Here is a 112,790-nt window from a genome sequence, read left to right on the forward strand (position 1 = left end):
CTAATAATTTTAACAATGCAGAAATGTGCATACATTTTGTAATGATTTCGTAAAAAGCGATAATGATTGGTGACTCGAACATACAAAAGAAAAACATGAAAATAAATAAACATGTAATAATGTTCTGTATGTAATTTCTTTTTTATTTCAAAACTTGTATCAACCCCTTCAGAGTTAAAAGTAATCATACAAGCCGAATGTGATAATGAAGAAAAACAAAAGAAAGCCAACGACTTACTGTTTGATTTTGTCAAGATAATAGAAAGTGATATTACAATTGAAAGTGATAAAATAAGAAGAAACATAGAAGTAAGGATGAAATGGTACGGAGAACCTACACTACAATTGCTAGATGATTTAATAGAATGGTTCAGTGATATAGCAGACCTGGCTAACGGAATTGGCAATGCTCGTTTGGGTAGTATCGTTTTACCAATTTTCTGTTCCTCGGTGCCGGACATTCTTACGCTTTTGAAATATATGAATGGTGATCAAAACAAACAGCATTTATCAAGAATTGCTTCAACTGTCAGAGAATTACTTGGCTTCCCGTGCTCGTTGTCTTTGAAAGTGAAACCTATGCGTCTCAGAAGTGCTCTTTCCTCAAGTTGTAAGTTTTCTGTAATAAAAGGGGACTTTGCTTGTTTAAGTATATATAGCTATATATCTACCTCTCGTAAGTCACACTATCTATTGTTTTATTTATGAAAATGAAGAGTCTTAAACTACCTGTATGAAAAAATATGTGTTTATGTTTCCTTAAACGTGAATTATCCATGCCGGTAAAACTCTACTTACAATAGTAGCATTATATACTTGGAACATTTTATTCTGTTTGCGTTTAATATTCATGTGTTTATTAAAAGAATAATTTTACGAATACATGTACAATTATTTCGAGGTCCAAACATCAACAGCACAATTTTACTGATTATTTTTCTTATAAAAAATAATGAATAAAAATAGCTGGATGCCCTTTAACTTAATGATTTTCACACAAATAAAACGCAAGAAAAAATTAAATCTTTTAAAAATAAAGTAAAATACTCAAAATATTATACCAGCGGAATTGTTTAGATTTATAGCTAAATCAATTTCACTTCTATTAGAAAATGTTTGTTTTCTAAATAAAAGGCATTCTGACATTATATTGATTTTCTAAGTAATTCAGTATCTTTTATTTCAAAGACCAAAACATTTACGTACACTGCGTACGCATTGGCATTAAAAGATAAAAATATTTCAAGCACTCGATATGTGTTATTGAGGATAGTCGTTTTTTATACTTAAGCCTGTTCTTCCTTAATCTGTATGGATTTTCAATTTAAGTTTTTTATTGATCAGTTGTCTTTCTTGGTATAACATAAATCAATTTTAACTGAAATAAATACGTCTCCGTTATGTTTCCTTCTTTTCTGAAGTCCCAACTGCATGTAAATAACAGGCTATTTTGATATGTTTTAAATGTCCAAATTTTACTGTAAAATAGTTCAGAAATTTTAAAGTGTTTATTTCTACTCTTTCTTATATTTTTGTCAGTGTTAAGCCCTGTAAAAGAAAAAAAATCAAAGAAAGAAAAGGATTTAGTACTACCTATTACTGTCACTAATATAGAACCGTTGACAGATATTTGGAAATGTTAGGAGACGAACAGAGAAGCAGTAATATGGAAAAGATATCCGCTACATTGTCACAAATATTTGGAGATGCAATTCGTCTTGAAACATATGTGGAGAATGATCAGTTAGAGAGTATTATATATGAAAGAGGTAATATTTAGACATTAACTTCTTATTGATAACACTTTATAAGAATGTTATGGAAATAAAGAAAACAAAATGGGAAAAAATGATACAAATAATGTCCGGTTCGCTTAATACATAGAGCGTTGGACTCTGAAGCAGGCAAAACAGGTTCGATTCCCTGGCCATGCTAGTCACTTTCATGAAATATCCTTTTTACGTTAATATGCACTATACTTTCGATCTATTATGTGCAAAAGTTATCATCTCCCTGCTAAAGAGAAAGCAATAATTCTTGTTTACTGCTTGACTGTATGCCCAGAAACGATGCAGTGGTTCAAATGTGCTCTGGTAAATTCAAATAGGCTTACTGCAGTGATCTACTGGGGCTATCTACCACTACCAAAAAAAAAATAACCGATAGAAAATCTGTGCCAAACCCCATTCATGTAAAATACTATCAGTCTTAAGAGAAATGTACACGAAAGTAATAAGCAACAATTACGTGAATTTACTTATATTATATACATTTAGTTATGCTAAAACTTTTATCATTGTTTTACTCATTTAATCAGGTTACATTGAAAGCCAACCTGACAAAGCAACTGATGATCAATCACCTGACAAAGAACACATAAAGAAAATTCAGAGAACGTTAGGTTCGACTGATTTTGATGAAGGTAAACTTTATCCTTATAGTCAAAACATCATAATGCTACCACAAACAACTTATTCATCAACATGGGGATATACTGATTGTAATAAAGAACGTTTTATGAATATGGTGACATGTTAACTGCTGGAAAGAATATTAATGCTCTTGGTCAATATAAACTTTTCAGAACACAACACAACAGATTTACTAGGTAAATAGTTCACCTCTGTGATAGTATACAATTTATACATAATTTTCTATATTGCACATCAATCAACCTTTACCGATATTGCTTCGGTTTGTGTTGAATTCATTTTCGATGGTTGGAAAATTCACAATTTTACCATTTGCATTTTCCTCACGCCTGGTCTATGTTTAATGACTTTTTCTGTTTCGTTTCCTCGTTCAGTAAATATCCGTCTAAAACGCTTGCATGTATAGTTCCTATATTAAATGAAAATAACAATAGATGGCAATAAATAGTTCATGAGTCGTTCATGAATTTCCTTATAGGAATTTCTTCTTTGTTAATGGTGAAAACATAATTACAATTTATATACGTTTATAACTTTCGAAGGCCACAGGCTGTATGATGATGTCATAGTCATGTAATAAACAAAAATTGATAGTATGAGCAAAAGGACAGATATTTGATTGAACAGGACTCGAGGTCATTGCCTTTCTATTGTTGTTGTTGAATAGGGAGTAAATAGTTCTTTATGCTGTTCCTCATTGAACTAGTCTTCGAAGCATGAGCAAACGGACAGACAGTTCAATATCTAATACTTAATTAATATAAAAAAAATCAACTATTACTGTTTCATACAATAATACTCTAAAAATGCATGCCTTTTAATACAAAATCAAACATTTGTTTGTGTGACTCATACATACATGTATGATGAAACATTTACTTATTTCCGTTCATTGCAATCTTAAAAGGGGTAACATTGGTAAACAACTATGCGTTTACATATATAATATGTCAAATGTTACATAATCATGGCCCATAGATGTGTTACTGGACACCATCTAATGTATCATTAAATGTAACAATCCTTGAGCTCAGGTTTCGATCAGCTCTATGAATAAAGCATGATACTATCTGAAAGAAGTGTGATAAAAATACTGAATTTATAGACTAAAAATGATATAACATGTTATTTTGGTTTTGGAGTGATATATTTGGATATATTACCTGTCAAGATTTTATATCCCCCAGCCGTTGGGTGAGGGTGATATTTTGTCTTGGAAGGTAATATATCAATATATATCACTCAAAAACCAAAATGATAATTTTATTACCATTCCCATGCCGAGTTAAGACGATTTTAAAATAAATAATTGCTACTTCAAATGAAACGTCGAAATAAGATTCCCTTTAGTGTACCCCTTCGCCACAACATGATGTCACATAAATGCATGATGTAGTTTCTTTCGAACCTAACAAATGTAAACAAGAGAAAAGGAGTAGTCTGTTGGACGCACTTTTTGGAATTACTATCAAGCTTTTACAAGGTCATATTTGTTTTCAATACTGATGAGAATATGTATCATTACTCTATTTTCGTAAATATTTATCATTTGACAGTTAAAAAGTGCTTGTAAATCGGAATTTACGTCGCGTAAAATCAAAATGTACGCGCATCGCCACAGCGCATGTTGTTTTCAACTTGGGGAAACCAACGGGGAAATTTAGTGTGTATATTACACGTCTGGCTCGGTAATATCAATTTCTTTCAGGTGATCAATATCCAATCAAAAAGGCGGAAAAATCTGGAAGGGTATTAATATTATACATGCGACTTAATTTGTGCCATATCCTTTTTTGTTTGTCTGGTGTCCTATAGCTACTGCGCTACTTGTCGGTAGGTCTGTGGTGCTGGGTCGTGTTGGGGTTGCATTATTTGAACGCCGCCCTTTCTTAGTGATCTTGCGCTTCATATATATATTTGCCAACGAGGAGATGATGATGTTATTTCTTTAGTATGAAATAGATAATTCTACACCAATAACATATACTGTTTTGACCACATTACTTTTTACATAATTATTTATCATGAGAGTGATATAATATAATGGTTATTTATACAAAGTCGATTTCAGTTATATTATTTTCTTAAAATATCGAACAATTGTTATCCCGGCAATTTAGAGAACTGCACTTATATTGTTATACTTTTAAGGCTACTAAGTATTTCTAGAGCAATATAATATTGAAACAAAAGCAATAAACTATAGTACTTCTTTGGAATATATTACTATTACAGACTCAAAAAATCTATACAATGAGACTATGTTAACAAATTACTCCTTATTTCCAATGCACAATTCAGATAGCAAGCTAGATTGTTCAAAGTGTGTACATTCTTTGATTTAAACAACTGAGTGAGTTTAAACACACTAGGACGTTCATAGTAATCATTGTCTATATATCGTTTTCTTACACTTTTATACTTTGTACATGTTAAAATAAAATGATATTCATCTTTAATGTCATTTAATCCACATTCTTCGCAAACTCTCTGGCTCCTTTCTATCCTATTCTGTCCGTATCTACCGGACTCAATACCTAGTTTATGTGAAGAGAGTCCAAACTTTGTTAAAACTTGTCTACACTTTTTTGATCTAACAACACTCAAGTAATTCTTATACACAAATTCTTGTTTAACATTCTTATACACAAATAAAACACAATTGTTAGTCAAACTACTATTCCAGTCTTGCACAAAAGTATCTATTAACCGCTGCTGAAACAGTTAATATCAACACTTTGTGGTGATTCCCAAATATATTATCAACTTTAATTGTGCACACATAAGACAATCAATTTTACCAAACCATTTTTTAAGTATTAAAAGGAATTAAAATACTCCTAAATTCCCAAGGAAAAATCATATGAACATACCTTTTCTTTGTGATAATTTACCTGAAAATAGTGGACCGTTACCTAAATTCTTTTTTTTTAATCTTTTTTTATTCTCAAATAATTATTTTAACTAATCATCTAGCATAAACTTAAAAAAAAATATTTTTACCTCTTAAACCCACCACATAGTGTTAAGTGGGACTGTGCCTTTTTTCCTCAATCCCCCGAAAAGACCTTAACTGATTATTTAAAGAAAGACAAAGGCAAAATTTTCATTTCTTCATTTTGAATTTTTCATTCATTATTCTGTATATGTCCTCTAAATGAATACAATAGGCAAACACAGGAACAAAAGTTTTCTCCTTATAAATTTATAGTAAAACGGCGGTTTCCTAATTTGACACACGTTGGTCAGGTTAGAGCGTTAAAATTCCACAATAGTTGTCACAGTGAACTTTGGATGCGTTTATGGATGACTTGAACTTGTTTCTATCAACAATATCCACAATATCTGTTATTGTAACTTCCATGGTTTTGCTCAAGGCATATGGCTTTGTTTTAAATCTACTCGGCGATTATGTCGCCGTCTAAATTTCGTTCAACATAATTATATGAATAAATTTACGATTCAAACCCAAAATGTATAGAATATATACAGAAATACATGCTGGGACTATTAAAAAAGGTTATTTTAGCGTGATTTGAGTACTTAAGATCATTTTAATATATTTGTCATTAATTTTCCTGAGTATCCCTTTAAAGGTTTTTGCAAAGCGTTGTAGTTTAGGGCGTCAGTTTACTTTGGTATTTAGGATATGCTTTAGACATTCAGACGGAAAAATAATTTATTTGACAAAAATACCGGCTAAATGGTTAATAGATACCAAGAATTACACCTTGCATTCAATTTCATTACCTGCAAAATTCCTTAATCATAAAATACAAAGATTGCACATTTGAAAGGAACACTTGGTCGCTTTTAATATACGGAGAGATAAATTAATAGTAAAACCACTATGTTGTTATATTTTCTTCTGTTTTGAAACAGACAAGATTAGAAAATGACAACATGCCAATTATTAGTCATAAATAATTCAGATTTATGACTTCCTGTTATATATAGTATTGTTTTAGACGGTTGTTTATGATATCAGATGCATGTTATAAACTTATTTCATATTTGATATTTGCGATGTTGATGCCAAAAGAATAGGTAAAAGGGCAAAGATATGCTGCGAATATGCTTCAATGACGATGAATTTATTTTGGGACGTTTTGTGACGTTATGCATATCCTCGTGTCAATGTTGATACAGGAATGTAGGAATAATAACAATAAAAAGAAGGTTTAAAATTTGCAATATTTATTCATGTCTTCTTGCTTTAGAATTTAATACTCAACAACGCACGCAGTGCCTGTGAATATCCATAAATATCATCGGAATGCATCGGTTTTGCTCAGTAGGATAAAAGAGTATTGCAGTCCCTTAATATTTTAGGCAGTTTTTATATTTCATAGCATACATTTATTAAATACCGATATTGGGTTAATCACCATTAAAAGTTTATCTTTTTAAATATATTATATTTAATATAACTAAACATAACAATAAAATGGGTATTAATGTCACTAATAAACAATGATTTATAATTTTAAGTATTCTAATTATAAAAATTGTAAAGACCATAACATTTCAAGCACCACGCCTCCAGATTCATGTTATCAGCACTTTGCCCACCAGTGCTCCATTTTGTTTAACCCTTCAAAATATATAATTTTCATACATGTTTTGGAAGTGTATTTAAAAGTAAAGTAATGTGAGGTGAACATATAAAGAAATTTACATATTGCAATCGGCACTTACAATCCACGAAAATTACCAAAAAAGTGGTCAACATATGCAAAAACAGCCCTTACTACGTTAATAACGCAGTAGAAATATGGTGATAAAATACAGCAAAATCAGTGTTAAACGAGGGTTGTTCAAAAAGTAATAGGACTGGGAGTCTTGCGTACTCAAATTTCATTTAATTTAGAATATTTTCATATGTACAGCAACCGTAAAATGTGTCCTACAAATCAAACATAAGTTTTTTAATATATTGTGCTAAACGCCCTTTTCCTTTGCTTTTGAATAACCATGGTAACACGCACCCGGCGCAGCACATAAATATAGTTATTGGAGCTAAGTTCTACTTCTAATTTATTCATAAATAACTATTTGTTTTCCCCTGTATTCCATCAATACGTTGAAATATATTAATGTGACATTATGTCCAAATTTGACGTCATTCGAACATGAAATGGCCTATTAATTAAGTTTTGAACAGCAGCGGTCATAGCGTTAGATGCAGAAATATGACATTTGTTAACAAACAGAAAATGTGTGCGATCGTTAAATTTTGCCAACAGATTGACTATAATCATTCAGATACACACAAAATGATTAAATAAAGGAAAATTATCCTGCCATCAGGACACTTGTTTTCAGCTGGCACAAGCAATTCAAAAACTGCAAATACAAGATCACTAACGAGAATGGCCGAGGATGAAAGTTGAAAATTGACGGGACGTTAGTGACGTCAATTGCAAAAGCGCTACAAAAGAATCCACGGTAAACGGTACGCGAACTGTTTATCGTTGTTTGTATCTGCTTCGGGACTACTTATTCAGTTTTAACCAAAGGATTGTAAATAAGACATTTGTTATCAACACTATTTTATTGTATTTAACTAGATATACGTGTAATCAATAAATTAATGTAATAGTTAACGGTAATAATTAATAGTGTTAACCGAAAACTTGTTTTAATAAACGATAGACTGTGCTAAGTAGAACAAGATACTTTTCAGTTTAGAAATATCTTTATTGTTCTGTATATAATCATATTGTTCTAAAAACATACAATGACATGAGTAAATTAATAAAATAAATTGCTTTTGCTTTAACATTTTCAGTCCTATTGAGTTCCATGGTTACTCAAAAAGACGAGAAAACCCGGAGAATGGCCGGCTATCGAGCATTTATTTATTTATTTATTTTTTGAAACAGTGGATCGAGAACGTGATCGCTTTTTTCTTGCTTCATCTCCACATATGAGGCAAAGTAAAAGTTACATGACTCACACACCTAGAGACTAGGGAGACTACTTTCAGAAAGAATGACGCTTATTACAATTTCTTTTTACTTTACGACGTCATGAACGTCAATTATTGTATTGTCAGCGTGTGCCGCGTTTCGTACCCCTTGTCATTTGAAAATTTCACAGAAATGCCATATATAGAGAACATTTTCCGATATTTGTCACATGTAAAATTTTGTAAGTAAATTTAAAAATGTGAACAGTAGAGCTGCAGTCCTATTACTTTTTGAACAACCCTCGTAAAAGTAATTTACTCGTATGTTTTGCATTTTTTATTATAAATCATTGTTTCATAGACATATTCAAATTGTGTATCATTCATTTTCATTTTAATTCTAAAATGAAAGTCTGACGCGCCGGTTTTGGCAAATTCCACTTATAATTCCACCTAGCACCGGAACCAGCAAATTCAACAGTTGAACATGAAGCCTGCATATATCAGACATGACGTCAAAGGTCAAATTTAAAAGGGAGGCAACATATGATTAATATAAAGCTTTCAAGTAGGATTATTTGAACATTCCAACTACAAAAGTTCCGAAAAGAAGGAAGTTAAATACTTCACACATGTTCACGCAGCAACAATTCCGTGCTTAATAATCTTCAAGGATAGAAAAAAAAAATTGATTCAATGTACAGGTCGAGCTTAAGGTGACAACAGACACTTTCCGTGGTACTCACATAAATGTCATTTAAACCAACTTATTTTAGTAATAATTGTTATTTATTTAATATTTGTGCATTAAATGTCGTTGATCGTCATAAAAAATAACATATTTGAAAAAAATGCCTTTGTAAATGATCGATTTTTAATAAAAATCCTAAAATTTTAAATCGTCATATCAAAGTCATTTTTTATTTTTTTGTCATCAAACTTTGGGAAAATAAACATATTTATAATATCTGGGGAACTGTGTCTCAAATGTTTTCTATCTTTTCTCAAAAAAATATTACGTAACGTCAAACATTTTATGCGACTTTTTTCACCATACATATTACGTAATTAAAGATAATTAAGTCGCTGATTGAGCAAACAAAAATCCCTGACACGTATCCCTCCGTAAAAGAATTCCCTTTCATGTACTTTAAACCGCATGTTAATTGCTTGATTATTAAAAAAGTTATGCCGATTCAAAGTTAGTCCGACCCGCATCAAACGAAGTGTCATAAATCGGCTGTTCTTTCTCGGACCCCTACGTTTCACGCTAAATAATTGCATAATACACAAATATCGCACCAGAGAGGGCACAAATTGCGGTAACATACTCTAACAACATTTTATGACCCAATGACATCTGACCAATTAAAAAGTTGCTGATTAATATCAGTTTATAACAGAAATTTCTTCAAATCTTAACGTGATTTACCGTCCGTCTGGTATCGGTCGCACATGTCACGTGACTTTCGGTAAAATTTGAGGCACTCGGTGGGGGGAAATGGAACGTATTTTTGCACCGCTAGCGGGGTATTTAATTGTTTCACTTTTGAAGTTTATTATTATTATTATCATCAGCATTATTATTATATTATACCAGTGTAACTCTGTCTGTGTATTCGTGTATGAAATTCCGTTAAATTATAAATTAAAATAACAAAAAAAAAACTGAGCTTCTGACGGTCTTTTAAAGTCCATGGTAGATGTACAAATAAGAACGGGATATTATATATTTTTTCCTCCAAATTGATATAAATGCTTCACATATTTTAATAGAAATAAAAGGTATCACTCGATCATTATGATCTTACCTTAATAGAGATCAAGTTTTTACTGGGATATACAATAAATTCCATACTTTGTCCCAGGTTTATTAGTATTGTGTTCGATTTACTGGCGAACAATTTATTCAAAGCATTCACTGATAATATATCTTATTATCTTTTTTTATTGATTCATAGAGAAATAATCATCCTTAGACAACCTAAAATGGTTTAGAAATTTGTCAAGGACACCTTACCACAAGTCATATAGGCGTTCACATAAAACATGTTGTCTGTTTTTGTTGTTGTTTTACTTTACATTGTTAGAAAACGAGGTTGAATGTAAAGCAAGCACTTAAATCCGTACAAAAGTCCATAAACTCAATGTAATATCTATCAGATTAACGGGACAGACAGATTATTTTCACACATTATGGATATTTTAGCAACTATATTTTTAATCAACCCCGTGGTCGTGCGATTTGCCGCCATGTTTCATACATTACGTTACGTACATTGGCCGACAATTTCTTATTTTATAAAAAAAGGCTAAATAAAAGGTAGACGATATTCATAAAAGATGTACGGTAGTTACATGAATTACGAGTAGTATGTACCAGTTTGTACCGGTAATTCACGCATATATGGAACTACCGATTTCCCTCATTGATGCCTCAACAGGGGGCGGAGCGTAATCGATAATTGACAGGTTACGCGAATAGCAGATAAAAATGGTACAGGTACCGTTTTAAAACGTTTAAAAACACGTTTTTTGGACTAACTGCTTTCAAAATTAAATCACGGATGTGTTCAGAAAAGGTTTATAAATCTACTAAGCAAAAAATCTCATTTTAAGTATTTTCAGTGATAATTGACTCCGTTGTCACCTTAAACGGCCTTCACACGGCAGAAATAACACTGACGTGACAATAAAAGTGAGAAAAACAGATCGAAAATGTATCATGTCTAAAAGTTGTCAAGATAAAGTAACTTAATTTGTATGGTGGCGTATTATGACAAAACTTTATATTACAATTTACTGCGACAGTATTATATTACAAAGTACTTTGTACGTTTTTCAAATTTTAGTTTGTACATTAAAATGAGTGAATGTTGATACTTGTATAAGAAACATAAATCCAAAGGAGCAGCCTTGCGAATTAAAAATTTATAAGAATGGATTATTGTTAGACAAAATGAGTATGAGGTCCCATATGGGGAAATATTCGGTAATGAAATGAAGTATTCTTATGCAACCGTGAAATTATATTTTGTTTACTTTCACTGTAAAATTATCAAATATATCATTTTATGTAAAAATCAGTAATCAATTAAAATCATAACATGGTCAAATGTTTTATAGTTAATGGCGAAATATGAAGAAGAAAATTTCAATTTGCTTGAACGAATAGTATTTGTAACGGTTCACATTCGAAATAACATGATAAAATGTTAGTGTCATAAATGATTAAAGGGCAAATTGGTAGAATTTACTTGAAAATTCAAATTTGAACAATTTTGCTAGCATAGTTTTTAAGTGTTCAGGGTTGCAGTTTATGTATAATTCATATCACTGTTTGTCTTGTCATGTACTGTAAATAAAAAATATCAATACTCTGCAGGTTGTTTACAAATTGAAGTCTTGAATGCTCAACCTGTAGACTTATTGTTATCCAATAATGATTTCACACCTTCAATAAGTAAATCTAAGTCATCTGAAGCAGGCATATTTACAAACTTCATCAAACATACCAACCCCTGTCTTGACGTCTGTCATCTATATTTTCTCCGTCATACGGTGGTTGGTCGCGGCCATTTCAAACCTGCAAAAATGTATCGTTTAGTCATAAAAATGTCGCGGGCAACTTACAAACCAGCGACATTTTCTGCCATAATAGTACATGTCAAATTGCCATGGGGAACATATGAACCTCGATATTTTATAACAGGTTATATCTAGGTTATCGATTTGAATACACAAGAGTTATACATACAAGATATGGGTCTTCCTTTATAGATTTCGTCAAGTATTCGTTAAGAGGTTTTATTGAGCAATATGAGGTTAATACACTACAGTGTATTGATGTAATGTAACATGCAAGATTATTTCATTTTTCATTTCTGAGCCGATATCTACTTCTTGGTCCGCCTCTTACAGTTTTGATGTCTTTAATACACTTGGTTAATCTAAAAGTATTATTAGTTTTTTACTACTTTGATATTTCTGTCGTTAAAATATCTGTCATCTATTGTAAGGTTACTTAGACAGAGTACATTCCCTTAAGTGTTTCCAAAGTCTGCTTGAATTAAGAAGCAAGTTTCTTCTTTTTTTTTAAATACAATTGTCATTTTTGTAACTAATACCCGCACTCCAGTTAACGCACTGTGCATGTATATGTATACGATTTAACCCTGACACATTTTCAACAGAAAGGTTTCCAAACTATGATACAATGTATTATTGTAAAACCGTTTTATTGTCATACACTGATACGTCGCTGGGTTAAAACATGCTTATTATGTCCTTTAAAGATCTCTACTTTACACCTGTATTGATTTTGCAGGTACACAATTTAATATGAGTATATATGCTTGTTTACGGTCTTGAAGTGCATTGCTTTAATCTATCAACAGACATTCATAAATTATACAATTTAGCATGTTTGAGCAATATATTGAAACCATTAAATTTTCGTGTTTTTCTTATTCTATCTGATTCGCTGTCTTCATTTTACATAACAAATTTAAACATGAAAGTTGTTTTATAGTTCTTTGTTTCAAGAGGGTACAACAAGTTTATTAACTATACTGATGTTTTATCATCAGCTATATCCTGTCCTTTAATCACTTAAAATAAATAAACTGTTGATTGCAGATTTGTTTATTCGTAATATTTAATAAAATGATCTAATCTACTGATGTTGATAACCAAGTTTTTATTTACTTCCTGGACTGCATGTTTACGTGCAGACAATGTTATTTGTTTGAAAACTATTTGATGACACCACATGATATATCAGCCCAAGGTTATTCGTCTACTTGTTAGAGGGTCGATCACAATGCTCATATAAAATGAATCAACTATGAATGTGTAGAGAAAATCATAACAGCTCTTATTTTTAGTTTGTAGTGTTCTTATTTGATTTAGTGCAATTAACGTAAGCTCGTGTTAAACTATTTTACAACTTTCGCTTCAAGCACATAACCACTGTTCGATAATATTACAATAGTATAAAATCTTTTCATGACTAAACTTATCATTCGATATTTAAATACTTTAACAAACAGAGTGTATAGAGAAATGTATGTTCATAAAAGAAAAAAGAAATAAATATCATTGTTTTCAGTATAATATAAGATTTTTTACAATGTCATCGCTGATTATCATTACTAATTATCCAAACTTACGATAGAAATCAATCGGCTCGCTCTTATTCAAACTTTCAAAAAGGGCAATGCGCCATATTATAAAAGCAAAACATTGTGACCTTCTTTTCAAACTGGGTTCAGAATCGAGAAATATTTGTTTGGTAAAAAATAGCCGTTCAGTTAGCTCAATAGGTACAGCCTTGCTTATCTGGCAACCTGGCGGTACTGGCCACTTTCGTTGTAGTTGATCATAAAACCTGTTAACGGTCATCCGCGCTCTGCTCTTGCTCTGGCATGTACAAAAATTGAAAGTTATAAGTGCGAATATGAAAGCAACAACTACTGGTACTATTAAACTTCTTGACAGTCTGTTTCTATTTTAAATCAAATAACTTACGGTTTTGAAAAGAGTGTTCTGGTAAAATGATTAAGATATTTAAAGATGTATATGTAATGACAAGACAACATAAAGTCAACAAAAAATCTCAACGCCCAGTTGATTTTTCAAATCTATTTCATCAATCAGTATTTCCTACAGACATCGAAACTTTATTTTAAAGACATTTTCTACAGTTTTATGAAAATTTAATCCTTTCATAGAATTTTCTAAATTTTTTGTATGATAAGTAAAATTTAATGGCGAATTCAAAAATAAAAAGAAAAATATATGTTGACGTGTTGGATTTCTTGAAAAATGGCAGTTTCCATGGTAACCGTATATCTCAAAACTGTCAAAATAGCCAAACTGTGTTATAACAAATAGAAAATGTATAAGATAGCTTAATACACACAACAAGCATTGTTTTATGCAACAATAACCTTATCTAATGATTCTGTATGAAACAAATGATAATCTGAACATATTTCTTTAAAAAATGAGTTTTCCATGTTCCTTAACCGAACAAAAAATGAGAAAAATAAACATGAATTCTGTGAATAATTAAAGATATTGAAAAATTTCTTTCATAGGATTTTCTAATTTTTTTGTATGTTGTGTAAAATTTAATGACGAATTCAAAAATAAAAAGAAAAATATATGTTGACGTGTTGGATTTTTTGAAAAATGGCAGTTTCCATGGTAACCGCGTATACCTCAAAATTGTCAAAATAGCCAAACTGTGTTATAAAAATGTATAAGACAGCTTATTACACACACAATAAACATAATTTTATACAAAGCTTGCTTTATTTCAGGGTTCTGTATAAAACAAACGATATTTGGAACATATTTCTTTAAAAAAAGAGTTTTTCATGAGAAAAATAAACATGAATTCTGTAAAAAAATAAAGCTATCAAGAAATTTCATTCATGGATTTTCTACATTTTTGATATATCAAGTAAAATTGTATGGTGGATTAAAAAATGGAAATAAAAATATATGTTGACGTGTTAGTTCTTTTGTAAACGGACAGTTTCCATGGTTACCGCATATTCCAACTGTCAAAATTACCACGCTTTCTTAAGAAATATCAGTGTTATACTAAATGTATTGTCATATATACCAAAAAAACATGTTGTAATAAAAAATTCTTTTTCTTTTGATGTTATATTAAGTAAATGATACCGAATTTGTTTTTAAACCAGGTTATTTAGGGCCATATTATTTTTTCACTCGACTAACATACCGGAACAGTAAGCAAGTATTTAGAAATTTACAAAGAAAATAATGAAATTCGGAACATTTCTTAGATATTATTTTTGCTTTTAAAATATATTATTTTAAACTTCTTTGCCCAGTTGTCTACCAGTAATCAAGTGGCGACGCACTTTCGTCACTATACCACAAGTGGGTGGGGTAACGCTCGCCGAATCATCATCAATGCTGTCATACTAATGCTAGGAGAAATCTTTTATCTTATGTTGTGTAAACGACTTCTTATTCTTTTGAAATGATCTCCTCCTGAACATTTAGAAATATATATTCTGTATTATTTACTCATTATTTGCTTATAGCCGAAATTTAAACACTTATCCGAGTACTATTCAACTTGACATTCTTTTTGAAGAGTAATTATCCGTGATTATCTTTCTTGGAAGCGCATAACGATGCGCACAAAAAACTACCGAAAACGTCTTTAAAACATTTTGTGTTGTTGGTCAAAACAAGCGATACCGTAACAAAAAAAAAAGGTTTTTTGTTGTGTATCATTACCCTAATAGTGTAAATTTAGCTAAAGTGTCGGGAGGACAGATAATTGAAATCATTTGTTAATTAAACGCGCAATATACAGACTAATTGTTGTAACATTTTAGCTCTTAGCATATTGTTAAACATTTTGTATGACCCACATTTTCGGAAAACATATCGTATCTGTTGGAGTAACCTATATAGCTATTGCCCGGCGTAGTTAATCGCACGACGTTTTGCAAATAGGATCGGTTAAAAAGCAATAAGGTAAACATAGTTTGAAATATTTTATAGTTTGCCGTTTTAAGACTTTTAATAGTTGGATATTGTTTAATCTATCATCATTTTGGTATAAAAATGATTATTTTAACTGCTGACTATCTTTATACCTGTCATTTTACAAATTTGTTTTGTCTTAATACACCTTTAACTATTTATAAATTAAGCATTAAATATTATCGATATTAAACAAATTAATATCTAAGTGTGCTTCGTATGCTTTTATCGGTGCGTTATTGGCCGAGTGCTTACGGTCGTTGACTTCAAACCACTTACGTTTTAAAACTGTTCGTGCCTTAAATAATGCATGTTTTTGTCACCTGAAGTCTTCTTCCATCAGTAAAGCTGAACAGTCGTTATATGATCTGTGCTTAATTGTCTCAAAGCTAAACCAGACAAAAATAATATGATAAAATAAATGAATAAATAAATAAATATTGCATTGAAATTGTCACAGAAGAAACGTGTAAATAAACACAAACTTTAATACACTATTTAAAAAAATACTATCGAACTGATCAACCGGTCATGCTTCATTGTAGCTAAATTCGATCATTTTAAGGCTACACGTATAGGCATGTTTATTACACTGATTAAGTTGACCAATTTCAGACCCAGGCAAATAAACCGATTGTGCGACCGACTCGACTTTTTGGCCAGGTTTATGAAGTTCTTTTATAGTCATATAATGCCATTGAAAGTAATTTTCTTCTTTAAATGTGTATTGCAATTTTGAAACATAAAAGTACTATAGAATTAAAATGTTTTCTATAATTCATATTCATACCTGCCTGTAAAAAATATAATATGAAGTTATAAATGCAACATCCTGTATAATTCCATGTTATTTGCATTTTTTTTATTTGTGCACAATGACGATGAAATGGAGGAACATATTGAGACAATCTGTACAAATTCGTTCTGTTAAAGTTCTCGCTTTTAAATGGCAGCTGATGTAGTTCGCAATATTAGTTTTTTTCTTAATAAATTTTATAAGTTACATGTTTATTAATATAGCTAATGGGCCATTTCACTAGAAACCATTTATTTTTTATATTAAGCCTATTCAAGAGAGTATGTAACTTGCGGATCATTAGATACCCGCACCCGACATATGACTTTGTACTGGTATTTAAAGTTAAAAAGTAAAATGTAAATGAGCCGCGTCACGACAAAACCAACATAGTGCGTTTGCAACCAGCAAGGATCCAGACCAATCTGCGCATCCGCAATTCGCTTACCAACTCTATTACAAGTACAGACACTGATAGCGAACAGCATAGATCCTGATCAGACTGCGCGGATGCGCAGGCTTGTCTGGATCTATGCTGGTCGCAAACGCATAACGTTGGTTTTGTCGTGACGCGGCTCAAATGGTATTTTTTTGCATGTATTGCATAAAAAGAATAGATTTTGGCATAACATTCAATGTCGTCGAATATTAAATAGAGCATTTAAGGGCATAATGGAATTTTAAGCTTTTATAATGATATATCGTGTTCCAAAAGTAGATTTTTTATTGTTGTTTTCATAATGAGCTGGTTATACAGATCATTTCAAGTTAGTTCATCCACATATGCATAAACCAAGTAAGGTTATCTGATTTTGACATTTGATATCGCGAGAAGGGTACATTTCTTTGTTGAAGTATTGAAAGCTCGTTATCACGATACATACCATCAATGAGTGTTTTGTCCGCTTTTTTAATGTCGCTTAACGTTCAGGCCATTAACCAGTTATATATAGATACAAGCGAGGTGCAACCTACGCGTAAAATGGCTGCAAAGGCATTGTCAGCTGTGTGCTGCACTGGATACCTTTAAAAGAACCGAAACAAATGCTACATAGATATATAGATATGTATGTGCAGGGAGAGAGTTACGACACGAATATCTCATTACCTCCAAACCAGTAGTACTCGTTTTATACTGTCACAGGACGGGTACACTTAAGTTAATGTCGTATGTGCCAGGAATCCGACACCATGTGTCTCAGTGCTGACGCACTCGTAATCGTTTTATCCTAATGCGTAGGACATTAATTAACTATATTCCAATTAAATGATAAACTTTAGATAATTAAATGATTGACAATAAAACATCAAATTCGAGCATAAGCATGGTATATTAGACATTAAAGGCATCAGACCCATTACCATAACAAAGCACACGATTTTTTATATGAAATGTTTGAAGCCAGACCTATGTAGGTACTGACTATCCAAGTCATATCACAAGAAAATAAAAGATACATAGATTACTCGTATATTCCTGCAAAGCAAACTTGTTTTCTAGTTTCTTAAAGTAAACAAATAAATAAACTGAAATATTCATATGTTTATTACAAAGTAATGAAATAGCTTTTTCACCGATGCCTTCTGTCGAAATGAAAACCAGTTACCTTTAGGTGGATACAACGTGTTTACGCATAATTAATTTTAGCCTGTTCAAGGGTCTGCAATCTCGGTAAACTACAGACAGTTGCACAGTCCATTATTTGTATATAGAGATAAGATAATATTGGCTTTCCATTTGAAAAACTGTAAATCAAAAGGTTTTGCAACAAAGAAAGTAATTTAAAATTGGTCCTTAATTGTAAAGATGATGTATAGGAATGTTTTAAATACATGCGTCTTATTCAAAATCATAGAAATAATTTTGTTTATCAGTCTTTTTGTGTAACGCATATTCTTTTTGTAAAAAGTTTTTGCTTGGATATTTTTACCTGCAGTTATGTCCAATTTGCCTTTCTTTTTGAACATGTAATGTTTTCACTTTGTACTCAGTTCTGCCTTTTTGCAATAAATAATTCTGATATTTAAAAACAAAATATTCTGTGATTTCATTGTTGTGTGAAACTTGATGTCAATGATGTAATGGATACTTTTAAATATCTGTAGCACTAACATGTATATATATCTCTGAAAATGACTAAAACTATAGTTATGTTTTTTTATATTTTAATCTTGTAAATCAAGTCATGACATTCATATATTAATTGTATTGAAAATAGTGACAATTACACGTTCTGCTTTCGCAAGTCAGTTACGCTTAATTAAAAATTTATCGGACACAGAATATATAAATGCCGTTATGAAATAGAAATAGATTTTGAGTTCATTGTTAAATAATGTTACACGGTATGGGTTTCAGATAGTATGACGTAGACCGAATGCCTGAATGATTAATGACAAAGATTTGAACTACAATATTATACAACAAGTCGAAAGAAAAAAAATAAAGAAAAAAACAACAACAACAAAAACAAAACCTGTCCGCAGTTCCTCTTTTTGTGCAATAAGAAAAGTTAGAAAATGGATAAAGATTTGTGTTACATTAATCATAACACACATATAGAATTTTAAAAACAATCTAAACAACACTTAATATATAGTTATAGTTGAAACGGATAAATGGGTCAACGTTTTTCGAAAAATGTTGAACAATAATAACAACAACAAAAAAGATAAATCAATTTCATGATTTTCATAAATTAATTATCTATCTCGCTACAGTGGTAGAATTATCTGATAAGTACAACGTTAACGCATATGCACTTGCTTTTTGTATGTTCAGTTACGGAAATGCCTATGTAACACATATTACCATAATAACGCCGCGCTGTAACAAGGGTGTCTTGTCTTTTTGTTTAATAAATAGAACGTCTCTACTGTAAGAACCTAACATTTCGCTTGTATTGTATATCAAAGCGCTAAAAGTGCTGTATGCGGTAAGCACAAGAATTGTCAAAGCATAGATAGTCAGACTATTCTCCCCATTACCAGTTCCTTTCTTGATATTCCTATTTTGGGGGAGAACTATCTGCGTATGTACTTAAATTAACTGTTAAACCTACCGCCTGACACAATTTTACATACATTTTATACTGAGAGATATGTTACCCGTTAACTTTTCTTGAAACTCAACCGATAAGAATAGCCTGTCGTCTGTAAGTTCGGAACCTGTTTATCGGTAATTCAAATGCCATGAGGAATTCAGCACAATTCAAATGCTATGAGGAATTCAGTGCTATTCAAACTCCATGTGCAATTCAGAGTGCTACATATTCCATGAGAAATTCAGTGCAATTCAGATTCCATGTATTCTTCAGTGTAAATCAATTTCCATGTAAATTCAACACAATTTCAATCCATGTACAATTCTGTAATTAAATATCGAATTTTTATTTATACCATGAGAAATTCAATATGTTGCAAATCAATCCATCTCTGAATCTGAATACTGAACAAGGTTTGAAATGAAGTCCACTGGATTAAAAAATATGGTAAAGGCGGCAGTCAAGAAAATAAATTTATAGACTTACAACTAGCAGAACCTGAAAAAAGACCTGCATGAAATACATTTACCAGCCACAGCAACTGAAAAAAAGGCCTTCATGAAATACATTAACCAGCCTCAGATTAGCCATGTATCAAACAGTAAAACTCAATCTAATATACATATGATTATACTTATATGTAAACAATATTAAAACACCATTTATCATTCATGTAAACAAACCAAGCGAAAGTAGGTCTCGTACAAGGCAGCGATCGTTCAAGCTTAACTCACTCAGATACCGCTTAAATATCATTTTATAATCTTAAACATATAATAGCAATACAATTGATAAACTGAAAAATGTAAAATCACAGCTTATTCGTGGAAAATGACGCTTGTTGAAAACCTCTGTCTTCATCTTGTAAAAATAATGTATGCAGATATATTCATGCGAGATACTGCTGAACTCTCAATTCTCACTTCTTCACGAGAAATACTTAATAAACATTTGTAAAGTAAAATAAAATACATAGAAATAATTGACATATATCTATCTATATAAGTTAAGCCTATGACAAAATGAGATAACACTTTTTACGACCTTATCACACGAAACCGCGAAAACACGATTGTTCACAATCGCCAGAAGTTGTTATAACTTAAACGGCATACCGTAATAAGCGTAAATTCACAAACTATTGCAAAGATTTGTCATATTATTTTTAAATAAAAAAAACAAAACAAAATAAATGCAAACTCTTTTTCATTTCGTTCCAATATAAAAACAGACACTTTGAATAAGTTATAAAAACAACAAAATTAGTGGACAATAACATTTCATTTCATGGATTAGTCAGAAATAGTTATTCTGGTCTGGTTATTTTAAATTTCATGATATAGGTATTGAATACAAAATGGACAACAATCCTGCAAGGAGATCGTCAGAGAGCTCTGAAGAAGAAGATACGTTTGTATTGGCACCTGAGCCACCCGATGAACCTGATGATGTGTGGGACGATGCACCATTATACCCAAATGTAGAACATCACCAAGAAAAAAGTACATACTTGATTTATTTCTATCATTATGCTGCATCTTCCGTGATAACATCATTAGATTTTTTATGATTATTCTTTTCTCTGAAAAAAAATCGACAGAAACATATTATTGACAAAAACTATATAATTGATAATAACCCGCGATTAATAAATAGTTTATATGTAATCGTGTAATTTTTAACAATGATTAACTAAATGGTACTAACAGTCGAAAAGAAAATGTAATAATAATATGCTTGCTGTTTTAAGAAGATACATGAATATACAATAATACTCACTATTAATTTCAGCTTTGAAATCAGAAGTATCTAGTGAACGTAACAGAGAACCGCCACATACAAAAGCGTTTCACGAAGAAGCGAAAGGTAAAATACCACGGCAACAGTTGCGAGAAGAAGATTTGCCTGTCGGTAGAACAGTTTTGGAAACAGATGTCGATACACAGCAACAGAAATGGATCCAACAGGCAAGTTAAAGTGTTTTGTTTATTCCTGGCACTTTTTTATTTATATAATAGACAAGAAAATGAGTTAATTTTTAATAACAGAAAACACATTTTATTTAGTTTAGTCTTAATACATTAAGTACTTAAAATAACAAAGTTATGTAATAAAGTTACGACTGTAACGGTTTTTTAATAAGTATGCTTTATTTCAGGAAGTAAAGTCGACGGATGTTGATAAATGGTGAGTCTTGTTTACAATTCTAAATAAAATGATAAAACTTTCACAGAAACACAGACGTGTTAAGTAGTATATAATGAATACAGCCATGATGTTCTACAGCTTGCAAAATCTTTATTGTAATGATAATATTAAGTACGTAATTAAGCATAATATTACTTTGTACACGTTTTCTGTTGTATTTTTGAAAATAAATTTGCCTGAAAATTGTTAAAATTAATGGATTTAAAGAAACTAAACCAGTTTCATGTAACCTCTAAACGGCTGTATATAGAATCTTTGAAACTTCAATTCTAAATAAAATGTACAATTGATCTATTCTTGAGTACATTTAGAAAACCAGCAAAAAAGTGTGTATGCTGAAACGAGAGCGTCGTTAACGGAACAATTCAAGAGTGTTTGGTTTTCAGTTACTGATTTAAACCAGACTTGCTTTACTGTATACCTAAAGGAAAATGTTTTCTGATACTAAATCGAGCTGTCCAATTAGAGTGACGTTGAACAATTTTTAGAGTATTTAGCTGTTTTATTTGGCTGTATATTAGCAAAATAAAAAATGCATCTTTTTTAAAGTATGTTACTCCCATCCAAGACTTATAAATAATTTGATTATGTCTGGTAAAGATTAAAGATAATATATCGCGAACACTTTATCAACCGGTATTTTGAAGAAAAACGAGTCAAGTAAAAACAGAATAGATTTGAATTTAATTTCTTTTGCAAAGAAGATGTCCTTACTTTTAGTTTTATTATTCCAAATGCCTTGACACAAAACTTCTTGTCCTCGTCAGTTTTTTGCGTTAATTGCAATACTGCGTACAACCGGCGATGAAATGCAATATAAAATGAAAAGTTGCCGATTAAACTGAATGTTACTGACGTCTTGAAATTAATTCATTGTAGAATCTATTTCAAAAATATAATTTCAACCTTTGTTATTTCTCATTTATACAAACAATGTCTTAAAGCGCACTATTTACAGAAAAATATCAATTGTAATTCTGTGTAAACAATAATTATCTCTAGATACTGCTTACATTTTCTCCGAAGCAGTCTGTGCTTCATGACTGGATAACGCTTCAGTTGTATGACGCTTCGTTTATGTAAGTAGTGAAATTAAGACAAAAGCCACATGCCAACAAAATTCACATTTGCTAACATCAATATTCAGAAATGTGGCCATAACATGTTTACCTAATGGTCAACTTTATTTAAATTTTGCATGCAGATATCCTTTTAAGAATATATATCTGACCTATGTTGTCAATTTTTCAATTCCTTATATTGCCCATTAGGGTGGTCATACGTTAAATTTGAATTTAATTTTGTGTCAAAAGTAAGTTATTTTAAGTGCAGTGTATAAAAATCTATTATCAGGATAGAGTGTTACATAAATGAAAAAATGTGAAAAATAATAAACTCCAACATCTTAGGATGTACAATTTAAACCTTTTTAAGGGAGCAAAACAGGAGTTGCATATTATTATTATTATTATTTTATTATCATTATTATTTTTATCATAATGATTAATATTTTTGTTCGCCAGTTTTACCCTTTTGGTCGTTTCATGAACTTTGGACTCAATATCAATAACACATGAATGTGTTCGCTGTATCTTGATTTTATGAGAATGAAGGCAATATCAGTGTCTTTTATCTAAAAATAGTGCGTTTTAGACAATTGTTCGTGCGTCTCATTCAACGCGAAATACTGACGAGAAAGAGGAGAGTTGAGTCAAGTTGAAATATTAAAACTAGACGTAAAAACAATTAATTTCAATTCTATACTATTTTTTACATTGCTTGTTTTTGTCAATAAAATAAGCTATTTTTAGCCTCTGAAATTCCGATAAACATTATAATCATATTTCAGGAAACTAGAGGCACACGTGAACTCAGACGAGGTTAAAATTACGTTCCATGTTCTGATACCAAGTAATGTTGATTTCCAAACAGATACAGATAAAGTGGTCTTATGCATATGGGAAAGAGATGATAGTCAACATCATTTTATAGAAGTTGAGATGGAATTTGTTTGGTAAGCAATATTAAAGGCTGTCTTGATTTTATCAATATATTTAGTTGCTTACGGCAAAATGTTTGTCTTATCTTTGACTTATGGAACAATCAAATACATCTACATGTATTTATAACATCCTTTTCAGTACATTTCCCCGATGAGATATATATCAAACATAAGACCTACTACTTTATATGTGCATGTGTATGATAATTAATTGTGAGTATAAAGAACTACATTGAGCAATTACAGCTTATTTGTTTGCATAAAAGCTCCCTTTTTATTTCTTTTTCTTCTTATTTTATTGATTTATTATTAAAATCAATAGCAATTGGAATTAACTTTTATTTACAGTAAAAACATGTTAACAAATGCAGCTTTAATTTTAGATACACGTCTGTTCATCAACATCTATCACACTATTTATATAAAATTCTAACTTTTAAGGATATTAGATTTTGTCATGATAACAACACGTTATATACTTTGTCATTACTGTTTCTTTCTGTTAACAAATTAAATTTTGGTGTGTGTCGATGACGATGCACTGTTTTCATGATCTTTTTTTTGCATATACAGTTTCAACTAAACCCCATGTACTGCTTTTATAAGATTTGGTGTATTCGAGTTTAATTCGTTAATTACGAACTTACAGTATTTTGCTGTACGTAGCCGTTGGTGAATATTACGAAATACAATTATGACAGTTTGATCTTGCAATGCCCTTGACGTGTATAAATGTGACGTTCTCTACATTGTAAGTTTTATTAATTTATCAATATGTTCTGGTCGTTATTAATTAAAACAGCAATAAACGGTGAACTGTTCTGACATAAATCATTATATCATATTTATAGGAACATATCAGTCCAACAATTCAATTAGATACCCTTTCTTTTGAAGTTATCGGCAAGACGGGAGGAATGCTGCGCAGCTGACTGGTTACATTATACTGAAAAAGGACAAAAAAGCACTTAGTTCTTTACGTTATAACTACTATATTGAAAGAAGCGGAGTAAGTCTTGAAACAAATATCCCAAGACAGTCAACTTGGGAACATCGCTTCTTTGATTCAAAGTTAAACAAAAGGAAACTGCATTGTACCGCTTTAAAGAACAACCAAGGTATGTTGGAGACAAGTGCAATATTTGCATCTCTTTTATGCTTGATTATATAACAAATCCAAATTAAACTATATTGATACTAATAAATAAAACATTAAGTAAGGCCATATGCAAGTTTTTAGATAGATGCCATCTTAAAATGTCGAATGTAAGCAGTCTCTTATAATTAATTTCATACAATTTTATCATGATTTCATGAACATTTAAGGGAATTATATCATAAAAATGCCATTTATTATAAAGAACTTTGACAAGCTTTATACGAACGATCAGATAAATGATAAAAATGCATAACAATGTCCATCGAGTATTCGTCAATGAATACAATATGACATCTGGTGTTTATTTGTTGACACATGCTAAATATAGAACGATTGCCAATATGCTCTATTTATGTGACTTTTATAAGTATTGTTTTCAAATTGATTTAAATAGTTTTAAGTCAATGGTCTCGTTATTTACTAGTAAAAAATTTTAATTTTTTTTATTGTTATTATTATTATTTTTTTATATTTTCAAATATAACTTTTAACTGAGTTTTTCAAGGGAACCCTTCCTCATATGAGGGGGCACTTGAGCCCCCTTCAAAGTTTTGGGGCAAACAATAGCGGAGTTTTTTTCCAAGGAAAAAAAAAGAAAGATGGGTGAAATGCAAAAAAGTTTTTTTACCGATATTTTTGTATTATTGCTCGGAGGTCCAAACCAAAATCCTCTAGTAAACTGGGGGAAAAAAACGACACATATGAGCGATTGCTTAAGACTTTGCATAGAAAAAGGATATAAAATCAATGACAAGGGGGTATTATATTTGTTTAAATGATTTAATTTTATTTGTCTCTTGTTTATAAAAGTTCAACTCTACACAGAAAACTTGATTTGTTTGACACGGACAAAATTGAAATAATAACGAATTCCTCTTCATGTTGTATACAGTAGTGTCCTATAACAGAGATATTAAAACATTTATAATATTCTATTACTATTTGTATGTGGTGTAATTGTACATATAGCCTGTATGTATGTAAATAATTATATCGTGCATACAGCATTGCACGCTAGATATTATTCATCATGAGAAACGTATTTTATTGATAGTTCTCTCAATGTATGTAGACTTCTGAGTGTGATCAAAATATAAGGTATATAATCTATATTTTAAATCAGTATTTTACATTACAATAAAGAATGTCTGCATTTGGTCTGGAATTTAAAAAAATCATAAATTTCAGGTGAAAAAAACTCTTTGGGGACTGTATACAGATGTTCTACACAATCTCGTAGATATTGATGAAGACTTAAGTATCCAGAGAAAAATATCTGTTTGCTTGCTGATGCTCAATGTTCGTCATTTTGTTGGCTACAAATCAGGTGACCCTGCAAACGAGCTCTTGTGCAAAGGTTTTCGGATGACAGTATGCACGAAAAATAGATCAACGGTTGAATGGGACTACTTGCAACATATATTTTTCGTTCAGGATAGGTTTGATATCGTTTGTACTTTATATTATTATTTCATTCTTTCTTTCTAGCTCTTTTTTTATTGATTTCTCTTTAGAAAAAAATACATCCCTTTCATATTTTATATACGTTATTTTAAATTCATTTCAATTATTTTTCAAAGTAATAAGAAAACGAAGTACCAAAATGTACCAAATTGATTTTAATACGGATTTAAGACCATGTGACACAGGTCTATACTTTAACAATCGACATTGCCCTTATCACTGTAAATTAAACAACGCAAACGAAATCACTCATTATATTGCAAAAGTAAGTATAAAGTGAAAAATAAAATAATTGTTAAAAACTAGTTTGTAAAAAATGCTCAATGGGTCTCAAAACAGGAGTATATAGCTTAAAAAAAAACTATGTAATGTTTTTTGACCAAAACCCTTATGTAAAAATTTTTTAAAATAAATATGAAAAAAATAGGCACATGAAGTGTTACGGAACCTTTTAAAAAATTTCTGCAACGTCATTTTATAAGTTTCGAATACTTGGGCATGCTTGATAAATTTAAAACGGGCCCGATTTCATTCGGGAAAATAATTATTTTCAAAATTTAAGATAAAAACAATTGCAATAATTGAATAAATTTGTATGTGTAATGAAAAAAGACAACTTTAATACCAGTATGTACAAACATAGAATTTTTATCGTGTCTTCACAGTATGCCTTTTTTATTGTGTTAATGGTAATTTGTGCATACAGTTGTATAATAATGGTCATTGATTTACACAATAATAATTGATTTACTCATTTATATCAGTAACGTTAATTATTTGGAATAAGAACTTAAATGACAATAACAACAACAACAACAACAACAACATTCTAGACTATAAATGTAATGATGTTTAAGCTAGACTTTTAAGTGTTTTAACGCATCAGGACAAGCTGTAATAAAATGGAGCAACAGATGCTACCGCTTACCATGGAATATAAATATCAACACAGAGATTTAATTAGAAATGTTATATTCGTAATAGACATGAACGACTTTTACATGACATATAATTACAATTAGTACCGTAGAATAAGACTTGTAACAAGACTTGAAACAACCCAATCCTTATTGAAGTTATTTCTAAGAATAAGTAAGTTTAAAAGAGATTTAGGTATTGCGTAACATATACATTACATGTTGAATTACAAGTCGGCATATTTCTAATTGATATAATAATGTTTTCAAAAACGATTTTGTATGAGATTAAAATTCAATAAGTCGTTTTATTTTCTTTTGCAGGATGAGTATTAAAATGAAACTGATTGAGTTAGCAAAGGATATCTGTTCTGATGTTTCAATCGGGAAAAATCCCTCTTGGATGTATTTGCTGCCAGTTCTTCATTTTCTTAACGGATTTTGTAGACCTTTCCAAGAGATTCCCTTGGCATTTGACCACCAAGCTAAAATACCAAAATGGTGGGGAATTGACAGCGAAATAGAACACATAACGGACATCTTCAAAAAGACACATTATCATTGGTGCATGTACGTTAATGTATAGTCTCTTGCGTTCATAAACAGCGATCAATAAGCTTTTTGTTGTCGTTTTGGCGTCTATACATGTACTACTGTTCACTTGAAATACTACAATTCAGTAAATCGCATTTTGGAAGGAAATTAATAAAACATGCTCGCCAGGTGTCATACATGAAACTCGACCATTTTTCCATCAAATGGCCGATATCGATTACAACTGGATCTAAACGATCTTAATTTTATTGCGCTTTGATATTACAAATCATTTTAATATAAAAATGGGCAATAATAATCCGCCATACTTGTTACTAGTTAAACATAACTTTATATACTGAAAATTCTTAAAATATATTACGACAGTACCACAATATGAAATAATAAATATCACTGTCTAGTTGTACGTCATTAATATTAATTAAATAATATAGTTACGGCCAGAATTTTTTCTTCAAATAGGTGGATGTTTAAGGTATCTCATCTTACACAGAGGTCCATTTGTTCGACCCCTACAAAGGTCATAAGTATTTTTTAAATCAATAAATAATATCATTATCCTTATTGAATTTGATACGGCTTCTGTTTGTGTTATTGTAAAACTTCAAGTCAAGAAAGATGATTACACAATTTCAGACAATAAAACAAAAGCCCAACACATTACAATATTGAAAGTTTTTTACTGTTTCAAATTGTCAGACTATGCTTGTTCGTATTTCAGATCATTGCGGCATGTTATAGAAAAGTTGAAATACATGTTTGAAGTAGACATTTATCTGCCGAGGACAATGATGGCAAGCCTTCGCATAGAAGAACTTAAAGATGCTTTGGATTATGACATTTTTCCGTATGAAATTGGTTGTGCCTCAATTTACTTCTTCCTGAGGACATTACGAGTATATGACGTTTCCGAGAAGGTTAATTAAAAATTAAGACATCTATAATTTTAAAATTGAAATAATATGAAACGTTGGTTCATTGTTAGATTTTCGAAAATGATGGTAAGCTTTAATCAAGTTCTTAAACTCACATATAGCATTGTGATTTTGGATTGTTTAAACATAATATTGTCTAATATGAGCATGATCGGAAGTAAATTATTGATCGTGGCTAAAATGAACAATTATTGATATTTATATAAATTGATATTATAAAATTTAAACATTGATACATTATTACTAGGCTCTGCAGAAATGCACGGAAACTCTTCAACGACATATGTTGACCGCAAAGAATGACAGGTAGGTTTTGCACTGTTTTTATTGAATATGTTTGTTTTTACAAACCATATACAAGCGTTTGCAACGGACTTGCTCTTTCCTTTCACTTATAAATGATAGCCTTGCATACAGAGATCGCATGATTTGCGATGAAACATTTTAATGATGATCTTTATTTGTGGTTTCAATTCTGTCCAACACAATTTATAATGATTTGATATGTTGTTGATTTTTTCATTTCAAATTAAATGTTAATGAATGAATACACTGTATAGTTCAACTAAATATGCATGCACTTCAGGTTTGGGCCGAGGCGCGTTTTGATTGGTCTAAGAACGTCTTGCGATTTATACAGCGAATCACTTTGTCGGTTGAATTCTGAACTCACGTTGAATACGGTGGTCATATTCTTTTCTTTTGTGGCACGGTTTGACATTTTACAGCTTAAATCTTCGAAATTGGCAGAAGAATTATCAAAAGTTTCATTAAATTTGAATGTTGTCAGTGCAAAAACATTTGAATGGATAAACAAAATTCAACGCAAACATCTGACCATGTTCAATCTTCTTCAGGTATGTATTAAATACCTTTGAACGAATACTATTTGTTTTAAATGTAAAATAATTTGAACTAATCTTAATTAAAAACTTAATACAATATAGATAAAGTTACAATTTCAGGAAAACCTTCTATGCCAAATACGTTTTTTCTGAAAAATAAAATCATGATGTTTAAAACTTACCGTTACATTATAAATTCAGACTGTAAATATAATATATTATATCTAAAATAAATAGATCTGGGATCAACTTCTACGGCTAAGAGGACTTCCACACACTTTTCATATTGAAGAGTGGATGCAGATTGTAATTACAGAATTAAGAGAGAGGATTCATACGACTTTAGTGGTAATATTGTTAACTGATTCATTTGCAAAAAAAAAAACAAAAAAAACCCCAAAAAACACAAACACTTCATTTTTTAAAGTCGTCGAGAATTTAAGCATTCAGATATAAGCTGGCCATGACAAGGTTCATCTGACTAAAGTACTTATTTCTTTTATGTAGATCTGATGGCGACCGTTTATAATGTTTCGCCTTCTTTATAATTCGGATTTCAAGAGAAAACTATTTTAGTCATGCAATCAAACCGGTTTAGAGGGGCATTATCCGTGGCAGAGTGGTTAAGGTCGTTGACTGCAAACAACTTGCCCCTCACATCTGTGTGTTCGAATCCCGACAGGGACTTTGGATTCTTTCATGTGAGAAAGCTATCAAGCTAGCTTATGGAACGTCGGTGGTTCTACTCTGGTGCCCTTTGGTGCCTGAAATAATGCACGGGAGGGCACCTGGTGTCTTCTTCCACCAGAAAAGCTAGAACGTCGCCAAATGAACTATACTGTGTGCCGTAAAATAATACGTCATATAATAACCCAATCAAACAAACAAACATAGGCTTTGGAAGAAGTATCAAAATACCGTAATCCGTGGAAGTTGGAAAAATTGTTGATTTTCGTTATTACAAATTATTTATAACAAATTTACTTGAAAAAGTAGAGTCAATTATTAATGGGCAAGATTGTTTTGTCATGTTTCCTGTCGGCTACATGAAAAATGCCATGTTTGTTCTGTAAATCGTGAAAATTACCCATTGGTATTTGGTCACGGTCAGATCTAAAAGCGGAGCGCTTTTAGAGCTGATTTTAATCAGATTGTGACAAGGTTTTTACTAAAAAGTTTATTTCAATAATGTGATAAACACAATTTTTGTTTGTGTAATTCCATTACTGAATTTATAGAACTCGTTGAATTAAAAGATTATACAATGTTCGCAAGAGCCTCGCATTGAAGGCAAATAAATTCAGTGTTGAATCAACCTTAAACTCTTATTTAATCTATTTTACGAACATGTCTTTTTTACCATATACGCTTAAACAATTTGTTAAAGTAGTTTGATCAGCATCATGGTTGTTTTAGTAATTATAACGCAGATTAATCTTTATGATGATTGTCGTTAACTCTCTTTTACATTTCAGAAAGACTTCAGAGGTCAGTTCAAACCTCGTCTAGTTGAAGCCTACATTGCTGGAATTGATACATACAGCAAAGAGCTTCAAGATCTTCTGTCATCCTTTATTCTCATGGTATTTGATTTTTTTCTGTGATTTCTCTTTATCAATTTTAAGCCTATGTTCAAACAGCTTTTTCTATGATTTTTTTTATTGTATTTTCATAATGTGAAAGCAAGCAAAATTCATAGTTGCGTGAATAATAAGAAAGTATGTTCAATTTGTAATCAGTCAAAAACTATTTTATGACAATATCAAGAAATCAGTATTTTTACAATATTTCAAAATATTTATAAGCACATCCGGGCACATTGAACTCGTGTTGAGCTTTTAACATCGATAGCTGTCCGTCCGTCCGGCCGACCATCCGTCATAGATAATTTGAAGAAAAGATGTGTTCTCTCTTTCCACTGGGCAACAGCTATTGCAACATAACTACCGTAACAATACTTTCCCTTCAATTTTGTGTTCAACTTTGTTCCATTGCAATTCTAGGTCATTTCTAACACAGCAATCTTTGAAAGTTATCTGCTCACTATCCGTACGTAATACCAAGAGCTCAAATAGTCGTTGTGTGCCTAGTTTGTTCCAATCATCACTTTGGAGATAAGAACTGTCTATTTAACTTCTAGTTTGTTTGCCTTAATTTAATAAATTTCAGTTGAGCGATGCAGATCCTTTTGTATTTTAAGGCATTAGCAGAACAACATAATGAAAACACTGCAGTTTATCTGAAACTATATGACACGGTATCAAAACGGTTTCTGACGGAATGGAACGGAAAACTAAACGACAATAAAAGCATGAATCTGGAAACAATAGTGACATGGACAGCTCTGCCCAAGTTGATTAAAGTACTTTGTAAGTAGTGTGAAATTTCTTCGCCATTCAATCACATTTCGTTTCAAACACATATTTCTGTTAACTTTGTTTGTTTTTGGATTTTACGTCACATCGACACAGTATAGGTCATATCGCGACGTTCCATCTTCACTGGTGGAGGAAGACCCCAGGTGCCCTTCCTTGCATTATTTCAGGCACGAACGGGCACTTGAGTAGAACCACCGACGTTCCGTAAGCTAGCTGGATAGCTTCCTCACATGAAAGAATCCAAAGTCCCAGTCGGGATTCGAAACCACAGCGGTGAGGGGCAAGTGGTTTGAAGTCAACGGCCTTAACCACTCGGCCACGGACGCCCTTCTGTTTACTTTTCAAAATAAGTTTAGCAACCTGAAATGTAACTGATATAGTAATGGATGCCGTCAAAATTTTTCTTTAAAGGATAGCAGACAGCACCAATAAAAGAGTTACTACAAGTTAAAGCTTTATTTCACTTTAACGTGTCGTTTACTGTTTAAATTGTGCTTGATACAGTAAGGAATTATGTCCTGGTTTCCCTTAATAGAATGTCAAACAACATTCATGAAGGAAATTTAAGTAGGTTTGTACTTAAACTAAACCCTTCTTTATAAAGCAATTTCCAATAAAATATTCTTCTTAATAAGGATTCTCTTGATGACATATAAAGTATCTTGTTTCTTTTCAATATGGGAACATTTAAATGATTTTATAGATGTATGGTAATATTATCTGGCATCAACCAAAAATTGCTGTTGATATGTATGCATCTATATAACTTTAACTTTGAAAAGAAATGATTATATTAAATATGTAAAGTTCCTTTTTATTCGTTTATTATATATGAATATGCACATAACGTTTATTTACTCAAATTAAATATACAACTTTTCATCTAAAATGTAATATTGACCAAGATGCACAGACACAAAAGAAAATTATACTACACACTTCTGGTATACCTTGATTAATATCATTGTGATTATGCCTCTGTTGCTTTGTTTAATGATTTGACTCACGCTTTTTAAAAATCAGTTACAGGTTACAAAACATAAATCGGTTAGGTTTGTTCTAGAGCTAGATCCAAGGTCAAATAATACTAGAAAACGTTATGATCAGTTTTTAAGAGGTTTTGGATGGTTATCAGTTACTAATAGGGTTGACAAAATTACTATTCATCTTGTATTTCAAATCATATCTAGGTAACCGTTTACTTCAGTGAGTAATGTTCATAAATAACTCACTAGATTCACGTTTAAAGTTTGTCCCTCAATTGATGGTAAGAGAAAAACATGTGTACATAGCAAAATATTTACTGTTCCTGTTGATCTGGTCGAAAGACTTCAGCACTCTTAAGTGTTGAGAATTCAGTATCGCTCAAAGCGGCGGTAAGAGACATGAGGGATGCTGCACGTTTTCAATATCCCTCTTGCTTAATCAAACCGAGTTTGCAATTTTCATGTTATTTTTCTGTACTAAATGTCTCCGAGGGATTACTTTTTCCAGATATTTAAGGTACAATGGTTGTTGTTTTTTTAACTCTCTACAAAAGAACATAAGGGATACCCATTCCATTTCCGCATAGAGTTAAGAAGCGTCTCCTTAGTGTTTTTTTTTTTGTATTATTTTTGTTTGTCTTTTTAACTGCCTTATACATGGTCATTTGTTGTTGACTTCAAACCACTTGCCCCTCAACGCTGTGGGTTCGAATCCCGACAGGGACTTTGGATTCTTTCATGTGAAGAAGCTATCCAGCTAGCTTACGGAACGTCGATGGTTCTACTCAGGTGCACGTTCGTGCCTGAAATAATGCACGGAAGGGCACCTGAGGTCTTCCTCCACCAGTAAAGCTGGAACGTCGCGATATGACCTATACTGTGTCGATGTGACGTAAAACCCAAAAACAAACAAACAAACATGGTCATTTGCATTTATCTTGTTTAGTTTTTAAGTTAATTACGTTCTTAAAATTTATTCTTATGGAATACTTTTAAGTTTTTATATTTTTTGCTGTAATTCAACATTAAAATTGTCTATTTTGTTTGTTATATAAAATAGACTGTGGTAATGATGTTAATTTCATTGTGCTGACTATATAGAAACTTCTTATACTCAGTGTATACCTTTTTGTGAATTCAACAACATCTGTAATTTTTCTCTTTTTCTGAATTATCATTTATTACTTATTCGTTGTTTAATTATTTTACCTGTGATACATTAATATTATTCATAACTTATAATCTTCCTATGTCAAACAATGCTACCTTTAAAGGAAATTAGAGTCATGGGGACTCATTTGTTCATTCATAAATGTTTTTCTATAGATTTGTGTAAGTTTAAATTTGTCATTGCCATGTAGATGTACATTTTCTGTTGAAAAAATCCATCTTTCAAATCTATTTATCTCAATTCAAAACAGTTATTAAATTCCCCCTAAACCTTTTGTCTATATTTACATTGATATTTCCAAAAGATGATTGCAACGTGGGTGAAACCGTCTTTGAAAATAAGTTAACATCTACAAGGAGAATACCTGACATGACATCTATATTTAGTGTTGAGGCAGTGTCATACTTTTTCAAATTAACTCCCTGTGTTAAAATTAATTAAAAACCAAAATTCTGATATTGTTATAATAAAGAAACTCTTGTTGCGATTTTGTTAAAAAAAAAACAAATCAGTGAAATTATATTACATTTCTAGCCAACTAGAAACACAGAGAAATGAAAAAGTAGATGTTTTGGCTAAAAACATCTTTAAATACTCAATAATTATTGTTATTATTATCAGAAATGATTATAAACATTCCATAAATAAACTTATATTATCCGAATAGAAATCAGGACAAAGCTGTATTTAACATAAAAACCCCTGTTTTGATGTGTCGCCATCCCTAATCCCTGTAAACCGTCATGATCAGTGATTCCTCTCAGATGTCGAATAGGACACACTAAATTTACAATTTTTAATTTTTAAAGAGGCGATAATGCTCATTTTTGTACAGGTTTTGTGCATAATTCACCGTCACTTATTTCATATTGAATATCATGATATTGCACATGTAAGTGATAGATATTACCGGATGAATTAACTTTCAGAACTTTTTGATTCAGTGCCTTCCAAAACATTGATCGAGTACTTAAAATAAATCATCCTTCATTTAGATATATTAAGCCGAAACGTTTGACATGTATATAAAAGGGAAATGTTAGACTGTTTAGTTGACTACTTAGTTAGGTTTAAATAATCGTATGTAATCAATATAAGTGTTTGGGTCAGTCAGTATGGCCAATGTGCCGTATAAACCTAAACAAACAAACAAGCAAACAATTAAACAAACAAACATTAAAAGGGAATCCCTACTTGTTTGAATGCAAAGAAAGTATCCTTAAAATGATTATAGAAATACATCGGAAAAAACTGGTATATGGTATGTTCACTTTAATATAATTTCAGAATATGGTTAAAGCATGACTACAATGTGGAGAATAACTTGAATTGAATAATATATACTTTTTGTTAATACTGTACATTATAAAAAAAAACTTTTGAATTGAACGAAGCTTTATTTGTTTTATGAATCACATCTGATAAACTGGTTTCATACTTGAAAAGCAGCGTACGTCACTTACAAAATACAGGAACTTAAAGATATAAAACTTGTTTAGGCGTTTATTTGCTTTTAGGCCATGAGAGCACATCAAATGATCAGAATAAGGAATGCCAGGAAATCATAAACTTGGTAAAAGCTTTGGTGGAGGACTTTGTTTGTGTGATACTAGATGGGAAAATATGCGTCAAACTTCTGCAGCTCATGGAGAATCAGAAGGATGTATTGTTTCCACTTTGTGATGTTCTGAAATTTAACACTGAACTAATCAGAGTTGCACTTTTAAAAAGGAGAGAAGAGTTGAATGTTTTCTACAGAACAAGGGCGACACTCGAAGCTCTTAAATTATTCTGTGATGGCGTTGATGAAGGTATAAGAAAATATAGAAATACTCATTTATGTAAAAATAATGTATAGTAAGTGTCGAATTTGATGTGGCATTACATGATTAGATGATTTTTGAAACTGAAAACTGATTAAAAATGTTGTTTAGACTTTTTTATGAATTTAGGGAAATTGTTAGTTTGTTATTTTGATTTGTTTAACATTTATCATCCGTATTTATCCAGACCTTATTGCGTTAGAAAACAATAATTGACTCAAATTCTATTTTAGTGCAAGTCGACATGGAAGATGTTGAAGATCTTCTTCAGAAAAATGTTGAAGAAAGCGCTTTGAACGAATTAGTGATAGTGCAAAAGCTGACAGAAAAGTCAGAAGAAATGACACACATTATTCAAATCAATGCCAAAAGCTTAAACGAAGATGTAATAAATATGATAACTTGTCTTGAGGAATTGAAGAAGAGTGGTTGTTTCACTGCGGAATGGAAGCGTGTGATTCTGGATTTAAAAATACATACTTCCCTCAGCCTCAATGATCTATATGAACATGTGTATTTACCGTCGATTGAGAGGTATTTTCCTTATTAAACTTACGTGCAAAAGTATTTTTTAAGCATATTGTTTTACAATAATATGGAATGTAATCTTAATGTTAGTTAATTTTATTTGCCTTATTATAATAAGATTTATTTTTTATTAGAAAAAATATCTTTTATTCACAATAGTATATTTGCATTCCAGACATGATAACGAGACTGTCACATAGATATTTGTAACAAATCATGTTCTTTTAAATATCATTGGTTAAACAATTTAATTCATTACATTTTTAAACAAAATTAAAATAAAAAGGACTTACAAAATAAATTTCTTTCAGTTTGAAAGAAAAGGCGAAACAAATTTCATCGGGTGAAATAGCCTACGTTGACATGGAAGACTTTGTCGGAAGAATTTGCGGGTTGAATTACGACACAATTTTGTTTGAGCTTAAAACTGTTTGTCCGGATATATCTCCAAAAGTTCTGAGTGAACGCGTTGAACAGTTTAAACAATGTAGACAGATCAGATTAGCTACTCAAGTGGCATCAGCCTTTTTTAAAGTCAAAGACGTCTATGGACTTTCTGGAAACTTTAGTGCTGTCGATCATTTGAAAAACGTAAGCATTACATCTTTTTTAGGACATCACCATGATAATAATTTCTCATAGATAACCAAACCTTTTATATTTTAAGCAATGGTTTAAATTCAGTGGTAATTTTTAATTATTGATAATTAGGAGACCTGTTAGTTATATGTACTTTTTTTGAAGTTTGCATAAAGTTCTTGCGTCGTTCAAACTATAAATTGTTAATGTAAATGTATTTGATGAAGATACTTAAAATGGGTTTTGCTATACATGTGAAAATATGTTTTTAGTACGACATCACAACTTTAACTCTGAGTTCAAAAAAAGAAGACATACTGATAAGCAGTCGAGATTTAAATCATGTAACAAAAGAGGGGGCGGCATGTGTAGAAGCTTTTGCAAATTGTGCTGATCTTATATCATGGCTACGTGACATTATTAAAGGTAAAACAAAATCAGCATGTTATCTTATAAACTTTTGTATGAAATTGAAAAATACTTCTACTTGATTTTACCTACTGATTTTTTTGCATCATTTGAGAATGAACATGCCTTTTCGCTGTGTCCTCATGTTGAGTTTTGTTTTAGGTGCATTTTATGAGAATTTGTTCAGGTAAATCTCGAGTATTTGATATGTGTTTCTGATCTACATTATCTGAAAACGTACAGATAAAATTAATAATCAGAACAACTCAAAATAACATATAATTATAAATTAAATAACTAAAAGTTTATTTCCTTTCTTTTTTATGTATATTCCAAAATTTAGGTGGCATAAAAGAGGTGAACGTGTTTGTAGACTTGGGAATGACATCTGCTGGGGATGACATCGAGAAAATTAGCAGAGTTCAAAGCCTGCATGTTGCAGTAAATGGATATGCAACTCTCATTTTTGAACTGGAAGAAACAAGTGGTTTTAAAGAAGTACTCAAAGCATGTGATTCTGTTTTTGGGGAGTTACAAAACACACCAAAATTACCGGAAAAGCTTGTAAGAAATATATATAAATATCGAGATCTTTTTATTTCAAAAAATGTTATTTTATTGGTGACACTTTCATATTACACATAGTTCGTTTCTGTATGTGACTTTGCTTTCATATGATTTTTAATTCGTTATTAAACTGATGCTTATTTTTAAGGAATATGCGCAACGTTATCTCCACTGGTTCAAGGAAATAAAACAAGCACATGGTTCAGTGGAAGTAACGTCGTTTATGCAAGCAGAGAATATAAATGAATGTGGCATTTATCAGATTGGTACAAAAGTTTGGAAGACATTTGGAGGACAGGGCAGTCAATTTTCACTTGCAGAGTTTTCGGTAAATTGCATATTTAAAAACCCACAAAAGTCAAAAACATTTAATTAAACAATCACATCTTCTCGACCTTTTCAACTTAACTTCGGATAATGACCTCGAACACATTGATTTAGATATACTAAAAGGATACGGTATTTCGGTATTTCTCCAGATTTGTTTCCCTTCACACGTAAACCAAAAGTATGTAAATGTTGGAATTTCTTTGGTAAGATTATATTCATTTTATGTGTACCAGTCCACCCAAGGTTAGTGAGTTCATAGATATAAAAATAAAAAAGTATATTATCTTTAAACCAACTTCTTTATTTTAGCAACCAAAAGAACAAACTGTTACAGTATATCTTTTGACGATATCCCGAATTTGGTTCATTACTAGTTGACGTTTGACATCTCTTTCTCGTCCTTTTTTATTTATATTACCTGTGATATATTTATGAACAGTGAAATATACTTATTTATAAACTATCTAACTAGTATTTAATTTCAGGATATCAACAAAGTCTTAAAACTAACATTAAGTATAGAAGGAAATGAAGGAAGCAACCCTGAATACACATATGACAAACTACAAGATCTTCAAAGTAGATTAATGTTAGTTGCAGGTGAAGCAGAAAAGAGCAAGATAAGCGTAGAGCGCTTTAACCAGGTAGTATTTGTTTATAACTACTTTTACGGATATTTTATGATTTAAAGCATACTGTACACTAATGATTGTATCAATGATCATTTAAACGTGCCTTAATCAATTTTATCTGATATAGATTTTAACGACATCATAGTTATATACACATAAACAGATTCAGAACAATTTTCGTTTCTTTGAATTATATAAATAAAATTTAATGGTTCATGCATTGTTTAGCATGCTAAACAGCTAATAATTTTTGTTTGTTTGTAGATCTTGGAGGGTGTCGTCAGACTATGTAACATTTACATCAAACTTGTCAAGTCAGGGTGTATGTTTTTCCAAAATTTTGCAATTGAACTTGTATGTGATACAAATCCAAACCGACCAATTGCTGCTAGCCTGTATCTCGCAAACCAAGAATCGATTCTACAGGTATGTGTGACAATAATTATCATGTCAAAAGTAAACAAAATGATGCAATTTATCAAGCAATTAAATTTGCTACTGAAGGAAAAGGGGAAAAACATAATCCCGGACGAAAGCACAAAACGACACATTAAAAATGTTGCAATTTAGTTTCCTCGAGTCTGTTCATGGACAGTGCAAACAACCGTCCACGCCCAAACACCGGTAAATTAGAAGTCACATTTTAACAAAGCGTAAGTTATTACTTAAGGTGAATCACCAGCACAAGCCTTAATTTTTTTGAAAAATAAGTGGTCTAAAGGAAAATTTGAACTCGACCTAGATTTTATTATGTAACATCTGTGTTCTAATGATTATTTCAATGATTGCCTATCTTCAAGAAACCATTATTTATATTTTAGCAACAGTGTACAAAGGGGTCAAACATAAGCTTGCTATACGCCGAGTTTTATGAGAATATCCCATTCCTTACTCTAGTTATCCTCCAAAAACCGTATTTCTGCTTTAAGAAACAGTGACATCAACTTTGACCTAAGAAGGTCTAAAAACAATTCCAAGCAAGGTATCCACATAGGCTTGTCATATACCTAGTTTGATTACAATATCTCATTGCCTACTCAAGTTATCATTCGCAAACATTTTTATATTTTAATCACTGTGATTTTGACCTTGATCCCAGGTTCAAATGCAATCTTAAATGGGCTTTAATTAGCCATTAAAGCGAACTATATATGCAAAGTTTTATGACAATAACTCATTTAATTTCCTTACTCTTATTATTGTCGAAAATCCAGTTCTAGGCCCGATATACTTCTAGCCACATTAACATACAATACGTCGATACCGATATATTATTGAAGATTACTGACCGATATACACACGGTTTAACATAGATTAAGTAGCATAATTGGGTCCCAAGGCAGTTGACTGATGACCAGAAACGGACCAGGCTGGACATTATAAGGTATCTATTGTCTCGCTACGAGGATGAACCTGATTTCATCTACCGGATCGTAACTCAGGATGAAACCTGGATCCATCACTTCGATCTAGAATTAAAAAAAACAGAACATGCAATGGAAGCACATTTGCTAACCCTATCTGAACAAATTCAAAAGGGTGTCATCAGCAGGGAAGATGATGGCTTCAATTTTCTGTGATAGTCACGGGATATTCATTATTTACTATCTGCAGCAAGGTCGTTCCATGAACCCTACGTACGATTAAGACAAATTGAGACGTCTGCATTAAGAAACTGCGCATTAACGAGGGGGCAAACTGACTCAAGGCGTTCTGCTCCTGCACGACAATGTGCCAGGTCACACATCCAAAGTTGCGATGACTGCTGCAACTGACTGCAGCTTTGGAATTCTTCCCAATTCCCAATATTCTCCGAACTTGGCCCCATCTGACTTCTACCTGTTTCCGAAACTGAAAACCAAGCTTCGTGGTAGACGTTTTGGAAGCAATGAAGGTGTCATGGAGGCGTCAAAGAGTTCTTTGAGGACCAAAATAGAGAGTTCTATATTGATGGGTTAAGCAACTTTGACCACGGGTGGGCATAATGCATTGATATAGAGGGCGATTTTCATGAAAAGTAAGAGCATTAGTTTGGTCCTCTTACTACCGGATGAACATTGGGCCAGGAACATGTTGATCAATCCTCGTAGATACCAATTTTAGTTATAGTATTTCATTCCAAACCCTTTTTATACGGTAACCATTTTGCTGTTTTGAGAAACAGTGACCCTGAAGTCCAAAAGTAAAACCAACCAGTCTGATAACTAAATGCCATACGTAACTCTAGTTATTGTCCTGAGATGTTTTTCCTTTTTTTTCACTAACAATGACCTTGACCCCAGGAGGTCCAAAGCAATACCAACCTAGGTTTCCATATACTGTTGCTATATACAAACTTTGATTAAAGTAACTCATTATTAACTCATGTTATTGTCCGGACATATTTTCTATTGTTGTTAAGGTAACCTTGACCCGAAGGATTCCAAAAGCAATCCAAGCCGTGGTTTCCATATAAGGTTTTAATATACCAAGTTCTATAACAACAACATGTCTGGCCCTACTTATTGTCCGGATACTTTTTTCTACTTTAAGTAAACTGAAAAAGTCAAGTACATTACTCTTGTTAAACAAGCAATTATCATAGAATTGCAAGCAATCCATAAAACCCCTACCGGTTAGAACACCAGCAACATTCTGATGGGCCATTGGCCATTCAATTTTACCAGTGAATGAATGACATGAATGAACTTAAATCTTTTGAGTTCCAAGTTTGTCTATATTAAAGTAATGTGTTAAGTTTCTCTGCATAGAAAGGACATTATGTTTATACAACAGATAATAAAAGGTTCATTTTTTCAGGATGAATAAGTATAACTAATATTTCATCTTTTCTCTTTTTTAAGTAAATTTGTTGGAAAAAATCTTTAATTTTTTTTAAGTGATCTGAGGAAACAGTTTTTATGAACAGACGGACAGACGGAAGGAGACTCTTATTTTTTAAACATCCCTGCTAACAAAATATAACATATTTTAATGAAAAATTTCTTAAAGAGGTGATTAATTTTGGAAATAAAAACCCTTTTTAAAACTTGTCAAAATTGTGGTTTTACTGTGGGTTTTAAGATACCATTTATAGTCACAAAAAAGATAAGTAAAAATTAACAATTTTCAAATATAGCATCAACTATAATGTATAGTTAGTAACAAAGATAAAAATTATAAAAAAAAATATAATGTAGGTGTTGATAATGAATGTTAATTCTGGAAATATAGATTCTAGATTTATAAACCTTGTCAAAATATTACGATGTTGGATTTTAAAGTAAATCCTGTTAGGAATGAAGAAGTTTTAGTAAAGATTTGGTAAAAAATTTTTTTTTTTAAATATGTGTTGTTTTGGTGTATTTTAACTGAAGTTTTAGTAAAAAATACCAATTTACCAATTTCTCGAAAACAAATCCATCTAAGTCCAAGGGGGACATAATTTTGAAAATAGTCTTGCTAAATATTAAACCTTCTCACAAATGTTAAGTGATAATTAGGAACATATATATGAAGTTTGAAGTATATACATGTACATTAAGAAATAATACATAAAAACATCAAATTTAAGTATGGCAGAAATTGTTGTTTTTTTTTTTTTTTTTTTTTTTTTTTATGATTTTTATTACGATTCCAATTTAATAATCATTTTAAAAAATGCCTTGGATGAAATTCATGTTTTTTGTAACGTTTTTACTTTTTTCAGCTGCTTGAATATTATATACCTATAAGTAATTTTTTTAATGATTCAATCGTTACTGTCCGCAGAAATAAGTTACCAGAGCTGAAAAAACTCCTAAGTGAAATAAAATATCTACCTATAACCAGCTCTTATGTAACACTACACATTAGTATCTGACAACCCCCCCCCTAAAGTGTTTTTAGCTAGTTATATTTCTATCAACTAGGAAGTAACTGTTCACGTTTCTTTTTAAAAAATCAGCATTTTTATATTCTTTTTAACCCTGAACGGAATGGCTGCCGGATAAAAAATAAAATAGATAAAACGTTAAGCAGACATATTGTCCACACCACAATACATATATTGATAAAGATTAATACAAATCGTTCTCAGCTGGCTTTCTTACCATTTAACTTTTTACGTCTGATCAATAAAGTAACAAGGAAGCATAAAATGTGCACGTGCTTTAAATAATATTCCTCGTAAACCACACTTTAGTTAACTTAATATAATTTTAGTCTTGACTCCTGGATGAATCTCTACAAAATTTGGCAACGTCTTACAAGCACTTTCATTGACAGAGGTTAAAGACGATTTGTCTGATAACTAACTACATGCCGACTTAAATGAAGTTTATTGATTAAAGTGGTAGTTTTAGTTATTCTTATTATGACTCTAGAAGTCTCTAGAACTGCTATGCAAATATTCATTAACCTAAATTAAGTTAATAATTGCAAATTAAAACTTTGTTTTCAAGTAAGCAATTAAGTGATCATGGACATCCTGCTTTTTACAGTGTCGCAAAACTGAAAATGAACAATTGGAAAATATAATGCACAGAATTTCAACTACTATGGAATCATGCTTTTCAACGTGGCTAGAATATGTCGACAAACACCGGCAACTCTATCCAGAACTGAACTATTTTACAATAGAACAACTTGTAATACTACAAACCGAGTTCTGTAAGCTTCGTAAAAGCGAAGAACTTTCAAAAATGATATATCCAATGCTTCATGGCATAATACAGAACTGTAAACCAGGTATGAACATCCTGATCAAATATTTAGTGTAAACATTACAAATAACGATTACATTACCTGTGTGGTTTGTAGATATCACACGACTGAAACAAAATATAGGTACAATGCATTTGTGATAAGACTCATTTATTTGAAGGCATCGTGTTTTCATTTTGTTGTTCACAAGGTATAGAGGAATAAATTTGCATAAAAATAAGACCATAGGCATCTGCGTGCTTCATTGTTTAATGTTTATAGTTTTAGAATGTACATTTTTACATTTTTGTAAAATTGTGACAAAAAAATATTTGTGATATGCAATTATGCTTAATGAATGTTATAATATAACCGTTTTAGCATTCTTCTTTATATTTATCTCCTTACATATAAAACTTTCTACAACAATAACCTTATTCCACATGACAGTACATATCAAAAGATGTGAGGGAGAACAAAACATTGCCATATAATAGTTTGAGAAAAAATCAGAAAGATGGAATATAAGATTTAATTTTGAATAAAAAAACATGTCAGTTTATAAGAAATACAAATAAGATTAGTGTGTTTTTTTTCTCAAATTCAAATTTTATTACATTTCTTTCATCATGCAGGTGATATTAAAGATGCTTTCTTAAGTTCTACATCAGAAATCAATGGAGATAATGACAAAACAACAACAACCATTAAAAACGAGAACGTGGGAGAAATCTCCGCGGAAGAAAAGTTCATGCGCGATTTGATTGATCAAGGTTATAAAAGACTGGTTCCATTGGCATTGAAGAATTTTCCTGAATTGAATGTTTCTAATGGTAACATATTTGACATGAATATTTTATTTCATAAAAATGTTACTTTAAATGCTACATGTTGCATCGTCCCAACATCAAAACATGCCAGTGTTGTATCATTCTAACGTAGAAGTAACAATTATCATATTTATTGAAAAAGTGTTGTGATTCTTTGCTTGAGTCAAAAGAAATTATGAAAACAAAATGCATGATTGTTTTTCTTTCATCTTAGCATTGATTTGGTGTATGGAAAATGAAGATAACATTGATGAATTGGAGGAAACTGAATCGTTAGAAACGACCGAATATGATACTGAAGAATCTCGAAACCTTGAAGGAAATGGAACCGATTCGCAAAATCTTACATCGATGGTTGACGACATGGACAGGTTTTATATACAGATTCTATCCTTCTCTGTTTTGCATTTTTTTCCGAGAGCAAAAAGTTATAAATAAAAGGATCAGATAGCATGCAAACTTATATCTTGTTCTAAAAGGTTAATGAATGAAACAACTGTATGCTAATGCATTAATTTACCAAGATATATCATCTACTTGAGGATTATGAATGTTTTAGAATCATTTGAGTCGCCATGAAAAACTATAAGGCATATTGTACACTGTATATTGTATGACATCTATATCGGTTCCATTCAAGAAATCAACCATCAAGAATTTAGTGTTCAAATTTTGTTATGTAAAACTAACAACACTGACACATCTTTTCAGCCAGTTTGACAGATGTGAAAATATGCTGATAAAATTCGAAGAGATATGGAAACAGTTTCTAGAATCCATTGAGAATAATTCCAATAATTTCATCAGCTTAAAGCAAGTCGGAATATTACTTCGTCATCTTGCAGAGAAAGGTATTTCTATTATGTTTTATATCGTTACAAAGGTACAGTACGTCATACTTATACTTAAAGAAATTTCAAAATGATTCAAATGTGATAAATATTACATTCAATCACGTTTTTCTTAGTTTCAAGGTATAAGTCATTTTCTTGCCAAAATAGTGTTTTGTTTAGGAATTATAAAAAGTCTTGTAAACTTTCCAGATCAGCGGAAAATTAGCCGATCTTTACCTAGAGGTTGTTCGGAAATATCACCTAATCTTGTTGTATGCAAAAAAGGTAGGACGGCTTTTAGATGATCTTAATAATTAAGACATATACAATTTCGTTTGATACACTCCATTGCAAGAACACTTTTTAAAAAGCAATGAAATGGATGGATGCTTTGTTGATTTGATTATATGAATAATATGTGAAGATTATTTATTAGTTGAAATGCATAGAAATATTGACCAAATTAATAAAATGTACAAGGAAATTTGCAGTTTGATTCATTTTGCAGTGTTAACAACATATACAAGTTTCAAAGGTTGATATTATTTGATAATGTTGATTAAACGTTAATAGAACTATTAGGCACGTTATCACAAATAATGGTTTAAATGTGGCGTGAAAGAGCATTGGGGCATAACATTATCTCTTAGTAAACGTGTTTCCTAGATTCAATAAAACCGTATCTACAAGTGTAAACTATTTGCTCCCGAAGGCTCTAAATTCAACACTGATAGAAAGTCATTTGAATAGAAATACATGTTATTGTTGCTTCTAAAATGATATAAATGTTCTAAAAGATATTACAATTTTGCAGAAAATATATGGTCTCAAACATTATCTCTTTACCTCTGTGATACAACACAACCACTACCATTGCATGATGAAATTTTGACATGTTCAGAAGACACATCAATTGAACAGGTATTAAATCAAATTAATACTTTTAGTTTTCCAGCCGCAATAGTATTATAAAAATTCTCCAGTTTGAATTATAGATTAATTATAACTTTAATTCATAAAAAACTTATAAGAACTTACGGGTGAATTTTTATGAAATACAGCAATTCAAACTTATTATTGGATATAGACATCATTTCATTGCATTTGTCAGTAAGGGATTCAAGCAGATTACTTTCATATTGGTATGGAGAAAACGTCGAAACCTGTTAATGGTGTAATGCGGCAAGATCCTTTATCTATTGACAATGTCGGTGGTACGTTTTCAATTTTTCACAAAAGTGCTTCACATCATGAAAAATATGAAATTATAGGAACACAACAGCAATCGTCGTCTATTAAAATTAATACTGACAAGGCAATATATCTGAAATCTATGCATGATCTGTTTAATCTAAGGTGGACATTTTTCTGAGACGAGCACTTTTCAACTCATGTGGGAAGATCCACACCATCATTAACGCAGACAAAATGAGTTTTACACTTTGTGAAGGAATTGAACAACGATTAATAAAGTATCAGCGTGATGTTCATTCAGGTATTTTCAATGTCTGATGATTTAACTTGAAAAACAAACCTGTATTTAATGATTTGGTTATACAAGAAGGTTAGGTTTGAAAACAAAATTGACTGCATATTTTCTATTGAATGTCATTTTTTTAATCTCAGTAATGTTGTAAATGATCATATTAAGCGGTCGTACAGCTAAAGTAATGACAAAGGTTTGCAAAGCATCGAGTTCTTGGCTTACATTTTAATGGTTAATGTCGTAGACTTCAAACCATCGCCTTTCACCGTGATGGGTTTAAATCCTTTTTTTCATGTGATGAATCTATTAGCTTACTAAACGTTTGCGCATATAATTAGGGGGTTGGTTTGAGGTTTCACTCCACCAGTACAGTTTTGAAGTCTCTATATGACCTTTAAATGGCCGGTTTGACATGAAGCAAAAACAAACAAAAATGAAAAGAACCATATTCGCTCGATTAGCAAATATGTTAACGTAATCCGTAATACGTCGAGTGTTTGGAGAGCAATACTTAAAATACAATATTAAATTTGACAGATTACCGACTTGTATTTATATGCGGATCAGATAGTGAGAACAGATCTGTCTTGATATCATCTCTTGACAAGTATCGTAGAACAGTTTTCTTGATGGACAAAGGCGAGCTTTCTACATGCCTTCTTCATAAACTTCAAAATACAAGTAGTTCAGACACAATTAATCCTGCTGCAACTGTTGATTTTGAAAAGTAAGTAACAATTGTTTTTTTTTTCAAGTGGGTGGGATTAAAAACTAGTTAAAGCATATGCCTCTGAAATCAATATTTAAAAATGTTTAAAGGTATAACATTTATTAGACATAATAGGTCTTTAAGAGTTTTGAGAGTATCAATTTTGAGCAAACTACATGTAGGTCGTTACCACAAACCGTTCGTAATGAAGTCAACTTGGAATGTTAATCCTTTCAAATAATTCATAAATGTCCAGTACTTATTGTTAAGACTTATGTTCAGATCCACTGTGCGTGTTGTAAAGTCCCGTCGGAGTGGTTGTGGAAAAACATTGTATGTATTAAGAAAAGAAGAAGAACTTGAACAAACAAATCAGACGAATGTAACCCAAAGAGTGTCTTTACCTCTTCATGAAAGAAAAGTGAATTTCAATTATGTGACTTCCAATCTGTTACAACATATTGCGGAACCAGACGAGCTTTGTGCAAAGATTCTTCACATTGATATCACAAACGAGGTAATAATGTTAAATTTATTTTGCAATATTTGTGTATTGTTATTTTTTTACAATTTGAAATGTAGGTATATTAATTGTTACTCAATCAATAAGCCAGCATATTTTGAATCATACTAGTCATTATTTAGCTACATTATTCGTTTGAACTGTGTTAAATAATAAAATTAATAAAACATCACGCATTGTTATACAATTTTTCTTTTGTCAATTTTGATATTTCGTTCTGTTGTTTCTATTTGGACATTTTATTTCTTATTTACAGGTCCAGTTTGGAATAGACTATCTTCTATTTAATCTGCTGATACTCGGGAAACTTGTTGACAAGTCCGGATATGTTTGGCGAAAAATGCCAACAGATTTATATTTGATTGAAACACTAGAACAAAGGGTATCATCTGCGTTAATATTGCTACTGCTTTACGGTTTTCGGCAGGTGTTATGATCTAATTAAAGTTATTGTTGGCATATACTTTACAAATACCGTTTTCATACGCAATATGTCCTGTAAAATTATTGTGTTACGAATAAATAATACAGACAACCCCTTTTTGAAGAAAATGGGACATTACTTCCTAATCACAACATCTGTATTTACAATGTATAGTTTAAATAAATACAATTACAATTATCTATAATAAAGCGATGATGTGGTTCACACATACTATGGGCTTTAAAGAAGACAAAAGTGCATAACTTATTGTAAATAAAATTAACACTGTTTAACTAAATGATATGGTTATTGTGAAGTATAAAAATTCAAGGATGTCTTTGAAATCACAATAATTACGCCAGTGGCCACTATGGCCACAACCTGTTATCATAATGAATACTCCGCTGGCTAAGAACACAAGTGTTTATAATATCTTATTAAGTACATTTACAAAATTAATATGTTTCAGAGCTCGGACAACGAAAATGAAAGCTCAATGTTACAGCTTCTTCCATTCGTTGTATGTAGATCACCTAAAGAGTGTTTAGATATATACAGAGGAAATTACCCGGACGGTATGATTTTGATTTTAAATCTAATGTCTACTATCTAAATATTACAGATTCTCCAACCATTATATATTAAGATGATTGCTTGTTTGACTGCTTAACCTAAACATTTGAGCTTTGTTTCATTTTAACACTGAAATATAAGAAAAGCATATGCGATTATATTTTACTGATTGACTCGAAGTGATGTTTATTTGTTAATTTGATGGTTAAGTATGAACGACAAAGAATGACCTTCACTGCATATAAGTAAAGAGATATAACAATGTTAAAAGCAACAGTTATCTGTTATCATATATGTGTGAATGTTCCAGACAAGTCTCTGGTTAAAATAAATGGTCATATTCACATAGAAAGATCATCATTTTAGAATGTGACCAGAAATATATTTTCAGTTGGTTCTTTATGACAAACATTTATTTAATAACATTTATTGCACTAGATTACAATGAATACGACCAATTGTTTGACCAAAAACTGTACGAAATGGAATTGTACCAAAAACCATACGAGTGTCTGAAAAGCATCGATGATGCAAATGATAAAAACTCAAAACTGCATTGCATTGAAACAATGTTAAGGTAAGATAAATATCATATTGTCTTGAAACTGTTGACATTTTTATATAACTATATTACATGAGACTTTGAAGACAGAAGGACCGTTGACAGATTAGGTGTTTGCGTTTACTTTTGTTGAAATATATAGTGTTAGACAGAATTCTTAAGCTTTGATTATATTGAGTTTTAACTTGATAATAATTAGGGATAAGTTCTAGATCCTACAGAGAGGGTAATAATAATATTTGTTTAACTGAATACCTTTATTGAATATCATAATCATATAATGGTTTCATGTTTGCAAATTAATCTAACAGTTGAGTTTGCTTTAACTTTGTAGACACTGTGGTGTTTCAAACCCGTCGTGGTCAGAAATCCATCACTTCGTAAAATTTTTAAACACCCAGTTACTGGATTTTTGCAACACAGATTTTGTCAGTAAAGCTATCGAAGATACATTGCCAGGTTTTCCTACGTTCGTCAAAAAGTTTCTTATTCAGATGTCAAGGGTCAGTAGCTTAATTGTGCTTGATAATGCTTGGAAACAGATTATAGATAAATGTCATTTTTGTACACTCACTCTGTCAATAATTTCATCTATTTTATGAAATGTTACATATCTTTTTTAATGAAAAATAATTTATGCAGTGAAGTATCTTTTAAGAATAAAATTATTCCTTATATTTTTTAACAAGATGTGTTCCTCTATAAAAGTGAAAGAAATATACGAATAAATTATTATATTTTACTTTATACTTGATAACTAATAACCTTTCATCAAACAGGACTTCTCAAGTCGGTCTCTCAATTTAAGCGAGGAATCTTGTGAAATCAGGGAAAACGAAAACGAACGAAATGATCTACGTGATTATGAGATAAAAAGGACTTGGGAAAGCAGGTTCACTTAAGATTATTTTATATAAGGAAATAACTTATTAGGGTTATGTTTAAAAAATCTGTCAAAATCGTCCTGCTATCATTTTACCCAAAAAAGGCGGGATGCCTAAATTATATAATTTTTCTATAAAATTCTGACAAATATCTCTTTAATTATTTATTTTAATTTAAAGACTGAAGGTATATGTATGTATAAAATCATAGGAAAATATATCACTTTTTTTTAGTCCACATCCATACCTTTTCTTCAATGCTGATAGCCACACATTCACATTTCTTGGATTTTACATCAACGATTTCGGGGATCTTGTTGATATTCACAGTAATAAATCACTTGAAAAACGTATCATGAACAGAACGTTGTTGAGAGCATTGCTCCAAAATGGCGTTCCTATAAAGGAAGATTTTGATTCGTTACAAAGGTAACATTTTCAGTACAGTAAAACAAAGCCTTTAACTTTACAAGAGTTTTGTTCAGGTCGTATATCAATTAGAAATCATGATATGTACATTAATATACATATTAAGGATACTTCAAGATTCTCTTTAAATTCATATTATCTTTTATATTAACTAAAACTTGGAACAATAACTGGTATATCTGCGTTAAACTCTTAACACCTAAATTCAATTGAATAAATAATTTTACTCATTCTGTTTATTGTGTAGGAACAAAGTCATAATTATAATCTTCTTAAATCCTACAATATGTATAAGTACTGAAAACAACCTTAATGAATACCTTTATCGTTAAGGAAAGACAAGATTGAAAGATTATGCGGAGTAATTGGAGTTGACAAATGTGACCCACAGGTATACGATGAAACTTATGAGTTGACGACAGATAACTGTAAGAAAATGCTTGCAGTATACATGCGATTTAAGTAAGTGAACAAATATTCTTTAAAGACTATAACAGATAATAGCACAATTTATAACTAAAATATCTGGGTAAATCATTTCCAAATTGTAAATCACAAACATTACTTAACCATACATATTATTTATCTATCATTAAGTTATAACTTGTACTACTTTTCAATACCGCAAGTACTTTTATTACTGAAGGTGTGGCATACCAGTCATTATAATGGGTGAAACTGGTTGTGGAAAAACAAGATTAGTAACATTTTTGTGTGAAATTATGGTTCCAAGGAACAAGGATACACAAGAACCATTGACGACTAATATGATAATCATGAAGGTATGATTTGTTAAAAGATTTGATCTCATTAATAGCCCGATTAAAACCACAATCACCCGAATCAAAAACCCTATCAAAGAAGTTTCAAAGTATAAATCGTGTAAAATTGATATTGCATCACAGAAACACGAGTGTAACTTGTTTGTTAGTTGCTTTACCGTAAATAATGGAATTTACCATATTGAACAATCTATAAAATACTTAAATTAATTAACTGTACAAAATGTTATACATGTACTTACAAATAGCAAACAAGTAAATGCGAATGACAAATCATACCATTCATGCAGTTTGTTCACTATAAGTTTAGCTTTATATATCATATGAGAATACCAGTTAAGTATTTATAAACACTGTATTTTAAACAAAATATATTTTCAGGATAGAAACAAATTGATACGTTAACACACAATTTACTTCATCCCTTTCTTAAAACTTATCGAAATATGTTTGCAATAACTTTATTGTAAAGATTAAATTCTAATTTTTTGAAACATTGTAATACAAAGTTATATTTGATTCATTAATAATTGAAATGATTTCACATGTAAATATTCTTTGAAAGATACTTTCCCTAAATTTTACTTATTCACACAAAATTTATAAGGTTCACGGCGGTATCACAAACGAGGATATCAAGTCAAAAGTTTGGAATGCTGAAAGAATAGCTGTTGAAAATATTGAAAAACATGGAAAAAATGTATATACAGTATTGTTTTTTGATGAAGCCAACACGACTGAATCAATCGGACTTATCAAGGAAATTATGTGTGATAATACAATGGAAGGGGAGCCTCTCAATATCTGTAAAAACCTGAAATTTGTTGCAGCATGCAATCCTTACCGAAAGTAACTATCTGCCTCATTAAAATAATGCATAAGTAATATAATAGATAAAATACGTTCAACTTGAAAATATATACTTCCTTTATTTTTAGATAATTTAAATATTGTTAATAACTTTAATCTATTTCGTTTTGATCAAAATGACATAAAGTACAACTCACATAAGACGTTTATTCTTAACTTAACTTAGCACTCGTTTTACTTTTTCATTTTCATAAATGTATATTGAATCATATAACAGCTACTTAGCATTTGCTCATATTGGATATTTTTACTGCTCATTTGTCTTTAAAGACACCCAGAAGAAGTGATCACAAAGCTTGAAAAAGCAGGTTTGGGCTACCATGTAAAGGCGATCCAAACAAAGGACAGGTTTGGCCGGATACCAATGAGACGTCTTGTTTATCGTGTTCAACCTTGCCTCAGAGTCCTTTTCCCTTGTTTTGGGGGTTTCGTTTAACGTCAATATCTTTTTAAAAAATTTTCATCCAAAAAGGTTCGGAGATATATTTCAGTGAGGAAATTTTTATTGTAAATTGCATCACATGCATTTTAACCTAAGATTATAATTATGTATTAAAAACCTAAAAATATAGATATTATAATTCTGTCACAGGGTATGCTTTACAATTCTGGATAGGCTAATGAACATATCCGATTTAACTAAGTGTGCAAATTGCATTTTCTACTTTCATTACTGTACATTCCCCTAACGTATGCTACATCTTAAGACTTTTAAACGGTCACAGAAATCATTGATGCAATTAATCTTCTTTAAAATGAAATATCTCTAAACATTTTATGACGTAATGGTGAATGGTAACAATGTAAGACTTAAAACAAACTTTCTTTACTTATAATACTGGCCAAAATCAATGCAAAATTAAAGTCTATAAATAATTATCTCTGTATTACATATACTATATCGCCATTTAAAGTACTTGGATGACTAGAAAAATAACAGATATATACGAAAATGATTCCCGCAAAGTTTGTTATGGCCAATGGGTCGTAATTCACAGAGTTCTGAAGAAAAAAAAAACGAAAACTGTGCCAAGTGATATTATTTGAATAAGCAAAAACATTAATAATAATATTTTCAGATTTAGTACGAAAATTATAAAGAGTAAAAAAAACAAATGCAGGATTTCGCAATTAATTATTTCGAAAATGAACAAAATTGACATTGAGAACAATCTGCATAAAAAATGACCAAAACGAACAAAAACATTGATGTGGACATATAAAAACAAATGCGTTAATTTACATCTTACTTTTTGGCAATTCCAAATCAAGATATCTATTATTTATGTTTTTGCATCTTATTGTAGTAAAGTAATAATAATTTAGTTCTGTTCGTACATTTTTTTATTTATTTAAATGACACAAACAATTATTCGAGCGATATTTTTATTTCATAATTCATGCATAAAAAGACAAAACAAATGTATATGTTTCATGTTTATTTCACAATACGCATGTAAATCGATATAAATGTATGATATGTGGACATTAAAACAGGTTGATAAATTGCAATTGCTTTTATAATTCCGAAATGCGTTCATCGTGAAATAAGCAGATAACAAGTGAAATTTTAAATATAATATAAAAGCTCGACTGTCTAGTTGACAGGGGAGAGATCTTGAAGCTATCAAACGCGAATCTTGAGTAAAATTTGTACATGGCTCGATTAAGGTTATGTTAACTCACAAGAGTAGTTTTTATTTTATCCCACAACACGACATTACATTTATTTCTTTTGGGTTTAACTCTAAATTAAAAAAAGTATTTCGGTTAAATAGCGATAGAGAGGAGTCGCCAATATTTTTTATTAATCGATAGGTGAAAAGTATTTCTTAAACAATGTTTCAGAGAAACGTATACTGCACCAAAGTTACCAACTAATTCAACCGCAAAACCCTTTATGATATCTTCCTCATTTTTCGGAATGGTCAGTTTTTGTTGTAAACATATGAACCGGCCGATATACAAATTAGCAAATTACAATTCCTTCCGAAATATAGCTAGAGGCAACTGATAATGTCCGCCAATATGCAGTGTGTTAAAGAATATTTTTTACATTGAATTTGAGTTTTTTTTTAATTTGTTCACCAGTATTTTCACTTTACCAATTTTTTACGAATGCCATGTTATAATGACGGTGGATTTTTCAAGATACTTGAAATCGACCAGTAAAATATCTGCACATTTTACAAAATCTTAATTTATTAATCAGTATTGTTTTATTTTCTGAAACGCTCATTGGGTTTAAATGTATTATTTCAAAGTTCATTATGATTGAAAAATATTATATAAAATGTCGATATGTTATTTACTGAACCGCATTATGCAGACAACCTATTATATTTTACTGTAAATGTTATTATCACATTACAAATGTATCATTCGTGTCAATGTGCCTTTTTCTAAAAATCTTTAAAACATTTTAAGTCCATATGACAATTACTTTCAGCAAAATGGTACAGTAAGCACCAGTGCACAATTACCAAATGATGAGCAATTGCTTGAAGTAATTAGTTCAATTTTGACCCAGTCACAAGAATACATGCGCAGTTTAAAGGTAGAAAGTAATTCACTATTTGATGATATTATAATTTAGGTAATATATATTAATTTATTATTTTCTGTGGATTATTTTCTGTAAAATACAGCCAAACAAAATTTAATGTTTAGCCTGTTCCGGAACGGGGATCAGATCGCCTTTGTTGATTTTGTATTCATATTAAAAACAAAAACTTAAAAACATACTTCATATTTTGATCTGTTCATGTTCTACTTGTTGAAGCACTCAGTCTTTGTATATTTTATTAATCAAGAACGAGTGCAGTTTTGTGTCACTTCGAGATGCCGATAGAGTTCTGCAAGTAATGTGTTGGTTTTACAGTATGAGTAAGGGTCGGCGAACATTATTTCAGCTTGCTGATGGAAAGTTGAGGGAAAGGAATCAAGATCAGGTATCTAACATTTTTATAAAAAATAATGAATATTTATGTTTGTTGTATCTATAACAAGATACTTTATTGAAACTAATTTTTGAAATGACGCAACATGTGCATATTTGCTTTGGTTCAATAAGACATATTTTAATTTTTTTTAGACGTGTCGTCACTTTCATTCTGGCTCACGAATTTTTATCTGAAGCATAGAATTATAAAAGAAAATATTTTCTGTTTCAAGAAATTGACTGACGTAACGAGGTCGCTGTTGCTTGCACTTGCTGTTTGCTACCATTCCTCACTTAGCCAAAGGAACAATTATTGGAAATATATATCACAGTTTTTCCGTATGCCATGTGAGGTTTACGGTGGATATTTAGATATACTGGAAGAGATTGATCGGTAATAGTCTCAATTATTTCCCTTAACAAATTTCACAAAGCAATTGCCAATGTTTTTCCTTGTTGTGTATCAATGAAACTGTACTTTTAAAATGCAAAAAGGAACCACATCTGTTGTCTTCTTATCTTTTTGCGTGAGTTTTACGAATTTCTGTCAAAAACGTAATTGCACTGCATAAACTCGGATAAAAAACTACTGTTTACTACCTAATATAAAAACAATCAAAATGTTAAGACTTAATGAAAATTTCAGTGTACAAGAAGTTTTTCTGGACTCTGTCAACCTGGAGGATAACAGTAACATTGCACGAAACCATGCTTTAAAAGAAAACGTTTTCATGATGGTTGTCTGTATTGAACTCCGAATACCACTGTTTCTTGTTGGAAAACCAGGAAGCTCAAAATCTCTAGCAAAGGTTATCGTAACGGATGCAATGCAAGGGCGGGCAGCTTCAAAGCCTTTGTTCAAAGAGTTGAAACAAGTAAAAACTTCACTATATATTTTGTTTTTAAGCAAATGATCCGATATAAGGTTAGATAACTAAATAAGTTGCAGACAAATAAATAAAATCATACAATTAGAGACATTGAGCTCAAGATATAATTGCTGTATTTTGTTTTTAAATTCGGCAAAAATTTATTTCAAAAATGTCATACAGATCGATGTTGATGCTTATAATTCCTAATGTTCAAGACAAATTGTGCTGTTTTAGGTCCAAATGGTTTCATTCCAATGTAGTCCATTGTCGTCGCCAGAAGGCATTATATCTACATTTCGTCAATGTGCAAGTTTTCAGCAGAACTACAAAGATAATTTAGATACTTTTGTATCAGTTGTCGTTCTGGATGAAATTGGTTTGGCAGAAGACAGCGAAAGGATGCCCTTGAAAGTCAGACATAATTTTAGAATAAGCAAAAATTAAAATATTAAACATTTTTTATTTCAAAATATTAATTAAGTACAATATTTTCATTACCATAAGTGTGCTATAAATGGTTGTTAAATAACGATATCCAACAAATTTGATTAATTTATCTTACTATCCTGCAACACCAATTTATTTACTAATTGTACTTTTTTGGTAGACGCTACATCCACTTTTAGAGGACGGTTGTCAGGGAGACGAAATTGTTGAACAGTACAAGAAGGTGAGTACTAACAAATTATTTTTTGAAACATATCATTTTCACGGAACTTGTCATTTTGCATCCGGTTTGTTTAACTTTATTATTTTGAAATGAATGAGTAAAATACAATTTGTATTTGATTAGCAAGGCAACTGTCTAGGGTTAACATAATAACAAAAAATTATACAAATGTTTTTTTTTATAATCAATAACATAATTAATAAAAAATATTCTTTTGACTCTATAATCAATGATTATGGTTTCAAAATACATGTTGTAATTATAGCTAATTGATACAGAAATAATGACATTTTCAATTTGTCTTATGAAACATTCTTTACTATACAGTGATTTCCATTTATACCTTAACATCCCTTGGAAAAAATCATTTTGGTTAATAAGCTAAGTATCTATCCATTTCTGATTTTTGTATCCGTTAAGCATAAACAAATGATACTTTAATTTAAGTATTAGAAATTTAATGAAAATAAGAAATATCAAAATTTATACGTAATCATTTATATTTTTAAAGGAAATCGAAATTAATTAAAAATCATACACTTAGATTTTGACTGTGTTTTTTTTTCTTTTAGTAATATAAGTTCATACTTTTGCCTCTGACCTAGTGCAACAATAATTTGTATTCTAAGAATCACAAATATGTATTTTAAGACCTTGCATACTTCTCAGAATTGACTTGTTTTCCTTGTTAAGGTTGTGGTCTGGTATCTTTTGATATATTATAATGGATTTCTTTTAATATTTGTTAATGCAAATGCTTAAATTGACCTAAAATAATTAATTTCATATACTGTTTACGGTCACTTCTTTTTTCTTGTTTTTTCTCAGAAATGTATAAAATCTTTATTTATCGTCAGAGAAGCAATTTTAAAGTGACGTAAAAGTGTTAATTGATAACGCCCTACATTTGTTCTGTTTTTATTAAATATTAGAAAACTTGAATAATTTAATGTTAGACTTATTTAATCCTTAAACTATACTTTCTGTCTAAAGGTGGCCTTTATAGGTATATCAAACTGGAGTCTAGATCCAGCAAAAATGAATCGTGGTGTATTTGTACAAAGACAAGTTCCTGAATTATTAGAGCTTGAAAATACAGCAAGGTTTCAATTTTGAATTTTATAATTCCAGACAAAAAATTTGACACCTTTTTAAAGCTAAGATAGACAAACTATGAAAATTACCTGTAACATTTGCACAAAGAATTCGCATTTCACTTAAAAATGCATATATTCATATCATTAATATTTTTCTTAAGAATGTGATAATTGATATGGTTAAAGGTAATTTGTAATCAACAGACAGATTGGATAAACTCTTAGACATCTTTTTATATAGTAAATATTTTGTACATTACTTTATAAGTTCAAATGAGATTCCCGAAAATAATACATTTAAATGTCAACCATTTAGGGGACTTTGTGCATCTACGACACATTTGAATAATTTGCTTATCAAACCACTTTCATCTGGATATTTGGAAGTCTTTGAAAAAGCATCCGAGGAGAAAAGGGAATTTTTTGGCCTCAGAGATTTTTACAGGTAAGTTTAAGCTTCGAAAGTTACATATACTATCAAATGTAATGTTATGTAATACGAGGGTTGTTCAAAAAGTAATAGGACTAAGAGTCTTGCATCTTCATATTCAATTTAATTTAGAATATTTTTATATGTACAGCGATCGAAAAATGTTTTCTTCAATTCAAGCATAAATTTTTTGAATTCTTGTGCTTAACGTTTGTTCCCTGTGTTATTGAATAACCATGGTAACACGCACCCGGCGCAACACATAACAAAGTTATTGAAGCTTACTTGTACTTTTATTTTATTAATAATTTATTGTCTTTTTTGTCTATTTATTCCACCAAATCAATCTTTCATATTTAATTGACATTATGCCCAAATTTGACGTTATTCAGACATGAAATGGCTAAATCGTCAAGTTTTGAACAGCAGTGGTCAAAACGTTCAATGTAGAAATTTGACGTTCGTTAAATAACTGAAAATGTGTGCAATCGTTTAACTTTGCCAACAAATTGGCGATACTCCTTCAGATACATACGAAAACATAAAATTAACACATTACAATTAATCGGCTATCAGGATACTCGTTCCCAGCTTGCGTAAGCATTCGAAAACGGCACATACGAGATCACAAACAGAAAGGATGAGAATGATAGCGGGAAATTCACGGAACGTTAGTGACGTCAAATGAAAAAGCGCTACAAAATGATCGAGGGTAAACAGTCCACGAACTGTCCTGCATGTTTGATTTCTGCATTGGGTCTATTGATTCAGTTCTGCCTAAATGATTTGTTTCAAACAAAATTCTATCTCATTTAACCAGATATACATGTTATAAATAAGTAATATAATAATGATTAACGGTAATTATTAATATTTCTCCCCGATTTTCTTTTTAAAATGACACGCTGTTCCTAGTAGGAAAATATACTTTTCAGTTGATAAATATTGTTATTTCACTTATATCACATTGTTTTAAGAACGTACGATGATATGTGTAAATTAATTATATAAATCGCTTTTTCATTAACATCATAAGTTCATGTTTGTTTGATTTATGTGGATTACTATAAGAATATAAGAATACGAGAAAAAGCGGAGAGTGGCCGGCTATCGAGTTTTTTTGTTTTTTTTCGGAGAGTGGAACGAGAATGTGATTGTTATCTTTCTAGCTTCATCTCCACATATGAGGCCTGGTCGAAGTTATATGATTTAGACACCTAGAACAATAGGGAGAATTATTTCAGAAGGGATGACGCTTGTTGTATTTTGTTTTTATTTTACGACGTCATAAACGTCATTTATTGTGCAGTTAGCGTGCGCCGGGTCGCGTACCCCTTGTCATTTGAAATTCTCACAGACTCGTTATTTTTAAACATATTTTATTGATTTTTTCACTGTATATAGAAGATATATTCCGATATTATTATCTTGTAAAATTGTGCACGTAAATTGAAAAATGTGAACAGTAGAACTGCAGTCCTATTACTTTTTGAACAACCCTCTTATTTTAAGTTGTAAATCTTGAATGCAAACACCTTTTTAAATGTGCAACGTTTTATTAATAACGTATAATAAATAAAATGTGACATGCTTACCAATTTGTTTGATCTGTTTCTGTGATTGTGCCTTACGTCACACCGACGACACAGTATAGACCATATGGCATCGTTCTAGCCATGCTTACCAATTACAACACAACTAATAAGCTATATTTAATATTGGTCTCTATTTCCAAACCGTCACTTAGTCAAAGTCAATGCAACCAGTTCTGGAAATTTATTTTTGCACTTTTCCTTGTGCAACCTTCATTAAGCAAATGACATCTTCCAATTTTAGTAAGTTAAAAGCTTTGATAGTTTGGTTGTAGTGAATTATGTAGTTTAGCTCATACAGCCTTCGTTTGACTCATATCCTCAATTTGTCATAGGTAAACACTTGTTATAATGCAACTTAAAGTGTTAGAGTAAGTGGTCATATAGGTAAAAGTATATGATGATAAATAGATTTTTACACTTTTATTAATAGACAGATGTGCATTTAAATACATTGACAAAAGTATATTGTTTTGGGAAACATCCATCGTATTAGGCTATTTTTCTGTTAAGACTCCGAAGACTATGCCAAATTATTAAATTGGAATTATTTTGATGTTTGCCGATTATCAGGAAAAACGTGATCCATCGGAAACATTAAAAAACAGCAGAATTACATGAAAATTGCAAACTCGATTTGATTGTGTCTGCACCTTAGGGATAATGAAATAGTGAAACATCCCTCAAGTCCCCTGGCACCGGCAAAATATTAACCAAATAATATATAATATGAACCAGTTCATTTTGGAATGTTCAACACTGATATATTTTAAAAGTAGTTATTTATCAAACAACGAATTTATCATTTAATTCCATTAAAAAACAAATGTCTACTTAGTTTCAATTTTTGCTAGGGAATGCTGCGCTCATTTTACTTTTGTTAGAATTATTCATCTTGCAAATGATTTCATGCTGAAATCATTAGAAACAACTATAAATACACTGCTTTATTTTCAGCCTGATGAAAATGATAAACCAAATTATACTTTGTTCCAAGCACTCATCTTTACCTACCTATATAAAACTGAGATTTGCAGTTAGACGGAACTTCAGTGGACTAGAAAATGTAGACACCTTTCAAATATTTCTTCGAAACCTGAAACATTTTGATGATAAAAAAGAGGTATTGTTACGTTTTTTAACCTTATCAAGTTTGGTTTCTTTTGTTTCTTCTTAACCCTGTTTTTGTGTTAAAAAACACACCAACGTATGAAATCATTCAATGTTCATAACATTTATCTTTTTAAGCGTCAACGTGGAGATCCGGATGATAGTTTTACAGGACTGTTGAAATCCTGGATAACAAATGAATACAGGTATTATATTTTCAAGTAACAGTTTATTTAATATTGTCGCTTTTATTCCTTATTATTGCTTCATATATTTCATAATATCTTATACAAAGTGATATTTTACTATTGCCAAATATGTTTAATACAGCCTTTTTTGTAAAATATCTGATTTTTATTTAACATTGTTAAATCAGCAAAATACATAAATAAAATATGTAATCATTATTTTGTCTATTCTGTTTTTAATAACGAGTATGATTTTTGTACACTTTTGGCAATGATTTGCCACATTAAAAAGAAATGCAATTCAATCGCCCATAAGGATTATCTTCGAAGAGTTTTGTTTTGCGTATTAACATGACTGTGACACATGAATTAATGCATGACATTTGATTATGATAGTGAAAGCCGGCATTTACTTCTCTTGACCGAAAACTACAGCGCGATCGCCATGTTTGAGCAAGCATTCCTAACAAAAACCAAAGTTCAGCCAATTGTTATTTTCGGAAGCAGTTTTAGACGTGATCAAGAATACACACAGGTAAACAAAAAAGAAATATTTATACTTATATAACTAAAGGATAAATGTATATCAATTTGATAAATATAAGATAAATACTTAATGCGTTCATTTATTTCGTTTAAATTTGCTGTTTGTATATATTCTTATATACCTGGCAATGTAACAAATTGTGTAAATTGAAGTTGATGTCCGAACAGTAATTGGTCCAATGATTACATTAAGAATCAATATAAAGAACGACAAAAACGGCAAATAAAAATTGTTGCAATTTAGGTATGATTAATTTTGTTTATTGGAAGAAGTGACAATTGTAATGTTAACATCCTATAGCACGGTGTAAATTAAACAAATGGACAGAACAAGGTGTCTCGTTATGTTAACGAGAAAAATCAGCTTAATGTTGCCTTTTTGCACACATAATTTATTTATATTTAGGTTAATGAATAAGTATTTACTCTTTGTCATTGCATGTACATTCAGTGGAAGAAATCATGTATGTCTTGCATGCTCAAAGAAATACCTTTGACTTCATTTAGCCTGCTGTACAAACTGTTTCAAAGTGTTATTTTTATTTGTCCGAACTGTGTCCTTTTATCTTGCAATATATGTGTGATTAATTTCCTACCCATGTTGTACGAACTTATGCTGTTTCGTTTTCTTCAGGTGTTTCTGTAATGTCTATGTCCGTGTTTATTGCAGTTTAGCTTACAAAAAAGTAACCATCAGCCTCTTTGAATACAGATATTTTATATCCATGACCATCTACCTGTCGACATAGCTTCTTCAATTACTTGTACATGTTTTAGACTTATTTGATAATTTAATTTCTAAAACCCACACGTGGGAAAAATCATTTGTCTTTTCTTAGAAATGACAGATTATTTTCCAAAAACAGGAAAAGAATGACGTTATTAATCGCTTTTAGAGATTATAAGATTTTGAAGAAAATGTGCTTTTTGTTGATTTTTATGTAATCGATGCGAATATATATTAGTACTAAATAAAATGTAATCCAATAAAACGTTCGAATATCTGGATTTCACTCTACTAAAATTTTAAATGAAGATACATCATTCATGTCTGATTCATGCTAGATGATTTTTACTTTTAGCTGTTTCTATTCTATTGTTGGTAAATATTTATTACAGCTTATTATCAATGTAACGCGGCCAAGGTTAAAAAATCTAGTTCAGGGTTTTCTTATAACAGCAAGTGCTAATTGTTTTAAGCAGCTATAACAGAAGGTGATTTTGCACGGGATCATGGAACTCAGCCAGTTTTTATCTGTGTTAGAATTTTCTTTATCATAATGAACGCAAAACAATCACAGCTGGACTACACTTTTTTCCGTCCTTCAAAATGTTAATTTTATTGCTCTGGTGGCATTAAAATTTTCTGAATAATTCGAAACTTTCTTGTTTTTTTTTATATGAAATTATTGTTAAAAATATTAAAATGGAACTGATAATTTATTTAGAGTTTTCTCGTGACATTCTATATAATTATTATAACGATTCAACATTAGCTTTTAATAATAGTATAATTCTCCTTACTTTTATCTTTTATTACCATTTGATAACCGAATAGTTATTACCGAACGAGTTAAATTTACGTAGTTGTAATCCTCAACAAACCATTGTTTATGGTTTCTTTAATTTATTATTACTTACTTTTAACCATATGCATCAAATTAAATTGGAAAATGATAAGGATAAAATTTAAAATCTGCCTAAAATATTTAAATGACTGCCCCTCTCTTTTTATAAATTAAACCTTACACGTAAATTCTATTAAATGATATTTACGGATATTTCGTTTGAATACGGTGGTTATTTATTGTTTATGCGAAGTAAACTATTAAATCAAAAGGAATTGTGGCAAAATGAAAAACTTTTTGAGTCTCACCTGTTTACTCACTATATACCTTTAGATGGACATAATGTCACTTTAACCCTTTCCCTCATGAGCATAGTGTGTAAAATGACCGTTTTCATTGAAAGGCCTCCTGCTACAAGTTCAAACTGCTATGAAACTATGAAAAATGCTTCAATACTAATCCAACATAGCACAAATGTTGACTAGACCGTTGCCTTTGTGAAGACATGATCAGTCTTAAATTTTCTGTTACCAAAGCAACGAGGGGACATCTCAAAATTGCCTAAAATCACTATTTTGCGTTTATTTTTTCCATCAAAATTGATTTCAAAGTGCTGCAACTTCTCAATGGATTGAGATACGGTCAAGGCTTTTCAGCGTTGGTTACACATTACCTAACGATCGACATGGGGTCATTTTTTGCCTCTCGCAAGTCCAAAAATGTCGTTGCGATGAGAGGGACTACCGCCACCTTCAAACCTCCAACACAGAAGGGGCATTTCCCCCTTTTGGCAACCCCCTGATGTACATTTTTGATAGGGGTGGCGCCGAAAAAGTGATAACTATTTAGCAACATTTTCCAAACGAAAAACAGTGTTTGGTCTAAATAGGGTAATGTTTTGTATACTGTTTTGAGCCTCAAAAGGGGGAACGAAAAGCCGTCAAAACACGTCTATATACATTGTAAAGAAAGGCTTCACAAAATATTTATTTTTTAATTCATCATGCCTTTCAGAAAGTGAAGATATGTTCTGATGTGTACCATATTTTAATCTATTTATTTCTGTATTGGCATTCCATTTTATGAAATAAAAAATATATTTTTGTGTCCCCGCCATAAAATGGCTGGGGCATATAGTGTTACCCTGTTCAGTTTGACATAGGAATATATTATGAGAAAAAAATAGGTCAAGTTCGAATTTGGTCATGGTCCGATGATTTTTGAGTTTTGTCCCTTGATGAAATTTTTAGTTTCCGTTCATTATCTCCCCCAACAGTATTACACATTAAACTCAAACTTGACCTATTGATACGTCAAAGGAATGCGCAGGTCAAGTTCGAATTTGGTCATGGTTCGATGATTATTGACAGAGTAATGCCCCTTTCACTTTGAAAATAATTTGAAATTTTCAGTTTCCGTACTTTATCTTCCCAAAAGTTATGGATATGTCATAAAAAATGCACTGGTCAAGTATGAATTTGGTCATGGTTAACTTTGATGAAAGCTGACAGAGTTATCCCTCTTGAACTTAAATTTGACATAAAGATACATCTTAGGAATTAGCAGTTCAGGTTTTTATTTGGTCGTGGTTCATCGATTTTGGACAAAGTCATCTCTCTAGAATGTTGGAAAACTTTTGAATTTTCAGTTTCAGCACTCACACTTGTGTTGAAATGTATGTATGTAGTCATTATTTTGGCTACAAATATGCAATATGCAATTTACAAAAGGTTAACACTGAATAGTTTCAGTGCCTTGAACTTTGTTTAAAAATGATTTATGTTAACATTGAATAGTTTTAAGGGCTTTGAACTTAAAATAAAAAAAATAGTTTGTGCAAACAAATTTGGAACTGAATATTATAACATTTGGCTGCATGCGGGGGCATCCGTGGCGTGACGACACATTTCTAGTTTGTTATTTATTTTATTGGAATAAATTTCAGATTTGCAGGAACATCAACAAAATCAAGATCTGCATGGAGACTGGAAAATTAGTTATTCTTGTAAACTCGGATAATTTGTATGAAAGTTTGTATGACGCTCTGAACCAATACTATGTTTACTTTGGAGGAGAACGTTACGTTGATTTAGGCCTTGGAACTCATAGAGTGAAATGTCCTGTCCATAAAGATTTCAAGTAAGTTGGTATATAGTTTTTTTAGTTTAAGTCACGTTTAAACTTGATTAAACTACAGACGACATTTTTTTTTTGTATTGCATTCTTTAAATTTCAGACAGTAATGAAATGTAACAGTACGGCTTGCAAGGTTATTCAGATTAAATTATTAATTATAAATTCAATTATTTTGGCATCTGGTATTCATTTATTTTAAAGCATATGCTACACTTGAAAGCAGCTGAATTATAATCGAAAGAGCTCGTTTCATAAAGACATAATATGTTATATTCTAACAACAGTCAATGCCACACCTTACATAACATTTTATATTATAAAAGGTTGATTGTTGTTGCGGAAAAACAAACCGTGTATGAAAGATTCCCTATACCTTTGATAAACAGACTGGAAAAACATTGTCTGATGTCGACAACTTTGTTGAATGAACCTCAAATTCATTTAGCAAGATCGTTAAAAGAATGGGCTGAAGGTGTCACAAAACAATCACTTACATTGAGGTACGAACACTACGTCCGACTTGAAGTTTAACATTGTCTTGTCAAACTTATAGCTTGAACATGAACATATTATTTTTAAACTCCTATATTCGAGTACTTTCGTTTTCCAGTGCTTAGTGAGTTTAATTGGTAACCTCATTTGCTGTAGTGAAGTTCAAGTATATCGCGCTTGGCTCACTGTATGTGATATGAAAAGTCCGATCATATATTTGATTTGATCACATACGAGTATATGTACTCCCAGAAATGATCATGACGACTATTTTAGCTTTTTGATTTTTAAAATTCAAATTTCCAAGTCAAGAAGTTCAGTTATAATAGGGTTATGACATTACAGTAAACTCCGCTTATAACGAACTAATTGGGACATTCAAAATATGTTCCTTATATCCGGAGTTCCTTGTAAGCATATAGCGAATAAGTTCCTTGTATCAGGAGTTTTTTTTAGCGAACAGCTTTACATATATCGAACTGATTATTTACCATCGTCCGCCATTTTGAAGAGCATTTGATTAACAAAACTAAGTCATTTATTTCTTTATTTTAGACACAATACCCGAGGGCGTACTTTTTTAAATTTGAAAATCCTTTGCTAATTCAGTTGTAGTTTTACTCCTTAGTTCAATTCCTCATAAAATATCATTTTTTTGTTTCTAAATTCAGTGTTTTTCGTTTTCTTTCCATGATTAACAATAAACAAGATTTTAGATTTTTCCTTCCTTCTTCTATTATATTTTAAGGGTGACTTTTACTTATGAAAGATATAGATTTCTTTTCATTTCAATCAAGCATACTTTCTAGTTTTCAATGGATTAGCAAGCATTCGTGATTATGTTGAAGACCGATTATAAATGATCATAATTATTTTACTCGAGTACAAATATTAAAGGAAAGAAATATTAGAATAAAAGGAATAACCGCTTTATTTTGGTGACAAGAACTCATGCTAAAATACCCCTAATAGAAATTTATTACGTACTACTACACATTCATTTTCACAGCTGTATTGATAAACGGTAATTCGGCCGAGTTTCAATCCGTGACAAAAAATGAAAGTTAAAATTGCGTGATCCATTTACGGATAGCCGATATTTTGGAGTTCGTTATAAAAGTGTAATTTTCTGTACTTGTAACTAAATTTGGACTAAGAAATGTGTTCCTTATAAGAGAGAATTCCTTATCAATGTGTTCTCTATAATCGTATATTTTTATATTAAATAAAAAAGGCCAAAATTCGGGCCAAAATGAATTGTTCGTTATAACCGGGAGTTCGATATATCCGTGTTTGCTATAAGTGAAGTTTACTGTATAACCTTGTCGGTTCGAGATTCAAACTTTCGTAAGGATCACGATCAATCATATGACAAAAGAAACATTTTTTTATGTATCCAATTAATTTGTTAATCATTAAACCAAACATACAATCGAAATATATATGATTGCAACAGGTTATTTCATCAAATAGTCATTAAAAGTGAAGTTTGTTATTCACATTTTCTTCTTATTTTCTTCTTGTATGGTAAGTGTTTCTTTTCAAGTTATAAATCGTAAGTAATTACGATATCATATGGAATTTAAATTTAAAAAATGCCATAAAAGCATGGTGTATACATGTATACACCTAGTTTACTTTTGTTTGTTCTGCTTCATTAATACTGCAAATAGTTAAAAGTTTATATAACAAAACTACTTTGCCATTACACTTCTTTTTCCATTTAAAATCTAACTTTTTTTCGTTCTTGCTAAGGAAGTCTTTGCAAGTCTATATAATATATAGGTCTATATAATATGTTAACATAAAGGGTATCTTAAAAATTACAATTGAAAAATAATAAAGTGATGTGTAAATATTCCGTGCGCAGAACATTCTGTAATATTTTCAAGGCACAGTCCTACGGAAAATGATGTTGCAAAGGTTTTTATCGGCTATCATCACGATGTCTGCGCGACACTAGCACTTGAAACCTGGACAGATGAAATGAGTTTTGAAAATAATGATCACTGGGATGAGGTGAATATGTAGGAGTTTGAAATAGATGTGCATATGAAAGACAAGTTACAATTACTGAATGTCTGCTATTTGCATTTTATAGTGTTTTGTGTTTGAAAAGTAAAAGCGTGAAGATAAGCATGTCATTACATGTCATGTTTAGAAATATTTAAACAACTGCTATGTTATAACACAAATTTCTTTTTTAAATTAGAAGAATATATTTAAAAATGTAAACAACGATGTTTACTGAATTTCAATTTAGATATATACATGAAAAATAAACTTTCGTATGCTTAAACAAAGTATCTTTGTTAATTGAATGCATAAAATGATTAAATGCATGAACAATTGACTGATACAAACATTTCCCTATTTCAAGGCCATCGACAAGTCGAAAGACATTCTTTTGTGGTGTGCAGCACCCGATGCAATATTGAGACTTTCAGAAGAGCGGGATAATATGCAAGATATGTACTGGAACAAACAATCACACGAAAGCCTGAAAGAATATCTTTCATTTCATTTTAAAAAAGGAGATAAAGATAGACTTTACGCACAAGTGAGTAATTTACTATTTAGTGTATTACGGCAATTTGATTCATAATAATAATAATAACAACGTTTTAACAGTGTTTTTAATTTGATACATGTTTAAATTGATCGGATGAATGTATTTGGGAATGACAGAGATTTTACAAAATGTCCAGTAACAAATGGGTTTATTCGCATTATTTGAACAAGATCAATCAATTAAATCGATGAAATTTTGAAGTTTCCGCCACACACTTTGTTTAGAAATCACATTGATACAACTGCGTTTATGCAGCGGTGTAAAGTTTTTATCACGGACACGGGCGTGAATATTTTTAATACTGGTATGAAATACATGTACTATAAAATCTGGTATTTTTTTCTAATAAATTTTAGTTTATCTATAATGGAATATGTACATTATAATTAAAAGTTGGGCCAAATGTAACGCCGACTTTGCTAATTGAGTCTGTAGGAAACTCAAACGTTCAACATTTTCAAACTAAAATGTTGAGTCTGCTGAGGCTGGGGTGTTTTAGGGTTAAGGCGGAGGCTAACACTTCCAGTACATTCTATGAACTCGCTCAATCAAACAGAACCTGCAACATTTGTATTCTTAATATTTTGGGGGTTATAAATTCTGTTTCTGATTATGTAAGTAATTAACTTGCAAAATGTGTTCAATTCTGTTTCCCTTCATTTGCATTAATCGCTATTCTTATTGCCTCTTAATTCCAAGATCGGATAACTTAAATATTCTTTATCGTTAACTTAAAAATAGATTTAACATATGCTGTATTGGTACTAAGAATAATGTTTTATAGTCAATGATTGTTGATATTAACACATATTTTTGAATAAACAGATAACAACCCACTCGTCACTGTTGACAGCATCATACAAACACGCACTCAGAGATGCAACCGGAATACACCTCAACAGAATTTTGATTTTAGAAGCACTGCCATCCTTTGACACAGAGCAACAATTCATTAGCAAGATCAAGTATAGATATGTTTATCGTATTAAAAAACATCCATCTTGTTTGCAATATGCATATATCCATTTCAAGCTTTCTTTTGAGCATTGATTAGATTTAATATGAATTTGTCAAAGACATCGAGATTCAGAAACGACTACAATGATTAATTTGAAAAAGGCAAAGATGTGTTTTGTAATATTATGATAACAGTTTTGAGCATGAATAACCGTTATCAATTTGTCAGAATAGGGCTGCTCGTAAACAATTTGTTTAAAAAATGACAAACAATTATTTTTCAGCTAAATTACTATAATTGTTGTTGTGTCAGAAAAAAAGGAGACCTAAAATAAATATAGTTGTGAAGAGAAGAAAACAAGCAATGTTTTGGCCTATTTGGCCTTATAATTATATACTTTACATTTAGACTTTCAAATAAGTAATGATTTAAACATGTTTTTATACTTTAAAATGTTACATAAACTATTATATATGATCAAAAAAATTAATCCCTTATAATCCGAAGATATGTAATATAGTGCTTTTCACGGCTTCTCTACAGATATCCAATCGTAAGTCCATGAAGTGCACATTATTTCACATAAAACTAGAGATAACTTTAATTTAATGATGAAAAATGCATAAATGTGCTTAAAGTCCGTGGTATATCGCAATAAAGTTTAAAGCGACCATGTAAGCACTCATAATTTTAAGTGAGAATTACGTCTAAGAAGAACACGAATTAAGACTTTTGCGATTGATACAATAAATTCAATGCAATATTATGATAACTTGACCTTTTATTAATTTAATATTCAATCCCTCAATCCCTTTAATTTCTGTTTTTATCATAGATTAATGTTTCAAAACATGATTATTAATTCTGACAGAGCGTATTACAAAATGTATTTCTAGAGGACACATTATAAGATCACAGAATGACGAGCCAGCTCTCATCGTTGTTCAGTGTGATTCCGGTGACAGATACACAAATTTGATTGCATGTGCAAAGTACGCAATTTTAGATGAATGTACCAAGCTAACATACAAAGCACCTGTCAGTATCATTTTTATTGTACAATTAACACCGATGGAAAACAAAAACTTTCACAGTATCCAGGTATGCCAGTGGTAGTTATTATATTATTTTTTTTTCTTATATCAGATAATAAAATCCCTTCGTGTTTTTTCATTATTATGTCTTCAGTTTTATGTATCATCTGTATTTTACTTTATTCAGTATTTTGTACCTTGGAACAAAAATTGATTTATTCAAGCGTATCATACTATTTTACATATTTTGTCTTATTTATTTCAGTGTGGTGACTGGCAGTCAGTTCATATAGACAATCTCTACACTCCAGGAATTGAAATGCCATCAATAAATGATATGCAAAGAAATAGAATGAGTGTTCTTATTGCTAAGTCAATAGAAGGCAGAAGCAACTTCTCACTTGATCAGAATGAGATACCGTACGTGTTACCGCTGTTTCTTTCTTTTATTTTGATTTTTGTTAAGTTAGTTTTACATTTCCTCTTTAAGCATTTTAGTTTCAAGTGCAATACTCTATTTGGCGAATAAGAGCAATCAAACCTTTATTTGGCGAGACGCTTGCCGAGAAAATCAGTTTTTCAGTTATTGTACAAATCTAATAGAGAATAGTATTGTACTCACCTTCAGTTCTAATTCATTTTACTTTTCGACAGAAATATGTAGTACAGTAATTCGACTGCATTTTGATATTTTTATCATTTCTGTGTTTAATTTGTTTGCCCTATCCATAGCGATTGTGATAATTTCACTTGATTGACGCATATCTATTCACACTGTCCCGTACTATATGAATATAGAGGGGCCGACGCCTTTTTATCCAGATTAAACTCCCAAATAGTAATTATGATACTGACTGTTCCGAGGCGGAACCCTTCTGTGATCATCCACATGTTTGCATTTCTAGCCCCTTAATGTCCTATCCTGGTCATTTTAATTCCTTGACCTGTAACAGCTATGCAGCCTGTGTCGATTTTTATTTATTCTTGAACTGGGACGAAAATAAAAACGGAGGTACACTTATTATGTTTATGACTGGATATGGATTATTTGAACTTGGGTAATAAAAATGGAGGTAAATTATTACAATATTGACATGATAAGGATTTTTTGGAAAACGTAAATTAAGCTTATTCATATGACTCACATTGATCCATATTGAATCATCATAATTGTACAGGAAATGCTTGTGGTTTATTGGTTTCATAAGATGTGATATATTTTATTTTTTTGAAAGAGCAAAGCAAGACAAAAAAAATAGTAATTACTAATATATTTTTTTTACAAGACATGAACAAGACAAGTGTCTTAATTTACGACTGTTGATAGAACGTAGTCTGCAGAGAGCTGTGTCATTAGTAAGGGACCCTGAAGGAAACAAACATAGGTCTACTAAAAGAGTGTCTTTGATACTGCTCATATTACATGACAGTTCAAACAAAGGTATTGTCTTTAGACACAAATATATTACCAAAGCTGAATATAAAAGCGTGTAATAGTTGTTAACCTATGCTGTATCATTTATAAAAGTTATAAAAGCGAAATGTTGTTATTGCGTTATTGCTGTAGTAAAAGTTTTACTATGACGTATACTTAGTTTACTTTTATATTCAAAATTGTGTTCATTTTGATGATAGTTTCTCAATGAAGATCTTTGATTATTGTTTTTTAATATGTTAAACAAATTAGTCAACCTAAACTTATGAAAACAACAGTTTTCAATATTTACTATTTTGTTGGTGTTTTTACAATCTGCCAAATCATCATCTGAAATGTTTTCTTAACGCTTCATGATCATTTGATATCAATTGAAACAAGTAACTGCATTAAAATAGAATATAAATTCCTGTTGAAATGTCTAATTTTCAATACATGATTTTATTGAAAAGATTGTGATGGCTTTGTCAGAGGAATAAGTGAATTAGTCCAGAAGATCATGGCTGACAAGGAGAACGAACCTTCGTCTACTACTCCAGATATGTGGCTCTCAAAAGAGGCCGCATCAATTGTGGCGATTGAAAAATTCGGAACATTTAGGTAAGATTTGTAATTTGTCTGTGCGTAAAATGTTGAATAAATACCTATAAAGTTGTTCTTTAAAAATATGGTATGATATGATAAACAAGATCAACAAGGATAGGCGGCGTTCAATGAACGTCGTGTGGGAGTTACCAAGCTACAATATCCAGGACAAGAAGCCCAGGAGGACTTTAAACAAAAACAGGACAGGGCACAAGTTAGAGCACATACAGGATAATCGCCCAAATGATACTTAAAAATAAATAATAGTAACCGTCAAGGACATTAAAGAAATCAAATAATTGATTGACTAGTAGGGCCAAAAAGTTAAAAGGCGCAGGAAAAGGAGACCCGAGATTCGGGGAAAGGAGGGGCAAAAAATAATAAAACAAGGGGCAAAAGGGCAATTTTTTATCGTAGACGAGAAAACAATAAGAAGGGATACAAACAAAATTGTCACCAAAACAGTATATAGCAACAGAGACATACATCTGAGGAATACAGAGAGGCGCCGCCTTGGGACAATCAGCAGGATAAGTACTACTATATTAAACCGGTTAATAGTGCACTAAACACGAGACATTTGAAATAAGATGAATTCCCGCCAAGCGACAATGTAACGTTGTTATGGTTGCAAAAGGTTAAATAAGTAAAACGAGGTAACGATCATGTAGTTACATATAAAAGTAAACCCAATGACCATAAAAAGTACCCAATGTCTTAAAGGAAGACAGATCAACAAGAAAATATCCTACAAGGGCCCGACGAAGCAAAACAGAAGACAAAAATAAAGACAAACTTCGTCACAGGTTTACAAGTTTAACAAAACAGATAGTTAAAAAAAGCATTTTTTAGAATTACATGCAAGAAAGATTACTTTTTCCCCAGCAAAGTTTTCTGAATAAGAGAATTAGTTTATCATTAATTAACTTATGTGGCAATGTTGTATAAAGTGTAAAAAAATCGTATGTTCTGACAGTTGAAGCTGGTTTATTCTTAATTTTGAATTTATCCAAAAATCCTAAAGAACCAAATATATATTTGCCAGTGTTTTCATAGACGGTATGATATAATCAAGTTGCATGTGTTTAATGGCAGTCACACACGCAGTTAATTAAAAACAAAGTTTACATGTAGTGTAAGAGGTAGAATGAGCAATTAATATTGCTTTTTAGGGATTTTTATGTAATTTAGGAATCCAATATATGATAAGAAGTTTCAGTTCTTTTATACCTCACAAGAACCGAAGGTGCAGTGTGAGCTATCAGTATCAAAAGGAATAGTCCGGCGTCCGTTGTCATGTGTAATTTCTGATGCTGAATTGAATTTTGATATCAGCTGGCATTCTTTTTATTTTTTTAAAATTGTTTGACCTGTTGTCATTTTAGTAATAGTTATGTAAACATATAGAATGTATATTAAAAAAGTGTCTCAACTATAATTTCAAACATCTCTACCTTACATATTTTGCATGTGACATTTTGTGTATTAATTCACAAAAGTAAAAAGTTAAAAATCAAAATTAACCCTGCTGTAGAGATTCTGTGTTTATTCTACATATACTGATGCTGAATTGAATTTTGATATCAGCTGGCATTCTTTTTATTTTTTTAAATTGTTTGACCTGTTGTCATTTTAGTAATAGTTATGTTAACATATAGAATGTATAAAAAAGTGTCTCAACTATAATTTCAAACATCTCTACCTTACATATTATGCATGTGACATTTTGTGTATTCATTCACAAAAGTAAAAAGTTAAAAATCAAAATTAACCCCGCTGTAGAGATTCTGTGTTTATTCTACATAGGTCTCATAAGTACACACTTGCAACATAGATATTTTCAACAAAGCCTCTCCAAAATATAAGGACAAAATATTTCAATTTATAAATTGAACAATGAATTGACAGGTCAGATCTAGGGTCATCTTGGCCCTATTGTTTATTATAAGGATAAAAAAATATAATCGTTGTGAAAGTATATAACTAGAAAGGCAAGTTAAAGTTGAGCCGGGCTTGTCTTTGTTTGAAAAATAATTTTAACACTGATAAACAGTTGTTTATGGTGAGCGACTCAGGGCCATAATGGCTCTATTGTTATTAATTTACACTTTAAGATTGGAATTATTAGTGGTATGTCTGTTAGTATGTTTTACAATACGTACTGTTAAGTTCATTATTAAAATTGTTAATGTAATGTATACGTCATACAATTATAATCTTATTTGCCGCCTTGTCGGCTGTCACTATTACACATTTTGATTGAAAATCTAGAATATCTTTTTCCAGATGTTTTTCAGATGTTAAAGTATGTCTTGGCTTAGGCGACAGAGTATGTTCATTTTAACGATAACAATTAATACTTGAATCAACCATTTTAAAGATGTTATGTTTCCATATCACTAGAGCATTACTGACAACCTCATTTAGTAAAGAAATCCTCAATAGATTCCGCAATCTGACTACAGCAAGCGTTAAAATCAATTTCAGAAGGAATTCTGTATTTAGGTTCTTTCAAGAACAAATTACGATTTTTTTTGTCTGAATTTATATCAAAATTACCAGTGATAATATGGCCAAAATCCGAATCACAGAATTAAGAAGTATTGCAGTCTCAAGTTGTTTGAGTATTGGACAGAAAATTTAAGTCAGAGTCAACCTTGTTATAATTTGATTTAATACTTTAAATAATATTAGATTATATTATATTATATTATATTATATCATATTATATCATTATTGCAAATAATTGGAATCAGTTTTTGAAAATATAAAGGAACTGAATCATTTAAACGTTTATCACGAAATATACGAAATCAATACATTTATTTAGAAAGTTTATTTTATGAAAATGCTTGTCGTGGTCAGAAGTGTTGTCGATAAGAGGTGTTAGGACGTGTTGAGTATAACGTTTGAATACGATAATCTGCTGTATATAAAGGATCAGTTTAAATTACTATATTATCAGCCTCCGCGTCTTATTTTTTCAAAGATGGTTAAGAAAGAAAAATAAGTCGTGAAAGCATAGCATGTTTACCAGAATAGTATACGATACTATTATCATCGGTCGCAGACAGGGTCATTTTAGATTTACGTTTGATGTTTCATTTCCACGTACTCCATGAACTCGGGATCTACGTTTAAGAATATTCGGAATAGAACATATCTCAATGTTAGGCTCTTTAAAGATGTAACCTTGTTGAAAACTATTGCGATTTAGGCCCAGCGGGAAAGGAGATTGTAAATTCTTGATCCATTTAAATTCTGCTATTAGAAATGTTTTACTTTAAAACTAGCCGAAGCATCAGGATCATAAATAATTTACTTCACCGGCTGTATCGAAACATTTTTAAATGAATGGCAATATTTACGGAATTGTTGATATAAGAAAGAAGTGAAGAGTAGTCTCTTTATCTATTAGGATGATTTGTATAAGTGATATTATATTTCTTTAAAATGATATGCTTAAAGGGCATACCCGAATGCTTAAAGAATTATTGAACATACCGTATTAGAGTTTATGGATCGTGGAATATAAAAAAAATTAATAGATGACTTAAAGTAAAAGGTAATAAAACGACAGATGATGTTCCTCTAGATGTACTAAGATATCTAATATGTACTGAACATTTAGACGAAAAGTGTACCAGAAGAGGTGAAAGAAATGTGTATTACTCATTTTAAAGTTATTCATGATTATTTGTTGAAAACGGAAATGATTGCGAGTACATAGGGCACTTATAGAAAAAAAGTAAAGAGACTAAAGTCACAGATAACACAGAATCTGCAAAATGGTAAGATTACAGAAAATATGGGTATGACAATTATATTTATACGGTTAAAATGAAAATAAACTATTAGTCCATGTAGGCTGGCCAAGGAAGGAAACAATAACACTGAACGCAGAACAATCCTTTCAGGATGAAAATATAACAAAATTGATTGGATGTACGGGTACGCTTTTTGACAGCCGACACATGGCACAAACAGCATGAAATATGATAATAAGGATCAAAAAGGAAAGGCAGCGTTCAACTCACACACAACCCAGCAACAAGAACCAGCGGGAAGGAGCCCAGAAGGACACAAAACAATTTGTTGAAACGTTTTTTTCGACACAAAGTGCCGTTCTCCTGATACACATATTTCTTATGTTATTTACTCATATGACGGTCTTACATCATGTATTTTCATTAAAACATTTTTAGCCTCTAAATTATCAACCTTTTTCTTACACCTTATACTGCTTTAATATGTTAGTTTTCTCGTTTTTTTTTAAAAAAAAAACAATTTTATTATAAATTTGTATTTTGTATGTTTTTGCTTCTTCGGTCAACCAGAAAAAAAATTATTATGCAAATGAAACATTTAGACACAGAACATTACAGTTACCATACATTTATGTACTTTCCATTTTAAAAACGTTGATTAGTTGGGACTATCAACAAATATTGTTATGTATGTCCCTCTTGCCTTAGAACAACACTGAATTGTATAAACAATAATTAGAAAACTTTATCTGCAAAACAGGCGTGCATGTATTGAAGCGTTTGATACACGGATGTCGCCTATTCTTGGTGGGCTGTTTGCAGCATTAGATACAAATCACAACTTAAATTTGCTGGAATGTGGCGTTGGAACTTGGCAGCGGAATCTGTGGATAGCACTTATAAACACAAAGGAAGTTAGTGAACAATTGGTAAATAATATTTTTGTTTCTTTTATTTTTATTACTCATTAGTAAGCCCTTTTATGTGTCATGGGGTAGTTGTTTCTTTATTTAAGCAATGGTATTTTTATACATTTTTTAACGTCGTCTACACTTTTTAATAGTTGACAAAAGTTCACACTGAGAGAGGGCTACAGTTTGAAGTGTATGGCACTGGCTATGGGGGTCGTTTGTTTCAATGCAAAATGCCGTTCTCATGGATCATTCTGTCTACATTTGATGCAATCTTACAGCAGCACAGTGTGCTTATGCAAGAAAATAATGGTAAGAACAATCATTACTGTTTTAAAACTAATTTTTTAAATTCCTTTTTGAAATATTTTTTTTAAACTAAGTTGATTGGGTGTGAGTAGGAAATAAAGACATGATAGGTTTTTAGTGTCTTTTAAGTTCCAATATCATATCTTGTGTATACTAGTTTATTTGTCTATATTCTATCTATTTCTTTGTCAGAACAAGAGAAACAGTTAGTGGAAATACTTGGACAAATGGAACTTATCCAAGCCATAGATTCTGTTCCGAAAGAGGATTTCTATGGCGTCTTTGAATCTTATATCACCGACTTTGTGCAAACAGTTTATCCTGAAGAAAAGGACAGACAGGTGAGTCACGCATATGAAAATAATATTATGTTATAAGATGGGTAGTTTATTTTAGATAAATTATTTTCCATAAATACTTAAACATGTCTTATAACTCTTTCGGAACCTGATTCAACTGAAGATGAAATGTGATCTGATATTTTTATTCAGAGAGAAATATTAATTTTATCATAATAACATAGACCAATGCCTATAATTTCAGCTTGTTTTCATGTCAATTAAGCAAATGACACTTGGTCGGATTACCTCCGACAATACATCTGTAACAGCCGCATTTATACTGGTCCACCAAGTTTACCAGGAAACAAAAACTAGATTGAATTACTATCGGGACATCAGCAATGTATGGTGTGGATGTACAAATGCTGTGATGGCATGTGATAGCAATTTTGATGATCCGGATAAGAATTTGGTACAACCTTTGCCTTTGCTAATAGGACAAAGACATTTTGCTATAATAACTGTACCCTTAAATATTTTTGATTTCTCTGTTTCATCGTTTTGTTTCAGAGAGATATATTATTAACCATCTTTTAATAGAACTGTTTTATATTAAATGAGCTGATAGTTTATATTTTAGGTTTCTTTTATAATTTAATTCATTTCTTTCATCCGAACATGTGTGAAAAATATAAACTGTGATATACACACATATGAATAAGTTTCAATCCATTATAAAAACAGGAATTCCTTGGATTAAGCACTCTTATTGAACATATTTCACCTAAAAGCGAAACGGAATGGTTTCAATTAGACAGTAACAGGGACAATTGGCTTGAACAGGTTCAAAGATATAGACAGGTTGTAAATCAAACGTTAGCGTTTTGTCAAGACAATATGACAAACACCGCACTTGTTGCAAAGGAAAGGTTTGTTCTGTTGAAAATTATTATCAGTTGAACTTATGTTAAAGAAACCTTGATATTATCTATATATTACCAAATGAGTATAACAAGATAACTTTGGATTTTTTCGCAACTCTTATGTTTAATATCTATGAACATATTTTATTAAACTCATCAATTATAAAACAATAGGAACGCTTTAATATTAAAAAGATGTGATAAGTTGACATTTTGTTTCAATTTACAATGTCTAGATCAAAGTGGAATCGTATAGTCGTAATGCAGTTGTGTATCGAAAACAAAAGTTTCCCAAAAGAAATTTTCTCTATACTATGGAAGGTAAGCGAACCACTTCATTTCCGTTAAGAGCTTTTTTTTTTCAAAACATTTTAGTAAATTTAACTATTTTTGCTGCTAATTTAGAAACAAAAATCGATTAACATTACACTTTTTGCGTTAACCTATTTTCCCTGCACGGTTTAGGTAAGGTAGTCTTAAAATGGCTGAACATTTCACACCAAACAGTTTTCATGTGTTAGCTGAAATAATATTAAGTTTATTAATATCATATTTACATTCTACATTATCGCATTTACATCACGGCGTGTAATGCGGATATTACACCAAAATATAGGACATGATTGTAAAATGTTGATGCTTCTCATTTAAAACATGATTTCTAAAAAAATCAACATTTACGTTAAAAGGTTACCTTGTGCATTAAACAATGTTTCAATTTCAATTCATTCCTTGTAATTTCTAAACTTCTAAATATAAAGTTTATTTTCTTCTTTCTCTTTACAGTTATTAGATAAAGAGGATATTGATATGAAATGTATCACACCGTTAAAAGAAATCGAACGATTTTTGAGAGCTTGCTTTAACAAAACGAAAAATATCTTAGTCAGGTAACTTATACCTTTTTCATTGATATTCTTATAATTGACCAAATCATAAATTAAAATAGATATCCTTTATAAATTCAGCAGCTTGTTAAAAGGCTTATTTTGAGAGCAGAATATATGTATTGACGATTCTTTTTTTTTATTTATTTAAAGGGCTGCAAAGAAATGTGTTAAGTGTGGCACCATCATAGCTAGCGAGAGCGATACAATGAAATGCAAGCAGTGTGAAGCTACTGCATCAGTAGAGACAATAGATCAAGTTTTATCAAAAAGAGAAACAGAAAAACCACAACCACAGGAGCATGATGAACAGCAGTATATATTGTCATTATTATGAGTACAATTAGATTCATAGTGAACAATAAAACAGTGCATGATAATAAGTAGTAGTAAAGGTCTTTGTAATTTAAAAATTATGTCGTTAATTAATTCTGATATTATTGTTATCCGTTTTGGTATTTCCTGCTGAAAAAACAGAGGATATCGCCCTTAGTTAAGACGGTATTTCCCCGGGGATCAATGTCTTATTTAATTGCTTAATAGACTTTTTAAAACTATTTTTACATGTGTTAACTCAAGGCGCCATGAAAAAATGGCGTACTGCAGTGAAAACGTATTTCTGTTATGAAAACCTTACTGTCAAAAGACATTACATTAGAAGGTGGAAAGCATGAAAAACTGTTTCCTTATAATAGAAACCTATAACGAAACGAGGAGTACAAATTTATTTAGAGAAATAATAGCGTTAATGCACCTTTGTTTATGAGTTTACATCTTCAAATGCCCTTAGATTTATAAAATCTTTTAGGGACATCGTCAATGCACGAAAAAGGGCGATCAACCCATTGTTACAATCAAATAATGTATCTTTAACTATGATCTTCTTAAAGTGCATCGGGGATTGATAATGATTATAATTATGTTTCATATTAGATAAGTTCGACGTGTTAAAAACTTTTAATGATTATTTTAAAGTGTGAAATGATGCAGGTAATTACTTTCAAAATTAGATAATATATATTATGAATTATGGCACTTTATAAATATAAATGGGTATTTGTAAAATAGAGTCCCAATACTTATGTGTTAGATAATGATTATAGTGCATAATTGCAGAGAGTAGGGATATGACTCTTATTCATTTCTTTGATTTTGTTTGTTAGCATCATTTATTGAATTATACTTTGAAAGGAGCCTGTATCCAAGACAGCATCTATCCGGGACCAGATATTTGCATTATTGTTTATACATTATACTTTCACTGCACTTGACATATTTTGAAATTGTCATTCATTAGGAAGCATACAATTCCCTCAGTATAATAAGTTGTTAATCTCGTTTTTCTTTGACGTATACTCATTTTTTATCACAACTGTTTACCTCAGTTTTGTGGGATTAAATTTATAGTTAGTAAGTTATGAAGTTAACGTTTACTTATACTCTAACTTAAAGTTTATAAAGATTTGAAGCTTTAGTCAAGTAATTCTTTCAGAGCTCTTTTGTTTGAGTGAATAAATCAAATACAAAATTACAAATATTGACTTTAATTAATATATACTTTATATTATCTATTTTATAGAGCTGTAATGGAAAGGATTCGTGAATATCGTCAACGCTGTAATCTAGTATTGATGGATATTGTGTCACAGCTTTGTTTCGCAGACAATACTTCACCAAACTCAGATGTAATTGAATGGTTATTGTCGTATTCATTCAAAAGTGCGATTGGTGAAGACCAACAATTATTAAAAGAAAATGCAAATGAAAAAGAAGATATTGGAGTAGATTCAAATAAAGTATTCAAAGCATTCCTATTTAAGCACCTTTTGCGCTCAGGGTAAGTATACGTTATAGTGCTGTTCAAAAACATCATACTTTATGGTAAATTTTTTTATTAATATAATTGTTAGGACGCAATTTAATACTATGTGAACTTATTCGTAGTTATATAAATACTGTAATACTGTGCATTACATTATATTCATTGTATAGTAATAAACATTTGATTTGTTTGTTTTAGTGAAAATGAATTCAGGAAGCATCTTGAAAAGTTTTTGAAGTCAATAGTGAGGGATGGGTCTCAGCCAAGAAAATTGGATGATGTCATCGTTTCACTTATATTTAGCATAGAGGTAATTTTGTTAAGGTTGTTTCAATCATATGTTTTCCTTAAATATATTATCCTCAAATACACTTATATTATTAATGCACCCATATGGAGTAATTTTCAGAACTTAAGTAGCTGAATGTTTGTTTAAAAGACTAAGATTATTATCTTGATTTAGTTTATTGAATTTTATATTCTCCTTAAATAAATAGCAATATATTAGACAACATCAACAGGGATAGGTGGCGTTCAATGAACGCAACCCCATAAATTCAACTTTCAGAAAATAAAGAGGTAGCTATGTCTGATAAAATGTAGAAAGCAATATTATCTAGTTTCTTTACCAAGATTGCTAATTGCAATAATGAGTTTGTTGTGTAAAAATGTAAAAAATAAAAGGATACATATCAATATCACCTTTTGTCTGATCTTTCTCTTCATCTTTAAGGACAACCTGCTCGAAACCATCAGTTCAAATGAGATTCGCAATCTTGAACTTATTGAAAAGTGTCTTGGAGACTCACTTCATCTGCTTGAGCAAAATGAAATTTCTGTTGACCAAATATATGGCATAGCACAGGCACGAGCCGCTCTAACAGTAGCTGCAAGCTGCATAGAGTTGGTTTTAACGCAAACTGTAGAACATGAAATCGAGAAAATGGGTGGTATCACAGCCGTACTTAAAAGGGCGGAGTCTTTATGTAAACAGAGAACATTAATATGGTATTATTCTTACACTTAAGTTATATTTCTTGTCTAAGTATATTATCATGCTATGGACTTTGCTGACAAAGACGTTTGCTAGAAGTGTAATCAATTATGTTGTAAAATGCTGCAAACCTGAATATCTAAATAAATTAAAGTTAGTGCATAAAAATGATTTTTTAAACAGCAATTTTGACGACCGACTATAAGTGTAGATTCATTTTATTTATTTTACCCCGATTAAACGAACATTTCATATTTATTTCTCCAGGAAATTCTTGCTGAAACACGTTGCACAAGAATTCGGAACTGATACTTTGCTGTCAGCCTGTAAAAGTTCGAATCATTTGGTGAATTGGATAGCAATGGATGCAAACGTAAGGGTTGTGTATCATTGATATTTGGTTAACAATGTTTAAAAGTTTGCAGTCATAGATGTTATGATTATCAACATAGTCCAATTATCATGTTAGCTATTCAAATAGAATCAATAATTACATTTTATGCGATTTAATGCAGCCTAATCTCTGAATTTATAATACACGAGGTGTGTCCATTCAAGTTTTTTTTATATTCTATAATGCAAAATTGTAACACTTGACTTGCATTTTTTTACAAAATATACGTATTAATACTATGATAATATCGAGTCGCATGCCACATTTTATGTAAAATTCGTGGTAATAATTATTTTGTTAATTTCGATTTAAACTAAGCTCACGTAGAATGATTTTACCGTCTCGTTGAACGTATTCATTAAAAATGTTGACATCATACATTAAAATGCTTTTACATAATGCACAATTTTGTAAACCAGATACAAAAGACAATTATAGGAAAATAAGTTAACAAAAATAATACGGGCGTGAGCGAAAGTTGATATGTATCAAAATTGTTGCAGAAGTCTTAGAAGACAAACGGTCAGCCGGGTGGCCCATCTTTGGATCATAGATTCAATTAATGAAATTATAGCCTTGATGTATTTCATAGAATCACGTGGACGTCAAAATTTCATGACTTGCGCCGCTACTTTTTCGCTATATTGTGTCAAATGTCTGTAACGGTCATGTTATTAAATTTGTGACATTTTGCATGCTAAATTGGTAATATTTTCTTTTGAATTTACGTTATATAATTTAAAATTATAAACGATATCCCCATTTTTTAACTTTATTGAAGTTTAATGCAAACTTTTGGTTCAAACCAAGTAATGTTACTGAAATTAAGATAGACAGTTACAAAAACAATATTTAAGTTCAGATTGAATGGTATTCATGATATAATAATGTATTTTGATCAAAATTTATTCTGATATTAAAAATTGATCACAGGTCACAAGCACTGTTGATATGTACACAGCCTGTGGTGAGGAATATTGCACCATAAAGTGTCTTCTACTGACATCTTTAATTGAAAGTGAACAGAGCAAAGTGCTTCCTTACATTCAAGTAAGATGTGTAATATTTACAAAAAAAAATCATTTTTAATTGCCTATTATCTAGTTATGACTTTTATAAATCCGCGACTTAATATATTCCAATTATTGCATAATAAATAAACATGTTTGTTCCTCAATCATTAATTTGTGTTGTTTTTAATCTCAAATATTCGGTAACAATAGTTTTATTGTTCAGTTTCAGTCATGACTATATGAGCCGCGTCATGACAAACCAACATAGTTTGTTTGCTACCACCATGGATCCAGAACCGCCTGTGCATCCGCGCAGTCTGATCAGGATCCATGCTGTTCGCCTTCAAACCATATTACAAGTAGAGAAACTGATAGCGAACAGCATGGATCCTGATCAGACTGCGCGGAGGCGCAGGCTGGTCTGGATCCATGCTGGTCGCAAACCCACTATGTTGGTTTTGTCATGACGCGGCTCATATTTTTTCGTTGCTTATTACATTTTTAACATTTCTTTCTTTTAAAGATTATGATCATTTTTGATGTTCCGTTTGTGTTACTTATAACATGTTATTAATTAAGAAGTGTTGTACAAGTGCCTTTAATTTCTCAAGAATTCGTTTTTTTTTCATTTTATCATCAGTTTAACTAAGTTTCATTTATTTCTGTATGGACTGATACTGTTCGCATGACCTCATTTACCTGTTTCAGTCGAGAGAAGAAAATCAAACATTAGTCGTAATGTTCGAATTGGCTGTCCATAGGGAATTTCTGCTTCACCATCGCCTTAAAGGCACTGAAACAACAACAGAGGTATAATATAATGATGTTTTTCTGTCAAATATCTACTTTTTAGTGATAATAGTTATCGTTAGTTGTAATAAAACCTACAAACAAATATTTTATAAATATTTCTTGCAATAAACAACTTGTTGTCATTTATCAAAAGGATCTATGAACACATGATTTAATGAATATTGTTGTCCCATTGAATATGTACTGCACAACGATGAATATAATTATAATGTTTCTTTTAAAAAAAAACATGTGTCTATTACTTTCGTTTAAGGAACACAAACTTGTGGAAGAAATCGCACTAGAGTTTAAACAGAGATGTCAAAAAGTATGTTTTTAATGTATTTTAACAATATAAAAATGCATTTGCAATCATGTTTTATTTTTGTAATTTACTAATCAAGTTACCTCTGGCGTGGGTTCGATCCCCGGGAGATGATTTGGTAGTTTAGCGCGGAGGAAGGTAGTCTAGTACTGGTGTAACTTTCCAGGAACATTGGTTAGGAAACTTCCCGCCTATATGACTGAAATACTGTTGGAAAAAGGCGTAAAATGAAACAAACAAACAAACAAATTTGTAATTTAGATAAATTGATTATTAAAAACAATATCGTTTTACTTTTACAAAACAATAAATTTCATATTTGATATTTCCAGCCTTCATTCTTGGCATTGGATGAGAATATTCATATAAAATATAATCTACAAGTCTCAGAAGGAACAGATGCAGATCGTGATATAAGCATAAAATGCATTTTGTTCCACTGGCTCTGTGTTATTAAACATTTTAGCTGTTCTCGCAAGGGCGTCTTGAAACCTTTATTCAAATTAGCTCTTCAACCTGGAGATTTAAAGGTAAATCTTAATTTCACAACCCATTGCTTGATATATGTTGTATATATTTTTTGTTCATTTAGTTGATAAAGAAATTATAAGTTCTTTAATAAATCGCATTACTTTATCATTTAAGTATCGGTTGTGCAAGGTTGCAGCTAATTCTAAACAAACGTTAGAGGAAAAGTGAAATAGCAGCACCAAGAACGTTTTACCTTTCTTTTATGCGTGTTCATGAAACTGTCAGTCATACTGAATTTAATTATTTATGTTAGGATGTATTCCTACCATGTATGCCAGAAGATGAATTAGCGACGATAAGACAACAGTTGATGGATGAAGCCAACAGAGCCTTTTTCGGTGAAAGAACCATGTATTACAGTACGTTTTATTACTTTCGTCGTTATTTCCATTAACAGATAACTGTCGTCTGCTGTAATGTAAATGAACGAAGTAAAACAACATACACATTGAATATACTTTTAATATTACTTTGAAGTATTTTGATAAATTATTTATTAATGTTTCCTGCGATAATTTTAAAGACGAAATTACTCGAATTATAATTTCTTTATTGAGGTAAATGTAATATAGAGATAAAAAAAATACAATACTTTGATACAGTTGTCCAAATGTGAAAATGATGCAAAACCTTTTTCATGTTACTCTTTATAAAAGGTATGTTTTGATGATAGGCTTTTATATATACAAATTGAGGTTTCCTGTTTCTATATTTTTAAAACAAATGTTATTGGAAGATATTAAATCTCCTGAAACTTGTGTGCTTCTATAGTATTACAAGTTCAAATGTTTTGGAATTATCATCTGCTAAAACTGAATCATAATTATAACTAGATGTGCGCTTATTTACAATGACTGATTACTTTTCTCCGACTGCGTATAATTGGTAACAATTTCGGCACTAAAATAATTCAATAGGTGCTGTTTAGGAACAGCGGATATGCATGTTTTGTATCATTTTGTTCAAATTGAACATGTTCTTCAGCAAAAATTTTTAATATGTTACAGAAGATGTATAATGGTAGTTATCATGCGTAAAGTGCTTGTTTTTGGGTTTTGTATCACAAGGAATCGTTCATTGATAGGGAAATTTAACAAATAATAAAAACTTAATTTGGTTCAAATTCAATTTAAGGATGTGAGAACGGACACAGTTACGAGATAGGACAGGTAAAAAAACACTTCGTTATGAATTTGTACTGGCATTCTTGTTCTAAAATCATTGTTATGTGTAAAAAAAGGATATGACTTGAATTTCTGTTTTAATATATAACAATTCTTAGAATAGGTAAGGCTAATTGAATAATTATATACAAATGTTTAATTCTTTATGTATCAATTATACCAGTTCTAAAGTCTTAATTTTAAAAAAAAAACATTCAAACTATGAAATCTTGACTGACCTCCTTGAAGCATAATTATAATGATATAAACTTACTAAATGAAGTTACTTTTTAGACAGCTAAAATTGTTTAAAGTCATACACTTGTAACAGGTTATTCAATTTTCATTTTTAAAATATCGAAATGCGCCTTATATTCCCTTATTCGTATTTATAGTTTTAAAATTTGTGATAACAAGTTTCAAAAAATTATATGAAATTATGTTTCCTTTTGTATTTCATAGTGCGGACGTCCTTGGGTGAAAGCAAAATGTTTATGTGGAGCTGATATTGGTGGAAAGTCCCATAAACTGCACAGTGGAAATGAACCGGATGATGGGTATCTTTTCAGATCTTAAAATCTTTAGTACCATTTGCTGAACTAGGTTGTTTTGTTAGAAAACGTGATGATGCTTGGGTTTGATCCCTTCATATAATGACAATTCATTGCGAAGTTTCCTTTATTTGGCATTTAAATGAGATACATATATTCTCTCGTAGTCTCTTCCTAAAGAGAAAAATAGATATAGATTTAAAACCGCAAAAAAAATGTTTTAAGATAGAGAAAATAGAATCTCTGAAGAAAGTTCAAATCAACAAAGTTGAAAAGGCTAATTGAGACTTTCATACATGAACAGTTCTGAAAAGTGCAAGCTTATATTCATACTCTTTTAACACCGACTAAACGTTTGAAATGAATTTGTTTAAAGATAATATCCCTCAATGTTAAACTGCGTTCTTTAAGATGTGTTGGTCAAGGTAACCCAGCCAGATATTATCTTTTTTAGGCATTTTGACATGTAGATGCAACAACTATGTCTGTCTTTTATTTTTGTTTTCAAAATTGCATTTCATGTTTAAATTTGTAGATCAGATCGCTCACAGAAAGGCCATTGCTTAGGTTATCCTCAAGACCGTCAACCAGGAGCGGTGCCAGAACGATCATTGAGTGCTTTGCAAAACGCATTGTTAAAGTGCTTACTCCATTTGTCGATGTATTTAGGATGCGGAAATTCACAAAATGTTGGTGTTTATGATAATAAATAATTTTCTTTAAAGATTGCTTAGTGTTAGAGTTTCACAAGCCTAACTTTGTCTTGAATTTAAGTGTTGTTTTCATGTGTGCCCAGTAGATGAGCACATTATCATGTGTGTAACTTTAATTAAAAAAATATCAAATAATATTTAACACCATCTTTGATGTTAGTAACGTAGATATATAATCACTATCTGGTTATGATAATATTTGAATGTTTAAGGATGTTGCTTCTATGGCTAAACAAGAACCCAAATCGATACGCATTTTCGTATGGGATCATATCCTTATTGATTTTGAAGATCTCATGAGCGGTATGTGTGCCCAGTAGATGAGCACATTATCATGTGTGTAACTTTAATTAAAAAAATATCAAATAATATTTAACACCATCTTTGATGTTAGTAACGTAGATATATAATCACTATCTGGTTATGATAATATTTGAATGTTTAAGGATGTTGCTTCTATGGCTAAACAAGAACCCAAATCGATACGCATTTTCGTATGGGATCATATCCTTATTGATTTTGAAGATCTCATGAGCGGTATGTCGCTTAACAGAGACGAAGTCCTACTCTTAATGCATAGCTTGATAGATTCTATTCTTAGAACAGGGATACAAAGTGACTGTAAGTACGTTTTAATTTCTAAAAACATAATAGAACCTAAAAACTGACAAATAAATGACATTTTCTATATTTCTTAACAATAGACAATAACTACTATAACTTATACAATAATGAAATAACTTATTATAACATGAATATTACAGGCATTGAGTCGTCTGAAGAAAAATGGCCTGGGCAGTCGTTGCCGTTATATACAGATGAACTTCGACTTACACTCACAGACTCAGAGTCTGACAAAAAAGACAATAATGAAGACATAGAAGATGACCATGAGGAACATGCAGCAGATTTTCATCCACATACCACTATGGTTACTGATGATGATGATGATGATAATGATATTTATGATGGCGCTGCGACTGCTGCTGCTAATGATGATGATGATGATGATGGTACAGGTATGCAACACACCTTTTCTGTGCAACGCATTGAAGATGAAAGCGATAGTGAAGATGAGACACAGGCTGAATGTTTTGGACATAGTAATGATGATCTTCTAAAAGAAGAACAACCTTGGGAAACTAAGCTTGGACGAGGCCGCTGGGAGGAAGAATTTGCCAAACTATTTCTTTCTCGTTTTTTAGAGGTATTGAATATTTTGCTCTATGACTTGCTTGTGCAGATAACTAGAACTGATGTCAATGAAGTTTTGTTGGAATTCCTTTACAGCACAGAAAGTAATTCATTTTATTTGTTTAACCATGAAAGTTTGAATTTCTTATTTTAAAATAATGATTCATTTGAAAAAATGATAGTAACTTTCTGAAAGGATGCATCGGCGTCATACGTAGATGTACTATAAATATTCTAAGTAAAAATGATATAAAAATTAAATATACTTCTGATCTTTTACCTTTGAATATTGATATGTTTCTAACTAGGAAAGGAAAACCACTCTGAATTTAGCCAAACAGCATTTACAAGGTATGTAAAAAATTCAGAATACTTTTAGAATCCTTTGTATATTTTTTTCGGAAAGTCTTGCAAACCAATGCACTGTCACTGATAAAATATAATTTAAAAGAAGACATAGACAATGTTTTTATTTCTTCTTTTTAAATATTTCATTCATTGATCTGTAAATGTCCTCAAAATAAACTTATTTCTTATTTGTTACTTCGTCGCTTTACACACAATATTGTATTTATCCCACTAACTCCAAAATAATTATTTGCAAGATTAGCAACGTCTGTTGTGTCTTTCACATTTCAATAACTTGTGATTTTCAATTGCATATTGAGGAAATTAATAGTTAAATGATTGGTCCATCACATTCCATTATCTTACTAAAATTATCACAGAAAATTGATGCCGACATTACATTCGACCGATTAGGCTCTGATTTTCTGCTGGGCAGATGATACACACAAGTTTGGTTTTACAATTTTTGGAAAAGGGGATAATGTAAATAAAATCACAATACACTAATAATGAGAAATAAACTTTGTGTGATTTTCATACCATTGGATGCATAATAAATTGCTTTTCCATGACCATGTAAATAATTATATAAAATGAAACCACATGTTGATGCCAATTTTCATACGCTCGTCTTGTAGACAACAAGTTTACAGAAATCCATAAACATTTGTATTCTGACAAGAGGAAAATGAAAAAAACATAAATTTAACCACAATAATAAACAAAGGTTTTTGTAGATTTTGAAATTATTTGCCTATTAATTGGCTTTTATTTGCTACTGAAAGGTTAAATGCATTATTATTTAGAGTTTTCATCATATACCGATATGTTTATTTTTAATAACAAACCTTTTTAAGACTATACTTGGAATGTCCTTGTATATCTTAAGATCAAGGAAAGTTTATTTTTATAAAGAAAATACAACATACGTCTTTATGAAAGAAACCTGAATAACTGCCTCATTTTTTCAACAACATTTGCTCTACAAATGTTTATGCTATATTCTTATTGCTTTTTGTATACAGAAACCAGCACCACAGGCATTTTGGCAGTGTTGAATGATAGACAAGCAGATGACAATATGCAAGAAAACAAAGAAGACAGTAAAATTTCTGACAATCCCTTAGTTTGGATTTATCGAAAACCTGTCTCGGTTGAGCATTTTATACAGGCTTTTCAACGACATTTGGAAACATGTCAATCAGGCGAAACGAAATTTACTGTTCTTTTCATGTTTTTAAAACAGGTATTTATTGATATAATCAATCAAATGTAACCTATTTTATGTAACATATTCTTAAAATAGATAGTGAAACACAGTACAATTGTATTGTATGTAAGTTACATAGAGAGTATCGTATACTTTAAAGCTGCTCATTTTTAGCCAATTTTGTTGTAATAATAATAATAATTTTAAAAAATTAACATTTAAAGCCGTCTTATTAATTATTAATATGATGTGTGATTCTTTAAGATACAGGCACTAGAAGCATTGCGGTTTGTTCCGAGTATTATTCAACTGAACAAGATGTTAATACAACGATACAATAGAAAGATATACCAGTCAGAGGCATCAGAAATTACAATTAAAAAAATCAAAGAAGGTATGTCGTATTTGGATTTCCTTATCGTGCCATTTTTTATTATTAAAGTTGAATTTTAATCTGTCTTTCATTTGAGATGTATTTGATCCGAATTATCGATCGAACATTAAGATTAATTATATTACAGATGTATTTGCCGGTAAAGACACAAAAATCCTTGAGGACATGGTTGAAGCTTGGAATACTGTCAGAAACGCTTTGAAATACCACGGTATGTTTACACAATTTTTTTATTAATAACAATTATCTTCTAGTTTGTCACTATTTTTTTTATATTTGTGAGTGGTAAATAAAGAGCAGTATATAACATTTATGCATTTTTTATTACTTTCCAAAAAGACTTCACGACTGACAAAGGTAGAACAGCAATACCTTTGGAATGGGCAAATATGCGCTTTACAGATGAAACAGAATTGGCATATTTACTTCCTGCGATGGATGGGAAGGGCATTTGTACCTTTGCTCTTTTGGACTTTCTATTACGGCTTCAAAACGAGCTTATAGAGACATACATATCGTCATTAAGGTAAATGTTATATCGAACAGATATAAAACACTATAAAAACAATACTAAATCATTATTTAGAGGGGAAAAAACAGTTAGTTAGACAAGATATATTACATCATGAAGATAATCATATTGCTTAAATTTATTGAATTTTGTTACTTTATTTAGCTGTTTTATTAAACTTATTTTCTCATACTAAACATAGTCAGGAATACTCGCTTAGTTAAAGTGGCTTAAAATATACTAAAAACCATTTTTTTTTTGTTTTGTGCATATCTTAGTACATTTTTAAACATATCTCGGCGGTCAGTCCACCAAATAGATCTACAAAATTAATGACATTTTGTTCCGCATGAGGCCAACTACCTTCCAAACAAATGAGTGTCCGAGAGCAATTGTCAACGATACATTCTCCTATGCCCAAGGATCGAACCTGCCACTCCTGTATGACTTATCAAATGCTTTCCATATTGAGCTCAGTCGGAATTAAACGTTAATAAAGTGATATTTATTGCTTTGAAAATCGTTGATTTGTAAACTTATTCCACAAATAGTCCAGCATTATAATACACTTATTTGACTATTGATAATGTTTTATAATTACACTTTTTTACTATTCATAGCGGCCAAATGAAGCAAGTATTCTCGGTTGTCGAACCTCGTGATATAACAGCTGCTCATTTGATAAACTTCCATCCAGAGAAAGATCTACTACCGATCATTTTAGAAAACTGTACAATGAGTTCCACACACATCGTTAGTGATGAGTATGACTTTAAGGCGATACAAAAACGTATAATAGACAGATTTATTTCGACAAAGTCAAAGGTTGCGTTTGACCGCCGTTTCAAGGTTGTTAAATATTTATTGTGTTCTGTTTTTCAAACAAATGACTATATACTATAATTATAATGATAAATGCTTTATTTGTTACGAGGGTGGGTATTATATAGTGCAATGTGACGTATAATCTGTGAATTTCGTGCATATGTATATTATATTATCCTCCATATCTTTGGTATAAATTGTATAGATGTTGTGCGTCTTATTTATACAAGTGAATGTTATTTATTTATCTGAAATTCACTATCAGATGAATGTAAAAAAATGTTCAGTGTTAAATGTTATGAAAGTTGTGTAAATCTGTTTTATTTATCAATCACTGCAAAATGCTACCAAAATGAAAAATGACAAAACATACAATTTACTGCGCCCTTTGATCGGTATTAAAGGTTTATAGTTTTTCAATGACAACACTCCTTCACAAAAGATATCAACCTTGACTAATTTCTTTCGCAAATGATATATGATGTTCCTTAACAACCACCGTATTAGCTAGAATTTGTAACCTTTGGCCTTTTTCTCTTCTCAGATCCGACTTAACGTCTTGCAAATTGGTTGTAGCAAATAATGATTTTGACTTTGGATAATCATCTTTAAGTTGTCGAACAGTACAGCTGAAAAAAAATACTATGTTAAAGCATTGGAAAGCTGGATAAAAGTCTGAAAATTTGTCTTTTTTTATAAATGAGGTGAAGATGTTTGGCAAGATTGAAATAAAATCTAATTATATGTATGCCTTATTCCTTTTCCCCCACCATATTCTAATACATTTTGACCTACGTTACCATCAAATATAGAAGATGTAATGTTACGACAGTTTATCGAATACGAGTATATATTTAACCAAAATGACATGATACGTTGTATTTGATTTAGGGAATTTAATGTACTAAATAAATATGTGATAATGCAAATGCATATTTGAATCAGATACTTGTTACAAAAGTAAAGGGACATTATTTCGTATTGTATGTGATATTTACAGAGTAAAACAGATTATGACGCAAGTATTTTCCAGCGTTATGTCTTAGAATGTTTTATTGATATGCTTATCTGTTTCCCTTATTGTACGATAATTGTCATTGTTTTTAAATAACCAAAGAGATTTTCCTTCAGATTTTTAATGGAAACGTTTAAAAGTGTATAAGGCGGCCTATGTCATATTATCATATTATCATTTATATTTTCTTCAGATTGACCTTATAGTTTACAGATCAGAAATGACCGACGCAAGTCAGCTTGACATTTTGCACACCAAAATTCCACAGGTTTAACAATGATTTTTTCCGTTGGATTTATAAGTACACATTTGTTTCAAACAACACTTACTTATACTAATTATTAATCAACATTCGTTTATTATTTGCTTATGTTTTATTATATAATTTGTTTATGTATTTATTTATTCATTTATTTGTTTATTTATTTATTTATAAATTTATTTATTGTAAAATATGTATAATAAAAATACATTTTTTTGTTATTTTTAAATTATTTTGAATTTCTAAAATAGTTTCATCTAGATATTTCAATACTGACAACTATTTAATTTGCTAGAATATTTGTATTGTAAATTGCTAATGCATTGTGTGCAACGTCTTTAATTACAATTGTTTCAACTGTCATCACAGGAGAGATTAGATCCTGGTGCTAAACTTGATTTATGTAACCAAGTACAAGACGTTCCAAGCCTAGGTCAACTACTTTCTCAACTGGATATTGCAATTAACTTCCTAAATATAACGGGCGGTGAACCTGGCGATTCTTTGCATGAATATATGCTTGGAAAGTTACAACTTAAAAGCACGAAGCTATCATCGAAGGTTTGTACTTTTTAACTAATACGTCTTTGTTAATCTTAGTAGTAGAAATAATATCTAAAGAATGATAAAAAATAATCTTATGATACCAGTGATGTGAAGTGAAAATGTAATGTGTGATGATTATTGTTACAGATACAGCAACATTGTCGTTTGAAGCATGTCAAATCATTGTGGATGACCATTTCGTTCCATAGATCTTATATAATGGCTAGACAAGGCAAACAAGTGCAGGTACTTCTATACAATATAATCTTATAAAACCTTTTCAGTTATATAAAGGGCAATCCTGAAATATAAGTGAACTTGCAAGCTAGATTAATGTACGAGTAATACTATATTTACAGTTAACTCATTACCAAGCTAATTTAAGAATTTCACTTGTACTTGTTCCTTTTTTTTTTTATAAAATCTAAAAGTGAACTGGTGTGTAAACAGGGTATGTAAAAATGTATATATTTGTTGAAAGCATGTATAATCAAACAATATTTCAAACCACACAATAATGATATATGTATGTATGCTGTTGGCTAGTGCGATATTCATGATCCGAAAAAACATATATTTATGTTGCAGATACTTACGTGTTTTTAGAACAAAATATAATTGATCATCATATAAATGTTTAGACACTAAATAACTTGAAACTTTACTAACATTTCATATTTAAATATTTTTTTAAGAATTAAACATTTCTATTGTTTTTATCAATCTTTGAAATACCTTCTTTGGAAAATGTGTCCATTGTACACCAATCCACGTTTAATACTTTTCTTACACAAACTATTTATATTTACAATTACTTGTATTATATACTCTTTAATTAGTTTCTTATAAAGAAACACATTAAAGATAAACGTTATCATGGATGAAGAACTGTATATCACACTTTTTGTGTATAATCTTTAGGTCATATTCGAAAACATTGAAAGTGAATACCACGAGACATTACCGGAAGATATCATGTCAATATGTGAAAATTTTGCGGAAAGTCTATCAAAGGAACGCCTGACAAAGCTGCTTGAATTATTGTACGAGTTTATCATGCTGGAACTAGCGAAGAGGGAAAATAAAGATGCTGAAGATTACTTTGATAAAAGTCAATATAGGTGAGTTACATTAGTTAAAATTTATAACTTGTGTCTTTATTTTTTTTGATTTATTTTCTTTCATAATTATTAGTATCGTTTATTATTATTTATTGATATTAATATATAATTATGATTATTACTATTATTATTATCATTATCATTATTTTTTATTTTAATTATAATAATAATAATAATAATAATTATTATTATTATTATTATTATTGTTATTATTATTATTATTATTATTATTATTATTATTATTATTATTATTAAAAACACATAATGCAATTAAGTGCGCCCTTAGATCGGTATAAAAAGTTTTTCAATGAAAACACTCCTAAAAGATAGGAACTTTGACAGATTTCTTTCGCAAATGATGTATGATGTTCTTTAACACCAACCGTGTTAGCTAGAATTTGCAACCTTTGGCCTTTTCTTCTTCTTCTCAAATTTTTCGAAACGTCTTGCAAAATGGGTTATTTTAATTATAACAAAAGATTGATTGGAATGTGCTAAGTAAGTGTTTAGTTCAAACAATATATATGTTTCATCTAAATTCTTATTCACATTTTTTTATTTGTTGGAAAAGTTTCATTTCATCTTGTTTCATGAGCTATATAAAAAGCGCACTTAAGTATCTATTCATTAAAAATATCTATTTGTTTTATAAACACTAGCTTCTATTTCATAATTTTTACATTGCGTTATATTTTAAAATTCTCAGACTGAAGGACTGCCTTACGGCGTTTGATGATCTAAACGGACTAAATGTAGATGTTCACGATATCCCAACTTCTGTCCTCAGCATTCATTCTCTGCATATGTGGATTGTTGTTTCAAAGAGTTTGGAATCAAGAGGACTTGAGAATAATTATGAAACTGAAATTTGAACGGACATACATCGAGTTGTTTCAGTAATAACATGGGATAAAATAGTTATTGTTCTGTTTTTTTAAGACAGAATATCAAATGAACTTTAAAGTGGTAAATTTACTTTCCTGGATGTTTTATGGTTGAGGTATTGTTTTCTAGGTTATATCTTGATTTGATTATTATTCAAATTTCATGATATCATTTATCCAATTGTAAATATGTCTAATTAGCATGATATAGTTATATCCCTAAAAAAATTATTAAGTTAGCAAACTATTTGAAAAGTTTTTTTTTTCAAAAATGCTGAATGCAGATGTGAAGAAGTGTATTGTCACCTTTGACATCTGCCATTATAATATAAAATCGGAAGCTACATATATTGTACAAATTCTTCATTATGATAATGTCATGAAATATTCCTGAAAATGTAGTTTACATCGTCATAGTAAACGAAGTGAAATAGAAAAACGATCAAGTAAATATGAAAGTTCAGCATGGATGAATAAATATATTCGTGGCCCAAAACTCTGTAATATATGTGATAATATTCTCTTCAATATTTTATTTTTGGTTGATTTGTGTTTGAATTGCATGTGTAAGTAAGGTACCTGTTTATGATTTCAGACTTATTCGTCTTCATTTAATTCAAACATATATAATACGAATGCGTACGAGTGTCTGTATGATTTGTTTAAAATTAAAATTATAATGAGTATGTACTATAACAATTTAGAAGTTTTCATTGTGTATTAAATATTGTTGTCTTATAAAATGTGTGTTTGTGTGATTAAACATATTTGACATCCTTATATTGCATATATTTATGATCTGTTCATATTATGCATCTCTAAGTAAAATGGAGGTTCGTCCTTCTGATTTTGTATATTTCTGTGCTGTAAAGGGTTTGGCTTACTTATATTGTTTAAATGATTTGAAAAATTGACCTTTTACAATTGTGTATGTCTCTGATTGATAGTTTTTGACGTTCATATTGTGATTTTCCCTGATTTATACTATTTGGTCCTTTATAGTACAGTGCACATTAATATAAAAAATGTGATCTTTTACATGTTGTATGTGCTTGATTAAACAGATAAAGCATCTTAACATTGTTTTTATGTTTAATCAGATTATGTATATTCATATGATGCGTGAAAACGGCTGGATATTTTATATTCCTTTGCTTTGATTGAAAGGATGTTTCTTATTATTCTCGTACTGTGTCTTCAGATGTGTTAAGATGTTTGACATTGTTTTATATTATAAATGTTTATGACTGAAAAGCTTTGGATTATTTATTATACGGTATTTTTTTATCTTAGGAGTTTGGTCCCTTAAATTGAATAGTTCAACTATTTAAAGCATTTCACCATTTCATACAGGTACTGATTGTCTCTAAAACAAACACATAGACCTATTTATTTATTCTGTGTGTTTACTATGATTAGACATATTTGACCTGTTAATATTGTATATATCTATACCTGAAAGCAGTTGGTCGTAGTGTATCTATGTTAAAACAAATTACATAATGTGTGTTTAAGGCTACAATGTTTTGGCATTTTTTCACATTGCGTATATACGGTTTAAATTTTAGGTATTTCTATTATTGTGTTATTTTTATTACTTATAATATTTTTCCTTTTGACATCGTGTTTTTCTATTATCAAAGTGATTAATTATCATGTTCCAAATTTATGCAAATATATATTTTGAGACTAATTTTGTCATTTTATATTCAATTTGTTTATTTCTATTAATTTTAAATCTTTATTTCGTGAATTTATATTTTTAAACTGCTATATTTTTTTCTTCCAATATATTTCCAATTGTAATTATGTCTATCTAACATGCTTAATTATGATACTTTAACATATACTACTATCAAGATTGCAAAATAATTCAAACAGTATTTTCAACAATGCTGAATGCAAGTGTGATGAAGTATGTTGTCACCTTTCATATATACAATAATAAAATTGAAACGGAAGCTACATATATTGTACATATTCTTACTTATAATAATTTCATGAAACATTCCTGGAAATATAGTTAACATCGCCATAATTAAAGTCATGAAATAAAAAATGATAAAATAAATCTAGAAGTGCAGCATTGATGAGTGAAAATATTCGTGCTATGATTTGACATTTTCAAAACTGTTTTTATATGAACGTGACAATATTATTTCAATATTTTATTTTGTTGTTTTAATATGTTTGAGTTGCATGTGTGCGTTTGGTACCTGTTTATGATTTCAGACTTATTCGTCTTCATACGAATTAAACATATATGATAAACGTTCATGTAATTGTATATATGTTTTGTTTAAAATATTTATTTTTTATGATTGTGTAATTTTCTATTTGTATGATTAAACATATTAAACATCATTTGCATATATGTGAGATATTCATATTATGTATCTCTATGCAAAATGGAGGTTTCGACCTAATTTCGTGATTTTCTGTGCTGTATAAAGTTTGGTCAAATTGATTATTTTTTTATATTATTTGAGAAGTTGAACTTTTACTTTTGTATATGTGTCTGTTTGAAAAGATTTGGACATTCTTATTGTGATTTTCTTTCTGATGTATACTATTTGGCTCTTTAAAGTATTGTGAACTCTACATGCTGTCTGTGTTTGATTAAACAGATAAAGAATTCTTACATTGTTTATATCTTTAAGCAGATTTTGTATTTTCATATGATGCAAGGAAACGATATAATATTCCATATTCAGTTCTGCTTTGGTTGAAGGGATTTTCTTATTATACTGCGTCTTTATATGTGTTAAAATATTTGATATTGTTTTATATTGTGAATGTCTATGACTGAAAAGCTTTGGATTATTTTATAAAGGTATTTCATTTATCTAAAGAGTTTGGTCCCTTAAGTTGAATAGTTCAACTATTCAGAGAATTTCATAATTGGATACATGTATGTGTGTCACTAAAGCAACCAAATTGACCTATTTATTTATTCTGTGTTTTCCTATGATTAGAAATATCTTACTTTTTAATATTGTATATCTCTTTACCTGAAAGGAGTTGGCCGAATTACATAATCCTTTTCTATGGTAAAACATAAAGCCATTTACATAAAGTGTATTTAAGGCTACAATTTTAGGCCTTTTACACATTGCGTATATACTGTTAAAGTTTAGGTCTTTGTAAACTTATGTAATTTTATATGGCTTTAAGATTTTGCCTTTTGATATGTGTATTATCAAAGTGATTATCATGTTTCTTACTAATGCAATTATATTCTGAAACTGATTTTGTCTTTTTATTTTCAATTTGTTTATTTCTATTAATGTCAAACCTTTATCTTATGAACTGATATTTTTTTTGAGTTGTTATTTTTATTTTTTCTTCTTTTAGTATATGAGAAGCAATCAACGATAGGGATTGTTTTTGATCCGCCTGTCGATATATTCCTGTACAATGTTAAATGATTTCAAAATATAAATTATTTTTTCATTGTACAAATATAATTTGGAATATATGATCGTTGATTTTTTTACTTGTATTTAGTTTTCCTTTAAATATATGTAAATTGGTATAAGAATATATTTATTTTGAAATAATGCTTGAGAGAGAGAGAGAGAGAGAGAGAGAGAGAGAGAGAGAGAGAGAGAGAGAGAGAGAGAGAGAGAGATTGTTCGTATTTTAGATATCAATTTCTACTGGTTAGCCTTTTTAATGATTATAATTGGAAAACGAATAATCAATAAAAAGATCATAATAGATTGTATAAGAATGCAAATAAATTTCTGGAATTATCATTGGCTTCAATACTTTTTATACTGTGCAGTGTATACTGTGAATAACTGAAACACACACTTCTACTTCATAACGGTGATTTATCTACGCGTGTGCATAAAATGAATAATTGTTTCCGGTTCTTTCGATTAAAAATATATTTAATAGTGTTATTTCAAAAAATAAGTTACTGTTTACACCTGAATAAGGAATAAATGCTTAAATTATTTTTTATTGCGCAGCATTTGTGTGGCTGTTGAACGTCAGATGTCACCATTTTTTCCGTTCTTCTTTTCAGGTCATTATTTAGTAATAAGTTCGATTAATGACTGACTCATCACTATGAATCAATATATTTCTACTCCATGACTAGCACATTAAGGTCTATATTTGCATGTTTTTGCATTGTAAATTTGCAACGGTCTTCCTTTATTTCACAATCATTTACTTTTAAGTACATTTTGATATTTTCATGAAGATAAGCATGGAACTGAAGGTATGTTGCTCTAATTTACATGATAAACTTCACATGTAACAGTATTATCAAGTACATATAGTTGGCAGTTTGGAAAATAATGCCTTTTTATGATCATGTAATGATTCAATGATTGATTTTTGATTTTGAACATGCAAGTAATACATGCAAAATTATACAAATAAGATCACTTGGAATCTTAAGGAAAGCTTAATTTTGCCTGTAACAATCAATTTGTCATAAAATATATAATTAGTTTACATGAATTCTCTAATGTCAAGATTCTAAGTTACGTTGTTTATCTTAAAAGTTATAGTAAATCAATTTATACTTAGCTAAACTTGCTCGCATTACAAATGGTACGAAACCGACTAAATGTTATAAGACAAATAGTTTTTGCTCGGCCAACGAGTGCACATAAATACCTGTTTCATACCCGATTCTCTCTGGATAAAGATTGATTGCTTGTTTGTTTAATTGGGTTTTACATCAAACCGACACATTACAGCTCATATGGCGACGTTCAAGCTTTACTGGTGGAGGGAGACCTCAGGTGCCCTTCAGTGCATTTTTTGTTTGGCATGCACGAACGGAAACCTGAGTAGAACCACCGACGTCCCGTATGCTAGCTAGATAGCTTTCGCACATGAAATAGTCCAAAGTCCTTGTCGGGATTCGAACCCACAGCGGTGAGAGGCAAGTGTTTGAAGTCAACGACATTCACCACTTGGCCACTGACGCCCCTTCTGGATAAAGAAGAGAGATTAATATGTCAATCTTTTTATATGAATAATTGGTATAGTTTCCTTCCAAACAATTGGATTTAACACAATCTCTCATAAAAGAAACTAAAAGAAGAACAAAGTTCATGTTTATTACAATATAAATGATTATCTTACAATGTTATGATCCCTAGATTTGTAATGCTCTGATGTTCGTTATACATTTTTTATGCGAAAGTACAGTCATTGTTTGTCAGCATGTACGCTTTTATTTGTAACCTGAAATAACAAATAAAGAAAAGAAATAAAGATGGTTAGAGTAACGGGATAAGTACAGGTACTGCACCAAATGAAGGAAAACAAGAACATAAATTGCTAAGCTATTGTCACTGACGTCCGAAAGAAAATACATACAAGTAAGGAGCACATTTCGTTATATCGTAATGTGACAATCACCGTTAAAGTTTCTTTATATCAATCAGTTCCAGATTAAAATGTTTTGTTCAAGTTAAATGTTTTTGAATATTAAAAGCAAAATATGTTACTGCAATTGGGTAATTATTAGGTATTGTGTATTCAAACAAAAGATTGATTACTAAATATTAGGATGATAAGACATTCTTTTGTGTCCTTGCCCTTTGATATAACCAAATGAATCTTCATGATAGTCTGTTTTGATATATCATTAGCGAAACTTCAACCTTTATGCACATTAAAATGTCAAAATTCTTACGGGAACATAGAGTATAAATTAAGAACATATTAAACAGTTTATTTTATTGCTATTATTAATGATAATATAAATTGAAGGAATCAGGTTATCTATGCAATAATTAGTTTGTTGAACTCCTGTAACCAAGTTGCAACTGCATATTAAATATGATCGACAATTTAGCACTAACTACCTCAACTGTGATTGATTCAAACCGCAAAACTATAGATTTAACGTGGCAATTCATATCTAAACATAAACTGTAACAATGTATTAATATATCATGAATATTATAAAATAAAATTTTGTCTTTCTTTTAGAGCATCCTATTTGTGCACTGAAAATGAAAAAAAATTCATACGAATAAAAGAACATTATAAACAGATTAATATGTTTCTTTCGAGTTAAAGCTGAATTCAATGATTAAATGAATTCCAAAGAGTTTTTTTACATAAAAATAAAATTATTTTCCGAGATAAATGCTTCATTCGGATATAGGTCTAGCCGAATATGTTTTGTTCAAAATTGCAGATCATTCGCTCACTCCGTTTTCAAAGAATATTTATTCTAATTGTGAAAAATGACCCAAAATTAAAAGAAAAATCAAACCAGGCATAGAATGGCACTATATACGAGTTTCAATTAACTTCTAGTATATTTCTTAATTATCCTTTGCATATTTCATATCTTTCTCTTTTAAGTGCCCACGTTTATTATTGTGTAAGACATTCAAATTACATGTGTTCCAGGCTTTTAGACATCATTGGAGTTCCTTTTAAGCACAATTTCATGAGTTCAAATACACAAGGAAGAATCGTTTTTGTTCCAATATAATAACATATTTTAAAATATTGGTATTATTTTTGCTTGGTTTTGATTCATGACAGGAAAGTTATGTAATATGTATAAAATTTGAAAAAAAGCAATAATTATAAGTAGTATTATTGAGTCTTAGCCTTTCTTACCTGATTTCTTGCAAACAAGGACATAGTCATTATCATCACTGCCATCAGAATCTTTATCACACTTTACTAACTGACATATTTTTCCATCTCCACAAGCCTAAGAAATAAATATCGACATGGATTGTATCTAAATCACAATATAATTATATCGTTTATGAGCTCAAAATTATTGCAGAAATGTCCATGTGTATGTACTTTCACAAGACAGAGGCAATTACTGTATATAGAAAGGAAGCAACTCAATGTGTGATCAACTGCATAATTTCATCAATTTAACTCGTTAATGTACAAACTGCTAATTTATTATTTACATATAATAGTTAACACTCAATTTTTAGAAAAAAATGAAACGAAAAATTAATTAAAAAACTTACGTCACCGGCATTTTGATCATCTTCACATGGTTCTGAAGTTAAAACATAACTTTAATATAACACATCAATATGTACGAGGCCTTTGCCAAAGTTCCCTGACACGACTGTTTAAAATCTAAATTATGTAGGAATAAAAATGATACTAATTTTATTTAGTGTTTCAAATTATTTTTTGTCCAATAGACCCTTTCATTTAAGACCGTATTCAAGTTGTCGCCATTGGGGATACAGTGGACAATGCCGATACGATTAAGTACAATAGTAGAGAGTTATAAAGATCTTAATCCTTTCTCTTGTAAGATTGGCAGATTGAAATTGCCAAATTTTTGTGTAATTGAATAAGATATTACATAAAAAGGATGGTGAAATAAATAAAAATGTTTACTATAGTAAGGTTAACGATTTGTTTTAATAGTAGACCATATTGCTGGGTAACTGATCATGATGACCATTTCCGTTAAATTCTTAATAATTAAAATTTTACCAGGCAGTTTAATCGTACTTACTTGCTAATACCAGAGATATAGATAATGTATCTATGTCTCTGCTAATATACAATACCCAAAATATATTTTGAGTTTCAAAAATGTAAAGATTCTGTAGTTTCGAAAAACGACTGCGTAATAAAAATAATTACAAGATACTGGTTTATTAAAAATCATTTTGATTTAAGCATTACTAAGACAAAGTAAAACAACAATATAAATCTATGTATTTTTTTAAAAAAATGTAAAGGCATAAAAAGTAAAAATTCTTTTGAATGTACATAACTGTATACTATTTGTGTCGCCAAAAAATGCACTCTCAAAAAATCGTACATCACACTAATATATTTAAGCTGGTAAAGAAATCAACTTGATACTTTTTAATTCATACTCTGCTTATCAAATATTTGAAACAAAAAACACAAAAAAGAAACAAACAAAAAACAAGCTGTGAAACACGTTCACAGAAATTTGTTATTAACTGAATTATAATTTTACGTATTTTTGACTGTGCCAGTTGGTAGGACTCTGGATCGAGTATCATATCAGTAAGGCATGACCAATAAAGTCCCTAGGATGATCAATAACAAAATTCGGACCATAAATATTTTGACAACTAACAAAAGTGGCGTAATCTGATGTAATGTTGTAACTCTAACAAATGCACCCTGTTGATTTATGATATCACAGCCAAGTGCCGCTTGTACATGCAAACTGTTAATTAATATGTTACGGCCCAGTGGCGCTTATATATACACATCTATTTATCTATGAAATAAGTTACTGGGAAAAAGTCTTTATTTTTATAACCATAAAAATAGATTTTCGTATCAAACTTATCTTGTTAATTATCGTCTGTTGCGAATCTAAAATTATAAAAGTCAATGCCACAAGGTTTTCTTTCTTTCCGGAATAATTATGAAATTATATCCTTCACTGGTTCTTTGAAAAAAAATTTAATACGGCATAATGAAAAAGAATCAGTAAGTATTGAGAAAATGCATTCTGTTATTGATCGATTAAAGCTTGAAAAACACATTGGCAATCTTATTTTCATGTTTGTCATAAATACGCCGGAATGAAAATAACACAGAAAATCAGAAAATGGTCATTTAAATTTATAATAGGCAATTTCAGTGTGTATGGGTGTTTATAAAATATTAAAATTTGATTTAGTTACTGGCTTTTTTATCCTAACATTAGAGAAAATCTAGATCTAATAAATAAATTCACTTTGAAATTTCGCTGTTTCACTCCGTAGCGAGAATTAATCTCAATGTTTGTTTTTGTATTTTTTCTATTGTCTTGATGTTGAATTTTTGTATGCATGCGTAAATTTTTACATGTTATAATCATAATTGAACGATCAGTATTTACGCATTTAACTTTTCAATAAGCTAACATTCTATGCGGCCTGCATAGTTTTATCCCCCAATAACGTCACATCCGGTAAGGGAAATAAAAAATCTTCCCTGACTGTTATCGCTCAAATGAAAGTGTCTATAGGATTGTTGTTTTTCAAATGAATTGTAACACCGTTATTTTGGTAAATCGGCAAACTAAAAATCAGTCTAGTAAATCGACTGTTGTAATACTAATTTAAAACACTAAGCCGTTTTAAGTTTACTAGTACGTACTGACGACCAATTTAATTTTGTAAATATGTACAAATAAACTTTAACCTATACATAAACTCACATCGTTGAAACGTTTTTATACAAGTCAATACAAAGATAATGATAGAATAAAGTCACATTTTTTTAAATTATGTTGGGCTTCCTATTTTTAAATATATTCCCCCCTCCCCTTTTCGTATACTATACTGTTGATTTGTTGATTTGTTTGCTTCCGTCCGCGCAAAATGTAATCATGTTTATACGATGTGTTGTTTTTCTGTAAATCGGTCGTATATCATTAACAGGTGGTATGCCGAAGTTAGCTTTATATTAGCTGCGCTGCGCATTTTATTGAAGTCCATATTTTAACTTTTTTTGGAAATCACATAGTTCCGCGTGTTCGTTTCTTTTTTGTTACTTAATAAATATTGTTGAATTTAGATTTTCTGATATTACGTCACCATAATAGCAGAAGACACAAGGTCAGATATTTGAAATACACATAATTACTTTATAGTTATACATACCAGTATGTAAAGAATTGGAGTGCGCCAGGACTCAAGACTTCTGTTATTAATCAGAGGTATAAAGTTGTAAGCATGAATATTTCATAAATGGTTTAATGTGAGTAAATAAATATCTATAATTAATTACTATTAATTTACTTTATGTAAGTAAATAAGCACTGGCTTTAAAAATAAAAAATATAAAATGAATTGACGGGACACCTTATGAACCTTAAGACAACCTGTTGTTGTTGGGGTTTTTTTCGACCAACTAGCCACAACAAATTTGGATAGAATAAACAGATATTTATCAAACGATGAAATCACAGCAATTTAGGACATCTGACGAACATTACTTTATTCGCAGAAATAACGAAAAATCACCAGTAAAGAAAGGGACTATTCCTTGCAACCAGTATGGAACCAGGCCAGCCTGTGAACCTATGCAGTATGTCAAAATCGTTTCTGTTTGTTCGTTTGTTTGTTTTGATTTTGTTTAACGTCACACCGACACAGTATAGGTCAAATCGTTTCTGTAGTTTATACATTTTTTACTTCAATATTGAAACTCCTTATACTTTCATTGGACTGTACCAAATTAAAAGCAGAGTAAGTTTTATAGATTCAGCGGTTAATACGTTAATTGCTTATCATTCTTACCGTAAGCTGACGCTGGACCGGGGAATCCCCATGTTAACGTCACTATTAGAACAAGCAACACCTGGAAAACAATACACTTCAATAATAAAAATGGTTCTATAGGGCTATCTACAGCAGTAGGAAAATAGTGTTTAATTAGATTAACATTGCACTGTAGCACTTTATAAGTACCAAAAACAATACATTTCGTTATAAGTACTGAAAAGATGTCAGCAGCAAAGTCATTTTAGAATTTGTGATTAGAGACTTAAAGGGGCTCCACTGAGGTTTTTTGACATGATGGGACTTAAAATATTTTTTCCAATACCATTTGATGAAGGTTTAGACCACTTATCTTTGTGCAAAATTTCAGAACAATCGCGCACTTCGTTTTTCCAGAAAGAATATTCAAATTGTAAAAATGACCCAAATTGAAAAGCATTTATACGTTTTTCACTCATATCAGGCTAAAAAGGGCATGAAAATTCGATTTTCAAAGTATATTTCTTAACTATCTTCGCATATATTGTTTAAAGTACCCCACCTCATTTATGTAAGAAATTCAAATTTTATGTGTTTAGGCTTTTAAACCTTAGTAGAGTTCCTTTAAGCTTCTTTCAGTACTAGCCCTTATTTTAGCCATCGATTTAAATATCAATTGTTGTTGCTTTCCTGTATTTTTAAATGAAACAAATAATGTTTAAAATTAAAGTTTCATTTATCAATGATTCTATAAAGCAGTAGTAAAATTAGTAGTAGTGCTTAATTAGAATTACTTTGGGTTGTAGCACCATAAAGGTACCAGTCACATTCTATTACGCAATAAATACTGAAAACATGTCAGTGGCACAGTCATATAAGAAGAATATAGATGATACAAGTTTAGAATCCTTGTAAGATTGTTCGAATATCAAAGTCAAGCTAAATTTTTTTCCATGATTAAAAGAGGTCAAATCATTTTAAAAAAAATAAGGTAACAGTATATTGTATAAATTTTTATGCATGTTTAATATTTTAGTGATTGCATTATTATAACGTAAAACAGAGCATGATTTTAAATATATTTTAATCTAACATGATATAAAATTAAATTAAGTATTTTTCAATTGACATAATACGACACTTCAAACAGTGAAAGCAGTACCTACATTAAATTTACATAACAAACTTATATTCAAAACAATATATTTATTATTAAATATTTACGTAAGCACCACTGAAATATAGTATTTATCATTATAAAGAAAAATATTACTTACACACATTTGCAGTAGAAACCGTTTCATATTTATCTGTTTGTAGCACTGACATAGTTGTTTGTTATGCTTTTTTATATATTGTCAATGTAGAATGTACCAAATATTTAGTCAGAGATGACTGCACATGATAAACTTCATTGAAGTCAAAATGTCTCTAATATATCATAAAAGCACTTTCGTTCGTCCTTTGTTAAAAGATTGATTACAAGAATAAATGAGGTAAACTTTGCATGCTAATTATATTAATAGGGACACAAAAATTAAAGTTACGGTATTAAGACAACATTTACGGAAACGTTGCTACCAATCCATTTTGAATAATAATCACCGTTTACCAAACAAACGAAAAGGACAAGAATATTAATTTCCATGTCAAGTTGTTTTATAGAATATTTAGATATAAGATAACCGGAAACAACAACCTTAGCTTGTCTTTTTACATAAAGACAATCGACACGAGTGAACACCAAAGAAATGTTATGAAATCGTTTCTGAAACTGGAACTTCTATGTTTAAGTTCGGGAAAAATGTGATATACTTTAAAATGAATAAAACAATAATAAGTATAAAATGAAATGGTTATATTACTGTTGCAACAACGTTTGTTTTTATTTAAATTTGAGTGGTTAATCTTTGAATATTCAGCACGATATTATTGACGTTTTTGATTTAGAAATTGGTATTGGGCTTATCAATAGTTTGACATACATTTTAAACGTTCCTTTATTTGATTTTATTCTCTAGTCACAGGGTCCATGTGATCCTTTATTATTATTATTATTATTATTATTATTATTATTATTATTATTATTACAAAATAATTATGCAATTGTTCTAACGTGTCATATTAAAAGTTCTATGACAAACCCTGTATGAACACATCAGTAGGTGTTTTTAAATTCAAAATTTACTATTTGTGTCAATGTGCGGCTTGAAAGTCATCATACATGTAGTATTTGTGGCCTTTACTGAGCTTGTGCGATGTAAAACAAAGCTAAACAAATCAAGTGGCTTGTTTTCAATTCGAAGTGGAGAAAAACACTTTGAACCAGGAGCAAGGCCAGGAGTGGCCGATGATAACGGCACAAAAAGATCTTGCATCACATCAATAAATAATTTCTTTTCAATAAATAAAAACCACATTTTCTTTAAATTTTGATAGTGGACAATGATCTGTAGTAAAATATCTGATGAAGCAGAAAAAATATCCTAAAATCATTTTAAAACAGATTTTTGAAAAAAGATACATGCAATATCATTTTTTAAACATTTGAACATAAGTGTCAGTATTGCAAAATGAAAAAAAATGCAAACGCTATAACAGTTAAAAAAATATTTTCACTCATATAAGCAGAGAAATATAATCAGGACTTCATTAGTGTAATGTTTCTATGAACAGAACTTTCTATATTAAAGTGCTAATTCCCGAAACTATTTGTCATGTACTCAATTTACTGGTTCTGTTTTAAAAATGATGTAAACCTTTCGTTATACATTACCAATATGACATTTCGTTTCATTTCAAAACTGGATTGCTTTATAAAAATCATCGAATTGAAATTATACTAGAAGTACACGTAATTGTCATTTGACATAAGGCTCATTTTTTTCAAATATTCAATAAAATGAACTTACAAACGTTTGCAGAAGAACGGTATTTATATGTTACCGACAGGCTTGCAGTGCTGATCAAATCTTAATCTGTTTCTTTTTTTTATGAATTTTAAGAAAGGGACCAATAAGTATTCTGTTTCTATATAGATAGAAATGTGGGATGAGAACTTTTAGCTGAGTAAATATATACACCATTAAATTCCTTGTGGTTTAACCCTTTACCTTCATTCCAAGTAATATTTGATAGATATAAGTAATATTTGAACCTGGCCAATTGATGATGTGTCAACCATGCACCGCATCCATCAAAATAGAATGAAAGGGGGTAAAGCGTGTAGAAAATTAGCAATACAAAAGTAAATAAAAAGTTAAACAAATTCCCATCATGTATTATTCGGACAACGGCATTCACACGGATAATGTAAAAAAATATGCCTGCATAGATATGAAATGTTCAATAAAACGGATTTGGCCCTTTGAGATCTTCCTACATCAGTACAGTTGGCAAAGTATCATATAACTTTTACAGTCAGGTATGCTCTTTGTCCCAAACTTCAAAAAATGCTTTTATTGTTTTGTCTTTCTATTTTCACACTAGTATTTTAAAGAAGGTGCTCAAACGATCTGTTCACATGACAAGGTTGAACTATTTAGACAACATTGAACATTGTGCAGAATTTTAAGTGATGGTAGAATTGCCTTACTGCTTTTCTTAATGACCATTACGCTACAGAATTTATAAAAGTTTCAATCAACGTCAGCATTTAAATACATTGTTGAAAACTCGTTTCATCTGAATGGAAAGCAAATTGGGACAATGCCGTCTTTAATAAACTTCATGATATAAACCCATCTCTAGATGTGTCACCATCTCTGTCTTTGTCAAACCGCCATGATCAAACAGTTCTTCTTCGATGCCGAATTGGACACACTAAAGTTACCCATTCTTATCTCCTCACGAATGACAATGCACCTTTCTGTGTAGGTTGTAATGAAAATTTTACTGTCAAGCATTTTCTTCTGGAATGTCATGATTTTTCACAGACCCGTAACAGATTTTATAATGTAAACTCACTCAAAGAACTCTTTAATACAATTCCATCAAAAAACATCATCGATTATTTGAAAGAGATAAACTTGTATTCAAGGATCTGATTGGCTCTTTTTTATTATCATTTACAAAGTTTTACATAATATTTTAAGCCTATTATAGCATTCGGCACGATATGGCCATTTATGTGTTGACGTGCCGTAAAATCCAAACAAACAAACAAACAAACTTGAAACGCTCCAACGATGTGTGCTCAGCATGTTTATCACATGCATGCACCTTTGATTAAATGTTGTCATATGAGCATACAAGAAAAAAACGCTTATATACAAAATGAATACCTTGCTCCATCTAAGCTTCGCTTTTTTGATCAAATAAATTTTATTGATACACACTAACGAGTGCATACAAATATTTTAGTACTTTGTTTAACTGTGTATGAATCTCTTTCGCTGGTTTTCAAAACAAATACAGTTTTGTATTACATTTGTCGCATAATTATAAAATAAAACATTATAGGAATGGGCAACAGTAAGTAAGTGTATGAAAATCGCCATGGAATGGTCAGCAGCGTAAACACTTCTGGGTAGTTTACAATGTAAACCGGTTAATGGTGCAAAGACATTTATGGATTTTTTGTTTCTCAATCAATTGTTTGGACTGTGCAAGGTGTTTTTCATAAAAGTTACTTTAATCTTAAGGTACACATAATGCTTTATTAACTATAGTATTACAAAACTGTATTGTACAACTTTCTAATAGCTCTGAATATGAAATAGATCTAGTTTGTCTTGAAAGTAGCAGAATGTAAACAAAGTAGTATTTTGACCTCCTTACAAATACTTAATAACTATAACAGTTCTAATTGCCAAACATACAAAAGGCAAAAAGAAAAGACGAATCTATACGAAAAATGAGTACTTAAAATGCACTGTAACAGGACTTTAAATTGAATGCTTTTTGGAAATAAAGGTTAAGCTGTTATTCAGGTTCAATAGTCTTCAGAATGAAACAAAAATACTACACTTTCTGCAACAATGCCATTTATATTCAAACATTCATTGTAACAAATCATTTCAAACATTTCAAAGCATGAGAGTCTTGTTTCATTTCATCGAGAACACAATGGCTGATAATTATGTCCATCTCGTTGATATAATACCACCTTATCAACGCCCTATAATATGCATGAAAAATCATATAAATAAGAAGCACGAAAAGTGGTGTAAAACAAATGTTGCTGAAACAAAGTACTGAAATAGAAATGATAAATGCATAGCAAGAAATCCATTACAAACAAACGCATAGCGCAAATATTTGTATTAAACTACTTTGATACTACTAGGTTATGCATAACTTTAAGGTTAAACAAAGCGGAAACATTTAATCAATAAAGGTCACAGTGATGCCTAAATGTATCATTGAAAAAAAATGAATCAAAATTGTGTCAACATTATAAAAAAATATTTATTTACCAGATTTCTTGCAAATCAGTCCACAGTCTTTACTTTCACTTCTTTCATCAGAATTATCAAACTTGTCACACTTAACTCTCTGACATGTTTTCCCCACTCCACAAACCTAGAAATTATTTATATATATGATAATGTAATTGTTACTAAACCAAAGTGTCACAAATGAAACAAGCGATACTATGTTAACTTTGAATTGATATGGAACGAGGGTTTATGACTCGGAAAAGTTACCAACTATCTTTTGTTTCAACAATTACATTATTTCATTGAATTGCATGTCAAAAGTGTGTGTTAACATTAAGTTATTGTAATATTTTTGCATGATCACCATGTTTGTTTGAAATCAATGCATACATCGGCAAAAGTCATACTTTATGCGATGTTATGTTTTAAAGAATAAAAACAAAAACAAGCTTACGTCGCCAACGGTCTGCTCGTCTTCACATGAATCTATAATAGAATAAAATAAACAGGAAT

The 112,790-nt window shown here is 30.5% G+C and overlaps 3 protein-coding genes across 3 annotated transcripts; all 3 read left to right on the forward strand.

The window, feature by feature from the left end:
* The first annotated feature begins 470 nt into the window (after positions 1 to 470).
* Positions 471 to 40,144, forward strand: LOC132752901 (E3 ubiquitin-protein ligase rnf213-alpha-like). Its single transcript, XM_060743307.1, has 26 exons — positions 471 to 610; positions 1,540 to 1,769; positions 2,318 to 2,422; positions 21,063 to 21,221; positions 21,511 to 21,690; positions 21,882 to 21,906; positions 23,777 to 23,941; positions 24,827 to 25,047; positions 25,743 to 25,846; positions 26,277 to 26,527; positions 27,794 to 28,039; positions 28,746 to 28,941; positions 29,207 to 29,265; positions 29,546 to 29,816; positions 30,042 to 30,152; positions 31,280 to 31,387; positions 32,005 to 32,173; positions 35,857 to 36,150; positions 36,396 to 36,696; positions 37,002 to 37,281; positions 37,542 to 37,695; positions 38,021 to 38,241; positions 38,393 to 38,572; positions 39,060 to 39,218; positions 39,471 to 39,632; positions 40,028 to 40,144. Exons 2-26 carry the CDS (start codon positions 1,637 to 1,639, stop codon positions 40,142 to 40,144), a joined length of 4,371 nt encoding a protein of 1,456 aa, XP_060599290.1. The 5' UTR covers positions 471 to 610; positions 1,540 to 1,636.
* A 3,520-nt stretch (positions 40,145 to 43,664) lies between these two features.
* On the forward strand, positions 43,665 to 94,710 carry LOC132752902 (E3 ubiquitin-protein ligase rnf213-alpha-like). Its single transcript, XM_060743309.1, has 71 exons — positions 43,665 to 43,913; positions 44,504 to 44,701; positions 44,913 to 45,069; positions 45,410 to 45,549; positions 45,742 to 45,816; positions 46,346 to 46,452; positions 46,888 to 47,026; positions 47,555 to 47,744; positions 48,009 to 48,243; positions 48,506 to 48,631; positions 49,143 to 49,248; positions 49,685 to 49,823; positions 50,143 to 50,311; positions 50,588 to 50,700; positions 50,927 to 51,121; positions 51,455 to 51,583; positions 51,768 to 51,903; positions 52,511 to 52,752; positions 53,044 to 53,176; positions 54,362 to 54,417; positions 55,201 to 55,330; positions 55,587 to 55,724; positions 55,948 to 56,108; positions 56,361 to 56,589; positions 56,821 to 56,997; positions 57,194 to 57,256; positions 58,250 to 58,359; positions 58,670 to 58,798; positions 61,333 to 61,498; positions 61,624 to 61,691; positions 62,070 to 62,208; positions 65,733 to 65,926; positions 66,247 to 66,423; positions 68,308 to 68,434; positions 68,796 to 68,975; positions 69,813 to 69,952; positions 70,842 to 71,046; positions 71,245 to 71,399; positions 72,266 to 72,420; positions 72,867 to 73,014; positions 77,527 to 77,695; positions 77,830 to 77,989; positions 78,179 to 78,327; positions 78,530 to 78,739; positions 79,012 to 79,196; positions 79,427 to 79,511; positions 79,977 to 80,080; positions 80,231 to 80,392; positions 81,657 to 81,914; positions 82,098 to 82,209; positions 82,633 to 82,907; positions 83,161 to 83,266; positions 84,221 to 84,337; positions 85,009 to 85,110; positions 85,367 to 85,420; positions 85,750 to 85,947; positions 86,202 to 86,307; positions 87,083 to 87,117; positions 87,574 to 87,668; positions 88,198 to 88,351; positions 88,588 to 88,686; positions 88,822 to 88,996; positions 89,140 to 89,582; positions 89,878 to 89,920; positions 90,943 to 91,163; positions 91,392 to 91,521; positions 91,649 to 91,732; positions 91,861 to 92,047; positions 92,653 to 92,881; positions 94,066 to 94,140; positions 94,504 to 94,710. The coding sequence occupies exons 1-71, from the start codon at positions 43,703 to 43,705 to the stop codon at positions 94,708 to 94,710; spliced, it is 10,716 nt and encodes a 3,571-aa protein (XP_060599292.1). The 5' UTR covers positions 43,665 to 43,702.
* Positions 94,711 to 94,807: 97 nt separating this feature from the next.
* LOC132752892 (uncharacterized) lies at positions 94,808 to 99,008 on the forward strand. Its single transcript, XM_060743293.1, has 3 exons — positions 94,808 to 94,926; positions 95,602 to 95,801; positions 96,508 to 99,008. Exons 1-3 carry the CDS (start codon positions 94,870 to 94,872, stop codon positions 96,671 to 96,673), a joined length of 423 nt encoding a protein of 140 aa, XP_060599276.1. The 5' UTR covers positions 94,808 to 94,869; the 3' UTR covers positions 96,674 to 99,008.
* The last annotated feature ends 13,782 nt before the right edge of the window (positions 99,009 to 112,790 follow it).

Source organism: Ruditapes philippinarum, unplaced genomic scaffold (assembly GCF_026571515.1).
Source record: "Ruditapes philippinarum isolate M1 unplaced genomic scaffold, ASM2657151v2 ctg421_1_1_1_1, whole genome shotgun sequence".
Classification (NCBI taxonomy): Eukaryota; Metazoa; Mollusca; class Bivalvia; order Venerida; family Veneridae; genus Ruditapes; species Ruditapes philippinarum.

Excerpts from the sequence above, each read along its gene's own strand:
- LOC132752901 (XM_060743307.1), top strand. The coding sequence starts at position 1,637 with ATGTTAGGAGACGAACAGAGAAGCAGTAATATGGAAAAGATATCCGCT. Across the intron at positions 23,942-24,826 it reads GTTGAGATGGAATTTGTTTG|TTATCGGCAAGACGGGAGGA; the intron begins GTAAGCAATATT and ends TTTCTTTTGAAG. Across the intron at positions 29,266-29,545 it reads TTGACCGCAAAGAATGACAG|GTTTGGGCCGAGGCGCGTTT; the intron begins GTAGGTTTTGCA and ends CATGCACTTCAG.
- LOC132752902 (XM_060743309.1), top strand. The coding sequence starts at position 43,703 with ATGCACAGAATTTCAACTACTATGGAATCATGCTTTTCAACGTGGCTA. Across the intron at positions 58,799-61,332 it reads GGCCTCAGAGATTTTTACAG|CCTGATGAAAATGATAAACC; the intron begins GTAAGTTTAAGC and ends CTTTATTTTCAG. Across the intron at positions 88,997-89,139 it reads AACAGGGATACAAAGTGACT|GCATTGAGTCGTCTGAAGAA; the intron begins GTAAGTACGTTT and ends TGAATATTACAG.
- LOC132752892 (XM_060743293.1), top strand. The coding sequence starts at position 94,870 with ATGACCATTTCGTTCCATAGATCTTATATAATGGCTAGACAAGGCAAA. Across the intron at positions 94,927-95,601 it reads GACAAGGCAAACAAGTGCAG|GTCATATTCGAAAACATTGA; the intron begins GTACTTCTATAC and ends TATAATCTTTAG. Across the intron at positions 95,802-96,507 it reads TTTGATAAAAGTCAATATAG|ACTGAAGGACTGCCTTACGG; the intron begins GTGAGTTACATT and ends TAAAATTCTCAG.